At 42.4% G+C, this 144,179-nt stretch overlaps 8 protein-coding genes across 9 annotated transcripts in view; 4 read left to right on the forward strand and 4 right to left on the reverse strand.

The window, feature by feature from the left end:
• The window catches only part of cdc42bpab (CDC42 binding protein kinase alpha (DMPK-like) b), a 74,590-nt gene extending 73,288 nt beyond the window's left edge, over positions 1-1,302 (reverse strand). For both annotated transcript variants that reach the window (XM_079216020.1, XM_079216019.1), the window contains exon 1: positions 930-1,302. In XM_079216020.1, the coding sequence (XP_079072146.1) occupies positions 930-1,107 (178 nt within the window). In that variant the 5' untranslated portion in view covers positions 1,108-1,302. The remainder of the gene's footprint in view (positions 1-929) is intronic.
• Positions 1,303-7,890: 6,588 nt separating this feature from the next.
• On the forward strand, positions 7,891-10,039 carry lft1 (lefty1; the record flags this gene model as incomplete). The annotated part of the gene is made up of 4 exons (XM_079215502.1): positions 7,891-8,315; positions 8,496-8,742; positions 8,901-9,140; positions 9,715-10,039. Exons 1-4 carry the CDS (start codon positions 8,051-8,053, stop codon positions 10,037-10,039), a joined length of 1,077 nt encoding a protein of 358 aa, XP_079071628.1. The 5' UTR covers positions 7,891-8,050.
• A 2,872-nt stretch (positions 10,040-12,911) lies between these two features.
• Positions 12,912-24,392, reverse strand: hnrnpub (heterogeneous nuclear ribonucleoprotein Ub). The gene is made up of 14 exons (XM_079215461.1): positions 23,768-24,392; positions 22,371-22,485; positions 20,394-20,473; positions 20,076-20,215; positions 19,846-19,945; positions 19,247-19,359; positions 18,758-19,021; positions 18,522-18,641; positions 18,230-18,358; positions 17,854-18,022; positions 17,470-17,757; positions 16,655-16,944; positions 16,079-16,243; positions 12,912-14,860 (listed from the first exon to the last, which is right to left on the reverse strand). Exons 1-14 carry the CDS (start codon positions 24,267-24,269, stop codon positions 14,810-14,812), a joined length of 2,526 nt encoding a protein of 841 aa, XP_079071587.1. The 5' UTR covers positions 24,270-24,392; the 3' UTR covers positions 12,912-14,809.
• Positions 24,393-27,403: 3,011 nt separating this feature from the next.
• On the forward strand, positions 27,404-54,129 carry kif26bb (kinesin family member 26Bb; the record flags this gene model as incomplete). Its single annotated transcript, XM_079215182.1, is given in 16 exon segments — positions 27,404-27,463; positions 27,662-27,997; positions 30,915-31,394; positions 33,679-33,800; positions 33,896-34,067; positions 38,590-38,799; positions 39,112-39,205; positions 41,013-41,284; positions 42,673-42,850; positions 43,032-43,170; positions 43,443-43,602; positions 44,331-47,529; positions 50,429-50,598; positions 52,623-52,746; positions 53,917-54,071; positions 54,073-54,129. Coding segments are annotated over 16 exon segments (5,928 nt in total).
• A 13,509-nt stretch (positions 54,130-67,638) lies between these two features.
• On the forward strand, positions 67,639-86,587 carry LOC306733499 (saccharopine dehydrogenase-like oxidoreductase). The gene is made up of 14 exons (XM_079214748.1): positions 67,639-67,705; positions 70,868-71,139; positions 75,190-75,334; positions 79,989-80,101; positions 80,219-80,299; positions 80,482-80,611; positions 80,835-80,884; positions 81,969-82,099; positions 82,566-82,683; positions 83,214-83,333; positions 83,886-83,942; positions 84,337-84,448; positions 85,417-85,498; positions 85,645-86,587. The coding sequence occupies exons 1-14, from the start codon at positions 67,642-67,644 to the stop codon at positions 85,742-85,744; spliced, it is 1,575 nt and encodes a 524-aa protein (XP_079070874.1). The 5' UTR covers positions 67,639-67,641; the 3' UTR covers positions 85,745-86,587.
• A 1,811-nt stretch (positions 86,588-88,398) lies between these two features.
• Positions 88,399-92,539, reverse strand: rwdd3 (RWD domain containing 3; the record flags this gene model as incomplete). The annotated part of the gene is made up of 5 exons (XM_079214969.1): positions 88,399-89,577; positions 89,728-89,846; positions 91,401-91,619; positions 91,737-91,969; positions 92,455-92,539. 5 exons carry the CDS (start codon positions 92,537-92,539, stop codon positions 89,463-89,465), a joined length of 771 nt encoding a protein of 256 aa, XP_079071095.1. The 3' UTR covers positions 88,399-89,462.
• Positions 92,540-94,560: 2,021 nt separating this feature from the next.
• LOC306733873 (protein NLRC3-like) lies at positions 94,561-113,749 on the reverse strand (the record flags this gene model as incomplete). Its single annotated transcript, XM_079215183.1, has 10 exons — positions 94,561-95,253; positions 96,380-96,553; positions 97,420-97,593; positions 98,396-98,572; positions 99,538-99,711; positions 102,271-102,725; positions 103,299-104,829; positions 106,703-106,807; positions 112,756-112,860; positions 113,661-113,749. 10 exons carry the CDS (start codon positions 113,747-113,749, stop codon positions 95,244-95,246), a joined length of 2,994 nt encoding a protein of 997 aa, XP_079071309.1. The 3' UTR covers positions 94,561-95,243.
• A 25,407-nt stretch (positions 113,750-139,156) lies between these two features.
• agbl5 (AGBL carboxypeptidase 5) overlaps positions 139,157-144,179 on the forward strand; it is a gene marked incomplete at its 5' end in the record, with an annotated part of 10,236 nt that continues 5,213 nt past the window's right edge. The window contains 10 exons of the mRNA XM_079214625.1: positions 139,157-139,368; positions 139,554-139,725; positions 139,851-140,017; positions 140,174-140,351; positions 140,521-140,699; positions 141,521-142,052; positions 142,263-142,432; positions 142,654-142,789; positions 143,179-143,396; positions 143,509-143,711. Of these exons, the coding sequence (XP_079070751.1) occupies positions 139,157-139,368; positions 139,554-139,725; positions 139,851-140,017; positions 140,174-140,351; positions 140,521-140,699; positions 141,521-142,052; positions 142,263-142,432; positions 142,654-142,789; positions 143,179-143,396; positions 143,509-143,711 (2,167 nt within the window). The remainder of the gene's footprint in view (positions 139,369-139,553; positions 139,726-139,850; positions 140,018-140,173; positions 140,352-140,520; positions 140,700-141,520; positions 142,053-142,262; positions 142,433-142,653; positions 142,790-143,178; positions 143,397-143,508; positions 143,712-144,179) is intronic.

Genomic DNA, 144,179 nt, shown 5'->3' on the forward strand with positions numbered 1-144,179 from the left:
CCGTGAATAAGGAAAGTAGCACCTAGTAGCACTCAAATGTCTCTTACTGATAGCACTTTGTAGTTTAACTTTATTGAATAAATGGTACTTTCTTGATTCTTGTTCTGAGTTTGAATGCACTTATTGTAAGTCTCTTTGGATAAAAGCGTCAGTCAGCTAAATGTAATGATGCAATTGCAAAAGCCTAAAGTGGCCGTGTTGTTTAGTTTCAGGGAGGTTTGAGTGAGGAGAGAGCAGCCAACTGAGCCCCACTACTACTATAAAAGGAATGTGATGAGGAAGGGAGGGCCACAGCACCACCACACCAACATCAGCCTATCATCTTACCAAAAGAATGAAGAATTTCTTCTTCTTGATAAAAAATTAAGAAAAATTTAACTTCTTCAATGAAGAAAAAATATTTTAAAAAAGAAAAGAAAAATTGAACTTCTTCAATGAAGAAAAAATATTATTTTTAAATGAAGAAAAATGTTTTTTAAAAATTTAAGAAAAATTGAAAGAAAAAAGTTTATAAATTTTCTATAGAGGAACAATAAAATAATAAGTCTTGCTCACCTCATTTTTTCTTAATTTTTTTATAAATCTTCTATCAAGAGAAAAATAAAAATTCTAGCTCACCCTATTTGTTATCAAATTGTTTTAATCAATTTTCTATAAAAGAGGGAAAAAAAAGTCTTGCTCACCCCATTTTTTTCTTAATTTTCTATCAAGAGGAAAAATTAAATCAAAAGTCTTTCTCGACCCATTTTTTCTTTATTTTGTATCAATTTTCGTCATTTTTTTTTAAATCAAGAGGAAAAATGAAATCAAAAGTATTGCTCATCGCATTTTTTATCATTGTTCTACCAAGAGGAAAATAAAAGACAGCCTCTCATCCCACTTTTTAAATGAATGTCCTAGCAACAGGACCATAAAAGCCAGCCTCTCACCCCACTCCAGGAACTCCAGGATGTTCTTCTCCCGGCGGGCCGGGGAGTTGTTGCACTCGTCGTAGAGGCAGACCAGCACGTCCAGCAGCGTCTCCACGCTCAGGCACTGGCCGTTCGCCTGCGCCGGCCCGTCCAGCACCAGCTTCTCCAGCTTCTTCAAACGCACCTCTCCCGACATGGTTATTCCTGCTGGCTGCTTGCTGGCGTAATGGTGGAGGAGATAGGGACACGAGCGGCCTGGTAGTTAGCACACAGGGGCCTGTTCGAGAAGTTCTCACCTTGAATGTCTCGACAATTATAAAAACTTTCAGCTGGGGACTGGGCAGTTAAATCCGCGTCAACGTCGGCCAATTCATGACCCCCCTCTCCTGGAAGAGCCCGTCGCTAAAGCCGCATAACACCTCTTCTTCCCCGTTGTGGAGTGCGTATCCCCGCGGGGACACATAGGAAAAGTAGTCACACTTACAGGACCCTGGCTGCCCCGGGCCGGCGGATCTTTTTTACGGGATGAAATCCCAATGGAGGCTGGCAGCTTCGGAGAACCAAATCGAGACGGTTCAACACATCCCCCCGAGTTGTTGTGGCAGATATTTGGGATTCTCCATTCTTGCAGTAACACCCCCACCACCCCCCCCAAAAAAAATGCAGGGCAGATCTGCAATGCTACAAAGCCCCAGCGCCCCTCCTCTGCTCCAGGAATGGAAGGGCGACACAGGCTTAGTTAGCTAGCAGCCTGCTAGGTTAGCGTAGCCAGCTAGCCTGCGAGCTAACGCGATGGTTACTTTCCCCTGTTCCTAAACGCCATCGTCGCGAGCTGACCAACTAGATGCAGTGTGCTAGCGCCGTTTAACACAATTGCTCACACTTTCGGCAGCATTGTGTTATTTCCCATCCAACTGGAACAAATATTCCCGTTTGTTTTCACAACTCAGTGCTGGCAGATATGTTCTTTAAATCCCATTCTTCCGTCCACAACAAAAAATGTATCTTTAGTTTTCTTCACAGGTCAAAAAACGACGATTCGCTCAACAGTCCCGGCATATAAGTTAACAGTCAGAAAATGCGGGTCCTTTTTTCTTTTTTTCTTCTGAAGGTTACAGCGGAGCTCGTTTCACGTCAAGAGCAAAGCTGTAGTCTGTCCTGCTTCCTCCTGAATGCGGGACTCCGCCGTGCATTCCCCCGTCCTTCCCTCTGCGGTGCTGCCTCCCCCGCCGCTCGCTCGCGTCGCTCCTCGCAGTCTCCTACAGCCAAGCTACGAGCAGCCTGAAGCCAGAGACTCTCGACAGGGAGAGACAACCGAGTAGACAGCTCTCTCCGTTACGTCGCACTGGATTATGGGAAGTAGGGGGCTCGGTTGTAAACTATATGAATGGGTTACAAATGGACGCTTAGCTCGCTACGCTTTATACGTGTACACGTTGAAAACTAAACTTACGAACCCGTAATAAATACGTAACCTGTTCCTTAGTCAACGTAGGGTATTTAAACTGTAACGCCATACGCGGCATGACCGTCGCGCGGCTCGTTTTCCGAAGAATTTCGTAAATGTCCAACTTTCACGCATGCGCAGAGCGTTGAATCCCGTAGCGGCCATCTTTGATATTCCGTTCCTCGAACGCCTCCTTTTCCTTTAGAGTCGGCGTCATATCTCCCCTACGTTATAGCGTCTCTGGTCGCTGCTGCAGGCAAAATCTCCCAGATCATCATCATGGCGCCCGTCACAGCATCTGCTGTGCGGAAGGGGCTGTCAATGTTGTGAATGGAAACTGCGGGCTGTCTGTCAGCCTGCTGGTGACGTGGTGCGGAGAGGACGCATCCTCTGCGGGGCCGGCGCTGCCGGCCCTTTAATTAAACCCATGCGACGCTGTGGTCTGCATCATCAATGTAACCTGTGGGGGACACACTCACAACCTTCAGACTGTGTGTGTGTGTGTGTGTGTGTGAGAGAGAGAGACACCTCCCTGCACATCCCTCCACACCTCATTTAAATTCACTTTCTCATTACACTTACATTCCATGCACTTTATTTTAACTTTAATTATATAATCTACTGTAGATTCAATTGTGAATAGTCATGCTCTCATTTATTGTTAAATGTTAAATGTATGCACCGCCCGCCAGGATAAATTCCTTGTATGTGAACACATGCATGGCAATAAGTGGTTCTGATTCTGATGTTGTGGTCTGCATCATTAATGTAACCTGTAGGGGACACACTCACAACCTTCAGGCGATACATACTCATTGTGTGTGTGTGTGTGTGTGTGTGTGTGTGTGTGTGTGTGTGTGTGTGTGTGTGTGTGTGTGTGTGTGTGTGTGTGTGTGTGTGTTTGTTTACGTTTACATAGCTCTGCATACATTCACTTCTCAGTCCAACAAATGGTAACTTTGACAGTGATGTGTGGTCTCAACGGCCCGGTGAAGGTGGCTTGTGTTCCCAATTTCAAATAATGAAAATGCAGGATTATGATGCGTCTCTCATGCTTCTGACCGTCCCTCGGTCGCCTCGTTAGTCCAGCTGATCTGCTGGAGAAGCTTAACCCTGATGGCAAACTCTCTTTACACAAACAGGCTTGTGTGGCTTAGACTTTCTGATGGGCGTGTGCTCCTGCAGTCTGTCCCGCTGATCACATGTACAGACCCATGAATGAGAATACATCACACAGATCAATGAAGTCAGACATCGATCAATGCATCAAACTATCTGCACCTATTTGTACTTTTTCCATCTGTTCTAATAAACCTGTTGGAGAGGCCACATGCTCACATTAGCATTAACAGTGATGACATCATATGAATCATTCATAAAGTAAACAGTGATATTTCTCATTGAGTTGCTCTGAACGTCCCATCCTGTTGAGGCGAGCTGCTTATCGCCGCTCAAAGTGCATCTATTAATGGTTACCGGCCTGCAGCTGCATGGTCGGGGTCTAGAGAGAGAACACGTCAACAAAACATCAAACACTTTCATATCTCAGAAACGGGTCACATGGAGTCGTGCTGCAGCGCCGGGCAGTAGACAAGTTGAGTGTCCAAAAAAAAGTGTAATTTGAGGCACTCTGGAGCAGCTAAGAGACAGTTGTCTATGTTTTAAAAGGTGTACCTCTCTGAGGTGATTGATTGTTGGAAACATGTTCTGTGTCAGAGAGAAAAAACTTGTTTTCTGTGTTGTTTGTGTGGCGCTGGTCCCTTGTAAAGTAATAATCCACTCTGAAATTAAATTCACATCATTTTCATTGTTTTATTTAGTGCCGTTTTAATGCCGTTGTGTTTTTCATTATCATTACATTTATCTTTAAGTTTCCTTTTGAGTGACCTACAACTATAACAACGAGTCATTTAACATACATGTACATTAATTGGAGATAAAATGAATTATAACATGTGATGTTGACTTTACTGAGGTGATAATAAACTATTTTCACTGAAAGCAGGGAACCAGACATTTCAAAAAAAGAAAGATATTCCAATCATATTATAAATATAAATGTTATTTAATATGTCGCAGAAGACTTTAAATAAGGGGAAACATTTACCAATACCAAAACAAAGGGAAATAAAAACAATTTAAATGGAAAACACCATAACAGTCTAGCTAGTGGAGTTCAGGTAAATCATTAAAAACAGAAAAGAAAAGTGCAGTCGAGGAATTATGTGAACAGATGACGTCATTGATCGAAGTCTTGAGTGTAGTTTCCTACTTCTTGAAATAGTTTCTTCAATGTCCCACATTACACACATACACACACACACACACACACACACGCACACACACACACACACACACACACACACACACACACATACACACACAGCGCGTTTAGGCTGTCTGCTCCTTTAAAGCTCAGCGTCACCACAGCGCCCTCTGCTGGACACACTGCCTCCCTGCAGCTGTTAATGGAGACTGCAGCTCTATGGTATGACTATCCTGTGTGTGTGTGTGTGTGTGTGTGTGTGTGTGTGTGTGTGTGTGTGTGTGTGTGTGTGTGTGTGTGTGTGTGTGTGTGTGTGTGTGCGTGTGTGTGTGTGTGTGTGCGCGTGTGCGTGTGTGTGTGTGTGTTTAGATATTGATCAATTCCTCTTAACAGTATATTTAAGTTAGTTTTGTGAACTTGTGCAGAACTCATACAGACACACAACTGATCACCAAGAACCTGAACATCTAGACCTTTTATTCCTTTTATTTGGATTTATCTGGTTCTTTGTCACCCTGCATGCACACTACAAGTCTCGCCTACGTCGATTAATTAAAAGTTAATGAAAATATTTATTCTTAGTGCTATCTAATCACGTCTGATCCTATTTGGTTAAGTCTGCGGCGGGATTAAACCCTCCGTCTCTGCGCTGATTGACCGCCATCAGCTGCGTGAAATGCAATTAGACTGCACTCTGTCTCTGGAGCCATCGAGCCGTATCTCTGCATTGTCCATCCCTGCATTGTCCTGCACAGGTCTCGCGCTCTCTGATCGATGATTATTGGATGGATCGATCCAGACTCGGATCGTGCGTCTTTTTGGACGTCTGGAGCTGAAAATGAGGTCTTTGGTGGTCTTATGCGGGCCTTTAAAGTGCAAAGTTTGCACCTTAATGGTCCGCACAAATATTTGGGGACATTAACCCCCCCGGTGAACATCCGCGGGGGTTCATGTCCCCAAATATTTGATATTGAGATAAAGCAGGCAATGGCGGATCAGGAAGTCGGTGACAAAGAGAATAAAGAGGAATCTGCGCTGACCACCAACACAAGTTCAATATTGACTCTGCGTCGCAGCCCCGCCTTGTTACCAGGGAGACGCCGCGCGGGATGCTGCGGGGTAACGGGCCGTGGAGTCTGCGTGTCTCCTGTAACGTCTGTCCCACGCAGACCCGCAGCCCGCCAGCAGAGGGGAGGTCGTGTTTCACAAATGGAAGGGAATGAGCTATAAATTGGACCTCTTTTGAATGCAAATGCTTTGGATGTTAATTAACACCTGAGTTGTTGATTGTGGGAGCTTGTTGGCCTTTGATTGAAAAGAAATGGCACCTGGGAGCATCAGGTGGAGCTTTGAACTGGGCAACTTGTCTTTGATTGGCATGGGAAGGAAGAAAGACTGAGAAATATCACACAAAGGGCATCTTAATTTCCCGAATTAGGGGTTGTAATGTGAGGGAGAGAGGATAACACGGGGTTCCTGTGGGGAACAGGGACTTAGGCTCGGCCCCTGGCTGGACTGGACAATGGGGGAGCTCTGGATTTACATGTCTGCAGCGACGGTTCTGACATGAGTCGACGCGATGGAGCCGTTTGGACCTCAGCTGAGGGGTCAGACTCACAGTACTGCTGAATAAATCACATTAGACCTGTTTAAAGAAGAAGAATGAGAGGAAACTTTGCCTTTTTTCCTTCAAAAACACAGATTCTGCCTTTAAAAACACAACGGAGGCATTACTGACTGATGTGTGCAGTGCTGTTTTGTGCGAATGTGAATTTTAACAACATTTTCTCTTCTTCTTGAGCCATGGAAAACCAATTCAGATGAGCCTCTGAGGCCAACTCACTGGGAAAAGCTTCCATCACGGATGAGGATTATCCTTCGGACACACAGATGCAAACAGCCGAAACTGAAAATGTCATTTGTTCACCCAATCGCACAAAAAGTTGCAGAAAAAAAGAGGAAAACTTTTGGTTTGCTTGGTTTAAAAAAACACAAATGCAGCAGCACTGAGATCCCAACTGTGTAATAACGGCCTCAGTCTTAACTGTGTTTCATAGTGTGGAACGTGGCTGTGGGTCATAGTGTGTGGCGCCCTGAGCTGCAGGCTGGAGCTGCAGGTCTGGCAGTCATCTGTCATGTTCTCTTCCTGTGTGCTCCTTCAGTCTGTCTGACATCTCTAAGCAAACACGGCCCAATACACAACCCCGGGCCGGGCCTTCTGGGCAGCCAGCGGGAGCACCCCTCTTCTAATGTTTGTGTGACAAAAAAGGCAAAGGCAAATCCTCGCAATGGAATCAGATAATCACCAACCTGTGAAGAGCCTGCCCCAATCCACATCCACCGCAGGCCCCCCTGGATTAACTGTCTGTTTGGCTAATAATTTTAATCTGCCGGAGAGGGCTGAGAATGGGCGACAGGGCTTGGAATAAACATCTAATCCTCTGGTTCCCCTCCTCCCTTCTCCTAAAGCTCTGCAGCGCTTCCTCCTCAACCCCCTCGCTGTACACTCGTGCCAAAAAATGAAGCGACTGGAACGGCCCGCTGCCGTTTGGGCCCCGATCTCTCCGGTCCACTTCTTTAAGCCGGACCGCAGTCGCTCTGCGGCCACCCAGACGGAGATAAGGCCACCGTGTGACGGACTGTTGCCAGACTGACATCGTCCAGTGGAATGTACGCATCAGAGTGTGAGCCGTGTGCGTAGACAAGGGTGCTACTGAGCAGAGAGGGCACTTCAGGTTCACAGGGTCAGGAGATGTCTGTCTGGGACGATGTGTAGCAGCACAGAACACACATTACCCCAAAAACCTGCCAATCTGTTCCACTCTGAAATAAACACCAGCTATATGACTCATAACTTACAAGCACTATTCAGATGACTCTACGTTTAGTGGACAGAGAACTGACTTTGGGCTGTGGAGCGAAATACTCAGTTATGTCGTGCGGGTCGTCGTATAATGACAATAATAATAAATCCTGCCTAATATTGTTCCACTTCTTTTTTTCATTTGGGGCAGTGAATTCCCAGAAATGTCATTTAAACAATCAGGATGTGAAAGTACAGTTGAGCCAGTATATCAAAACTTAGTGCAGAAATAAATGTTGACTTGATTCTGTGTTTACAGCATAAAGAGTTTGAGATCCTCATTCTGACATCAAATAACAGTTTTTAGTGAAACTCCACAATACTGATGGCACTCGAGTCTAATTGTTGCTGTTTGAAGTATGGCCACTTAGATATCCTGTTTAGGACGGGGCCGCATTGTCGCACCTTTGTTCTGATAAGGGGCCCCTGCCCCCACCCACCAAGTGCGAACGACTGGGAGGGCCCCAACGATATAAGGGCCCGCAGAGTGTCAGAGGGACGCTGTCTCTCTCTGGCTGACTCGTGCTCCTGTGCTGCTGTTTATCACTCTGAAGGTTTCTCTCATGGATTTCCTCCGCGCTTGTGTCCTCTGCAGCGCGCTGCTCGGCGGCGCCAAAGCTTTTACGCACCAGGATATGAAGGACGCGCTGCTGCAGAAACTCGGGCTGGATGAAGTCCCAAAGATCCATAAGAGGGATCTGGAGAACCTGGTTGTTCCGGCGCATATCAAAAACAAGTACACGTCCATGCTGAAGATGCACCACAGCAGGAGACGCAGAGCTCTGCCTAGTCTGGCGGGCATCCTCAGGGGAATCCCCGGCAACGCAGGTAAGAACCGTTTCCATTTAAACAAATACACGACATGTAGAATGGGAATAACGTTGACACAGATAGCAGGAACAGTAAAAGTTACTTCCGTGCGTAATGGTGCGCAAAGACTACTTTACGAAGGCTCATCAATAAGCCACCCGGAGGAGAGAATAACGTTCCTTTTGCCCCGTGTCGTAGATATCTCCGGGGAGTATGTGTATTCTGACACCACCCGGCAGCGCATGGTGTTCGACATGGAGGCCCGGATCCCGGAGAACAGCGAGGTGACCATGGCGGAGCTGAAGCTGTACCAGCGGGCGTCCTTCCACAAGCGCTTCGCGGTGGAGAGGAAGAGCCACCGGGTTGTCAGCAACGCGCGGGTCAGCATCTACTGGGTGGAGGCGCTGCCCGGCGGGGCCAACCGGACATCACTGGTGGATTCACGGTGAGGGACTTATGCAAATGTAATCATTGTAGAGCAATTACGGGGTCTCAGTGGCTTATCGCAGTCATCATCATTAAATTGTATTACTCTCCAGATATCCGGCTCTTCTTTTCTTTCGGACTCCGTTTAATTAATCGCCCTTATCTCCCTGCTCACAGGTTGATCCCCATTCACGAGACCGGCTGGAAGAGCTTTGATGTGACCCAGGCGCTGCACTATTGGTCCCAGAGCCAGCAGAAGACACCTATGCACATGGAGGTGTGGATCGAGGGCGAGAGACCCGGCAGCTACGCAGCGGAGCTGGCCAAGAGTGTCCGCTTTACCACCCAGGAGCAGACGGACAACACCTTGGGGAGGCCCGAGCTCATCCTCTACACACTCAACCTCGAGGAATACGGGTGAGGGCGCGAGTGTTTGATATACAGGATCTTGTATCCGCGTGGCAATTGGCCCACACCCTCCTTTTTTTTTTTTTTACCTGTCACCATTTGCATTGGTTAGTGGGTTTGCAGCGTTGTGGCACAGGGACGCCAAGGGAACTCTCTCATGGTTTGGAGAAATCATTAAAGAGCTAAAAGAGGCCAAAACGCACATTTATCCAAGTTGTAGTGTTTTTTTAGTGCTGAATCTATGTGATTAAGTTAATTAAATATCAGAATCAGAACCATTTATTGCCATGTATGTTTTCACATACAAGGAATGTGTCCTGGCGGGAGGTGCACCAAATTTAACATTTAACAATAAACAAAGCGCAATAAATGAGAGCATGAATATTTACAATTGGATCTACAGTAGAATATAAAAAGTGCACGGAATGTAAGTGTAATGTGGAAGTGACGCTTTAATAAGGTCTACTGGTGTAGATTCCTCCACTAAACACACAGTTGGATCACTGTTCCTATAAGTACACTTGAAAACCTCTTGAGACTTCCAAACAGCCGTCTGACTCTTCTTCATCCTTTTCCTCCTCAGTTCTCGCGGCGACTGCGACGTGAACCAAAACAAAGGCTCCTGCTGCAGGGACCAGTACTTCATCGACTTCCGCGCGCTCACCTGGACCCAGTACTGGATCATCGAGCCGGCGGGGTACCAGGCCTTCAAGTGCACCGGAGGCTGCAAGCAGCCCAAGCGCAACTACGGCTACGGGGAGCGGCGCTGCACGGTGTCGGAGAGCGCCCCGCTGCCCATCATGTACCTGGTGAAGAAGGGCGACTACACCGAGATAGAAGTGGCCGAGTTCCCCAACATGATCGTGGAGAGGTGCGCGTGCACCATGGACAACGTCTCCATAGTATGACGCTGTGCTCTCAGACTGGAAGTATTATAGGAATATCGTAGTGTCTTTTCATCGGGGTGTTGATATATTTAAGGCTTTGGAACAACACGTCTAGTACTTTCTATTTAAATGGACATTTATCTGGAGTTTCTCACTCGACACGGCAGCTCCTGCTGCTGCCAAACTCCATCTCCTTCCACAAGCACTTTTACATATTTTTTGTATAGTTTTTTTTGTATTCAAAGTTGTATGAGTTGCGTCGAATCTGCAGAAATCATTCCAATTCTGCCTGATGTGTTATATTTTTTTTCAAGCTGTACATAATATGGATGAGTTTATGTTTGGAAAATAAAAATATTTAGTTTCACACTGTGGTCCATCCTCTTCCCTGCTGTCTGGGCCTCCATTCACATTCATGACCGCATTCACATGCAGGCCTCCTCCGCCGCCTCTTCATTTACACGCATAGGAAATTGTTGAAGAGAGCAAATCATTTGCCTAATGACTTGTAGCATCTGTTACGCCGCGGGCACGCTGCTGTTGACAAACCGACCCATAATGCTTTGTTTGCGGTGGGAAGGAGCTACACGGCCACATACGGAGAAACGTGAAGTCAATGCGCATTAAGCCAGAGAGCTCCTCCAGTGTTGACATCAGACTTAGACCGGGCCGAGCGGTGCTAATCAGGCCCAGTAGCTAATGCACTGTTTGCTGTCTGAGTGGGGGGTCTTGTCATTCACTAACATGCCGCTGCTGGAGGTCAACGTGCTGCTGGAGGTCAACGTGCTGCTGGAGGTCAACGTGCCGCCCGGCCGAAGACAAGCAGCTGTCTGTCTGGAGGGAAGTGGATTCACAGCGAGCGCCTCTAGCAACACCTGGACGCTCCGAGAGACACGGTGGAGAAGTAGAGAAGGAACATCAGGCACACTGCTGCGCTTTAAAGTATTCACTATAACACACACTGTTACTCTTTAAAGTGTTCAATACAACACACATTGTTACTCTTTAAAGTATTCACTTATAACACACACTGTTACTCTTTAAAAAGTATTCACTGTCACACATATTGCTGCGCTTTCTAAGATATTCAGAAAAAACACTAGTATCTGTCTTGTAAAACACCAGCATCTGTAGTACATATACACTAGTATCTGTGGTATAAAAAGACCAGTATCATGTACAGTAGTGTTTGTAGTATACATATATACAATAGTATCTGTGGTATAAATCACCAGTATCTTTATTGCCCTGTAGGCAAAACTTAAAGGGCCAGCGTGTCGAATTTAGGTGGATCTGTTGGTAGAAATGGAATATAAAATCATATGTGTTTTCTTTAGTGTATAATCACCTGAAAATGAGAATGTTGTCCTCTCCACGGAGCCGGCCTCCATCCAGAAAGCACAACTCTGGCTCCATTGGGCCGTTCATGTTTTGGGGGTTTTTAGTTGGTTGCACTCTGCTTCCTCACCACTAGATGACGCCAGATCCTACACACTGCACATTTAAAATATGAAGACAAAGAAACACTCCAAACAAACCATATTAAAGACAATTACAAGTACAAGTTAAGGCATGTATGCAAGAACATTTCCAATTCACTGAAGCAACACTGCAGAGGTTGCGTTAGCCGGATAGCTTGCTAACAGTACCCGAAAAATAGCCATGAAGAAGTTATATGTTCGATGAAAATATGGATAAAAACACTCATCTGCTTTGTTTGTGTTATGACATGCAAAGTGACCGTACGGTCGATGCCGTTCCTCCGTACAGTCGATGACGTTCCTCCTTACAGTCAGTGACGTCCTCCGTACAGTCGATGCCGTTCCTCCGTACGGTCGATGCCGTTCCTCCGTATGCGTTTTTGAAGCCTTGAGTTCTGCATGTTGGCCGCCGCCATCTTGGTTTTTCAACTGAAAACCCACTGTGAAAGAGTTAAAGTTGTAAACTCCCAGACCTGACAGCATATACAACAGACCTGTCAATCACAAGGTAGCCCCGCCCTAAAGTTACACACTTTATGGTCTATTTGACTCCAAATGGACCATCATTAATCATGCTTTTATAGAGGACTTGAAACTAGAGCTTGAGACCATAAACTCCTGTATCACAATGTTTAAAGATCTGCGATTTTACAGTTTTGTTTCATAGGAAGACAGTGAGCCGAAGCATTAAGGCAAAGCTACAGTAATGGCTTAGAATTGGCTAAAATTAGATGTACTTGTTTTCTTTCTATTATAACGTTGCTCTAGTTGCTAAATATATACTGTGAAAGTATCAAGACGCTCAATCCTCAGACCGTAATCAGGAACTGTCCCTTTAAACGGACCGGTCGGGAATCCAGTGAGGTTGTGATGTCACAACGACACAGCCATTCAAAGAAGGGAAGCTGAACTCTGCCGCAGTGACTCCGGCAACACCGGCACTGCTGACCAATCAGAGCACACTGGGCTTTTTTTCCAAAGGGAGCTCTTAAAGAGACAGGCGCTTTTTAGAAAACTAAAAACATACCGGTTTACACTGCCGTTTGGTTGAATACTCCATGACCTGCTTTTTATCGTTTTTTATTTAGTGTATTTTTGTGATTTTTACGGCTCCATCTTTTAATGTGTATTTAACTGTTGAAATGTTTTCGACATGTTATAGTCAGTCTGGTTTTAACACAATTTTTCCTGCCTCCTATACAGCACTTTGTGACCTTTGTCTGTGAACAGTGCTTTATGAATGAACTTGCGTTTTGACAGAGGGCGACTACTAAACTAACATGTTTAGTAATTATTTGAATGACTATTTGAAATCTGTTGATCAGAGGCAATGGTTAATTTAATGTTGTAAGAAAATCAACATGATTATGCAGTGAATCCTTTTCCCAGTAACAAACCACAAAGTCACCGTGTACCAGCATCTTTAACTTTAATAGAGTTGAGACAAATTAAAAAAAGAAAGTACAGTCCAAGTTTTTAAAAACACAAATATCAAAAACCGTAAGATAGAAAAGACAACAAATCTCTAAAAGTCTCAGAGCTTTTTGCATTGTTGGTTTAATAATAAAAGACCTGATATACAACCTGCAACATAAAGCGATAAAAATATAGAGTCTGTTGTGTTATAGGTTATACTGTAAACTCAAAAAGCTTGCATTCTGCTAGATGCATGTATCAGTACAATAAAAAGAGGAGGGCACAAACCCTCCACACATTTAAATATAGTTGACAAGTCATCACACAGCAGTACTGGGGCGAACTAACACTTTCTTAATCACAACACAGTTATTACTCCAAGCCAATTAATTAATGAACATTCGTGCATGGGTTGAAATAGTGGCAATGTATTTACATGTTTATTATTAAATGTCAACACAAGCAGGTAAAAAACAAGACAAAAAACTAAACATCACTGGGTTTTTTTAATCTACTGTGCAGCTCTGTTGTTCTAGTGTTGAACACAGGCACGGGGGTCCTCTGCCGGGAGACATTATGGGCTGTTGGACGAGGAGCTGCCATTATTGCCGGGGTCACAGTCACCGACATGAAGCCTCCAAGTTGACAAGAGTCCCTCAGCTTCTTCAGGCCCATCGGGGCCCCAGGAGCAGACGTCGGCGTTGCCGTGTGAGCCCTTTAGGTTTTGCTGGTGAAAGAGAAACCCTGCCTGCTTTAAAAAAATAAAAAAAATAAAAATAAAATAAAAAAAAAAAAATCACCTTTGTGCCGAACTAACAGTGGCAGTTTTTTCCCCCCAAAAATTAAATAATGGGACATAAAAAGTGGAGAAGAAAGTATATTGTGGTTCTGTTTGAGATCTGGTTTCATAAGTCTACTGCACTAAAACAGCAGAGGGGCCTCATTTTTAAGAATATAAATAAAAAAAGTACTACAAACGGCTTCCATAAGTCTAAAATGGCTTGGTCAAAAATACTTCCTCAAATGGATGCACATTAGAATAGCTAAAGGACGTTTGGAGGACATGTCCTCAGGGTTTGAAGTAGCAAACGAGGACATTGCCCATTCAAAGGTCTTTTACACACCTTTGAGATGAATCAAAAGTCATAAGCCAAGAAGAATGTAAAAAGCCAACGAGTTGTTTATTGTAGGTCTATGGAGTTTAGGTTACAGGTTCGATACTGGGAACAAAAGACAGTTCATCTGTTGGGTTTCACTGCCGACTCTATGGACACGTACAGCTAACAGACATCAGCTACCATGCTCCTCTCCTCGCTAACAAGCCACGGCTCCTTTCAGTCACGGCCGTTTCTTTGAACTTCTCATCCAGACTATGCAAAACAAAAACAAATATTTACAATTTGTAATAAAAAAGCAAAAGAAATAAACTCACAGCACAGATAAAATGCACAGCCCTGACAAAAAAAAAAAAAAAAAAAAAAAAAAAAAATTAAAAAAACTCGACATCTGCCCCCGGAACTGGCAAACAGGTTTCTGGTTCCTGATAAACATGAGATTTTTCTTTTCCTTTTTAAAAGCACGTCATTTAAAAGTGGTGAAAAAAGCATAATGAAATATACAACGAAAGAAATAAAAACGGATGATTGAACGAGACTGAACCCACGTTGTAACCCAGACAGACGTATGAAGCCTCGATTACACTCGGGGATCCGGTCTCCTTCCCGATGTGGAATGTTGGTGCTCCACATGGCGTTCGTCTTCATTTTCAGTTGGTTGGGTTTGAGATCACTAAAAGTGGGTTCTAGAGAAAGTAAAATCAAAAAAGCGGAGTGGAGGGATGTTCCGTGGCTAGCGGTGGGTCTCAAGTGTCGGCCACCAGTCAGGTACAAGAGTCTTAGTAATATCCAGGCTGATACTGCTGGCTCCACGGCTTCTGGTTCCAAAACTGCACGGGACAAGAGAGGAAGCTTACTTTGGGTTTGGACCCAACATGAGGAACACTGTCCAACATGGACCACGATCACAGGCTTCTGGGTTTACACTGCTTTCAGAAGGAAATCTGCTTTGTGACAAATGTTTTGCAATGATAGTAAAGGTTTCACGTGATATTCGTCATTCATGGCATTTTTACACCTGATATAAAAAAACACAACATATATTCTTTGCTAATAGTACTACAATCATTATGCATCCTATAATAGCACACAGGACTAACTCACTTTCAACTGAGAATATTGACACACGTACCAGTAAAGTCATATTGTTGTATTTACATGCACCAGTAAAGTAATGATGTTGTATTTACATGCACCAGTAAAGTAATGATGTTGTATTTACATGCACCAGTAAAGTCATGTTGTTGTATTTACATGCACCAGTAAAGTCATGTTGTTGTATTTACATGCACCAGTAAAGTCATGTTGTTGTATTTACATGCACCAGTAAAGTCATATTGTTGTATTTACATGCACCAGTAAAGTCATATTGTTGTATTTACATGCACCAGTAAAGTCATATTGTTGTATTTACATGCACCAGTAAAGTCATGTTGTTGTATTTACATGCACCAGTAAAGTCATGTTGTTGTATTTACATGCACCAGTAAAGTCATGTTGTTGTTTTTACATGCACCAGTAAAGTCATGTTGTTGTTTTTACATGCACCAGTAAAGTCATGTTGTTGTTTTTACATGCACCAGTAAAGTCATGTTGTTGTGTTTAGATGCACCAGTAATGATGTTGTATTTACATGCACCAGTAAAGTCATATTGTTGTATTTAAATGCACCAGTAAAGTAATGATGTTGTATTTACATGCACCAGTAAAGTCATATTGTTGTATTTACATGCACCAGTAAAGTCATATTGTTGTATTTAAATGCACCAGTAAAGTAATGATGTTGTATTTACATGCACCAGTAAAGTCATATTGTTGTATTTACATGCACCAGTAAAGTCATATTGTTGTATTTAAATGCACCAGTAAAGTAATGATGTTGTATTTACATGCACCAGTAAAGTCATATTGTTGTATTTAAATGCACCAGTAAAGTCATATTGTTGTATTTACATGCACCAGTAAAGTCATATTGTTGTATTTACATGCACCAGTAAAGTTGGGTGTTAAAGTGGATCTGTAAAGTGTTTGAGGCTCCCTCTACTGACCCCTTGCTGCCAGCTCTGGTTGAAGGCCTGGGCCTTGTCCATGCCACCGTTCCTGTTGCCAAAGTTGCCGCTGTTGCCACTGCTCCTATTGTTACCGCCGTAGTTGCCATTCTTGTTTCCAAAGTTTCCAAAGTTTCCGCCACGGTTTCCACCTCTCTGCTGGAACTGTAGCGGGAGAAAAGACAGGACCGTGACCACGTTGCCACCGCCAACAAAACAAACACAGATCACGCAACAGGAAGTGTGATCTGCCGTCAAAGTAAACACAGGAAGTCACAGAAAAAAATACTTCCTGTTACAACTACACTTAAAATAAGGATTTTCTACAACATGTGGTGTTTGCTGTAAGATCTAAGAGCCAATCAGCTCTCTGATGTGGTGACAGCCAGGCGTTTCCCATCATGCACTGGGCCACGCAGTCGGTGGAGAGCTACTGCGGCGCCTAGCTCTAAAATCGGCGGCCGCCTTGCTCTCGTGAGAATATCGTTGACCGTGTGCATGACTTCAGAGCAAGTCGGACAAAAATCTACCCAGCATGCATTGCGCGCCTATCGCGTCCTATCATCAAAAACCCACCTGGTTGTGATGTCCCCTGGCGCCGCCGCCTCCACCACCGCGATGCATGCTGACTCCGCCTCCTCTGCTCATGTTTCCTCTGTTCATCGGGCCGCCTCTGTTCATGTGACCCCCTCTGGGTCCCATGTTGCCCCGCATCGGTCCACCCCTGGGGGATCCACCCAGGCTGGGGATCGGGCCGCCGCCCCGGTTGAAGTTCCCACGGCTGTGGAAACCGCCCCTGAAGGCCGGTGGCGGCAGGAAGCCGCGAGGCGGACGGTTGAAGCCGCCGCCGCCACGTGGGCCCGGGGCTGCAAAGAGAGCAGACGCATGTTAGCATGAACGTCTTACACGGCCTTTACGACTAAATGGTGTTGATCACATTCCCAAATATAACATTAGTACAGGGTTCTCTCACATACACTCTCTGACCAATGGATTCCATGAATTTAAACCAAATTCCATGACCAAACATTTAGTGAAATCTGGGTGTAAACAGTAAAAAGTGAGTAAATGTAGTATTTAAACTAACAATGAGAATACAAAGCATACAGTAAAACTTAAATGACTCAAATGAATGAGACAATAGTTTGATTAAAAGAATAAACATTTATATAGATGCCTGTATGTATGCCTGCTTATATTTTGAGCGTCTTTCTTTTAAAAAGCATATTAATTATTTCAAACTCAGCGTAAATGAACGTCATGAACACATGAATATAACACATTTACATGACTTTTAATAAACTTTTGGGGCTTTACTTTTTTCAAGGACTTTTCCAGGTCTGGAAATATCCATTTTAAAACTCCATGGACCGTAAGAACCCTGTTAGTACCTCCTCTGAAGTTGCCTCTGTTCTGGAAGCCTCCGCGGCCGCCTCCTCTCTGTCCGGGTCCACTGCCGCGGCCGAACTGATTCTTGCCGCCGCCCCCCCGTCCTCCGCCACGCAGGCCTCCGCCTCTCTTTGGCGTCGTGCTGCCCTGGTTGGGCTTCTTCTCGGCCGGCAGAGCCGTCTTGCTCTCTTCTTTGTACTGCTCTAGCAGCTTGCCGGCCTCCTCCTTCTGCAGCTCCGCATAGACGACGTCACTGAAGCTTTCTCCCTCCTCGGGCAGAGAGTAGAAGCCTGAAGGGAAAAGAAGGGATGGGGTTAAGGAAGAGAGACTCGCCTGAATCGGACAGCTAGGTCTCACGGTCTTCACGGCCCAAGCAGCTCGCCTACCTTTCATTTTGAAGACGGCGTGCTCGGGCACCTCTTTGCCGTCGCTCTCCACCTTCTTCTGAACTCTCTGCTTGTAGTCGTCGTCAGAGGGGCAGACCACCACCGCCTTGCGCTGGAAGCCTGCAAACAGGCACATCTTCCTCTTCTGGCCCGGGGCGGACAGGTTGGTCTGAGGAAGAGAAGGAAGAGGCTCAATGGTGAAAGGTTTTTCCTGAACCGATGTGAGGTCCTGGGACACAGAATGTCGTGTGTGTACAGCCTCTGGGGCAAATGTGTGATTTTGGGCTATACAAACTAAATTGTACTGGGTCATACGTTTAATTTCCCACTCATCTGCAAAACTAAATAATAAAATAATCCAGCACATGCCACTTACATGATCCAGGATGTAGTTTCTCTTCTTGCGGGCGGCGATCTCAATGAACTTTCCCAGGAAAAGAGGAGCTCGCTGGGAAATGGCGCTCAGTTTTGTGATGTCTTTGGACTGGCGTTTCAGGCTGTTGATCTGCATTAAATGATGGAGAAAATTACATTTTAAACATTAAATAAAGACGTTCATAAAAGACAGTATGAACTACTGAAGACAACCGCTACAGCAGTACTGTTGTAGTATCTTTGGGTACTATGAAAAGCGCTGTATAAATTAAATGCATTATTATAGTACTGACCATCATCTTGTCCACAATAGTGTCACTGCCTAGGATGTAGTACTTCCCAGGGTTCTCCTGGACATGGTTCTTCACCCATGTCGTCTTCCCCGAGCCCGGCAGGCCGACCATCACTATGATCTACATGAAGGTAGAGAAAAATTACGGTCAAAGCCACAGAAAGTTACTTTGCAGTTGCAAAAAAAAACGTATTTCCGCATGACCAATTCAAGGATAATCCACACATTACAGCTCACCTCGCAGTCAGCCTTGGTCTGCGGCCCCTTGAGGCCCCGGACTCGGTCGTCCACGGGGATCTGCTGCAGGAAGGTATAACCCGAAGGCTGAGGGAAATACGGAGTCTCCATCTGGCCGAAGTTGAACTCTACGGCACAGTTGTGGCAGATGACGTGGGGGAACAGGGCCTGGCCGTTCAGAGAGTCCTTCTTCACCTGGAAAGCGGCGGTTGGCTCGCCGCCATTCTTGGAGAAGGACAACGCCAGCTCCTCCCCCTCAAAGTCCTGCACAAAGAAGGCAATACGGTAAATCATTTGTGATGAAGACGTGTTGAAACGTAATGTACCGGACATACTGACGAGTTAGTTACACTCATTCACATGTGAAGTCTTTAACTGTGATATTGATAAACTGTAGGAGGTTCCTCCTGTTTCTGAGGAAACCATATGCATCGACTTATTCCTGGTTTTAATCTATTAGTCAAGTGAAGTACGAGCAGCATGTCTTACAATGAGACAGCAGATGACATCATTCTCCTCGTAGGTTTCTCCGAAGTCCTCCGTCACACAGTTGGTGGTCTTCTTGCCTTTCCCGGAGTACGCATAAGAATGTTCCTCCTCGCCTAAACATTAATGGGAGAAAACATGAAAATTAAAAAAACAACAAAAAAAAAAAAAAAACACAACTTTTGGGAGAGCTAGCCAAAGTAGTGCCACTTTGAATGCACACACCACATCTCAGTCACTGTGTGGGTGGATCATCTGTGTTGGCAATAAAGCCAGCCTCCATTACTAGGTTACAGCCAGAGCTGGAGCCATTTTACATTAACATGTCATGTGGCGTATGAACCACTAGAGGGACCTCGAGGATCACAGAGCATCCGGGTCATTGCATTCGACAGACAAAGTGTGATTTATTAGAAGGTTCAGTTTGTCCCTGAAGAATTCTACATGCATGAATAATATTTTGCACTGGCTTGGTCACCATTTTGGATATCAGGAGTAAGAATATCCCTTCATGTTTGAGTTATTACTTGTGTGAAGGGACTAAATTACTCTGGACCAGCCGTGTAACACACAGGAGTAGAGCATTTAAAGAAGACACTGACCGAGGAGGAGGGTGCCAGTAGACAGGGACCAGCCGACCTGCACGTCATGAATCTCCATGTTCTTGCTAGAAATGTGCTTCACAGGAATCTTCTCTGCAATCTGTTGACAAACAAAATGTGTCAAGATGAATTTCCACTGTGCGTCCATTTTACACGAAGCGTGAAGCATTGAGTTTGACATGAGCTACACGACGCTCAGGGAAACGTGAATGACGTCATTGTTACTGTACCTTCATCTCAAAGCAGGCTTTGCCTTTGTTCACCCCGTAGGTTCCCTTGCCTCCGGACCAGAGGTAAGCAAAGCTCTCCATAGTGAGAGACGAGGCACTGTAACGGTCCCGTGAAACCTTAAAGTGCAGGTCGCAGTTGTCTAGAAGAGGAAAAAAAAAAAAAAGCACCCTCATCAATATCTGTACCCAAGTAAATAGGTCTCCGATATAAAGTGTGTGGTAATGTTCCAGCTAGTGGTCATTTTAAGACTTCTTAGTACTTGGATCAGGCCAAAAATATTCCTTTAAACATTGGTATTAAGTCACATTGTCACTCACAGGTATCCAGGCAGACTTTTGTGTCGTCAAACTCCTCATCTTCTTCCTCCAGGGGTGGCACGGGAGACTTAAATGAGGCCCTGAAAAGAGACACCAACCCGTCAACGAGAATTCACACGTCGACGCAACTACATGGAACATAAAGAGATGTCTTGGGTACCACTTGCAGAACAATATTTAGGGAGAAAGGTGGAAAGAGACTAAGGGAAGCAATGCAAAATAGGAACAGTAAGTTGGGCAGGCGAGTCTCCACAGAAGTCTGTATTATTGGCCATGGCAGACAGCACTTACCTTCTAGTATCCAGCGAAATCTAAAACGTGAGAGATACAGAGAGAGAAAGAGAGAGCACCTCTGCTATCCCTAGCATTCACAGCTACAAGTGATAATGACCTCTTCTCCAGACCGGTGTCTTTATGTTCTACAGTATAGCTGTGGGGTCAGGCAAAGTGACAGCGATGCCGTTTGTATTTAACTCCCCATGTTAGAAATCCGAAATTAAAAAAAAGGTCACGACTGACTCACTGTTCTGGGTGTGAAGGACGGGCTTCAACGTGAGAGCTACAGCAACTTACCAACTCCGTAGCATGAGATTAGGTAGAGAAATCTACTGTGGGACGTTTGAGAATCTAAGCAAATGGCTGCACATTTCAATGAGGAATATGCATTGTTCCACTGGTTGCAATGATCTAAGTCCACTGGAGTCATTCAGTAGGATTGACACAGACTTGGGTTGATTATCCGCCGCAGTCTTAACATCTCTGGAGACGTCTGTCATCGTAGTTCCTAAAACAGCCTTGAATGGTGGTGGGGGGTTTATGGCGCTCTGGAGAAAATGGCGTTGGAGCGCATGGTCAGTGCTGCTCTATCGGCCTCTGGCTGCACATAGGGTGGAGTAAAGCTATAACAAAATATATGATATATGGCAATGGGGAAAAGACAGAAAAGCTGGACTTTCAAATTGGAACTTAATGAACACTTGCAATAAAATATCCATCCGTCAGATAGGAAGGGGACAAAAGGACCTAAAGACGCAGCAATACTATCGAGTTCCACTAATTCTGGGCCAAGGAACATTTAAGAAGAGTCTCAGACTTTTACCCGAAAAAGAAAAAAATATCTGTTCCTTTAAAGTGTGTCAACAACGCAATGAAAACGAAACACTGACCAAGTAGGTACACGTATGCACACACACACACACACACACGCACGCACGCACGCACACACCCGCCATGCATGATGTCACCTGCACAGGGGTAGAAAAGAGTCTTGCAAACACACATTCATGCTTTCACGCCATGATAACATACACACAAGACATGATACATGAGACAGAAATAGCAGTTTGACGTCATACAACCAGTGAAATTAAAATAAAAACGATAGAAGGAAGAAAAGAAAAAAGAAAATATATATAGACCATTGCGAGGTAAAACGATGGACGGTCAATAACGAGCTCCTCCGTGGACGTTCCAAACACTGGGCATTTTGCAGTCTATCTCCTTGTGTGCTACCCTGCAGCACTGGACACCTCCCACGCCTCTCCGCTATTCCTCCCCTCCTCCCTCCCACCATTCATTAAAAATTGCACATCTGCTACTTTCCTCTGGGTTCTGTCTTGAGCAGCCTGGCTTCACCTTGAGGACACAACTGGCTTTTCCAAAAGTGGCATGAGGAACAGATGTGAAAATTCATAGAGACTTGATAGTTGCACTTCTGCTACAGAATGCAGTCCATTTGAGAAACAAATGTGAGTGGGCACTGTAAAGAGTAAATGGTAAGGCTCTTTAAAAAGGTAGTCAGGGATGACCCTCAAAACATGTGTGAAAGTGAGGTAGTTAATAGTATAATACTTGAAAATGAGGGTTTCCTTATGCTAGTTATATGTGCATTGGCTCTTAAAGCCAATACAGTTTAACAAAGCTATGGATGGCGCTTCAGGGATGCTGAAGGCCATTTTTGCTCTGTCCCATCCTTACCAGCTGTATTTGTTCTCTTCAATAAATTCAAAGTAGCCCCTTCCATGTTCCTCCCGGCGCCTCTTAACACCCTTCTTATTCTTCTGATCAGCATTCGTGTCTTTGTCCGCATCCCCTTTGAAAATAGAACAAAGATATAGAATGAGGTGCTCCTTTTTGTGAGAGAAGAGGTCGGACTGGCAGTGGGGTTCTGGCCCACAAAGCCCGTTCATTAGTTACATTGGGTCGACCATAATCATCAATAGAAAAAAGGTAACCAAAGAGGTAACACCTCGAGATTACACTTTAAATATATATATATATATACACAATCATACTACATGAACTATAACAGCTCTCATGACCAGATGATAATAATTACAATATAGGCTGGTCCAAATGAACATTGTGAACAGTGTTTGCTGGGGCTGGAAAAACAAGTCTCTGCAAAGTAAAAAGGGACATTAACCCCTGGTATAAAGGGCATGGACTGTATTGTGTTTAGATGTTATTTAGGAGGACATGTCTACTGTTGTCTGGGACAAATGCATCATGCAACTAAATGGGACTATCTATGTAAACCCCCACCCCTTACCCTAAATTAAACCGTTTCTACGTTCATCCAACAACACTTTCTATTCAACCCGGACAAACGAGCCACCTGCTATGCTAAACACACGGCTAGTTTAGGCGTCCCATGCGTAGACATTAAAATCGGAAGAATTCGTGATTAAGAGTTTACGTTGAACGGGTTAATGGCGTGTTTAAACAGGATGGACGCGGATGCGAGGCGCCCTGCCAATATCTCCGCAGTAACAGTCAACCGCTTTAAAAGTCACACCTCATTTTAAAAACGTGGGCGCCTTTGTTTAATGTGGTTTATAGAGTAACGTCGCCCTGGTTCATCTCCAACACACTACTACCCAATTTAAAAAAAAGCCAGACTCCAACGTGGGAACCCCTGAACTCGCTCCCCAGACTGACCGCTGTACCAAAGACAAAGAAAATGACGTTAGCTGGCAAGCTAACACGCTAACAAGCGAAACGAAAAAAGACTAAGCAGTGTAAAATCGACGTTTATATTTGACCTTATTCACCTGACGTGTTCATTCGCCACGAACGATATTATTGCTATTAAACAAGAACGATAACGTTTTAATTTGTGGACTGGAATATCGAGTCTACGTTAGAAATCGATTAGCGTTAGCCGAGGTGGGGGACCTCGGCTAAAGCTAACGAGTTAGCATTTGCGGCTAACGCTAGTTCGGCGAGGTCACGCTCTCAACATGGACGCTGGGGCTGTAACGCGTTCGGGTTTTAGTCATTCCCAGCCGGCTACCCCCCGCTATAGCAAAAAACACCCAGTCAAAAGTCCATCCAGCCAAGTCACATTTTCATAACCACTCCGGCCGACTCACCCTCAGCAGCCGGGTCCGCGGGCTCACCGTCCTCCGTGTCTATTTTCTCCATGTCGTCGACATCTCCCTTGAGCATGGGGTCCATCTCATCGTCCTCCTCCTCCTCCTCCTCCTCCTCTTCCCCCTCACCCATCTCTTCGTCTTCAGCAACGGCATCACCCTCGCCTCCATTTTCCGGCTTCTCCACTGCTTCTTCTCCAGCAGCTTCTTCCTCTTCTTCCTCTTCCTCCTCCTCCTCCTCGTTGGCCTCCATGCTTTCCTCCACCGGGCCCTCGCCTTCCTCCTCCTCGCCCATGCCCTCCTGGTCAGCGGCCTGCACGGAGCCCTCGGCCGCGGCCGCCTCCGGGTCTGACGGCGGGTTTCCGGCCAGGGCCTCCTCGTCCAGCGCGGCCTGCAGGCGGTCCATCAGCTCGGCCTTCAGCCCTTTATCCGACAGATCGCGCTTCTTCAGCTCGTCCTTCAGCTCGTTCACTTTCAGCTTCTTCACGTTGATCGAGCTCATTGTGGCCGTTTTGACTGCGAAAATGTATTAAGTAAAAATAATAATTCACATATACGATAAATAAATAACTTTGGACGCCCTTTGTCGACGGATGTAGCTCAATATACTGCGCCAAATGGCACCCGCGCTGTCCGACCAATCTTTCACCGGCAAAAGCGCTGTGCTTATCCCGGGGTGTGGGGGAGGAAGATGACGTCCTGCTGGAATTACCCAGAGTGCACCGCGGCTGGCTTATATAGCCCGCCGCCATCTGTCGCTGGCGTCACAACAAAACTCATCCCGAGGAAAGAAAGAAGATGTGGAGGAAAAAGATGCAACACTAACAACACCCGCGATTTACACCTGTCACTTTCACATCATTTATTGTAGCTTTCATTTTTATATTCTGTTGACCCAATTATAAATATTCATGCTCCCTTTTTATTGCGCTCTGTTTTATGTTTATTGTTAAATGTTAAATGACAAATTCCTTGTATGTGTAAACATACTTGGCAATAAATGGTTCTGATTCTGATTATAATCTGTTTGTCTTTGTTTAGATATTTCATATAGGCCTAGATATGTTTGGAAAGAAGTAAACTACCGTGCAATATATTAATAAAGTTTAGATGGATATACAAATAGGACGCTATTAAAAATAATAGTCAATACTCTTAAACCTTTTGAAAACCCCCCTATTTGTAGGCCTCTGCTCAAAAATTGCATACCCAAACGAAAAAAGGTACAATATAATAATCATAATAATAACTTTATTTACATAGCACCTTTAAAAACAAAGTTTACAAAGTGCTCTACAGAGAAGCAAAGTGTAGTCATAACTTAAATACCGGTAAACAAAAAGGGCCATAAAGTCAATGAATACAACAAAACTAAACAAATAACCCAAAAGAGCAAACGGAGTAGAAAACAAATACTTAAATAAAATATGCAAACAAAACCAGGGGAACAAAAGAACTGCATAATAGATCGTTAAAAGGACGACATCACTTAAAAGCAATTCTATTATAATGGGTTTTAAGAAGTGATTTAAAAAAGGTGTATCTCTGCAACCACTAGGGATATTTGAATAATGTTGGTGTTATAATAAAAGAGCATAATGTGAGTCGTGTGTTCAGATGTGTAAATGTCACTCTATATGTTACTGGTTATGAGTAAATGAAGAAGTGAATTATACAGTTTTTATAGCAATATCTGGCATAGAGCTCCACAGTTTTAAAGTTAAAAATAACTCTTTTCTGAAAAATGGTTCTTGTGCAATAGGCTATAATGTATATATTTGTAAACATTTTATAAAAGTAATGTCTTCCCAGGGAAAATCTAGATATGAATGATTAATAAAGGAAATATTTCCTGGAGTGAAACTAATAAATGTATCCAAATTTTCCAGTAGAGTTCACTATTTTAACATTCAATGCTGTTACAATACGACGTTGGGTTGCATCATCCAACTCTAAGCCAATCAGGCAAAGGAGGTTCACTTTAATCAGCTAAATATAACCTTTAATTGATTTATCTAAATATGTGGTTTTGTATTATCTGCTCATAGTTATTTTCATATATTTTCTACGACGAATAATATCAGATTATTTAGTTCATAGTTCAATAAAGTTATTGTAATAAAAGCCATATACACTATCTTCTCTTTTTTACTCATGTTCACTACAAAGGGGACTTTTATACTTTCAATTCAATTCAATTCAATTCAGTTTATTTTATATAGCCCAACATCACAAATACAAGTTTGCCTCGGAGGGCTTTACAATCTGTACACATGACATCCCTATCCCGGGACCTCACATCGGATCAGGAAAAACTCCCCCAATAAAGATACTTAACAACATCACCAGAAGGCATATTATAATAATAACTTTATTTGTATAGCACTTTGACAGACAAAGCAGCAAAAGCAAAGGGATAACAACAGAAAGCTCAACAGTGAAGTCCAACAAAGTACAAGTCTGTAAGAGTTAAAAGCTGATACAACAGTACAATATAAACCTTAAAATCAATCGACACAATGAAAATGCTGAAAATAATATATTAATATAACAAAATAATGATAATATATAATGAAATAAAGCTGAGGAACGGCAAAGCACCTAGCTGGAACGGGAACAAGGTACTTTGTTTGGGTTTTTATTATATGTTTTGTGACTTTGTTTTATTCCTGTAAATGTGTGGTTGAATGTAATAAGATGCTAGCAAACTTTTTCACACTTGTAAGAGCTCATTTTTGTTTCATGTATTCCATAGTTCTTACGTTGATTTCGGGAGATGGATTGAAAAAAGGAGAAAGGAATAAACTTATGTTCATCAATGAAGCTGATTCTGAAATCATCAGTACCGCTACAGAGGGGTCCCGATGAAGAGGAGAGCCACCTTTAGTTTTTAGCCTTAGGAACAGTCAGAAGGGCCCGCCTGAGGATCTCAGGCTGCCAGCTGGCTCTAAGGGGTCAACATTTCTTCTGTTTTGGGGCCAGACCCGGATGTGCTTTAAAAGTGATTACAATCTATTCTCAAAGGATCAGGGAGCCACTGGAACAAAGCTACCGGTGATGGGACGTCGTCTCTTAAAACCAGTGAGACGGATATATAATAACGGATATATTGACATCATAATGTAAAATATTCATAGGAGCGGTGTAGTGAGCGCTAGTCTCCATGTCCATCTGCAGCTTTCTCTCACCATCATGCTGCAGGAAAGTACACACACACACCATCACACACACGAGCCCCTGCTGTGGAGGAGAGAGGTTTGGGAAATTACCTTTTGAAATGGCCTGAATTCCATTAAAAAAAAAGTTTCTTGTGACTCTTGTGAGTAGTGTTTCTGCTCACTACTGCCCCCCAGTGGAGATTGTAATAAATAACTAAGTGAATCCATGAAGCGTTTCCTCGGTGCGCTCACTCCTTCTCCACTGTGCCTACGGTCACTCCTCTGAGGACAGTCTCCAGCTTCTGAGTTGGTCATATATATATATATTTAGATATATATATATATATATATTTTGTTCATGTACGCCGATACTATGAGTGAAATATGTTTGCTTTTCATCCACGTAGCTTTGGGGAAATCACATGAAAAGCGCGCCCTGCCTTTGTTCGGATATCTTTTTAAATATTAACAAGTTGTCATGTCATCTCTGACTGGAAGAGGAGAGAGATGCCATGCCCCGGCGAGAGGACCACACTGGGTAAGTCACATTCACTCGCTATGGACGGGATGGGGTGTTTGTAGAAGCATTGCTGGGTCTTTATAGAGTTTTAAAATAACAATTCAAGACAAAACAACCAAACAAAAACATTTGGGTGTGGTAACGGTTGTCCTTGACATCTAATTCCCCGCTGCCAAAGCCCACGTACATCCTTTCTGCTGCTGGTTTCTCTCCCAGAGCTCAGAGGCGCAGCTTCCCTGTGAGCCCGTCGGCTTCTCCGCGCGTCTGACCGGGAGGGAGCGTCCCGCTCCTGAGGGGGCCGGCGGCTCCAGAGGCGACCCACACCGGAATACGTGCCAGAGAGCGGACGCTGTCCCGCACAAGTCCCTCCCGGGCACGCTCGGAGACCGCGTCAGGAGCAGCCTGTCCTCTGCCAGAGGCGCCATGTCCGCGCAGCCGGGCTCCGGGAGGTCCGACAGGAAAGTTGCGTGTTGCGAGAAGTGCTCCGCGACCCTGGTGGCTCTGAAGAAGCAGGCTCTGAGCCTGGCGGTGCACCACCACTTCTCCTGCAAGGTCAGTGCGCCACGGGGCTGCGGGAGGATGCTCACTCTGAGCTGGAGAGGAAAGAGAACATGTTATGTAGACAAAATGCAGTGAACACATCTCAGGACTCAGCACGTGGTGGTGCAGGGTAAGGGGACAGAATACTACAAATAGCCCCTTGAAAACGGTGGAGCCTCTATGGCAGATTTGCTATAAAAACTTAATTTACTCATAGCCAGTAACATATAGACTGATATTTAACATCTGAACACACAACTCACATTATAGTCTTTTATTATAACACCAACATGATTCAAACAGCACTAGTGGTCGCAGAGATATACCTTTTTTTTTTAGTTTGTATGACATTTACGAGCAGAGGAACTGATGGAATAATAATAATAAGGTTGTATTTATTTTCAACAAATTAACTGTGAGAGAGCGGAACATATCATTTTATGTAATACAATATAATATATGTCAATATTCTATTCCATTATAAAAGCTAGCGCTTAATAATAAGTCAATGAATCAATTTGTTGATTGATGGAAAATTAATCAGCAGCAATTCTTGATGGATAAAACATTTAAGTCTTTCAAAAAATAATAATAATAAAACAATGGGTCGTCTCCAGTGTCTTGAATGTGAACATTTGCTGGTTTTCTCTCTGCTATGACAGTGAATTGTTAATAATATGGGTGTGGACTGTTGGTTAAACGAAACAACCAATATGAATATGAATATGTCTGCTTGGGCTCTGGGAAACACAAACATTGACCTATTACTTGAGAAAAAAATCATAAAATCAATAAGGAAGATAATCACGAGTGGAAGCCCTCATATGATCAAAGACGTTTCAAATAAAGCTTCCACTTCTAACACATCTTCTGCAGCGCTGCATGTTTCTAAGTGTTTTAATGTCAATGTGGGCATCGGTCTCGAGAGGAATGCACATTTCTGCATCCATCTGTACATCTGTCACCACGAGCATCCATCAAACACACTCCAATCGACAAAGTAAACCAGTGCCAATCCTGCGTGAGTGGTTCCAAATGGGCATGAATATTTCATCTCGACATCCCTGTGTCATCTCCACAGTCCGCTCCATTGAGGGAGGACTCTTTATTTTGGTCCTGCTAAGTGGGATGGAGCCCATAGCGTCATGGAGAGAGACCACAGGCCAGGAGAGCGACGGCATCTTGTGGCTGCATGCATGGTCAGAACAGAGAGATCTGATAAGCCGACGAGCTCCTCGCAGGTTTATTGATCCGAGCATAATTTCTCAAAAGCCTCTTGGCTCTGTAATGTCATCTTTTTTTGATGGGTTTGCAATCTGGCTGAGATGGAAAGTCCAGTCGCCCATCTGGCTACAAGAGCACATTCAGCCCTTGATATAGCTGTCATCATTTATATATGAGTAATGCAAGACGCCCAAACCTGAAACAGGTGGGAGACTTTGCTTATTTTGCCAATTTGATGTAGAATAAAGAGGATATTGTAGCATATGTGACTTAATTAACCCTGGATATGGAGATTTAGGTTTAATCCCTGATGTTTTAGTACTTTTGGAATTTCCGTGGCTTAATTTGACATATAATTGAGAGCTCTTACACAACTCCTCTTGTGGAATATAAATCACTAGCAATGTGCTGATGGGTGGGATGGATGGGATGTCAAGGGCAGACCAGATATACGTGACACAAGAGTGTCTCTGTTGGGATGGAAAGCGAGACTTTAAAGGGCACATATCACGTTTACATGCTTTAATAGGTATATAGTATATATATCATGAATATTTTCTAGACATTTCATTAGAAAAACATGTGTAAAATATTTATTTTCTGTGATATTGTTATCTGCTTTTTACTTAGATTAGATAAGGCTTCAGGCTATTGTCCCATTGTGTTTTCCAGTTTATAAGTCCAATTTATAGTCATCTACATGTATCTATTTGCAAAGAAATGTTCAGGCGGAAATAAAAACCTTATACTTTAGTGTGTTCAAACTTATATAACTCAGTGTCAGCAGCACTTGAAGTGATTCTGACTATTGAGGGGGAAAAGCTTCAGATTGTTATCTTTCAAAAGAGACCAAGACCATGCATTTACTCCAAATAGTTCAAGTACAGTTTGCAATTTACTTTGGGTATACCTGGATAGGTGTTTTTCAGCTAATTTTACAGGAACGCTAAGAGAAAACATAAACATTTTGTCTGAGTTTTTCAGTATTCATCCTCAAACTCTCCGTTTTAGTCTCATTCAAGCGTCACATCAGAATGTCTAGATATCTATTTAATTATTGTCATCCAGCTTAATAACAATTGTCTATAAAAAAGTAATAGTCTCCTTGTTAAATCAAGATAATAATATTTAATGATTGGCCAGCACGCATTCACAGTTTCGTCTTATTGTTGACCATTAGTTCTTTACTTGTATCCAAGGAACAAGGAAATATTCTTTTCCTCAGCAAGGAAAATAAAAATAAAATTCTGCGAGGAACTTGTTGTTCTCTATGAATTGGTGGTTCACAGCAGAGATTCATCACTTTTTTGTTTACACTAAAGGTGTAGTAAGTAAGGTTTAGCTAACTGCACGTTTAATGATCACAGGGGGAGTGTTAATCAATACTACTGGCTCTTTGATTACTTTGCTAAGTGCTAACATTGCTTGCAGTGCTCTCCCACAAATCCATTTCCATATGCACAGTGGTCAGTCATGCAATCCTCAAGCCAGAAATCAAACAAAGCAAATTAGCGTTGTTATTGTGTCTTCACCAGAAGCTTGTGCTGAATCTCTGATCTCATTATCTTTGTCTCTTTTGTGAAAATACACACACATGCTATACTTCAAGTGACTTGACCTCAAACGCCTCACTGCCAAGTTTACCTGCAACGTGTACACGTTCAAATATTTCTTCTATCTTTTTGAATTCTTTTTGGATTTGCAGGACTCTGGTGACCTGTCTGTGTTCCTTCTCGACAACCTTCGCGTCCACAGTCGGTCCACCAATGAGTCCCGGGACAGGGAGCGGGAGCAGGGCGAGTGTGTGGCCTGCGGCATGAACCTGAACCAGCTCAAACACGAGGCCGTCCATTTGGCTGTGAGCAGGGGTCAGCCATTAGCTAAGCCTCCCTTTGAACCCAGCTTTAGCGCTGGGACACTGCTGGGCCAAAGTGAGACAAAGCATGGAGACAGGGCTCCATGGGAAGCTGCTGCCACGGCTGTGCATCAACCGCACAGTCGCACCCACAGTCCGCACAGCCCGAGAAGCCCGAGGACGCCTCAGAGGACCCCTCAAACCCTCAGACGGAGGGGGCCCAAGCTGCCCAACCCCGATATGGGCCGCTGGGTCGAGCAGCAGCAGCAGCTGGTCGCTTCTAAATCTGCGTCCGACGCTGACGGTGTCACCATGAACCCTTACCATAAGGTACCCCTAAAAGCCTTCTCTCACCACTAAATCACACATAACACATCTCTTAGTGTGCATTCCCCTTTTAATGATCTATATGGGTAAAGTACGTCTTTATGGGCGCACGCGTCAGCAAAGCAATGATTCATAGCGCCTAATCGGAGCCTATTTAGATCCCATAGCGGAGGACGTTGTTTAAAAGTACTTTTGCTAATGTAATGGAATTGGGTCATGATTTACCCCTGTCATAAAAGCCAGCCAGTCAAAAAGCACTTGTGATCAATAGGGGGATGGTTATATTTAAAAGGGTGGCTGGTGAAATATGCATTACTGTGATGGAAGCCGCACTATATTGAGCCCCTCCCCCAAGTCCCCAATGTCATGAACCTGAACAAGGTGAGTGAGAGTGCTTTAGATGATGTTGGTTCAACTTTGAAAACATTTCTTTGGTTTTACTCCTGATCCATCCGGACAAAAAGGAAAATCACAAAGGACCATCCGCCAAACGCCTTTACCGGAAGAGCAATCATACAATTATATCTTAACAACTGTAACTACGCACATAATGGGGCGGTGAGCAATATAAAAATAGTAAAAGTGCAAAGACTTGGTTATACAATGTGTTTATCTTCTCCAACATACGCTCCAAACAATAGCATGTCTAGCTAGCTAGGTTAGCTAACCTAAGTTAGCATTGCTCACAAGGACGAGGGAAGTTTTCATACCAAAAATATTTTGTGGGATTATACAAAATAATAATGAATCTGTTAACAATAACTCATGTGTGGGAGCTGGTCCTGGATGCTGTCAGAGTGTAGGCTAACATTAGTGGGCCTGTTCGGCTCTTTATTGGATTTCCGGAAGTTTAGGCTATCCTCAGCCAAACCTGTTATCTGTGGTAGCGTTATGTTCAACAATCAGTTAATGTTAGTCTTCATCCTAGAAGTCTTCCACCTTGAAACGTAAAAAAAACTGACAATAAACGATATGTCTTCCTTGTCCAAGCAGCTAAACCTAATTATGCTAGAAAAAGGCGAATGGAGCTAGCGTTAGCTTAATTCGCTATAGGTGACAGCCAGCTAGCAACAGCCAGCTAATTGGACTGCTTTTGTCTACTTCTAAATCAAGCACCCCTTGTTTAAAAAAGTACTAAGAATTTAAAGTTGCAAATCTTCTATAACTACCATTCTTTGCTCTGTGAGAAGAGACGCTGCATGGACATAGCAACAGCAGCTGAATTGGACTGAAAAAGCCTTGAGAGCAATATTGTAATACACCTCTAGTTCTTAATCGACTTGCCTTATTAAATTCGACAATCACTATGCAACATATCGTACTCGAATGAAACTGTCCTGGCTTTGAGAGACTGCATGAGAGCAGATCAATACAGGTTCATGAAACAATATGAGACGAGTGAAAGTGGAGGACGAAGAGGAAGGAGGGAGGAGACCAAATTAAAGGAGGAAGCAGGAAAAAACGAATCGCAGAAGAAGAAAAAAAGGAAATGAAGAGTTTTAAGATGGGGGGAGGAAAGGGACGATGGGCGGGAGAGGAGATAGCAAGAGATAATGAAGACAAACACAGAGAGAAATCAGAGCAGAAAGGGAAAGAGAAAGTGAAGATAAAAAAAGGTTATGACAGAATGCATGAGTCAACTAGAAGACAAGAGGAGGGGCGGGGGAGTATCTATACATTATCCATTTAATATGGCTTCATTCATTCACTTAGCCCTGTCTCTATTCTCCACCCAGTCTCCTTCCAAACGCACTACTCCTGCAGTTCTTCCACGGCTCTAATTGGCAGTTTATGGTGGAGCATCATTACAAGAGAAAAAACTGAGCTGGCATTGTTATCTTGCCCCAGAAAAAGGCAGAGACATCGATGAGACGTGGAGCTTGAGAGCGCCATACGAGAGCACTGCGATACGAGCATGTTGGCCCGCGGCAAGGCCGGTGGCTTCATGCTGAGCGGCAGGCAGCAGCCAATGCATGTCGAATAACCATGTTGCACACACACGGTGCAAAGCGCACGCCAGCTACCGCAGTGTAAGTGATGCTTTATATCAAGACAGCACTCACTACAGCCGTCACAAACTCTTCCTCGTGCAGCTAGCCAGAGCCGTAACACGACTAATGGTTCCTGTTTAACCTCCTGCGCTCTCGGCCTAGATGCAGCCCTAGACAGACACGCCCCGCAATTATCGTCCCCAGAGTAATTCCTGTGATAATAGCCCTTTTTTGAGTGGGTGCAGGAGAGCAATTACTGATTTTGAGTTTCATAACGAGCTCTCTCGCTCCAGCAGGCTGCAGATGCTGCTGCACTGGTTCGTGGGGACGCCGGGACGGTACAGACGAGCTCCAAGATCCCTCACATATCCAGAGTGGTGACCATCGCCAACACTGCTGCTATGTCCCTGTTAGCCAGGTAAATACATATGTATACATATAGAAACTGTGTTGTATTCACTGGCTACACCCTAAGGTTTATGGGTATGACAAGGCGTTCATTCCTCCCTGTAGGGCTGCTGAGAAGCTCAACTTAATATCCAGGAAAAAGGGCCTCACCTCGGATCCAGCTCCCACTCATTTGTCCACCTGCTTCAGGGAGTGGATCCAGAAAACCCCACCGCCCGTCCCGTCCTGCCTGCTCCAAGCTGCCACGAGAACCAGAGACTCACCCAGCGTTGCCAAGGTAGACGCTGGGCTTCAAATTCCAGTAGATTCACTGTATATGAGTATGGATTGGGTGTAATTTGCAATAATTACAGCACAACTACCGTTAGTCTAATTAATATTGGATGAATGAGTAATTGTAGTTATAAATTCTCATCCAATTATCAATATTTCAGTGAACATTTCACTAATACAATTAGTTAATAATATTAAATATTAAAAAGGAATATTTTGACATTTTGGGAAGTACCATGAATATATGTTCTTGCTGAGAGTTAGATGAGAAGATTGATACCACTCTCATGTCTGTAAGGTAAGTATGAAGCTACAGCCAATAGCCAATTAGCTTAGCATAACAACTGCAGTGAGGTAAGCAGAACAGAATTCCCTGTAAAACCACAACGTTTGTATATGGATTGATCAAATGAAATGGGAATATATTGGATAACATTTGGTAAACATTTGAGATCTTGGTGGGTGGTTTTGTATTTGAACTTTTGACCACATGGACGTTAGCTAGTTCAACCTGCTTCCAGTCTCAATGCTAAACTACACCAACTGTCCCTAGATTCATATTTAATGAACAGATATGAGACTGCCATTGTTCTTCTTCTCAGCTCAGCAATAAGCATAAGCATGATCTTTTGTTCTGGGTGAAATTATTATTTTAAAAAATCGACAGACTTTAACGTTAACGTTAACAGTCGCTACATCCCTACAACTATGACTCAAACGCTGCTCTGTGGGCTCCACAGAGAGCCTTTAATACACTAAAATGTGCACTCAGGAAGACCATGCAGCCTGGGTTCAAAGTGCAATGCATTTGAACTCTATGTGGCTTTTTGCAGCACATCAAATACATCAGCGTAGGACAATTACAAGGGGGAAAACACACCACAAGCTCATTAATGGAAGCAGCTAGTGCATGTTGTAAAGAGATATACGTACAGCATGCATTACGGTGTACACACGATCCATATCCTATTATTTAGAATAGAAACAAATACAACATGTAAGAAAGTTCCCAAGAGCCATCTTACTTGAAGTGTCTTCGCACTACCAGGATACAATGTTACTGACTTGATGAAGATAAATGCTTAGAATAGGTCTGGACAGCTGGTGTACAACCACCATCTTGGAGGTGTTCTTACCACCCCTGTTGCAGAGTAAAGAGGTCAGTCAATTTGGAGGAGATCCTATATCACGCCTTCTTATAACACACTGTAATGTAGTGCTAATGTCTCCATCTTGTTCCTCTCCTCCTTCCCACTCCCCTCCTCTGGGGGAAACTGTGGGGATCAATACGGCTGCCTGTGCTCCCCTCGTCTCAGATAGACGGACTCTTGGGTTGGGTCTAGTTACAGATAAGGGTTGAGATAGACCCCACCGCTAGCCACACCTGCCGAGCACTCAGCTCTGTGTGCCTCTGCGTGCCAGAATATATACGTGTGAGAGAGCGGAGGGGGATTTTCTCCCCTTGTAAAAAGGGTCTCTTGAATAATTTAACCCTCATAAATAGAGTTTGACACGTGTTCAATAGGGTTAGGGAGCCACTTCTTGCATAAGATACTACAATTATGATTTGGAGAAAGAGGGGACAGACACTGGGAAATAATCATGTGGCAGATGGAACATGGCTTTCAGATTTTCTAAATGTCAATGACAGATGATGTCATCGTGATGTCATGCAGTCCTGGACCATTTCAAGAAACCCGCATTCGATTGGGTGTCATGGCACACAGGGCTATTCACAATCTTGTAGACCTGAATCCTGATCAAGAATAATGTTATAATTGGTTTATCAACCTTAATAGAGCGTATAATCTTTTTGTGAGGTAAATGTTGCCTTGTCTTCCTGCAGACCTATGAGCCTTGTTAAATGGCTGTCAGAGTCTGGATCTAACTTAATTTAAGACCTTAAAGCCTCTAAATCTGAAGGCTTCCTGTAGAGAACTGCATTACGGAATTAATGTCATGACATGCGGAAATATAGCGCGGGGGTTTGCATAGCCATGCAGCTGTAAGTGCATGTATAGTTTCTCCACTAACTAGATGAACTGGCTGTCTAATGCACCCTAAAAAATATCTTATTTAAAAAAGAAATATCAGTTAACATAAAGCAACATGCTGCTCTCATATGTATTTCAGTTTATGGCTATGAAACAAGAGAACAGATATGAGGGTATAGGGCGAGGCAATGTTTATTTAGCCTCTGTCGCACATTTTTAGCACTGAAGCAAGCGCAAAAGAAACACCTCAATAAGACATTGAAATACAAATTAAAAAAAAATTAAAGAGCCAAAAGAATAACAAATAAAAAAGATAAAATATAAAAAGCAGCAGACTCAGGGTTTGTTCTGTGGTGCATGAAAAGTGAAAGCCGTTTCTGCTTGTTTAGTTTTGACTCTGGAGACAGAAAGCAGACATGTACCAGACCACCTGAGAGGTCTCGTGGTTCATAATGTAGAAGAAGAGCAGAAGTAAACCTTTTCTTTATCAACCAAAAGTAGTATTTTGAAATTATGTCTTTGACACAAAGGAAGCTGGCGTGATGGAATCAGCTGCAGAGTCCTGTAAAGACAGTGGATACTCTGTGACTTACTTAAAACACATTTTATAAAATCTCAGTAAGTAAGGAGGTGAAAGTGAAAAATTAGTGAAGTATGCTTTGTATTGCATACTGTCGTGTTGTTGGCAAGTGCATCCATCATTTCAAGTGTTAATTGTAAAAAGAAATGTTCATTGTAAAGGTAAGTGAAGTGAAACATTCAGCAGAAATGCCATCTTTAGCTCGGCTTCCCAATGCTCAGACCTAATCCTGTTTGACATTTAGTTTGTTCTGCCAAGGCTCTCCTTGTCAACCGAGGTGTCTTGCAACCTTCGTTGCATAAAATAGTATCTTAGCCGCCCATGGCGGAGCAGCAGTGGTTCAGTGCTGATGTCTCACTATTATAGTTCTCTCTGTCACAGCTACATTTGATGTCAGGCTTCTGAGTTAAAACCCTGTTTTGGTAAACATAAACAAAAGCAATGTGTAAAAAGCAAGCATTGCAGCCTACAACATAACAGGAAGCTTAGTCAATTAGTGGATGTTGTGAAATACATCTGGATGATATATTTTTCTCAATCTACTCTGGAGTTCAGGAAGTCTCTAGATGGCTAAAACGCGCAGAATTTGATATGAAGGTATTTCTGAAACTTGCTGTTTTGAAACTCAAGCTTTCCCCCCCCATGAAAATTTATTTTAAAAATAAGTTAAAGTTACATGAACGCCTCTCACATTTTTAGACCACAGGCTTCTTCTGAAATCACTTACATAGCTACATGCTACATGCTGCTACAGCAGAGCACCGCCTCACTCCCTGTATTTAATAAATAATGGAATCTTCTCCTCATGGTATCTCAAAGTAGTTAAAACATGTTTATCCCCCTATATGTATACCGTTTGTATACAGGGGTAAGTGAAAGTGTACACTTAAGCATTTCATCTTTCAGTCTGTCGCTGCTCACTAGCTAACTTAGCGCTAGCTGGGTGCACTAGTATACTAGTAGTAAGCTAACTGCCAGTTGGTATTAGCCTATCCTCTGTGGGGACTTGAGGTAAATGTTAGCATGCTCACAATGATAATGCTAACATGCTAATATATGATAATATAATCATGCTAATTTGCTGAGTCTGATATAATGTCATTAGTTTTGTAGGAATTTGGCCATAAACCAAAACAGCTATTGAAAAAATAGTTTTAGTTTTACCCGATGATGCCGAAAAGGCTAAGGGTCCGGCAAAGATTTTTAGTACAACATTTTGTTCATAATGACCCAGTCCAGCACCGAAATCCTGGTCCACTCATTTGTCACATCCCGCATCGACTACTGCAATGCCCTCCTCACCGGACTCCCCACCAAACTCATCAACAGACTGCAAATCATTCAGAACTCAGCCGCCCGGATCATCACCTGAACCACATCATCGGACCACATCACTCCTGTACTCATCCAACTTCACTGGCTCCCTGTACAATACCGCATCGACTACAAAAACCTTCTCCTCACCTATAAAGCTCTCCACAATCTAGCCCCCACTTACCTTTACGACCTCCTTCAGGAATACACTCCCTCCCGCACTCTCCGCTCATCTTCTTCTGGACTGCTAACCATCCCCACGCCACGCCTCAGTACCATGGGTGCCCGAGCCTTCAGCTGCTCAGCACCCAGGCTCTGGAACTTCCTCCCCCCACACATAAGACAATCAGACTCCATCACATTATTCAAATCTCAACTCAAAACTCATCTGTTCAAACTGGCATACACACTATAACTGGTCCCTGTGCACCTCACTTGTTTTTATGTTGATGCTCTGTTTTACTATTGTTTATATCTTTTATGCTTATCTTTTACCCTGTATTATTTTATTGTAACTGTAAGGTGACCTTGGGTGCCTTGAAAGGCGCCTCCAAATTTAATGTATTATTATTATTATTATTATTATTATTATAATATACTGTACATTTCAACATGCCACAATCTCCTGTGGTGAACAGGTCATGGTGTCGCTGAGGGTGAGCCCAACGCTGTCAGCGGGCCAATGGCAACCACCTGTCCTCCACATTGACCAGTCCAAGAGAAGAGTGACCATAATGGAACCAGTCGGCAAAAGCCAACCACAAGCTACAATGACACTCGGCAGGGATGGAAAAAAACAGCTGAAGACCTTCAACTTTGACGCTGTCTATCCTCAAGAATCAAGCCAGGTTTGGTTCTGATTACCCAGCATTCATCTAGCGCATTCTGTGTCTTTTCAAGTATTCAATGTATATTTTCCCATCTTTACATTACACACCATGGGTTGTTTTTCTCTCTCTGTCTGATGACCTGAAAACTGATAGGGCCTGGATGGCCACCACAATTACACTGTCCATCAATTCTATTCAAGCTCTGCTTACAGTATCTAGGCCCCGAGGGAATCGAGTGAATCGGTATGCTTCTTTCGTTTCATTGGCTGTACCATCTCAGTGCGGCGGTGAATCATAATATGCTCGCCGTCCTTTGTTCTCCCTGACCAGGCCGAGGTGTGTGCGGGCGTCTTGGCTGACGTCATCCGCTGTGTGCTCAGTGGCAGCGATGGATGTGTTCTGGGTTTGGGATGTGCTGATGTGGGTGAGTAATCGGTCGCTGTGAGGGGCCACAGGTTAAAGTCTCAAGATGAGAGTGGGATGCTTTTATCTGTGCTCCCCCTCCTCCTGCTCCTCCGTCCCACTCCTGCTATCATTCACTCTTTCTTTATCACTTAAACTCCCTTTTTTACGTCTCCTCTCTCCGTCCTCTTATCAATTGTGATACACATTTCCACAACAGGGACAAAAAAAGCATGGCCATTTAGTCATTCATCTTTCACCTGTTACTGTGTAAATAAAAGCCTGTTCATCAATTATACAACACACATGCTTTTTCAAAAGCGTCCCATTCTGCCTGATAGGCATTTCAGCATACTGCACAACAAGACTGCTGTAGCACTGAGCTCAGGGGGGACTGTAAGCAACATGGACTGTAATACGTCGCTATTAGAGAGATGGAACCCTGCACTTAGCGTCCGTGAAGGGGTTTAATAGATTTGCACACACACACACACACACACACACACACACACGCACACACACACACACACACACACACAGACACACACACAAGGTAAGGACAGGGTCTCCTTGGAGCTTTTTCACATGACGCCACTCTCCGTAAATCTGATTGAATTAGTTGGCCAATACAAACTGCATGGCCCACAGCCGGTGGATATCAATCTCCACCCCAGAATACTATTCCCTCTGAATAACGGCAGGCAGCTTGGCCTTTAATTCGAGTAAACCAATTCTCCTATCCTCATTCAATTAGAGTTTGGATAAGACAAGAGATGGTAAAACAGGCCCATATAGCTCAAAACTAATGTGGGGCAAATGTGCACTTGGAGAGACAGTATGGCATCAGTCCAGGAGGAAGGGTTTTTGGGTGTGTCTGTGAATCTGCTCCATCTTTATGGAGTTTATGTATTCTGTATTGTTATTTGTGTCAGCTATGTTCACCTCCACTAGCTTACGTTACGTGAGCATACATGTTTGCCTGGAGCTGTATCTCTGTGAACCTGTGTGCAAGTGTGTCCATACCAGGCTGGCCATTTGAGTGTCATAAGAGTAATTTATTTGTGGTTCCCCAACCCTGGAAACAAAGGACACGCACACATTTTTACGGGTGCGATCTTCTTTAAACCGAATACAAATATTGTCATTTCCAATATTACACATAATAAAAGCATAACCAGAGCAATAGAATAACAGTATATTACACCATTATGATGCTACCTGCTGGTTTTGTGTGGTTTATGTTGTGTAACTGGACTGCTGGTAGAGGATTGATGGTCTTTCTCTTGCTCTTTGGTTCCTCCATGGATTCATTTAGAAATACAAAGGAAATTAATTAGCATACACTTACAGAGTTGAACATGCTTTCAAACTTCGGTGATTAACTGGGCATTAAGAAAGATGGTTTAAAGGTTTGAAAACAGAATTGAATGTTGATAGATGGAGTGCCCTCTAGGGTGTCCTCCCAGTGGAGAAAAGGTGATGAAGGGCCCCTTCCAGTTGAACAAATCTGAGGCCCTTGAGGGCATTTTCAGCGTGCTGGTGTGCAACTTGGGCCCCTTTAAAAAAATGTTTTTGCTTCAGTTGAGATATATCAGTCTGGTCCAAGTGGAGAGACATACCGACAGATATAGTATGTCATTTTAAAGAAAGATTTGACGACTGTGGGTCTCAAACATAAATCATCTATAAACGGTTGCTCTCAAAGTGTATATTGTATGCATTGATGGGCCGCCTGAGTGTTTAAAAGAGAGCATGCTGTGTTTGTATATGTATGTTTGTGTGTCTGTATGTAGTATGCATACATCGGTCTGCTCTGTCATCCTCCTCAGGCTCCTGGTCCAGCATGGTGGGGAGCGGCGAGAGCACCCAGAAAGCCGGGCTGGTTCCCTGTGCCATCTCCTGGCTGTACAGCGCCATTGAGCGGCGGCGAGAGAAGACCTGGACCGATCTGACCGTGTCCGTGTCTGCCATAGAGCTCTGCTGCGGAGAGGAGGACACAATGAGGGACCTGCTGGGGGAGGTCGCCCCCTCACTAGGAAGTGTCCAGAACAGTCCAAAAGCCCATGTCAGACTCCACGAGGACCCCGTCTATGGGATACAGGTAAAAGGAAAACGTGGCTTGTTAAATGAAAACTGTGTCGCTCTCGGTCTGTCTGTTGTTTCTGCTAAGAGCAGCACATAAGGGTCTATTGACCCAACTTGTTGGTGTATTTAACTATAAAAACCAAATTAGAATAGAACAAAACAGACTTTTTGTTATTGGTATGATTATGTACAGTTTAATCAATCTTTGGAAACAGATAAAAGACGCCCTGAAATCTGGAAACCAGAGAGCCAAGGCTATATATTTTGTTGCTGACAAGTGACAATTTCTTGGCTCTACTTGCGTCCAAGGTTGAATAATTCACATACAAGTGTTATTTTACTGTTGTTTGAACAGCTGTGAACCAGAAAATGAACCAATATTACATTGAAACCTGCTCGGGTATCTGTATCATCCAAAAAGCTAATTTATTGCTCATTCATTTTCAGAAGGAGGTGTCAGCGCTATTATAGATACTGCTCTAGATGTCTTGTTGTTTGATTTTAGGCTTTGCCCTCTAGATATGGTACGATTAATGTTAATGTTTATTTAGATAATCAATTTAGACAATGGTCTACACTATATGTGAGGAGATTATACTGGTAGGCAGGGAAGCCTATTCAATTGAATAAAAGATTACATCTGATGGAATTATGATGGTGCAGCTATCTTTGCCCTGGCACTTCTGCAAGCCAGGACATTTTCATGCTCTGGACAATTTTGCTTCCATAACATATCTTCTATCAAACTAGTGGAAAGAAAACATTCATTTTAGATTTCACCTAAATTCACCAAAGATAACCATTAGGTAATGCCTAATATATACGTAAACATAACATTTCAGAAAACTTACAATGCAAAAAAGTATTGCCCTAATGTCAGTAATCATGGTGATATCTATTTATTTTTTTGTCTTCAAAATGTCAGACATTTTCTAATTTTGTTTCTCAAAATGTGTTTTTTCTCACTCTGACCAGAAGGGACACTTACACCAAACAATCCTGTTTCATTCTTTTCTACATTCTAAAATATTGTATAGAGGGGTTTGCTCATTAATCACTAATAGCCTGATTTATAGAACATTTGAATAATGTTGGTGTTACAATAAAAGAGTATAATGTGAGTTGTGTGTTCAGATGTGTAAATATCAGTATATATGTTACTGGTTATGAGTAAATGAAGAAGTGAATTATACAGTTTTTATAACAATATCTGCCATAGAGCCCATATGGGCTCCACAGTTTTCAACGGGTTAAATCAAAATTGGAATACGAGAAATAATACTTTTTTGTCAACTTGGGACATTTCACGGTGTTATCTATTAGTTAATAGATATTTACATTGGTGTCTTCCCTTTATTATTATATGAGGAGATTACATGAGATTTTGTGTCCCCTTCCTTGCAGCTACGTAACCACAACCGGGTGAAGGCCCCCACTGCTGAGCGGGCTGCTTCCCTCCTGGACGCGGCCATTGCAGCACGTCGGCACAATGACTTCATCACGTACTTGTCTCACACCTCCATAATGTTCTTCACTCTCCACGTCCAACCCCCTCGAACAGAGAGCAGCACAATTGGCAAAGGTTGTAATGAATTATTCACTGACCAAGGGGGATTGTCCCTTGTGAATTTGGTGTTTCCCCATGAATTATTTGGCACAGTTAACTCTAAATTCTGTGCTGATTTTCATATATATCTTTATATAATTCATGTGTTCTTTATTTGCATTTATACTCTTCTTTGCTCTCTGACTTCCATGCTTAGGTTCCCGTGGCCCCACAAAGTTGACAATGATAGATGTGTGTAGTGGTATGAGGGGTATGAGCAAGAATAAACCTCCATATTCTGAACTGGGCCCCGTTGTCTTATCTCTACTAAGTGGACATAAAATCAACCCCATCAAGTAAGAACGCATCTCCAAAATATGAAATACATGTATGGCACACATTGGTGTAGAGTGAACTGCGTTAATATTTTGACACTGAGCTGAAGTTCATTCTTGCTGTTGGTCGTGCAACTTGTTCTCTAAAAATAGTAGTGTATTTGCCTGTAAACCCATTTCATAGTGGCTTAAAACGAAGCAAAAACAATAACAACTGCACCAAAATGTTGGAAATTGAAATGACTGATGCATCCTTTGATTAATGTCTGTACATTTGCACTGTCTTTGCACAGGGGCAGTAAGTTGACTATGCTCCTTCGAGAAGCCTTGGGTCATGTGAATTGCCATACCGCAGTGATTGCTCAGGTTGATGACTCACTGGCACACCTTCAAGAGACCCTTTCCACCATCCAGCTGGCTTCTCGCATCCGCAAGACGCAGAAGAGAACAAAGGTATAAGGAAAACGTGTTTTTATTTGGAAAAAGCAGGCTTGTTAAATGAAAACTGTGTCACTCTCGGTCTGTCTGTTGTTTCTGCTAAGAGCAGCACACAAGGATCTATTAACCCAACTTGTTGGTGTATTTAACTATAAAACCAAATTAGAATAGAAAAAAACAGACTTATTATTATTGGTATGATTATGTACAGTTTAATCAATCTTTGGAAACAGATAAAAGACGCTCTGAAATCTGGAAACCAGAGAGCCAAGGCTATATATTTTGTTGATGACAAGTGACAATTTCTTGGCTCTACTTGCTTTAAAGGTTGAATAATTCCCATACAAGTGTTATTTTACTGTTGTTTGAACCAGAATTTTTTTTATTATTACACTGAAACCTGCTCGGGTATCTGTATTGTCCAAAAAGCAAATTTATTGCTCATTCATTTTCAGAAGGAGGTGTCAGCGCTCTTACAGATGCTGCTCTAGATGTCTTGTTGTTTGATTTTAGGCTTTGCCCTCTAGATATGGTAGGATTAATGTTAATGTTTATTTATTATTTACTTATCGTACATGTCCTGTAACATATTTAACCATCTCTTAATGGCGTCATAGTGTTAGTACCCTTTTTGCAAAGGAAGAGAGAGTGATGGTTTTCAATGCAACCCATTGATATATTCGTAGATTTTTGTTTTTAGTCCTGTTCTAGAACTAACTCCACAATTCATCTTTATCCAACAGCAGTCCACTTCATGTTCTCCTTGCGGGAGGAGTCTGACTAAAGAAAAGAGAGGGCCTCCATCTTTGTCCCTGCGGGCGTTCCACTCCACCGATGAGGTAGACGCCGACCTCCCTCGTTTCCGTTTGCGTGGTGAACTGGATGAGCGCTCCAGTAGCGACCAGTCCTGCGACACAGTCATCAAAATAGACTCGGATGGCTTGGTCTACTCCAAAGCAACCTCAAGACTGGCACAACCTGAATTTGTGCCCATCATACCCTCTTTGCATCCTAACAAGGCTGACATGGACGACCCAGAGTTTACTGCTCTGCTCCAAGAGCTTCTTAGAATTCCTCAGGGAGAGAAGAAGAACGAGGAAACGGTTCAAGGGAATATTGAGGTATTCAAAGCAGACTTCAAGCAGCCAGGGAGGGACTGCTTCAAATGTGACACATTTGCTGAACTTCAAGAGCGCTTGGGTTGTATCGATGGAAGTGAGGCGACAATGGATGCGCTCAAGTCTTCCTCAAAAGGCCCTTCTGTTAACAAGCAATTCACAGCCAATTCACAACCCCAGAAAGACACAGGGAAACAGACAGACACCGAATCATCAGAGGCACCACAGAAATTGTTGTTGAATCAGGGGTTGGGCTGCAGTCAGGCCTCTGTCGGAGAAAAGCAAACAGATGGTGCCTTCCCCGGGGACAGTTTCCAGAGAGAGGATTCAGGCCTGTACGACTGTGAGGAGTGCAGTGGAACCAGTTCCAGTGAAGAGCTGCTAAATCAAACTCTCAGTCTTAACATGACCTGTCGCTCTGAGCTTCCCAAAAACAGAGCTCTTAAGTCAGCTGATAAGCTCTGTTCTCAGAACTGTAATGTGGAAGCTCCGGGCATGGCCGTCACTAGTTCTGCACTTCTGCCAAAAGGTACACAGGAGAGTTCTGAAGCTGCTGATTGGTTCAAACCAAACAAAAGGACCTCACCCGTTGGCAAGAGCTCCCCCATATCTCCTCCGTCCTCCTGCTCCTCTTCACACTCCTTGGCTACCAGTGTTGTACTCGGAGATGTCTTACCTAATCGCCCCACAGAGGAGGTTAAGGAAATGAAGGCCACTATCACAGTTACCGTTCAACAGCCACTAGACCTGAATGGTCAAGATGAACTTGTGTTCTCTACGGTGGAGGAGGTGACCATCAGTGGGGCGTTGGACAGAGGGAGGACAGGTGGAAACATTATTTGTATCAGAGACATTGCCCATTCACAGGCACATGTTCAAGTCTCTGCCAGCTCTCAACCAATCAGGATAATCAGCAATGTTAGCGATGAAACTGTAGCCGCAGGATCCTCTAATACAAACAAAAGCTCAGTAGCTCAATCTCGAGCTACAGAGGCTACCACTGGCAAGCCCCAGCATCAATTCAGAAGGGAAACAAGGTTCTTACCTTCATTTATAAATCATATGCTGATTGATGCAGATGTGGATTGTGAATTTGATGGTGTGAAAGAAAAAGAAAGTCCATGTGACACTTTTACAGAAGTCAAATCACAGTCTGATCTGCGAGGGATCGGTGTCAAATGTCCAGAAGACAGGAAGCCTCCACAGAAGACGAGTGGTGCTTTTACTTTTGAGACACATGCAAAAACGTCGGACAAAGTCTTTGACGTATCGTTTAGCCAAGGTTTTTGTAACCCGATGATCTTGGAAGATTCAGCTTTCTGCGATGAAACTTCGGGAAACGACATGCGTGGCAAGAGACCGAGACAAACAGACAAGAGCCACCCGAGAGACAGGGATCATGTTTATTCCACCAACGCTCCAAAGGGCTCTGAGGTGGGGGAAATCAGTTCCAGACGTGTTGGGAATGCCCCCAAGATGATTGGTTTTTCACCTAGTTGCCAGGAAACCGCCACCGCTTCCTTTAAAACAGGTAGTTTGCCTAGAGGCTGGCAAAACGCCAACCGCCAGGACGGTTACCATTGTGGTCACATGGCAGACAACCACAGAGACCCAAGGGGGGTGACATCATCCACTCCGTGTAGCCCAGGAGTAACGCTAGAGAGGAGGCAGGGCAGACAGCACTCCCCGGCGGACCACGGCCTCCGGGTCTCCTCTCCTCGCAAATATGGAACAGAGTACAAACAGCATGCTAGTCGTGCTCCTAGAAAGGTGGTTGAATCTCTGTTTGAGAACTCAAATTTAAGAATGAATCATCATCATCATGAATCATCATCAATGAAACATGATCAGATGAGCGGGAGGCCAAATTCGCCCATTGAGGACAGCGGCCGGCTTTTCAGTGCCAAACTGGAACAGCTGGCTACCAGGACTAACTCCCTTGGGAGAACCCCAAGAGACTTCCCAACTCTCGATCGAGGCAGTAGTCACACCTCCGTGAGCTTTAAGGGGAGCTCCAAGGGACGTACTGAAGGGGCTTGTATGGTAGGTTATAAAGGACATACTGAGGGTGATTGTACCTTACCAAGGGCGAGCAGGAGCCCCAGGAAGAATCCTCGGACTGACCGCAGTCATCACTTCTTTCTTTCTGAAAAGCCTCTCGCTCAGTCTGCTAGGCATAGCCATTCCAAGCTCTCGGCTGTGGGGAAACTTAAAATGGCCAGCCCCAAAGTCCGTCGACTGTCTGTTCCCAGCATCAAGAACCTCAGTCTCCCCCACAAGGGCCTGCAGCAGTCCATCAACCGCAGCGCTAGTCTTTCTCCAGACTGTAAAACTGTTAGCTTTGAGCGGTCATCCTCCTTTCTCTCCTCTTCCCCTCCGCGGTCTTTTCCCTCCATCAGTCGCACTCCGAGCCAGAGCTCCACATGCTCATCCACAAAATCTGCCATCCAGGGGTTTGTCAACAGCCGGCTCTCAGACCTCCTTAAGGAAAGGGCCTCCAGTCCCACTTCAGGAGGACTGGACCAAATGACCTCGCTGCCCTCGCCATACAGCCGGGTGACTGCTCCCCGAACGCCCGATCACCTGAGCGGGCACGCCAGTGACACCACCAGTGTGTTGAGTGGAGATTTGCCACCAGCAATGGGGAAGACCTCCCTGAATTTCTCGAACAGGAACAGTATGGTGAGCAGTGGATATGACAGCATGGTGAGGGACAGTGAAGCCACGGGCTGCGTCTCTCACAGAGACTCTGGCAGCAACCGAAGCGGCTCTCTTCTCAGTGTGGCTCGAAGCAGCCGGTCATCTCGGAGGAGAGGCAACGCAGGTAAAACTTGTGTAAATGGCCTTTTATGAACTGATCTGGATGACTTCCTCTTCTGGAAAGATCAGAACCTCATCCAAGTGTCAAGTCTCCTTTTATGTTGTTGGTGTTACATGTTAGGTTTGCAAGTGTAGCCTCAAAGAAGTCTAAAGCTACACGCATGTTCCACCAGGACACTTTTAGACCAATTCACATATTTATTTTTTACTTAAAGCAACCAATTGTTTCTATTGATTTCAATACAGTATGATTTTCAACTGATAACAATTTTATTGTATGCCATGTTTTTCTTGACTTTTGTCAGTTGTTTATTATTGTGGTATTGTAAGTCAGTTAAGGGTAGAGACTTTTTTGATCTGATGTTTTGAACATACAATCAGGTTCATTTGATTCATGTCATGAAAGTGTAATGGTATTTCTTATTCAAATTTCAATCCAGTTCAGTACTTTTTGCAGAAATCTGCCATGTTATTTCTTCCCTGGACATAATCTACACTATCACATTTTCAAACCTTTATCCACACAAATGTTATGAACGATACTGTAGTTCCACCATAATATTGTTTGGTTTGTAATATGACCACCTAACATATTAATGTGACATAAATTGGAGATGACATACATCTGCAAAATGCAGTCTTTAAAAGCCTAATTGTGTAGGAGGTCACATTATTAATATATGAACCCGGTGACGGCACTTACTAATGGCAGCACAAGTGCAGAAAATGAAGAGGGGTTTGGCTGGTACAGTGAATTATAAAGATGTGTGTGCATACTAACAATACTCGCTAATGGAATTATACATTGAGAAACGTTAGGTCGACACAGTGAATACTGCTAATGGAGCAATAAAAACTGGAGACCTGGATGAATTTATGAATTTATAGCCCTTAAACAAATTCTATTGTTAATTGTAAGATTTAATTCTGTCTGTACTTAATTTCCTCCTGAAGTGTTCCCATCCGTATTCAACTCATCTGCATTCTGACAAAAGCTGTACCCATATCATTAGAATTAAAACATATTCTTGAACTTAATACAAGGAACTTGTAACTGGTTATGATAATATTGATGCCTCCATATGACCTATATAAGCAAAAGAGACCATCGGAGAGAAGATTGGCTAGTGCTACACAGTTTTTCTTAATGCTTGTCATCGGGTCCGATTCACCGCGAAATCAGACGAAGCGATTGACATGCAGGTTCACTCCTTCAGCTCAGACTCCGGCGGGGCCTCCGGCAGCAACCGGCCCACCGTGGACAGACCCAGATCTGCTTCTCTGCCACCTTCGACCTGCAGTCGGAGCTCTGGCAGGAGGTGGAGAGCTCTGGCAGAGCTCCGGCCCGCCGGTCCTGGCTATAGGAGCCAACACCCAGCTGCTGGAGGCCCAAGTCGTGTTGCTGGGCCCGCCGGAGGGAGGGGAGGCGCTGGAGAACCGGAGCCACCGCTTACCCTGCTGCAGTAAAATGAGAGGTTTTCAGGACTCTTATGCTGAGTTCATACCAAAAGCGTTGCGAAATATTCGAGTAGATTACATGCAAAGTCAATGCACAGACGATTTTTTGCAACGCTTTTTCGCAACGCTTTTTTGCTTTTTCGCCCGAGTTAAAAATTCACCTGATGCTGAGTCTTGCCGTTGCTGAACTCAACTGCTGCTCGTCCGCCTGAAGTAGCGCTGGAAGCGGCTTCATTCAGACGCAGGTCGGAGCTGTGTGTGCCTACGGATAATATTATGAACCCAGACACGAGGGCGTTTGATGTTCCGAAGTTTGTGGTACTTCCACAACAGAGGCAACTGTGGCTAAGTGGTCATCATGCCTGTCTTTCAATCAGAGGGTTGGTGGTTTGCGCCCCGGCTCTGCCAGTCCATGTCGTTGTGCCCTTGATCAAGACACTTAACCCCTAATTGCTCCCCGTTGCTGTGTCTGCGGTGTATATAGCAAAAATGTAGGTCGCTTTGGATAAAAGCATCAGCTAAATGAAATGTAATGTAACATGTATGAAGCAGAACTAGTGGTTATTTCAATGGTGGATAGAGGAAAAGGTAACTGTTTTCACGGAGTTAAGCCACGGAAAAGCCGCGTCCCCTTTCCGCCACGAAAAAGTGAATGAAGCGAATTAACCACATAAGCTTGAGCGAGTAAACTCAGGCGAACGCAGCATTATGATCAGAAACACTACCTCTTTTGTCCACAGGGGCCGCCAAAATGAACACAAGACGAAGGTTACTTGAAGTAGCTTTAACGTGATCCCCGTGACACAAAGCGTGAACTATCTTTTCCTCTACTGGCAAACCAGTGAATCCAGGCAGAGTTACAGAAACCGCGTCTCATGTCTGGACTTTTATGAATAATATGGTAGCGCTGGCAAGCTGTGTTTGCCCTCAGGCAAGCTGTCTTCTCTGCTTCCCATTAGAGCACATGGCCTGGGCATTGAAAGCCACTTAAGGACACCAGCCTCCATTTATCATACACGCCTCTCCTTTTTGTGAAGTGTGATGCTTTTAGAGCACAATGTCAGTTGACAATATTAACGTAGCGGCTCGGTAATACTCTGATTTCCAGCATTAGCCACCTTGTAGACCTATGAGCACCAGGAGCAGTGACCTGAGAACAAAACAACATCATCTTACTGTGTATTTATTGCTATAACTTTAAATCCTGGGCCAAGTCTTTATTAAATTGAGTAAACAGTGCCTTTTCAATGGATCATGACATATATCAACAACATTAAAAATAAACTAAAATGCCAGAATGATTGGGTATTTTTATAGTGAAGAATATCTCTGCAGTTTTACTGTGTAAATGCAGTAGGAAGTTTCAGAAATGGGAGAAGAGAAAGAAAAACAAATCAAATCAAGCTGCAGCGTCTCACTGCACTCTTTGCCTCGCCCTGCTGTAGGTACTCACCAGCGTCGCCTTTCCCATGATGCACCTCTGTCCCTGAGACGCTCGGCTAGCGGTCTGCAGTCTGGCTGGGTGGATCGGGGAATCCCAGAGGCCTACAAGATCAAGGTGTATGAGATCGACAGTGTGCAGAGGATGCAGAACAGAGCAGGTGCTGGCAAACAGGTGCTGTGTTTATTTAGATTTTTAGGAGGTTAAAGGGCATTATGTAAAATATGACCTTTATCAACCTCTTTTTGCAACCAATGGAAATAGCAACATTGGTTGAACATATCGCCACCCGACTTTTTTTTCTTTCTCCTCTTTTTGGCCCCCTTTCTTGATTTCTTCATCAGGTTTGACAAAAAATCCCTCTGCATTTTCCCATGGAAGTCTTCTGACAGCTGACGGTTCTCTTCTCAAACGCTTGTCTCTTAGCCTCCTGGATTAGCGATTGAAGCTAACTTATATGGATCTACCAACAAACCAGTTAAAATAGTTAGGCACCTGTAGTTGCTTGAGAAAAAATACAGTGTAAATGTCAATCAACATTTCATATTTTTTGCTGCTCATCTTTATTTTAGAGTTGTAGCTACAGGTTGAAAACATAAAGCTACCACTAAAAACGCAAACAGAGTCATTGTTTTTTTGTTATTCTATATCAGTGTTTTCCAAACTTCTTTTCTGGGGTACACTTATTAAACATTGAAAAACATTGGAACCCAATTCACAATAGCCCTTATCCATAAATTGATAAATTGCGAGAAGAGTGAATTTGTGCTTAAATGAACGTTCCTGACCATCTGTACTGCCATTTGGACATAAACATATCTTGATTATTTTAAAGAGATATACGTTTGATAAATCAGAACATTGTTTCATGCATGTGCTATTGAAAACATGTACCGTAAAAATCGGGTTACAAGCCACTACTACCTTCGGTCAGTGTCCCCGTTAGCTCCCCGCTGTAGCCAGCTAGCGCTAGCAAGCACTAACTGTTTAGGGCCCCGGCTCGACACCCGACTCGGGCAGCGGGGGACGCGGGCAGTAGCAGCAGCAGCGGCCAGTAGCAGCTGCTAGCTCCCCGTTACTGCTGCTACTGGCTAGCTACTAGCTACTGGCTACTGGCAAGCGCTGCTGCTAGCTTGCTACAGCGGGGACACCGACCGGAGGTAAATAATAATAATAATAATAATAATAATAATAATAAAATAACCTGCCACCCACCGAAGGGTCCCGACCCACTCTTATTATATATTTACTTTCCTCTAGACTTGTTATTGTTGTGAATGGGAAACCAAAACCGGCATAAACCATGACCTAACAGAACTATTTGAAGTGTGCAGGTTGTATCCTGTAAGCAGACAAAGCCGTGCGCTGCTTTGCTTTAATCCCATGTGGGCAGCTTCAGGCCTCATGTGTGCTGCGTGTCGCCATGATGAGAGAGAGGGGATGCCCATGAGACCTCCACCCGTCTCAGGGAGGACAACTTTGATGCAATTTTAATGACCACATGGGGGGAACTGGGTCAATGCTGCAGCAAAGAACAAAGAAGGACGCTGGATGTAAAAAAAATACATTCAAAAAGAAATAGCACTTTTTTGTTTTTCATTGGGCATCATTGTGGGGGCCAAACATACAACATGTTGTAAAGATAATAATGATGGTGGTGAAGTCCTGCAGCACTGCATGCATCAGAGGGTAACATGTGTATTCAACTTGGAAACTGCCTTTTACTAATAAGGTTAGGATAATTACAGAGTAATTCTATTTAGGAGTCTAAAGACCTGTCCTGTCTCGCTTCCCAGAGGTGACCTCCCTTACCTAACATGGTGTTTATGAGTGTGTGTGTGGGGAGAGAGAAAGAGAGAGAGAGAGAGAGAGAGAGAGAGAGTGCTGTTGTTTATTCAACCGCTAAAGCACCGTGTGTGTGTGTGTGTGTGTGCGTGTGCATTACTCATGTTGTGGGAAACAAATAAAAATGGTTTTGAGACAAAATGCATGTCCCCAAACCGTAAATCAATTTCTTTGAGGGTTTTTTATTTCAAACAGTAGTAGCACAAGTTTTTAGAATACAAGCTTTTCATGAATGATTATGTGTTGTGTGAACCTTAATAAAAGTACGGCATGTGTGTGTGTGTGTGTGTGTGTGTGTGTGTGTGTGTGTGTGTGTGTGTGTGTGTGTGTGTGTGTGTGTGTGTGTGTTTCAGGGGCCTGCATGCTTCAGTGCCAAGCTGAAGCTTTTGGACCCCCGTCAGCAGAGGGTCTCAGAGGTCTGGTCCAGATACAACCAGCTGAGGCGAGAGCTGGAGCCCACCAAGTGGAACCAAGAACGTCAGTCCTTTTGCTTCTGCGTTTGAGGAAATAAGCTTTTATAATAATATTTGTTTGGTTTTTGATAACAAAAATATCGCAGTACATTTGAATATATCTGGTGAGTGGAGTCACAGAAGCCGATCAATTAGGGCGCCAACTAATGATTATTGCTGATGATTTATTTGAACAATGAATCATGGTAGCATCTCCAAAAAGCATATTTTGGCCGACCAACAGTCCAAAACCCAACGATGGAGAATTAACCCGCATGTAAAGCAGCAGAACACACCACAGAAGCTGGAGGGAAACTGACCTTTTTGCTTTAAACATTAAAATGTAGAACACCTACAATGGTGATGCAAGCGTGTGAACGACCCAGAGAGTCACGTTGGGTTTGTCCGCTCTGGGCTCCTGAAGAAACATGAGGAGGACCCGCTCTGTATGTAGATATATACGGCTCATTCTCAGGTAACAACAACGCCACAATTGTTATTTTTAGGTGATTATACACCACAGAAAAAGGGCCACTGTGAGAAAATAATAATAAGAGATTTAATGAATTTGACTATGAGGAGACGTGCAGCTCTGTGTTGCTGACTGTATGAATCCAGAAGGGGATTTCACCTCAACAGCAGAGCAATAACATAGAACGCACAGCAGACTAAAGGCTACTGTAGACTTTTTATTTTTTATATTATGACTTTTAATAATTAAAATTCTGTCTTTATTCTCGTAATATTACAACGTTTTATCAAAATATTACACATGTATTCTGGACTTCTCAGAGATGGATATGTGGGATTTGTTTTAAACATGAGCAGAAATCCTGCTGCAACACATACACGCGATTAATATGCTATTAATGAGCTATTAATGAGCTATTAATAAGCTATTAATAAGCTATTAATACGCTATTAAAGTCCAGAGGTTTATTCATTTGAATGATATCTGTACCACTGCGGTGACGAGGTGCCATGTGCACATTTAAAGGTTGAAGAGTAAATCAGGACGACACGTGTGTGTTGACAGAAGTTGTTTTCCAAAAGAATAAGTATTTGACTTTAAATATCATATTCCATGATATTTGTATATGATATTATACTAGGTTACACTGAATTCAGAGTGTTACTTTCCATAAATCTCTCAGCCCTCCCTGTCTAATGACTGTCCCCTCGCTGCCCGCTCCAGCCGCCCCGGGGCAGGCCTTGGACGAGGACTCCCCGGAGCATCTGGAGGCCCTGGAAGCGGCGCCGGCCCGGCTGGAGGACAGACTCAACCTCTGCAAGGCCGGCGTCATGATGGTCACCTGCTTTGATGCCGAAACCAGGAGACGGCAGAAGAAGAAGAAGAAGAAGCGGCAGAGAACAAGCGCCAGAGCAGAGAGCCTCGAAGGGGAGCTGAGATGAATTGTGGCGAGGACCGGCTGGATGCTCTTCTGTCTCTCAGACTCAGAATGTTTGGGATGACAAATCCAGAACGTTCTCCTCGACCCCGTTACCTCTGGTCCCTGTGGACGAACCAGGTGCTACACGTTGTCTTCCCTCATGGCAGAGCGTCATTCTCACAGCTGCCAGGAGTCTTCAGACGGGGCTCAAACAGGCTGCCATGCGATCTACAACCGACTGACTCATTTAATGGAATATCAAAAACCATCATGACCTTAATAAAATATGCTCTTTTTTCTGTTGTCCACCATTAGATGCAGTACAGACGTGTTTCTCCTTTAAATACGCTGATTTATAATACTTTTTAAAGTGTTGTCGAGTATTTTAAAAGCAGCCGCTGCAGCAGTTAATGCTAACGTGACATTTCAGTGTAACTATCTTTTGACTACAAGTCAAAGATGTTAATCTGCTGAGTAATGAGATCATAAAACCATCTGACTCTGCATTATCGGTTCTCTCAAGGCTTCCTTTGGGTTCAATATTTGACAGTACACTTGCTGTTGGCTAGAACTACTATGCATATTCAACATTTGAGCAGAGTTACCGTAAAAGTCGGGTTACAAGCCGCTCCTACCTCCGGTCAGTGTCCCCGCTGTAGCAAGCTAGGAGCAGCCCAAGCTAGGAGCAGCGCAAGCTAAGATCAGCGCTAGCTAGGAGCAGCGCTAGCTAGCGCTGCTGCTGCTACTTGCCGCATCCCCTCTGCCCAAGCCGGGGCTGGTCCCGCTACCTTTGGTGGATGTCAGGGAGCTAGCAGAGAGCTAGCGGAAGTTAGCGGGGAACTAGCGGAGCGCTAGCAGGAGTGGCAGCTGGCTACAGCGGGGAGCTAACGGGGACATTGACCGAAGGTAGTAGCGGCTTGTAACCCGACTTTTACAGTACTCACTCATCTGTACTCACTCATTCTGTCTGATTTCACTCGTTTGAAGCAACACGTGGAAGATTCGGTGCAAAGCATCTTTTTAACATGCATCTTTAGCTCACAGACAAATATTGGAGCGCCTTGCATTACTTATGATCACATATTTATTTGCATTATTTTTTGTTTCTTATATTTAAAAAGAAGACGTTATAAAGCACTCAGACTAATGGACTGACTGGTCAGCCACAGTGTTCTTCTTCGATTAAGAGGTCCATTATTATGAAGTGAGTGTTCATGAGGCAATACAACTATGAAAATGTATTTGTTTATTTAAAATCTTTTTGAAACAAAAAAAGTGTGCTGGGTTGAGGCGATTATTTAGGAAACGGAGCAGTTCCAGTCTGGATGAGTGCAGGACTGAGGGGCCTTCAGGCTCCTTCAAGTGACTGCAACCCAAACACCACCGAGCACCTTTTACCGTCTTCAGTGGTGCAGCGGCGAGTGATCAATAAACGGGAACACATTAGTAACAGATCGGAGGCGGAGTGAAAAGAAATGTAATGGAGGAGTAATCACATTAGAGCGATAACGTCATTGTGTCTGCAGAGCCTGAAGCCTCAGAGAGGACGGATGCTCTGATCAATGGACAGTGCTGGGTTTCACCTGGATCGATACACACGCACACACACACACACACACACACACACACACACACACACACACACACACACACACACACACACACACATCTGTTTCGTGAAACCCAGCATGTTGTACGTCACTGTTGATAAATCAATAAATGTTTGGAGATAACTGCGTCCTTTAATTTGCAAGAATTAAAATCATTAAGCACCTTGTGCTTCCATCACATTATTTTGTTCTTTTTCATTTGTTTGTCTCTGTGTGTGTGTGTGTGTGTGTGTGTGTGTGTGTGTGTGTGTGTGTGTGTGTGTGTGTGTGCAGAGAGAGAGAGAGCTCCTGTTATGTTGTGATGCAATACACCATCAACAAGCTGACGTGTCATAGTGTCTGCAGGGAGTGAAAAGGTAATGAGAGCCGAGTCCAATTATAAAGCCAGGCTCACACACACGCACGCACATGCCCGCACACACACGCACACACACAGACAGACAGACAGACAGACAGACAGACAGACAGACAGACAGACAGACCCTTACCCGACTTGACCCTTCCTCTCTTTCTGCTCCACATTTGAAGTTAAGTGTTAGTACACATAAGGAGCATTTCTACCTCCGAGAAGATTTGGAATTAATTCAGGAAAGATAACAAAACGCCTCATGTCAAATGGAAGCTTGTGGAAACAAATCAAAACTTGTTGAAGGCAGCTGGACGCTAATCTTGAGGAACAAAGAGTTCGCTACATTAAACATATGATCATCATAATCCATCTGAAAACTCAGACAAGATTTACCAACAATGTTCCAGTGAAAGCAGCACGCGCTCCGAATTTGGCTCATTCTTCTTCCCAATTTCTGTATATCACATACATATGCTATTGTTATTACATCCATGACTGCACTGACCTCTCCACATTCAAATCCCAAATCAAAACACACCTCTTCAAACTGCTTTTAGTGTATGACTGTGTGCTCTTATTGTTTTTATTTACTTTTATCTGTTTTATTATTGTACTTGTTTTATTGCATAGTTTTTAGGACATTGTAAATGTTGTGTAAAGTGATTTTTAGTACTAAGAAAAGCGCTATATAAATTAAATGCATTATTATTATTATTATTTAAACATCTGGGATGTTTGATGTACTTTGTATGTATTATTATTATTATTATTATTATTACGCATGAACAATGCTTATGACTCTTCACATCCATAGCGCACTGTGTGAGGAAAGTGCTCCTTTCAGGTCTAATCTGCGCAGTTTTGCGCCGCTCTGAAACTGAATAACGTCCACTAAGAACACCCCGCAAGACGCTGCGCATGCTCACTGTCTCTCCCGCTACGCGGCGTGCGCGTTATGACGTCACCAGCCCGTTGTTACATAACCCGCAGCCAGTGGGACTCATGCGCCGCGAGATGGCGCCGTTCCGCCACACTGAGAAACCAATGAATAAATAAATAAGTCAACATGACATGTGAGGATGTATATTTTTTTTGCGACGAGAAGTCCCCGGATTGGACCGTAAACAAGACGCACGAGAGCGGGTCGCAGACGGACAGATGCCGCACAGAGAGCGGGGAGGCGGACGCGTAGGACCGGCAGCGCGACGCCAGACTGCGGTGAGTGCGGCTCTCCATCCCCGCTGCGGGCTGCGGGCTGCTCGTGCTTACGTGTCGTTAATGATGGGGAATACCGAGGCGCGTTACTCTGCGTCACCATGATGGCACGATAACAACCAGAGAGCGGATTTAAGATGGATGGCGCAGCGAAATAAAGGCGCTATTTAGCGAGTGACCTTTTGAACAATTGTTTTATTTAAAAAAAAAACAAATTCACAGTTAATGTCCACGTGACGAGCGTGATAAAGAATATAAGCAAGGCTCGTGAAAACGGATGTCGGCAAAAAAATAAATAACGTTTAATTAATTACGCGCGAAGTTTCGTGGCGCACGAGCTGCACACGCGCCGCCGATGCGCATGTTGACTTTGCAGGAACGGACACGTGCACCCGCACACGCACACTCGGCCACCCACATGTGCGACATTTTCTTTTCTTTTTTTCAACTGCAGAAAAAACGGCAGGGACAAATATGTTGTTGTTTAGTTTTTCACAACAGTTGTGGGAAAGTGTTTATAGTTCTTATGTTTCACACTACAAGTAGGGTCCTGAATGCATCATCAATGATGGAGGGTTTGGCACGAGCTCATTTGTTGGAAAGCTGCATCATAGTTTATGTTCAATGAAGGCAGTTTATTTATCTCAGGAATAATCATGAATGACTTTATTATTGTCATGTATTTGTATTTAGCTCAATACTTTGTGAAAGTGTTTCTACTTCATGTCTGCTGTTCTTACTTCAGTTTATTGTGAAGGTTCAGCACTTTGAACCATAGGGATGGGTCATTCCAAACCTTTTCAATTATATACTATATCCATAGTTTTCGTTACAATTTTTAGCAATATTGATTTTATGATTGAGTCAGTAAACACCCGTCTTAAAAAAGGCGGTTGCTAACAATGAGACTAAATGGGACGACCAAACCTCATCACGCTGACTCACGCTCTCGTTAGCTTTTCACTCCTGCCGATAAAAGTGGTGTTTATTAGTGATTATCTCGCTGAATAAGAAGTGCATTGTATAATAAAATCCAGTGGAAGAATCCCGGTGTGATGCTAACATCCAGGTTGGCCTGGAACAACAACAAAAAACACTGCAGCACTCGATGGAATGCAGATTTATCAAACCCCAAATATCAAAGAACATATTCAAAAGAATATGATGGTTTTAAAAGAAAAGCCATTTTTGGAACTATGCTTATACAAAGATCAAAACCCTGTAAATAATATTAATATTAATAATGCATTTAATTTATATAGCACTTTTCAAAATACTCTAAGACACTTTCCAGCAGCCAGTTAGCTTAGCATACTGGAAACAAGGAGCTCGCCTAGTGCTATTAAGAATCCACCTAGCGGCACCAAGCTTACTCAAAAACATGTTACATCCTGTTTGTTTAACACACAGTCAACGTGAAAGAAGTACTATGGAGGAATGTTTACAGCCTTAATGCTAAGCTAAGCTAACGTGCCCTGGCTCAGACACGAAGGCAGCATCTTCTCACCTCACTCTCGGCTCAACCAGCGACGAGGCTACGGGTCTCTGCACAGCATCTGTCATGAAGCGGTGGCTTCCTGAGAGCTAGGAGAGAAACGTTTCATCTCAATCGCCGCTTTGGTCAACGCTCTGCAGTATTGATAAGTAAGCTTGTATGTAGTTTGTAATAAACAGGCAAAAACTAAAAGAAGCTAACCACTGGAATGCATCTAAACCCAGTAAACGTATTTTCATCTTCAGCCTCCCCGCCGGCACTCCAAATTTCCTCCTACATCCTGTGAGTCAGCCTCTCGGCGCTCCCAGCGTTTGTACTTTTGTGTCACATTCAATTCTGCAGAGTCCTCAGCGTTCACACGACCGCCGCTAACGTGCGGAGCGAACGCACAGTGCACACGGCTTTCATGCCCTCAGAACAGGAAAGGAAAGGAACGCAGGTTTTGCGGGGCGGAAATATATTAACATCTAGCACATCAGCCGTGGTCTGTCGGACCTCCACCGACCGAGAGAGGAAGTCATAGTGGTGGAAAGCTTTCGTGTGAAATTGCAGCAACATTCGTAACGTGGTTCCCATGACAGATGGACGCAGGTGGACTGAGAGACTAAGAATGACATGAAAGCAAACGATGAAAAGCCACAAGGCCTTGACAGAACTGTGTTTGGTATCCCTCCACAATAATGACAGTGACAGGGAAGCTGGTTTAAGGTTTGAAAGAAGGCCAAGTAAAAGGTCATTCATCCTAATTATGTCAACCTTTTGTCAACAGGCTCAAATAAACCCTGGTGAACGGCCCTTTGGCAAGAAACTAAATCCTTACCTTGTCAGGCATTATTCATCTGGAATGAGTGGGAGGGTTTCCAGCTTCAGATGACATTCTAGGCTGGTGAACTTATTCCATGTATGTATAAAAAGAAATGGATACCAAGATGACGCTTCTCATTCGGCAAAGAAGCTTTCCAGCTTCCGGGTTTACTTCTGCCTCACAATGAATATGAGCATTAGTGTTTCTCCACGTTCCCGCTCGGCCCACAGACTTTACATTGTGATCTACATCTGTTTGCAATTACAAACAGATGAAACATTCACAATAGAAAGAGTCATAGCTGAACCTGTTTGCAGTTGGAGGTGTCTTGTCAACAGTTTTAAAAATCTTTGCAGATGAACACCACTTTCAGGATTTTTGAAACGTGAATGCAAAATGTCAGACAAAGAAAATCGTCAAACGTTAGCTCATAAGCTAACTACACAACGGTGGTGGCTTTAAAGGCGGTGATACCTTGGCTTACCGATCTGATACCAGTGTTAAATTAATAAGCTGCATGCTTACTAATGGCTTTACATAAATATAAAGGCCCTGCATTGTTATTTATGGAAATCATATTATGTAAAAATCTCTTAAGCTCCAAAAACACATTAAAAAAACACATTACCTTTGAGATGACAGATACGAAAGTGCCAAAAATGCTGACTCTTCATTTCCATCCATGCGTTCCCTCTTTTCATCAGGGTCATTACAGATCAACCCTTTTTTTGCAATGTGCATCCGCTGGCCTTTATTATTGGATGTTAGATCAATTTGGTGACAATTGAATTCCACAATGATTGAATTATTTGATAAAGGTCAAACATTTTAGATACCATAGGCTTAGACATTACTTTTACTTTTACCTTCATATATTAACCACTCTACTGTATACATATGATATATGATGAGTCGACATGTTAATACGCTGAACATAGTAAACGTTAAACGTGCTGAACATCAGCATGTCAGAATTGGAGCCCGCTGGCGTTAGCGTCAAGCACAAAGCACCGCTTGTACCGCCTCACAGAGCCGCTAGCATCTCTGCAGAGTATTGGTCTTGTTGGGTACAAGGCCGTTTGTGTGAGGCAAATTTATGTAATTGACACAACACATCACATCCACAAATGCTTAAGTGAATTGAATAGTAACCTTTTCAGTTGAAAACAACTAATAAGAAATGCTGCCTCCTACATGTAAGAATGGATTATTGACAGCATACACTGTGCTGTCTGTCTGCACTGTAACACACGCTGCGCTAATTATTCTACTACACAGACTATCATGAGTTTATTTTCAGCCCGTGAGTTATTCAGAATGGAGCACTCTGACATGCCTCAATGGGCAGTTATGGTTTAGACACAAAGACGAGCCTTTTTCACCAGAAATGCTGCATCTCTTTGCATTGAACTCTTTCTTTGTTCTCCGTCCACTCCTTCTCAGAACATACTGAATGCATGATGCATATGTTATGTTCTCTTTTTAAAGTACACTTATTTTTTTGACAGCTCGGTGGGGACAAAGAAAAGGAATTCTGCTTGTGAGAGAGGAGAGGGAAAGCACAGCAAAGCACACGGTGGACTTCGGAAAGTCGGCAGAAAGTCTGAAGAATCCGAGAGCATCATCCTCCGCTACCCAGCCTTCATAGACTATGGTGGACATTTCAAATCTCCCTTTTGTTGACCACCCAGGAGAGGCGATGGAAGATTAAATCACATGCTCCGTCACGAGTGATAACCAAACCTGCAGAAAGCTCGTTCTCCAGTGCCCGAGAAGCCCTCTAAGTCCCCCCAGGGAGTTTAGAGCAACACAAACTCAGGCCATTCTCTTATCTCACTCTAAGGAAGCGCTCTGATAAAAGCCAGAAAGATTTCAGGTTTTTTCCCAGGAAGGACTTGAGACCGAGCCACGGCCCTCTGGAAGGTCCCGGAGGAGCTTTTGAGGAACGTCGACTTGGAGGATAAGATCGCCGCAGTGACGGAGGTGATGGGGAACAAGAACGCCATCCCACCGAAAGGTCCCGAAACTGGGACAACGCAGAGAGAGGAAGGAGTGTGCATCGACAGTGCTTCAGGTAAAGTAACTTTTCTCCATCTTGTTTTTATCTAAATACATGATGACGATTGTTATGTTTGCGGATCAGCTAATGTGGATGGTTGTGGCCCTCTGAAATATACTACTTACTCATCCACATGCCTCTCCAAGATAGTGTGTCATCTTAAACCACCCCGGCTGATTGAAAGCCTTTCAGAACAACTCAAGGCCACAGTTTCCCGCAAACTGCTCAAGAGCGCCGGAACAAAACGGAGCTTAAGATGATCAGGATGATGCTAAGCTGTGAGGAAGCCATGGCCAATGCACTTGGATGTTTGCAATGCCCTACACAGATGGAGCTGACACGTTATGTTACATAAGAGGTGCACTATACAGCTGCAGTTAATGGCGTGTAGTTGTCGCAGTAATGGCTGCAGGCGAGGGGCGGACAGGCTGTCATCGATGGCAACCTGCTGAGCTAACAGGTAGCTTTAGCATCTACCAGGTACTCCGGGGCTGCTGTGACACACATACCATATCCCTGTACTTTCTTTGACAGAATGCATTCCCGAGGCCCTTAGTTACCTAATTTTCACCATCACAACTAAATGTGTTGTCATCACCTAACCCTTAAACCCTTACCCTAACTCAGTGGTTCTCAAAGCTTTTCTGTCACGCCCCACTTTGGAGGAAGAAAAATATTCATGCCCGGTGGGGCATGAATATTTTTCTTCCTCCAAAGTGGGGAAACTGCAGTGAGGATAAGAATTCACACATCAATGCCGTCCGTGCGGTACCATAATGTTACCGAAGCGTTTGTTTGTGTCGTTGGTTTCCAGGAAGTGCCTCCAGAGACGGAGCGTCGGGCCCCAGCCCAGAGCTGCTGGCCTCCCTGCAGTCCCTCAGAGAAAACAGTGACTACACAATGCTGCCACACTCCCTGCACCAGGTGAGAGAAAGGGGAGCCTTTTTGTCTCTTAAATCCAGAGAGAATATATCTTTATTTAGTCAGACAGAAGGGCTGTGTGTGTGCGTGGGTGGGTGCATATGTTTGTGAGTCTCTGTGTGCTTGCGTCTACAGTATGTGTTGTCATGGCAGTCCTCCCGTGTGACCTCATTCCAAAGTCTCTGTTTTCTCAGTTAGCCGGGACAAATATGACAAACCCCTGAGCTGGCGTTTCTCAAACGGATCAGAGTAGCTCGTGAGAGTAAAATGCTGTAACCTGTAAATCCAACAACGGAGACATCAGCCGTAGTTACGGGACGTTTTGCCACCGTTTGACAATGCAGATGCGGGGATTTAAACTGGCAACCCGATGCGCTAATGCGCCTAATATTCTCTCCCCTACCGCCTCCGCTCCCTAACGTCACAATGCTGGTGCTCAAACAGACATCCTAATTAGCAGTGTGATAAATGTGGTTCCGTCTCGTGTAGTTGAAAAGGATCACGGCAAAATATTTTGGTTTCATGTTGCTTGACCACAATCTCCGAACAGCATCTCCGAACATTAGACAACATGATCAATTTGTTGCAGCTTTTCCAGCACCTTGAGAAGCCTGTAGTTTACTTTGCTTCGCTGACAACTTAGTAATCACAGAAGAAAGGCAAAGCTGTTTTTCCTCAAATACTAAGAAAGGAAAGGAGGGGCAATGCAGTGCAATCAGGAACCAGGACCGAGTTTTATATATACATTCCAAATACAAGGAATTTTGAGTTACGCCATACTCTACATTGAGCATGGAGGCCCACTTTTATCAGACACATGAATATGCTAGCACCTGCTACTCTGGTGTACCAAATATTGTTAAAGTGTAACGTCACCCCCAGGCCTGAGCCTAAGTCCACCCACTGCATGACTAAGACAAATGCAAAAAGAAGTCGCCAAGGGGCCGAGAGATGAAAACACTTCCTTCCGTAGGTCGATAGCCTTGAAGCAGCGTCGACAAACATGACAGCTACAGGACAGGATCTGGTGAAATAGCGATATGGCATGTCACACTGAATTTGGTGGATTTACTGTTTATCAAGCCTCAGGCAAGAACTACACCCAGGCGGTCGGTCTGGGAGACGACTCTGCCGGGAGGAGAGCGGGCACCAGCTTCGGAGACGGACGGTCAAACCCTAGCACCTCCATCTCTGGAGCGACCGCCTGCTCCACTCCAGACTGTAGTCTCCTAGCGGCGGGGAAGAAGGACTAATGTTACGTTCACACCAAAAGCGTTGCGAATGTTCGCCACGCGTTTACCGCGTCAGTTTACTCGCTCGACAATAATGCTGCGTTCACACCAAACTCGTTGCGAATGTTACTCGTGCCTGAAAGGGGGCGTGGCTTATCTCCGTAAAAACAGTTACCGTTTCCGCAGCGCTACTTCAGGCGGACCAGCAGCAGTTTGATTCAGCAACGGCAGGACGACAGTGATGATGGGCGGAGCTTCTCAACACTGATTGGCTTACGCCGCTCAGCGTCACGTGACTTTTTCTCCAAAGTTGGGCAATTTCAACTTAAGCGAATTCGCACCACGTCAAACGCGTCATTCGCGCCTGCCGGAAAAATTCACTTTTTCACAACCTATCTGTGCATTGACTTTGCATGTAATCTACTCGCGCGTCAAATTCGCAACGCTTTTGGTGTGAACGCAGCATGACCACCAGCACACTGTTCTGCTCATTTTCTGTAATCAGTGCAAGGCTACCATGAAAACATAGTGACATTAGCGAGCTATTATGTGGAAAATGAGTAAGAAAATATTGTGAGAAACCGATCTTGCACAAATACACAGGGAACCAGATGCAGGTACCTGCTGTTGGCCTTGCAGGCTCGTTGATGCCCCTAATCAAATAATATTAATTCCCGACATGTCGCTTTGGCTTCGGCCTCTGGAGAGCTCAGATATTCGGGTTCCAGGTCATCAAACGCATGTGTGATGCATTCAATAACTTTCGGTTTGGGGCTTATTCAACAATCAATCTAAAAAGGTATTTTTTTCACTTTGAGAAATTATATGTTTGTGACATATTATAGCGATAGTGCTCCAAGTAAGGAAATCAAGACAATAGTGAGCCGTTAGCTGATCATTTAAATAATGGAGTTCCAGAAGGAGATCTGAGGAGAGTCACATGGTCTACTGGTTGTGGAGAGGAAGGTATGAAGTGGATGGTAAAAAAAAAGCCCATAGACTCCATAATCCGGACCATGATGAGTTGCATGTGACTTCATGTCTCCATGGCTCTGGCTCTTGGTATGACTCTGTCACGTGATCTTCATCTATGAAGGTATTGGGTGATTTTCGAAACCAAAACGTCTGCATTAGATCGTACAGCTTCACACGCTTCCTGGGTTAATGGTGATGTTTGACGCTAAAACGGCGTCACAGTATTACAAGTGATGTCTGATTCTGTATGCTGCGCTAGTTTGTGTGGAGTTCTGTACCTGCTGTTTACTCAATTATCTTCTTTTTCAGATCGCCGAGGCCTACTCGCTCAATGAGGACTGTATCCTTTTGTGTGCACAGTGACCTCATTTCTGTGCGTTTTATGCATTGTGACCGTAGACTGTATAGAAGAACTGGACACAGTCACCGTGACGTCACCCATTGGTTGGTGGGCTACGGTTTTGAAGCCTCAAGTTCGACATTTCTGTAGACATCTTATTATTTTACCAGAAGTGACACGGGAGGACGGAGCTACGTCCGACTGAACGCTGAATAATAATTTTTGGGGCGACCAAAATGTTACAATTAACTTTCATGAACTGAAAACACACTGTGAAAGGGTATAGACCTGTCAATCACCTTGTAGCCCCGCCCTAAAACGTCCCCTGCTTTATGGTCTGTTTGACTCTAAATGACCATAATTTACTAAATGAACATCATGCTGTATTGAAGAAGACTTGAAACTAGAGATGGGAAACATAAACTCATGTTTACAATGTTTACTGAGGGAATAAATCAAGAGAGAAGTAGAGTCTTTTATATAGACTTCTATACAACCAGAGGAGTCGCCCCCTGGTGGTCAGGAGAGATAATGCAGCTTTAACACATGAAGCATATACTTCTATACAACCAGGGGAGTCGCCCCCTGGTGGTCAGGAGAGAGAATGCAGATTTAAGGCACTTCTGCGTTAGCTTCACCCTTCAGAACCAGAGGTTGCCGTCTGATTGTGACTTTTGTCAGTCACTATTATTCTTCAGCTGATTTGTGACTGAGCCACACTGGCACATGCCATGATTAGATAAAAGTGTAGGAGTGCTATGGAAGTCAAGCAGAGCAGATTTTGGGCTTCACAAGTTTGCACTCCTTCCATTTGAGGCCTGTGTTGGTCTGATGACGGCGACCCTACAGGAACAAAAAGAATAATAACCTGATAATCAAAATGGCAATATGCAATGAAAATGTGAGAAAAATGTCAAAGAGCAAACAAGTTCCCGTCATTCATCTTTTCTCTCACTTCTGGCTGCTGTCTTTCTGTCATTGTTTGTCTCTCAGTAACTGGGTGTTCCCCACACGCTTGCTGTAAGTAGTTTCCTCCGGCTCTGTTTGCGCCGTTGGTCTGGCAACAGCCCTCAGCTGCAAGAGAGAGAGAGAGAGAGAGAGAGAGAGAGAGAGAGAGACTCGATGCACGGGGGGAGGGAGGATCCACTGTTTCTGAACTCATGATTCATTGAATGTTTCTGTGCAGGAATCAGCAGATTTTAAAAGCATCAGTTTATATTTTTCCGTTCCTTTAAATCTCTCTTTTTTATTATGCATGATCACGATGCAGGATAACCACTACTTCCCCCGGCTTTAACCGAAACAAGGTGCTGGAAGTACCAAAATACTCAAACTGATAGAATACCCTGACCGACATACAACGAGTGAGTTTCATTATGAGGATCCCTCTAACCTCTCGGTTCCATTTACTTTGCTTCCCTCGCTTTTTGCATTGATTTTCTTTTAATTGATGAGTTCTCTAAAGGTGCGTAGGTTGAATGTCTCAGTTGACGTCTTAACTAACGATGCTACCAGACCAGTGGGCCATCCAGTTCCTGCAGCTGGAGAAGCTCTACCACGAACGCCTGCTCTCCAACCTCGCCGGCCTGCAGGAGAACTGGGGTACTGCACGCACCTGTTTCAACCCCTCTAGGAATTATTATCTGCAATGAAAAACCTTCATGTAAGTCTGTGCAACATACATAAATAATACATTCGTTTGTGCATTCACTCCACGTGTGTTCCCAGAGAGCCAGTGGAGAGAGAAGGAGAACGACGGAAGCATTTCGCCCGCTGAGACAGACAGCATCGGTCAGAAACACATCGAGACGCTGAGCCAGATCTGCAGGACGCACCTCCGGTATACCACGGACACATCAGCACAACATTCATCAGATGATATTTGTGATATCTTTCATGTTTCCTTCACAAACAATACAGACAGCACAAACTTCCATAATAAACACCTTCTTTACTGTCAGACAGAAACCTTTTAGCGCCCATTTTGCCTCACTGTAATTGACCTCCATCTTCGTCTCCCACGCTGAGGAGGCCAACCCATTGGTAGTGCATGAAGACACACATGGGAATCATTTGGGGGAAATCAATATTTCTGACAAGGCATAAGAGGGATTCTGCATGCCAGACGTTGTTGTGTCCCACGGATGCTATGACTCTCTTGGTATGTTATTGCAGCTCACAATCATTGGATGCAGGTGGATTTGATTTTAAAAAACACGAGCCAACTTCTGCTGGAAAGGCCTGCAGAAGACATTAGCTTTTTTAATATATTAAGTAACACCATCAACCTCTGGCATTTCTCAACTTAAGTCTCTCTCTTTTCTCCTTCTCCTGCTGCCTGTCTGGTCTTCCCCTGCCTTGGCTGTTCTTTGTCTCTATCTGCGTTCTTCTTGTTGGCACCACTCAGACCATCCATCAGTGTGGAGCAGGTGAGACATGTGAACCTTCCCTTCATGCCGATCTTTACTCAATTTGATATTTCCGACACGATACATGACCGTTAACTATGTTTGATTCGACAGAACACAATGAATGCAACACTGAAAGACATTGAGAGCGAGAAGGAGACGCTACAACCCTGTCGTGAAGAAGGTAAACATGTGTTTTAGTTTTTACAGTACCAAGTTCTGCTTTGAGCTAGGGGTGGGAAAAAATATTCTTAGCTGCATCTCAATTCTCTCTTGAACGATTATGACTTGATGCAGAAAACTGAATAATTGGAAACTTAAAACTAAATTCTCAACTTTATGATGGCCTGTAACAATTCTGGCAAACCAGTCTAAATACTAGCAGAGTTTTGGTGAGGTTGACAAAAGACAGACTGAGGTTGAGCAGTCGAATATGGATACAATTTGATGGGTGCCCATCAGATTGTATCCATATTCGGCTGCTCAACCTCAGCCGCCCTCACCAAAACTCTGCTAGTATCATGTTAACATGCTAGTTAGCATGTTAGCATGTTAACATGATCACAGTGACAATGCTAGCATACCATGATGAACAGCTACCGTGTTCACTATCTCACTTTAGCTCATATTTTTTTTTTTTACATTTTTTATATAATCCTTTATTAATCCCACAGTGGGGAAATTATTCTCTGCAATTTACCCATCCTTAGTAATTAAGGGGCAGTGTGCTGCTGTGAAGCACTGGGGCTTCAGTGTCTTGCTCAAGGACACTTCAACATGAAACTATGGAGAACTTGAATGGACCGCAAAATGCCTGTACTTTCGTGGAAATGTTGAAGTTATGCCCTTAACAGTGAGGTCTTTTCTGCTGTTGCGTCTCTCAAAACAGAATATAGATCTCAGCTCAACATTGAGGTATGAGTTGAGAGTGGCTGTGTCAAATCAACAACCCCGTTTAAAAATATTTATAGAGGAAAGCAGCTCATTGCAGCCACTAATACTGATACAACGTGATGCTCACATATCTGCACTCATTTTGTTTTGCACAGGTTCAACGTTATTGTTATTATCTTGAAAATATATTCAGTGCAAAACAGGTTATTTGCAGCCACAATAAGTACTTTTTTTTGCCAAATATTAGTTATTTTTTGCACAAATAGAACTTTATTTGCATTGTTCTAACAAAGTGATTGCACATGTTATTAGTTATTAGTCTGATGGAGCAATCTGGTTTACTTGAAAAGGATTTCAATTTTCTTTTTTCTATTATTTGAAAAGGCACGGATGGAGGAGTCACAAAAAGTTGGACCATTTTGTTACAATTTTGTTGGGGCGGTGGGGCCACAGTGACGATGCTAACATACTGATGGTACAAGTTCAATATGAACCATGTTCACCATCTCGCTTTAGCTAGTTAGCATGTTAACATGATCACAGTGACAATGCTAACATACTGATGCTACAGGTTCAATATGAACGATGTTCACCATCTCGCTTCAGCTAGTTAGCATGTTAACATGATCACAGTGACGATGCTAGCATACTGATGCGACAGGTTCAATATGAACCATGTTCACCATCTCGCTTTAGCTAGTTAGCATGTTAACATGATCACAGTGATGATGCTAACATACTGATGCTACAGGTTCAATATGAACCATGTTCACCATCTCGCTTTAGCTAGTTAGCATGTTAACATGATCACAGTGACGATGCTAACATACTGATGCTACAGGTTCAATATGAACCATGTTCACCATCACGCTTTAGCTAGTTAGCATGTTAACATGATCACAGTGATGATGCTAGCATACTGATGCGACAGGTTCAATATGAACCATGTTCACCATCTCGCTTTAGCTAGTTAGCATGTTAACATGATCACAGTGATGATGCTAACATACTGATGCTACAGGTTCAATATGAACCATGTTCACCATCTCGCTTTAGCTAGTTAGCATGTTAACATGATCACAGTGACGATGCTAACATACTGATGCTACAGGTTCAATATGAACCATGTTCACCATCTCGCTTTAGCTAGTTAGCATGTTAACATGATCACAGTGACGATGCTAACATACTGATGCTACAGGTTCAATATGAACCATGTTCACCATCACGCTTTAGCTAGTTAGCATGTTAACATGATCACAGTGATGATGCTAGCATACTGATGCTACAGGTTCAATATGAACCATGTTCACCATCTTGCTTTAGCTAATTAGCATGTTAACATGATCACAGTGACGATGCTAACATACTGATGCTACAGGTTAAATATGAACCATGTTCACCATCTTGTTTTAGCGTGTTGGCATGCTAACATTTGCTCATTAGCACTGGACATACAGTGAAGGCAGCCTGATGGGAATGTCATTATCTTTTCAACATGATCACAGTGATCAGTGACAGTGATGATAGCACCTTGTGGAAAGTCTATGGATCATCAAAGTAATAATTAAATTTGAGATGGACATTAATTAAGTCATAAACTCCTTTCAAATAGTCAATCAAATGATGTCCCATGTTTTTTCCTAACCAATTGAAATTGAGCTCCATGGAAAACATCATGAGGCCAAGTAAAGTTGTGAAAGAGAATTCGTACTTAGGAAAAGATAACCGCAGTGCTAAAATAATCTAAAAATAACACATAATAAAACAAGTATAGTGACAAACTCAATGGTGTACAATACAAGTAAGGATGTCCTGAACAGAATCACACCTCCACAGAAGGATGTTTTCATTTTATCCTCAGTGTACAGTTAAACAGCGTCGGCGGATGTTTTATTGAGGGCCGAATGGCGCAACGTCTTAAATATTTCTGCTACAAGGGATTATGGGATGGCATTATCTCCTTTCCTTTGATGAAGGATGGTCCAGTGCTTCCTATGCTAAAGGATATAAGAAAGGAATCATGGAAGCACCTTTCCTTTGCAGATAGAGAAATCGACCAGCTCTTATCGAGACTGCCACGCAGATACTTCCGGGTCATCCCCTCAGTTAGGAACCTTGCTAAGCAAAAAAAGACTATTTGACTGCAGACGTAGACTGGGTAGCTAAAACACGTCTTATTTTTCACATTATATAGTTTTTAACATCTGATTTAGAAGGGTTGAACGTATTACATTTCTAAGCTTGTCACTTATAAACTATTCCAGCTTACATTACTTCAAAATGTCTTCCTTTAAGCCTGGTAGAGTTAGTGCCCTTACCTTCTAATCCACTCTTGGACACATTAAGCTACACAGACCCTCTGTATCAATATACTAGTAAGTTCCCATACAGCAAGGCATAATCAATCCATAATCAATAATTAATCTCCTGTTTTTCTCCCGCATGCTAGTGAACGAGACTGAAACAACACGGCAGGATGAAGCACAAAAGCAAAGCGTGGCCCCCGAGCTTCCCCCTCCACAGACATGCCATCAGGAGGGAGGTGAGGAGGAGGAGGAAAGAGAAGAAGAAGAAGAAGAGACGTGTGAGGAAGGACAGGAAGTAGAGGAGGAGGAGGAGCCGTGCGAGGAGACTCCAGAGGAGGAGGTGAAGGTGGAGTGGCCCACAGGAGTCCCCCAGGCTTCAGACCAGGACCTGGACAAGCTGTGTCACACAGAGGGGGTAGGAAAACACTGCCTTTACTTCTGATAGGTATTACCGGAGGAGATCTGGATGATCTGGATATGAGACGAATGCATAAGAGAGAGCAGGAGGGGTATACATTTATTACCCTGCCCTGACTCCCTCTCTTGACCTTCTTCTGATAGGTATTACTGGAGGAGATCTGGATGATCTGGATATGAGACGAATGCATAAGAGAGAGCAGGAGGGGTATACATTTATTACCCTGCCCTGACTCCCTCTCTTGACCTTCCTCATCTTTCCTTCCTGCCTTCTTTCCTTTCTTCACCATCCATGCATCTATCCTTCTTTCCTTCCTCTCTCGGGTCTCTCCTGTGTGCCTGCAGAAAGAACGACTGCATTCCTATGAGTTCTGTTCTCTTTGCTGGGACACTCCCGTGAACGATCCCCCGGTGAGATCATCGCCACGGCCTCTGTGTGGCCAGACACTTGGGGATGTTACCCCCGTCACATGTAGTCCATTACTGAGCCTGAGCCAAGACGTCATGCTCGAACACGCAGCTGAAGGGGGCCTGTTTCTTCTTGGAGATGAAATCTGAGCTGCACCAAACAAGCAGAACGGGCTGAAGGCGGAGCATTGACGCGGTCGGGATGATGGCTGTTATGTCATCCAGTGGATCGACCGGGGTGGGACGTCTTTATGAGAGTTTTGTTTGTTATTACCCAACACATTTCTGTTTTGGACTCATTCTGAGAAACACCATTTGTGTCACTACAGTAACAGCAAAGCCCAGTAATAAATGTCATGAATGTCATAAATGTCATAAATGAATGGCATGAAAGTTAAGGCTTATAGTTACTTAGTAGTGGCTTGTAGTCGTATTTATTCAAGACATCAACTGAGGCAATTAGTAGGTTCATCTATATTGGCTTATTGCTGATATATATATATATATATATATATATATATATATATATATATATATATATATATATATATATATATATATATATATTTTCCTTTTATGTAATAACATAAAATAAATAAGATAAATGACAGTGTGATATGTGAAAATGCCATACTGTGTCCTTTCAAACAACCTGGAATGAACACAAAAAAAGCATTAGAAATATTTGAATTAACATTTTGATCAAGCTTTGCAGGTTTAGATATTTCTGTTAGTTCAGTTCTGTCTGGCAGCGGTTCTAAGAGATCATCCCTTACAGGACTACTATTATTTCTATAAATGTCTAACCTTCTAACCTAAAGCCAATCTGTCCAGTAGACCAATTCAATTAAATTCAGTTTATTTTATATAGCCCAACATCACAAATACAAGTTTGCCTCGGAGGGCTTTACAATCTGTACACATGACATCCCTGTCCCGGGACCTCACATCGGATCAGGAAAAACTCCCCCAATAAAGATAGTAAAAACCCTTTCACAGGGAAAAAAGGGGAAGAAACCTGAGGGAGAGCAACAGAGGAGGATCCCTCTCCCCGGATGGACAGAAGCAATAGATGTCATGTGTACAGAATGAATAACGTAACGGAGTTACAGCACATTCAATGAATGTGACAGAAATGATTCATATAATGAGTAGTATGCATGGTCCATGATCCAGATAGCCACGATCCATTAAGCAGAAGGAGGGAGAGAGGAGGGGCATCACAGGGGCAGTGGGAGGAGAAAGCAGGGCCATGACAGCTGGCAGGACCGGCTCCAGGCCAGTTGCATCAGCAAGGCCATGGTTGCATCAGCAGGGCCGGGGTCCTCCCCCTGGTTCCAGGCAGCCACGAATCCATGGAAAAAGAAAGTAGAGTTAGTAATATGCATTGAAGAGACAATCATTTATCCAGAAGGAGAGAAAGAAGAGGTGAAGAGGAGGAGAGGAGGAGCGAAAGAGGAAGAGAAGGAGGGGAGGAGCTCAGTGTATCCTAAGATGTCCCCCAGCAGTCTAGGCCTATAGCAGCATATCTAGGGGCTGGACCAGGGCAAACCTGAGCCAGCCCTAACTATAAGCGCCATCAAAGAGGAAAGTCTTAAGTCTACTCTTAAATGAGGTGACCGTGCCTGTCCCCCGAACTGAAAGTGGAAGCTGATTCCACAGAAGAGGAGCCCGATAACTGAAAGCTCTAGCCCCCAACCTACTTTTTAACACTCTGGGAACCACAAGTAACCCTGCATTCAGTGAGCGTAATGCTCTCGTGGGGTAATATGGCACCATCATATCTAAGATGAGATATGATGGTGCATCACCAGTTAAGGCTTTGTAGGTATGGAGAAGGATTTTAAATAAGATTCTCGATCTTACAGGAAGCCAGTGGAGAGCAGCTAGTAAAGGAGTAATGTGATCTCTCTTCCGCGTCCTCGTTAGTACATGAGCTGCAGCATTCTGGATCAGTTGGAGAGATCCAAGGGATTTACCGGAGCAGCCTGATAATTAGGCATGGGTATCATTTGGGTTTTCCCCGATACCGGTGCTAAACCGATACTTTTAAAACGATACCGGTGCCTAAACGGTGCCTGAACCGATGCTTTTTTATTGCCAAGGCAATTTTCTTTTCTTCAAATTGAACAATTTTATTAACTGTTTAAAGTATACTATAGATATAAATAAATAAGTACATACAAAACACACTTCAAACTACAGCTTCAAACCTTTTAACTTCAAACTATAAAAATATGTATTTAAAAAAAGAACAGACACAAGCATCAGGTGGCCTGATGGGACCGTGTGCAACAGAACTCAGACACTGTTGGATCCTAAAACTGCTGCTTTACTGGACTACACGTCATCATTAATATCAACTGGAGAGATTTGTTCCGTCAAGCCGAGGACGGACGTTCAAAAGCTCGTGCTCGTGTCTGCAGCGATCTCTGTGTGCGCGCACTGTGTGTGTGTGTGTGTGAGCGCTGGAAGCCCCGCCCCCTCGAGCCCCGCTCTGCATGCAGGCGGACAGAGAGCAGAGCAGCGAGTGTGCTCTGATCCGCGCTATTTTAATAATCGTTTTTAGCATGCGGGCACCGCGCTACCTTTTTAGTATCTATATACCGTGCAACTTTACAGAGTAGGTTAAAAAAAAAAGTATTTCAATCGGCTCAGGCACCGGAAGAAAGCACCGAAATCTGCGTTGCTTTTCGGTACCGGACGTGTTGGTTCTCGGTACCCAACCCTACTGATAATACAGAGTTACAGTAATCCAGTCTTGAGGTAACAAATGCGTGAATCAATACCATGAACCATGAATGTGAAACGTTGGTCTCGAGGAGAGAGCTGTTTCTGCTCTGTAGCATCACAATGTCCACAGTGGTATTCGAACGGGACTTACATTTCAGAATATTTCAAGTCAAACACGATATACTGACATGCCTCTGACTTGACTGAATGCAATGAACCACATCGACCCATCAACCTCCGGCCCCAGGAAGCAATTGACCTATAAATTATGGCAGCGGATGAGGCTGACAGCTTGAGGAATGTGTCCGCTTCAGCAGTCAGCATATGACCGTGCTGCGTGTTATAATCTCTGCTCTGTGGTTTGTTTAGAGATTATGATCAGGTCAAAAGGTTCTCATTCGGGTTTGGAATTAGTCTCGCTACTGCCCTCTGTTGACTGTGCAGTGTCACTGCGGTGTCAGTCAGACATGTCTGAAACACATTGTTTGTGCTTCTGCAGCTCTGTGTTTACTTGCCTTTGCCAAGCTTCTGTGGCTCCGCTTCAGCTCATCTAAACGGCTGCTGGTCGCCTGTTGACTTGCACTAAACACACAGAGTAGGTTTCCCATTAGTCCACTTGGGCAACGTGAGCCAAATCTCATTGGCTTGTTGAATCACATGTTTTCTCATCCTTCAAAAACTGACTGGGTCGTCTCATTTCATTTATTATTTTCTTTGTGGGTCCGTAGATACTCCAGATACCTGCATGTATGCGCACAAGCACTGAGGAAGTGAGTTTTTCATGATATGTCCCCTTTAACACCTCTTAGTGCCGGTCCGCTCATGAGGTCCTGGGTGAGGAGCCCTAAAGACGTCCTGAAAACAAGGAGACGTTCACGGTCTTTTCTCTGGATTCTGTCTCCCTCAGAGCTCCTCCCCTGACGGCCTGGTCTCCATTCTGAAGAGGAGGAGAGCATCGCTGGATGGACTGCCTCCCCCAAGCGACATTGTCACGAAACAGAGCTCCAAACGCAAAGTTCGCTTCAGTGAACCAGAGGAAGGCATTGAGCAAGGTACGGTTTCACTGACACAGGCCAACCAACAGTAAATGTGTAGTTCTCAACACCGGAAGAGTCAATGTGTCGAGACCAGAAAAGTCCATGAGCCAGTGGCAACATGTTCTAACATTACACTCTTTCATCACTGCAACAGATTTTCTTGCAAATGAAGCAATCACCCTTCCCCTTGAAAAGAATTCCCAACATTTCAGAACTTTTGGGCTCTTTTTTGGTCCCTTCATGTTTAGCTAATCAACTGATGTAAATGTAGTAACAGGGTTCTTACTGTCATGAAAAAACCTGGAAAAGTCATGGAATTTTAAAATGGTTATTTCCAGGCCTGAAAAAGTCCTTGAACAAATTAAAATCCCAAAGGTTTTGTAAAAGTCATGTAAATGTGTTATATTCATGTGTTCATGACGTTCATTTACGCTAAGTTTGAAATAATTAATATGCTTTTAAAAGAAAGTTGCTCAAAATATAAGCAGGCATACATACAGGCATCTATATAAATGTTTATTCTTTTAATCAAACTATTGTCTCATTCATTTGTGTCATTTAAGGTTTACTGTATGCTTTGCATTCTCATTGTTAGTTTAAATACTACATTTACTCACTTTTTCATGTTTACACCCAGATTTCATGACCAAATGTTTGGTCATGAAAATTTGGTTTAAAGTCATGGAAAAGTCATGAAACCCACTGGTCAGAATGTGTATGAACCCTGCAGTAATCAATGAGGGACTTATAGTGTTCAAACTAAGAAGTGCAATGCACATACAGTGCAACCTTCTTCAGAAAAGCCACATTCTAGTTGACCCTTTAAAACCTGCAGTTAACCGTTAGTTTGGTAACATCACGTGACATCCGTCCGTTTCTCCCTCTAAGATGAGATGGGTGGAGATTCCTGCCTGATCCTGCTGCTGCTTTGCCTGGTTACCGTGGTGATCAGCATCGGCGGGACGGCCCTCTACTGCACGCTGGTGGACACGTACTCCAACATCTGCACCGACTTCACTCACAACGTCGACTTCTACGTCATGAACGTGCGGAGGTTCTTCGAGGGTCTCGCCCGCTGGCTGCCCCTCCGGACTTAAGACCCCACTTCACCCGCATTCCGGATCAGGACGTTGCAGAACGCCTGTGAAAAAGAGAGCAGCGGCGGCGGCCGGAGACTCCCGCCTCAATATCGAACCTGGACAGGCGCGGGATGCACATGCATTAATCTGACGCTGTGTTTAAAGCGTTGGTTTCTTCTGCAGTAACTGGAGCGTGGGCCCTTTGGCTCACTAAGACTCACGACTTTGAGCCGTCGGCCTCAGAGTTACGTCTAACCGGTGCCACCCGAACAGGAGCGGGATCAGAGTTTTAAACCTCCCGTTCACTACTGTTTGTGTGGATATTCACACGAGATACACAACAGGGCTTACGGCTCTCGACGATATTTCTATTTTAACAGAAGAAGTCGCTCATCTGTAAGCGCTTCTCTTACGTGTGTAGCCGTCGTAGCTTTGTCTTTTGTTCCTCCAGCTTTCTTGTTCTGTCTTTGGAAATCATTAGGATTGAATGCGTGTGTGTGTTTTTCTTTTTTTTGGAACAATTAATGGGCCAAAAGATGATATTTACTGCTGTTTTCCTAGGTTGTCCCATCTCCGTTAAATGTATATATATATATATATATATATATATATATATATATATATATATCATAGGGCTGTACACCTTCATCAGACATCAGACAACGAAGATTTATCTTATTTTGAAAAACCCTGATTACAAAGGAGCCTTTTATGATCCCGTCACTGAAAGGGTAGTTTCACAATGTGCGTGTTTACCTCAATACAAGTGGTTCCTCTTAACATTCCTCTTATCACAAATGTGTACGACCAACTCTCAAAGAGAAACATTGTACTGAGTATGATTCTGGTAAATGTACCCTGCCCTATTAAGCGCAGCATCCCGATAGCAGAAACCCAATGCAGAGAAAAGAAACGTTTAGATTGTGTTTCTCATCAGGTCACGGGTAAAAACAAGTGAAACATACAGGTGGTTTAAGAAGAGAAAAGATGAAGATGAAGTATATTATTGTATATCTTAATGTTTATCTACATAGCTCTAACACTGAGCCTTCTTTAATCTGCATTGGGCGTGTGGGACACGGGTTGTGTTGTCTTTGCATCCTTTTTTTTGCTCAAAGATCGAGCTCTGAGGACCAACGGTTGTGTTTCGTGTCTGGCACAAGTAACACAACAGAGAAACACGTCTGGCAACGCTACATCATTTTGAGAAAAAAACCCGAAATTAAATCTAATTCGCATGTTTTTTTTATTGATGTTTTTACTGATTTCAACACAATTATTTTCATATCTCTCTGCCTGAACTCCCAATTGTATGCAAAGTGATGAATGTTACTTCTGTATTGTCTCTGCGGATGTTGCATTACGCAATCCACCTTAAGGCTGTATATGTTTCTATATTTATGTTCAGTCGTGTCAACAAGGGGAATACAAAAAAAATGTGAAGGAACATTCGTCATTGTGTTTTCTTTTGCTGGGCTTGTTATTTGAGCCGCTGCTTGGTGGGTGAGTTCAGGTCACGGAATCTGGTCCATTTAATGATTACGATATTTTACTTGTTTGACTATTTACACGCATGCTGCTGTCGGTTTTGACCAATGTGTCTTACGGTCCAGATGTATGTAGTACCTCCGCTTGGCCACAAGATGTCAGTGTACACCACAGAATCACCGACCAGTGCTGCAGTGACAACACTACAGGACCGAGACCTATAATTAAAAAAAAAGTATATATATATATATATATATATATATATATATATATATATATATATATATATATATATATATATATATATATATATATATATTTGTTTATAACAATATGTAGCACAGACTGAACCACCGGTGTATCCTTTTTACATCATATTTCACATTCACATTCACTTTGATTTGAGGAGAATATTTAGGCTATTGTTCCTTTAGCATATTTTTAGTTGAGTGAGTGCATCGTGCCCTAGATAATGGATACGTTACAAAATTAAAATAAATGTGGAATAACAGGACGTTACTTGTGGAATAAACACGTACAGTGTAATTGTTATCAGATTCAAAATATACTCTTAATAAATAATATGAAATAAACAATAATTATCCACAGGGGTTTTATAGGGTATGATTGACATGTAGGGATGAGGTACAGGGGTTAATTATTAATTATTATTTTTTATTTAACTTTTTGGGTTTTGTTTCTCGGGTAAAGAGAAGCATACTGTCTGAGCCATACTGCGGAACAGAAGGTGGCGGTAATGCACCAATTAGATGGATGCCAACCGCCGTTAAACTTCAAGAAGAAGAAGAAGACAGCTCTGTTCACCGACAACCAATCCGCGGACAGAACCGGAACTAGCCGCATTACCGCTACTTCCCAAGCGGGACCTTGACCATAAAACGCAGCAATGGCGGCTGTGACCGCAAGTAGACCGCACCACATAATCATCTTCGGTGCCACGGGCTTCACCGGACAGTTTGTTGTGGAGGAGGTCGCCCGCTGCGCTGCCGAGAGTCCCGGCGGAAGCTCTTTGAAATGGGCCGTGGCCGGAAGAAATAGGTCGCGTCTGGGAGAAGTGCTGCGACGAGCCGCGGAGAGGCTGTGTACGTCACGTTAGCTCGCTGTCACTCCCTGTCACACGTTAGCTCTCTGTCACACGTTAGCTCGCTGACAGCCTCCTGTCACACGTTAGCTCTCTATCACACGTTAGTCTCCCGCTGGCGGAGGGACAGCAGTCCGAGTTGTCGTGGTGTAACCTTTGCTAGAAAATCCTTTTTTTTTAAAACTTGAGCCCGAAATAAAATATTGTTTTTGCCCCGAAACGGCTAACTAGTCCAGTCCAGCTAGCTAACTAGTCCTTTTACAGTGAGAAAGGACATTTTTCTTGTATCTACAGTCATGGAAAACCTGGAAAAGTCATGCAATTTTAAAATGGTTATTTCCAGCTCCGGAAAAGTCCTTGAAAAAAATAAAATCCCAAAAGTGTTGTAAAAGTCATATAAATGTGTTATATTCATGTGTTCATGACGTTCATTTACACTGAGTTTGAAATAATTAATATGCTTTTAAAAGAAAGACGCTCAAAATATAAACAGGCATACATACAGGCATCTATATAAATGTTTATTCTTTTAATCAAACTATTGTCTCATTCATTTGTGTCATTTAAGGTTTACTGTATGCTTTGAATTCTCATTGTTAGTTTAAATACTACATTTACTCACTTTTTCATGTTTACACCCAGATTTCACTAAGTGTTTGGTCATGGAAATTTGGTTTGAAGTCATGTAAAAGTCATGAAACCCATCGGTCAGAATGTGTATGAACCCTGTTAGTGTCGTCACAGTATTTGAGTACAGGTCGACCCTCCCATCGGCATGCCAGAGCACTCAGACAGCTGATATGCAGAAATAAGCATTTAGAAATCATTACATTGATGTGTTAAATATCTGATATGTTCAGCTTTGCCTTTAAAACCTTGAAATGAAGGTGTGTCTACGTTGCATTCGGGGTGTTGCAGTGGAACACACACTACCACAAATGAGATCCAGGCTGTGTCTGAGTCCGCTGTTCATTTACTGAAACCTCTCCTCTCCTGACAGCTATGCCAGAGCTGACGACGGACATCGAAATCATTGTTGCTGACGTGTCCATCGAGGAGTCGCTGGCCGTCATGTGCCAACAAGGCGTGGTGATTCTCAACTGTGTGGGCCCTGTAAGTCTGCCACACTTTGCTCACGACTGCTTTGAGATGACGTTTTTCAATTTGACTCACACGGAAATGTTGTGGTTTGTGTGGAATCCATTCTCCCTCTGCTCCTTGTCCTTTCAGTACAGGCTTTATGGCGACCCTGTGGTCAGAGCTTGCGTAGAACATGGAGCTCACTACATAGACATCTGTGGGGAGCCTCAGGTAGGAAAAGAAGTGTTTGTCTTGCTTTTTTAGGCATTGATGGACTGTAAATGTGTCTTTTGTATTAGATCTCCAACTTGGTTATAAGCAGACTGACTGTATGGAGTCTTCTGTGTCCGTGACTGACTGGCAGTTCAGGTGCATTTAGTTTCCGTGTGTAACCGTGTACCCGTCCTCTCCAGTTCCTAGAGCGCGTGCAGCTCGAGCACCACACCAAGGCCATGGACAGGGGGGTGTATGTGATCGGCAGCTGTGGCTTCGACTCCATACCGGCCGACCTGGGTGTTCTCTACACACAGAAGCAGTTCAAAGGTAGCGACGCTTCAGCCATTGTGAACCACAGAGGCTGTACAGTTAATACAGTAATAAATGAATAAGCCATGGCTTTCTCAACGAATTGAGAGCCTCAATCCGCTTTGCCATGCCTTTGAGAGGAAGAGCAGTGGCTTCATTGAATGCATTTGGTTGTGTTTTGTGGACCGTTTCATTTGAGCTGGAACTTGGTCTTCAACTGTGTGATTTGGTCTGATTTCAGGGACACTGACGGCTGTGGAGAGCTTCCTGAGCATCAGCAGTGGGCCTGAGGTAGCCGGATCCATTACAGACTCTGCACGGCATGATGGGAAATGTAGTCTTGATGCACTTTCTCCAACCTTTTTGGAAAGCGGAGTGATGGCTCAAAGCGAGCCGTCACTTCAAAGGCACAGTTAAGGATGTGGCAAATCACAGATGGTGTGTAGTAGAAAATGTCAGAAATTTTATTTGAAATAAAACGTTGCAGAAAGGTCCCTTTAGACCAGTGGATCTCAAACTTTTTCTGACACACCCCACTTTGGAGGAAATGAACATTTCTCTTCCTCCAAAGTGGGGCGTGACAGAAAAAGTTTGAGAACCAGTGGTTTAGTTCAAAATTCATTGATTTTTAACCATTTTGTTAGAAATTCATTGCCCCAACAAAATTCTAACAAAATGGTCAATGCTGAATATTGATTGAAATAACTTTTTGTGACTCCTCCATCCGTGCTTTATCAAATAATAGAATAATGAAAATTGAAATCCCTTTCAAGTAAACCAGATCGCTCCATCAGACAAAAACTAATAACACGTGGAATAACTTTGTTAGAACAATGCAAATAAAAGTTAGATCTGTGCAAAACATTACTAATATTTGGCAAACAAATTGGCCTATTGTGGCTGCAAATAACCTGTTTTTGCACTAAATATAAGATCATAACAATAACGTTCAACGTGTGTCAAACAAATCAAAATGAGTGCAGATGTGTGTGAGGATGGGTCAAATGCAGAGAATAATGTCCCCACTCTGGGATTAATAAAGGATTATTAAATAAATATTTATTAAAGAAATCTTCCACCCCCACGCCCCACCTGTAATACCTCCGCGCCCCACAGTTTGAGAACCACTGCTTTAGACCGAGAGATAGAGCAGGTTCAGTGAGTGGAGTTGGGAAAGTGTGGTATTATATGGCCATTATGAATGTCCCTTGAGAGAAGTAACGATGCTGCAGTGTCAGTCCTTTGTTTAAGGGTAAGCAGACCAATCCCCAGCAGGCTCTCGTCACATGACTCGTGGATCCACATTAAACCTTTGGGGCCTCTCTGATAGCACTGCTGTCTGTGACGGAGGTTAACGACTCAAACCCCCCTGCAGGGCTCGGTCGGCCACGACACCACTTGGCGGTCCGCCGTGTACGGCTTCGCAGACAGCGGATCCCTCCGCCGGCTGAGGAGGAAGCTCGGCCTCCAGCCGCTGCCTGTGGTGGGAGCCAAAGTCAAGAAGAGGTGAGGCTGTGACTGAGCCCTCATGTCTGGCTGCAACACTCAACCGCGAAACCTTTTGATTGGCATGTGCAGCGTGGCGGAGATTAGAAGGTGTGTCTTTAGTCCCAGCAGAGATGGGGTTTCCCTCCAAAACTGATGCATCTTTTTGACACTTGGCCTTCCTTTCAATAGTTTGATTCCAGAGGGAAATATGGAATATTAACTGAATAATACCTTCATTCATCACTAGGTGTATGTAATTCAATGCAGTACAATGAACATTCACATTTAGTAGCCTATCAATGGAGGAAATGAGCTGGAACAGCATCCCGTCATGCATGTATTTATGTATAGGATATCAGACAGCAGGCCTAGGTATAAAATGCACGGCCCGCCACTTTGCTTTCTCCTTTTTGTAATGTGATGTGTGTGTGTGTGTGTGTGTGTGTGTGTGTGTGTGTGTGTGTGTGTGTGTGTGTGTGTCCAGGGGGTTTGTGTTTTTCAGCAAGGAGATGCAGCAGTACGCCATCCCATTTATGGGTTCTGACCCCTCAGTGGTCAAGAGAACCCAGCGTTTCCTCTACGAGGCGGAACAGCGATCGCCAGTAAGATGAAACCATGAAACCTTTATCCCAGTGGGGATTATTAAAACTGCCGTTCTTCCTCTTAAAATATTTCCAAAGCATATAATTTTTAATATTCAGTAGTAGGAACACATACACCCATTTTCTTATTTTCACTGCACCTCTACTTCCTGGCTGTGAAAAGCAAATGTTTTTTATTTATTTGCTTATTTTCTGCTGCAGCCAGAGACACAATAGGTTGTTTGGAAATATGATGAGATAGTGAGATAGTGGTTCATCAATTTCCCTCCCCCCGCTGCTCATTATTACCCTTGACATCTCCGCTCTTTTTTCCTCTTTCCCATCAATTATTTCTGTTTTCTTTCCCTTTGCATCAGCATCCTTCTCTCCTCCACCTCTACCACCTGCCTCCTTTCCTTTTTTTTTTTACCACATGCTCCTCCCTCACCTGTTATCTGCATCCCCTCCCCTTTCTCTCTCTCCGTCACCTTTAAATTCCTTTTTGTTTTTGTTTTAACCCTCCATCGGGCCTCTCTCCCCTCCATCCACAGGTCCAGTACAGCGCCTACGTCGGGATCGGTGGCCTCTTCTCGGTCGCTAAGCTCTTCTGTGGAGGCTTCCTCTTCTGGTTCATGGTCAAATTCAGCCTGGGCAGGAAACTCCTCACTACGGTAGCCATCATCGTCATCATTGTCGTTATCAACCTCTTTTTGTAACGTCTACCGTGATCATTTGAGTCCCTTGGTAGTGTTCATTCATTTACATATCCATGACGCATGTCTGCAGGTGAGCTTGCTCTCTTCAAGTCCTCACGTGCAACTCTTTTTACCATTTTTCTTTTTATTACCCCCTCTACTCCCAGCTTTCTTTCTTATCTCCAGAAATTGCCTTCCACCTCGCTCGGTTGCTATGGTCTCTGGGGGACAAAATGTCCTAAAACTGCAGCTTTAAACCAGTTCCACCCTAGAGCTCTACAGCTCATATGACCTTAATACCAGACCCTATTGTCCTTGATCTCTAACCATCTGCAACTCCTTGCCTTTGCGGAATTATTAAAACTTAACGATGCTCCGTTTGTCAGCACTGCAAGTCATGGAGACTAAATGGAGTCAGTATATGGTGTGGGTTTTATTTAGCAAACTTAGCATATACTTCTGCTGTAAGCACCATTTTGTGACATTTACAAATAAGTGATTGACATATTTGTTCTGTCTTTCCCAAAGTTCCCATCACTCTTCTCCTTTGGCTTGTTCACCAAATCTGGTCCAACCACGAAGCAGGTGACACAAATACTGTATGAGTGTGTTTTGTGTCATGTACCAGGTGAAAGGAAATCCAGGAACTGGTCCGGGTTATTTAGTTTGTTGTTAAAGGAAAACCCATTTCCTTCATCGTCTTCTCATATTGAGCGATGGACAGTAGCAACAGTTCTGATTATTTCACTGCGAATCATAATGTGAGGACAGTTGTCCTGTTGGATTAGATAATTTTAGCTGTTTCGCTGCTTTAATGTTATGCCAAATGAAATGTATGTGGTCGACTATGAGCTGCTAGGAGGGAGACAAAAACACCCAAATATAAGAACCTGGACTAGATTTCTCTTTCCTGCACCGCGTTCTGCTGCTCACTTTGTTGTGTTTCATTGATTCGTTCTGCTTCCTCCTCCTCCCTCAGATAGAAGACACGTGTTTCAGCTTGACACTTTTCGGGGAGGGCTACTCCGAGGGTTCTGATCCCACGCAGGGCCGACCCAACGCAAAGATCTGCACTCAGGTCATAGGAGCAGGTAAAGCTGCCACAAGTACACAGAGGCTGCTAGTTGTGTTCAATGGAAACGTACATAGCTGTCATACCACTCATTATTATTTTGTTACTAGGAACACCTGTGCTTTTCCTACGGCGTAGTAGTACAAGCAGTGGTGTAGAAAAGCCCCTTCAGCTTAAGCAGTGAGCCGTTGTTAAAGGATCAGCTGGTGTTCTGCATCTAAAGGCTGCGGGTCGTTTTGACAGGGTTAATACAGTCATGGAAAACCTGAAAAAGTCATGAAATTTTAAAGTGGTTATTTCCAGGCCTGCAAAAGTCCTTGAAAAAAAAGAAAATCCCAAAAGTGTTGTAAAAGTCATGTAAATGTGTTATATTCATGTGTTCATGACGTTCATTTACGCTGAGTTTGAAATAATTAATATGCTTTTAAAAGAAAGACGCTCAAAATATAAGCAGGCATACATACAGGCATCTATATAAATGTTTATTCTTTTAATCAAACTATTGTCTCATTCATTTGTGTCATTTAAGGTTTACTGTATGCTTTGTATTCTCATTGTTAGTTTAAATACTACATTTACTCACTTTTTCATGTTTACACCCAGATTTCACAAAATGTTTGGTCATGGACATTTGGTTTAAAGTCATGGAAAAGTCATGGAAATTGGTCAAAATGTCTATGAACCCTGCTTTTAGCAAATCTTACACAAACGGGCGTATAACCTGCTTTTGTTGGGGACTATTTCCTGGATTAATCCACATTTGGTGCCCGAGTCATCCTGGACACAGCAGTTTAGTGGAGCGGCGTTAGAGGATGTTGGTGAAACTCCAGATCGATTGACTTTAAATCTAGATTAAACATGTCAGTTAGCGTTGGTCTTTGAAAACCGCTGATAAACAAAACAATGTGTAACGGGGCAGGTTTAAAACATGGACATTGACCATGTCTGCAACTTGTTTTATCTCCATGTTTGTGTTCTGCTTCACAGAGCCTGGGTACGTAGCTACAGTTTCTGCTCTGGTCCAATCAGCCGTCACCTTGCTGAATGAGCTGCACTCTCTGCCCAGGAGGTCAGTGCAGGCCGTCTTCTCTCCATAAACGGGGAGATTTGGTGAAGTCATTCTGTCTCTTCCTCCTTTCTGCAAGCATCATCCCTCATTCTCTCTCTCTCTCTCTCTCTCTCTCTCTCTCTCTCTCTCTCTGTTGCTCTGGACAGGGGAGGGGTGTACACTCCAGGAGCTGCCTTCCATAAAACCAGTCTCCTTGACCGCCTCCACAACCACAGCATCAGGTTCTCAGTCAGGAATGAGCAGTAGTCGGAGTCGGTGGTTCTAATCCAGCAGCTTCTCCTGTCCTCGCCGTCAGTTAGCTGTCCGTTCAGTGTGTGTGGTGTTCATACGCACCTCTGATGGGAGACGCACACTATTCCAGCCAATCAGCAGCCTCGGTCTGAGGGTGAGTTCTATGGATGGAGAAAGAGGAAAGCAGCTGGAGCCAGAGGGAAGGTTCATTTATATATATTTTCATCTGTGTGAGTTGTCGAGTTGAAATATGAAGACTGTCTGCTAAATCTCTGACTCCACCGTAACCTTAACCGCTGTAAAGGTCGTCCAGCCTACTTTTTGCAGACGCTGTGACTGTGAGACCCATGAACCTTTTGTTTGTCTGTTGAATTGTTTTAGTATTATAACTGTATGATTCATCTGACGGGGTCAAAGCTGGGAACAGAGCCACAGGAAACCTGAACCAGTAATGATCTCTGGATCTCTACATCCCGTTAACCCATCTTGCCCACTGATTACTAGCGACTGACGTAGTCAATACCTGACTATTGATATTATTGATATTGTAAGGGGTATTATTATTATTAGTACTGATTTTTATTTTTCCACTTTGGCCGCATATTCATGCCATATTAAAAAAGTCACCAGATGTTGCACGCTTGTCAGGCCTGGTGAAAACAGACGTAGGATATAGGCGTAATTTTTGTGTAAAAATAAATGGCTCTCTAGTTGATTATGCATTTGTGAAAATAAGCGATGTTGTTTTTCTCATCAAGAATCTCAGTCGCCATGCAAATGTGTACTTGAAATGTAAGAAAACAACAACAAAAACACTAAACTTGATGAAACCTACAGAATTTTGATTGAATAAACAGTTTGGCAGTGAACATTGTGAGCGTGTTTATTTCTGCAGTAGTTTCTGACTGATCCCCTGTCAGCACATCGTCTATGTTTTTCTAATGGGTGCATGCAAGAGATCGTGGTCTGTCATTGAGAACAGTCTTATCCTTTTAAAGTACTTTCCAGTCTTTGAATTTGCACAAAAGAATACAAAACTTGTATGAATTATTCTTTACTGCGTTGATTCCTTTCATACAAAATCCACCTGAACTGGAGCGTGAACCTCGTCGTCTATGACGCTTCAGAAGGTGTTAATACGTTTTCCACCGTCTCCAAGTGTGATGCTCATCTTCCACCTTGACTCAAGGAGAAACGGATTGGGGGTCAAAGGTCACTGTGACCTCACAAGACACCGTTTTGCCCATAACTCAAGAATGAATTGGATAATTAGGATAATTTCAAGTTTTTCAAGTGTCAAAAGTGATGATATCTTGGACTGACATGGATGCAACATTACTAGTTGGTGGAGGCAAGTAATTCAAAGAAAAATAAGTCTTTGAAACAATGACAATGTACGTTCACTTCTTTTGTTCGTCATAAGGATTAATGTTTATGTACAATTTAAACCTCGAAAAAGATTTTGAGAATCTTGCCTTATGAAGGTGAAATTGACCAACTACAATTATAAGATTGGTCATGTGACTCAAATGTTTATTATTACATTCTAATTGAGTCTTCAGGCATACTTCTGTAGTATAGTATTATATAGTTATATGTACAGGTGCTGGTCATATAATTAGAATATCATAAAAAAGTTGATTTATTTCACTAATTCCATTCAAAAAGGTGAAACTTGTCTATTATATTCATTCGTTACACACAGACTGATATATTTCAAATGTTTATTTCTTTTAATTTTGATGATTATAACTTGACAACTAAGGAAAATCCCAAATTCAGTATCTCATAAAATTAGAATGTTACTTAAGACCAATACAAAGAAAGGATTTTTAGAAATCTTGGCCAACTGAAAAGTCTGAACATGAAACATATATACAGCACTCAATACTTAGTTGGGGCTCCTTTTGCCTGAATTACTGCAGCAGTGCGGCGTCCATCAGTCTGTGGCACTGCTCAGCCTTCAGCTCTTCTGCATTGTTGGGTCTGGCATTTCGCATCATCCTCTTCACAATACCCCATAGATGTTCTATGGACTCCAAGCAACTTTCTGAACCTGCAACTTTGTGTCTGCAGCTCTAATTCTGCAGAAACATAAGTGATTGACATGTCATGACTGGTATTGTGTGAAGTCCCTGATATCAGAAAATGAACACTCTAATATGAACCATGTCCAACAGACCAGCTTCAGAGTCCACAGTGAAATGTAGTAAATACATTTAGTCAAGTACAATTTTGAGGTTCCTGTACTTTAAACATCTTGTACTACTCTACTTCATTTAACAGTACAATATTGTACTTTTTAATCCAATACACTTATTTAATACCTTCAGTTACTTTAAATATTTAGAGTAATACAAATAAAAATAATCAACAAATACATGATGTAGACCGCCAGTATATATAGTAAAACACTGCAATGGTTTTTAAAATCACTGTACATATTGATGCATTGATAATTACATATGATACATTATTAATAATTAAAATACAATAATACAATTCTTTTTCTGAAATAAGTGCTTTTATTTTCAGTATTTAGAGTATATTTTGATGCTAGTACTTTTGTACTTTAACTGTACATTTTCTTATGCAGGACTTGTACTAGTATTTCTACACTGTGGTACTGCTACTTGACTTGAGTCAAAGATCTGAGTACTTCTTCCACCACTGTGAGTTGTCTTTATTGAAAAGCAGGACATGTGCAGAATAAAGTGATACAGATGATTCATATTCAATCATTCATTTACATTGTTGAACAAAACATATTTGAAATAGTTTGATTTAATTGAAATCAGGTTTAACAAGAGAAATCATATACTATTGATACTTTCAAATATTACCAGTAGTATTACTGTAATATAACAATCACATTGTTTCATAGTGGAAAAGAGAAAAAGTGAAGGAGACCATCACCAAAATGATTTATCAACATTGTTGGCCGTTTTATATCTATCTCTTCTCCTCTCACAGAAGACTTTAACATTAAAACCCATAAACTATATGATACTTTGTGACATTATTGAGTGACTTTAATATGATGAATCATTTTTTATATCGAAAAAGAGAAAAAGGTTATAGAGGCCAACACCAAAAAGATGTAACCGCATGGCTGGAGCTCTCAGCTCTGCTGCCATGAAGAAGGCGCTTTGCTCTCACTGATACACACACAGGTACTCAGTGGAGCCTTGATTGCCTTTGTTGAGATTTTTAACAATAACAATGAGACCAGCCTTCTTGTATTCATGAGTCAAAGCTGTGTTGCCAAGGAGGGCGATGGCCTTAATGTACAGCAGGTAATCATTAACTTGGTTTAACTCAGTGGTTCTCAAACTTTTTCTGTCACACAATGGTCCAAGCTGAATTTGTATTGAAATAACAACATTGTGTGACTCCTCCATCTGTGCTTTTAATAGAATAAGGAAAATTGCAATCACTTTCAAGTAAACCAGATCGCTCCATCAGACAAAAACAACAAAACAAAATTGCTTATTGTGGCTGCAATTAACCTGTTTTGCACTGAATATCTGTTTAAAATAATAACAATAAAGTGCAACCTGTGGAAAACTAAACAAAACCAGCGAAAGAAGACTATCGGATAGCAGACACGCTGGAAGTGAGGCAATAGCTTCCTGTAGTACGTATCATCTCTCTCCTGACATCATCACTCACCTGACATAACCTCTGCTCCGTGATCGTTTGTTCTGTGATGTCAGAAGTGACATGTGTGTGGTCAGTCTCTGAGTGACGGACGTATCTGCTGGTAGAGATCAGTCATGTTGATTTCCTGGAAGGCTGCGGTCAGCTCTGGGAGCGACTCGTAGTTCATCACTACAAACCCCTGGAGACTGATGGGAAGACATGGAAAGAAACACAGAGAAAACCTCATGAGCTGCAGTCATACTGCTGTGGGACCAGCGTTGGGTCACTTGGCTCTAAAAGTCCTGCCCTCATTCCCTTCTTCTGCTACAACAAAGTCATCTGCCCGTCATCCATACCCGTGTCCACCGGAGGAAGACGTCGGGCTTTCAGTGAGAACCTTCATCATCCTCTCTTTGCATTTCTTGCCTGAAGAATCCACATCCACCTTCACCGTTCTCAAAAGGCGACAGAACTCCTGAAAAGACACGATTACAGTCAGAACTCCAAAGCTACGCAGAAGTCAAACGTTTAAAAACACGGCTTTCATTCACAAGTTACTTTGCAGTTAAAATGGATATGTTCCATATAATAAGGGTTATAACCTGTATAACATTTACACATACAGCTATTTGCAGCGCCATAGTTCTGTTTAATTTTTTTGTTTCTCGTCATTTCTGAGATGCAGCCGAGTTGTTTGAATTAACCTCTCATGTCTAGAGGGGAGATAAACAGAGCAACTTCAATCGGACCTAAATGAGCTGCTTGAAATGGGCCGTCCCAAAGCTCTTAGTCTGCTCTGAGGAGTGAGGAGGCATCTCTGAGGAGCCATCAGCGAGGACGCATGAGAGCGGCTTCCAGGAAGTGTTTTAGAGGCCGACACGCCCCCTCATTGTTCATCACTCTGTTCATTGGCTGCTGCAGCTGATTGGACGGTTCTGATTGTTCTCATTAAAGTTTCATAGCAGAGTGAAGACGACTCACCGATTAAACTCAATTTATATATTTAATCACTTTTCTACAGCTGAAACTGCACACATGGGAAGGCCAGGACGATCCTGAACCAAACCAATAGAGGTCTCTCTTCTACATTGTGAAGCTATATATATATATATTTTCTTTTAATCATTATCTTCTTACACAACTCTTTTCAGCATTCATTGGTAGAATGTCTGAGTGGAGCAATAAGGAATTTTGGAGAAGACCCCAACACATCAAGGATATGTTTGTGTTTTCTGATTCCTCATCTGGTTAAAATATGTTCATTGTAGGTCTGAACAACAAAAGGACCACAAACAACTTCCTTCATTTATGAGGAAGATTTGTAGTCATTTGTGTCGGGTTTGATGAGTTATGTCATTTCAGTTTCCCCCAAAACATTAATCCTAATAAATTAATTCCAGTGTTCAAGTGAAACCATAATCATATTCTGTTTTTTTTATAATTAATTTCAAAACATAGACGCAAATAATTCATGAATAAGACAAACGCATTCCGCCGGTAGAAATCAGTCCAGCAATTATAAACAGGACACAGAACACAGTATAAATACACACACTGTGTATAAATACTCAATGCAGTTTGTTAAACAGGTAACGGACTACACTGATGATAACTGTGTCTTTATTAGTATTAGTACACTGATGATAACTGTCTTTATTAGTATTCTGCTCCACACAGGAGAATCATAATTCAATACAATTTTCAGAAGTAACTAGTAACTTGTAACTAGTGACTTTTTCTGAGTAACTACCCCAACACTGGCTGTAGAGTAATCGATTGTGAGGGCACTGTTCTTCTAGTTAATGGGAAATGTACTAATCAATATCATGGTCTCGTTTTCATTTATTTACCTTTTTATCGCAATAACGCAGTCAAGATGTGTCCATTTCATTTTATTATACACCGCCCATTTGACATGTGCTTTATGTTTTTCCAGGGCGTACTCAATACATTTTTAAAGTGCTGAGACATGGCCATGCAGTCCATGCTGCAGACAAGACCTACACGAAGAGAAACATTGCGTCGGTACCTTGATGTTGGGTCTGGCTCCCTGCAGAACCACCAGTATACTGCGTCCCAGTAGTAGCCTCCCACCAAGCTGGAGCTGCTGGGTCCAGCGCTCCAGCAGACTGGTGTAGCGATTCTGAGATCGGATGTGGTCCAACGACAGCACCGCCGTCCACTCCTCCTCCTCCTCCTCTTCTCTCTCTCTCACTTCCTCCTCCTCCTCCTCGCTCACCTCCACACACTGATATATTTTGGGTTTGTTAACACAGATCAAATGAATACTTGTGGAGCGTTCCTTTAGTGTAAAAACTTAAATACAATGTTCTCGTTGTTCGATTCCGTCAGTGAGCTCTTTTACCTGCAGCCACTCCACCAGCAGATGGACCATCGGTTCTGGAGGTAAAGCTGCAGCTTGATCCAGCAGCTTCTGTCTGATGTTGTGACACTGACTCCTGGAAAGATCAGTGGAGGAGACGGAAATGGCGGGGGGACAGGAAGGGTAGCGGCGGTGCAGATGGAACAACAGTCTCACGTCCGGCCCTCTTTCTCCTCCAACGGTGCTGTTGATCCGGACCATGAGCCCATCCTGAGCTGGAAGGCAAACAGAGCGGCATGTAGCGCTGCAATCATTTAGGGTTCTTCCCCAAGTCTAACACCTGTATGTTTTCATTGAACTGCATGGCAAGTCAGAGAGGGCATGCGTTATTGTCAACGTCATTGCAAAAGTCAAACTGAAGAAGCTGAATGTTATTCAGAAACAAATTACTGATATTGAAAACAGTCTTGGTCCTTTTTCATTTGCTATTAAAGGCGTTAAATAGCAAAGGCTTTATTGAGGAAATGTAACATCGTTCATTGTATTCGTCTCATTATTACAATGTATTTTATAATATTCATAGAAGCGGTAACGTTACGTGGAAACTTGGATTTAACTTGGATGTTGGGGGTCAACATCTCACTTCCGCATTGTCCTGCAGCCAAAGACTTGACGTCAGAAGTCACGTGACGTGGTCGGTTTGTTGCAACCCAAAATGTTGGGTCCGCCGGTGTTTGCAGCGACATGTTAGCTAACGTACCAGACTGCTGGACGAGCTGGAACTCTCCTTCTCCGCAGTAAATGGACGATAAAACAGAAACTTCCTCAAAAGCCGCTTCAGACATTATCTACGAATCGTCACGTCTTCTCCGCAACAGTGTTTTGAAAACATGTTATGAAGCCCTACGTTATTTAATGTCATACTTCAGTGGATTCAGCAAAAAGTGGTGGAAGTGATGCTGCGGCACGTGTCCGCCTCTCAAAGTCGTCCGGGTAGTTCCGCATACAACGTTCATCAGTTCCGCGACATAATTAGCGGATTCTTCTTCTTCTTCTTCTTCTTCTTCTTCTTCTTCTATTACCACCACCCACTAATCTGGAGTGTGGACTAAGGAAAGTAACTCTAATACAACCCCAAACGAAAACCAGACAAACATACATTTAAAAATTAAAAGATTTGATATCTTATATATATATCATATATATATATATATATGATATTTATATATATTATTGTGTTTATAAATATATATAATATATATACACACACAGATACACATCTCATTGTATTTTATATAAATACTTATATGGTGAAAGGGAATTCTCCTCGCCAGGATATTCCTTGAGTGTTCAAGAATTGACAGAACAGGTTATATTACAGTTAAGGCTATTTATTTAGCAATTACACACATACATGAAATGCATACCTAATACAAGGCCTTGGACTCCGCTCCCCTGCTGTCTACCTTCAATCGGTCAGCATGTCTCAGGATGAGTGAGCCTCGAACTCCGAGAGCAAAGGGTATTTATCCTCTTTCTATCTAACTTCCTTCTTATCCGACTCCAAATATTTTACAAATACGTTAAAGGGGGAGCATTCCATAAGTACATTGGCCATTGAAATGTCACCAGGATGAGTTGCTCTGTCTGTAACCATGGTAACCGTCATCAGAAAGCGGAACCCCGTTCATCAGGCAGGAACCAGATAAGGTGCCACGTATAAGGCCGCTAAGGCTAAAAGCAAGCTTATAGGGTTCAACTCGGGCAACATGTATATATAAGGCAGCATCGGCCTCTGTCTGACTGGGTCGACAGAGGCCGATGCCAATAGCACTTGCCAAGGTCAAGTGCCATTGGTCTGTGGAACCGAAACCACAGAGTGGGAAGTTGGAGTTGTGCGGTTTCTCAGCCCAGACACACACTCTTTTGCATGAAGCAAGCTTATCTCAAAAACAGATTATTCAGTTAAACTATATAAATCATTACATTCTCTTCAATAGATACACATATAAATGTAGATATATGTTTCTAAATGTGTTTTATATATACTTATATAGATACACATATAATTGAATATATATATATATATATATGTATATATATATATATATATATATATATATATATATACATATATATATATATATATGTTGCTCATGCTCATGTTTAATCGATACGGAGACATCGGAGCCAGCGGATCATTTCAAAAAGTCCAGCCGAGATCAGGCTGGACATCGTCATTGTTCCCCGTTTGCTGGTCCGAAATGCATTCTGGGATATTGGCTCTCTCAAGTACGCTCAAGTCTGCTCTGATGCATCCCCGGTAAAATGGGCGGATCAAGTCACATCCGGGCATTTTCACCGTTCTTGTCGAGAAGCGGACTTTTGAATTGGACCAGTACTTGGGCCGCGACTGATGACGTTTCACGAGTCCACGAGAACACAAGTACAGAGAAGAACGCTGATTGAGAAACGGCCGGAGACACGGGAACGCGCAGCCTTGGGGCTTAATGAGAATTGCCCTCCCGGAAGTCTTTTTTAGGACGCTGATTGGATAAATTGTATGTCAGTCATTATTATCTTTAATTAGTGATTGCCAAAACTGCTTATTAGATCCGCCTCTCTTAGGCCAAATCGACCTGGCCCCACCACGTGCAGCTGATGGTGCAGCAGTTGGGGCAGCTGAGAGGTGCACTAGCAGAGAGGACAAGCAGGAAAGCATATATTTTGCGTAGATATCCTAATTTACGATTATTATTGGGTATATTCCATAGCTCAATAACACAAATATTGACAATTTGTATAATTTATTACTATACTTTTTTATAATTAATAATATTATAAACATATATATTTTTTTGGGTGGCTCAAGGTGGGTGGGGCCAGGCTGCCATGGCCCTGCTGATGGAACCGGATCCTGCCAGCTGCCATGGCCCTGCTGATTGAACCGGTCCTGCCAGCTGACCTCTACCTCCTTCTGCTTAATGGATCATGGACCATGCCTACTACTCATTATATGAATAATTTCTGTCATATTCATTGAATGTGCTGTAACTCCGTTGTCCATCCGGGGAAAGGGATCCTCCTCTGTTGCTCTCCCTCAGGTTTCTTCCCTTTTTTCCCTGTGAAAGGGTTTTTACTATCTTTATTGGGGGAGTTTTTCCTGATCCGATGTGAGGTCCTGGGATAGGATCCTATTTAGGATAGGAATATACATATGAGCATGTTTTGCTTCTACCTATACCTTTTCAGTCTTTCTGTTTTGCACATTATATAGAATATTGCATTGTATTGTAATGATTGACTGAATAAAACACACAAACAAAACAAACAAACTTCTGAAAAAACAATGGTTGATAACTAAATACAATACAAAAAAAAGAGAGAATCTGTTGGTACACGAGGCCCAATGTCTGTACATGTGAGAGGGGGTCAGACTTTAGTCTTTTAAAGTCTTCTGCTGTGTGGTAGACTGAATCAAATCCAGATGGATGTGCTGGACCAGTCTCCAGTCCCCTGATGCTCTCTGGATCATCAGGACTCACCTGATCACTTCCATCTGATGAGAGAAGAAGAAGACAACAGAAGAGATGGATCAATGGGTCTCATGTCTCTAAATTGTCGTTTCCTCTCTCCTCGCTCCGCGATTGAACCGGAAGTGGTTCTGTGCCGCCATCAAGTTATATATTATATCTGTTTTCTTATTCACCATCTGGTTAAAATATGTTCAACGTAGGTCTGAACAACAAAAGTGTCCGTGATGCCGCTCTCCACGCCGGCAGCAGAGACCTCGACCACGTGGTCAGGATCAGGGTCAATGACTTTGATTACATTATGTTTGCGACCTCAGGGTCGAAATGTTTTGTGTGCAGGAGCTCAGGACACCTGGCCAGAGCGTGTCCTGAGAGGAGAGCAGGTGAGAGCGCTGCAGGCGGAGCTCCTGCTGGGGAGCCGAGGGCTGCAGAGAAGGAGCCGGAGGGCAGAGACCCTCAGGACGACCAGGCAGCACAGGAGGAGACAGGTGGGGTCCAGAAGGTGGGTCAGGTAGGGGTGGTGGAGAGTCAGGAGGGGGCGGCAGACATCCAGCAGGAGGACGTGGGCCAAGATGTAGAAGAGGTAGAGGAGGGGGGTCAGGAGGAGCCAGATGGGCTCCAGGGGGACGGGGTCCAGCAGGTGGACGTGGTCCAGGAAGTGGACGTGGTCCTACAGGAGGAGGTGGGTGAAGGGCAAGACAAGCAGGCGACTGCTGGAGGAGAGGTGGAGGCCGGTAGTAGGTGATGAGTGAACAAACAGAGGAAGATGAGGAAATTGTGGAGGAAGGAAACAAGGCTGACATGGAGGAAGAGGAGGAGGGACTGGAGCTGGACTACATGCTGTGCAGCGCGGGATGGACAGAAGTGCTATGAGGAGACCGTGCTTCATGTGTTTAATAAGCTTGTATTTATATTTTTTATTTCTTCTTAGTTTAGGTTTTTGTCGCCGTAGGAACGAGTTTTGGCTGATTGGTAAACAAGGTTTTTTTTGGGGTGGGGGAAGAAGTCAGAAGAACAGTGGTGTTAAATGATTGTCAAATAAAGGTTTTGTAAAAGTCAAAAAGTAATCTCTCTCTCTCTCTCTCCTAATCCTGAAACCCGTCAGCTTCACTGAGGAAATACTGGATCAGTGTTTAGTTCCATTCTACCCACCTCAGAGTCTCCAGTCTACAACGTGGACTCTCCAGAAGATCACTCAGCAGCTTCATCTCTGAATCCTGCAGCTTGTTGTCTCTCAGATCCAGTTCTCTCAGACTGGAGGGGTTTGACTTCAGAGCTGATCCCAGAGAAGAGCAGCCTTCCTCTGACAAACTGCAGTCTCGCAGTCTGCATGGAGAATACATGATGTGACTTTAGAAGACAATGTTCTGCTTGAAATTATTTAATGTAAGGATAACATAAAAAACAGAATAGAAAAGATTGAAAAGACGATCCTTAAAGCTGCATTCTCTCTCCTGATCACCAGGGGGTAACTCCTCTGGTTGTATAGAAGTCTATGCTTCATGTGTTAAAGCTGCATTCTCTCTATTGACCACCAGGGGACGACTTCTTTGGTTGTATAGAAGTCTATGCTTCATGTGTTAAAGCTGCATTCTCTCTCTTGATCACCAGGGGGGTGACTCCTCTGGTTGTATAGAAGTATATGCTTCATGTGTTAAAGCTGCATTCTCTCTCTTGACGACCAGGGGGTGACTCCTCTGGTTGTATAGAAGTCTATGCTTCATGTGTTAAAGCTGCATTCTCTCTCCTGACCACCAGGGGGTGACTCCTCTGGTTGTATAGAAGTCTATGCTTCATGTGTTAAAGCTGCATTCTCTCTCCTGACCATCAGGGGGTGACTCCTCTGGTTGTGTAGAAGTATATGCTTCATGTGTTAAAGCTGCATTAACTCTCCTGACCACCATGGGGTGACTCCTCTGGTTGTATAGATGTCTATATAAATGACTCTACTTCTCTCTTGATTTATTCCCTCAGTAAACATTGTAAACATGAGTTTATGTCTCAATCTCTAGTTTCAAGTCTTCTTCAATACAGCATGATGTTCATTTAGCAAATTATGGTCATTTAGAGTTAAACAGATACAATGTGATTGACAGGTCACTCCTCCTCAGTCCACATATGGTCACTTCCTGTTCACTGGTTGTAACATAAATGCATCATATTAATCACAGCACAGAAAAAAGGTGTCTGACCTCAAAATCTCCAGTCTACAATGTGGACTCTCCAGAAAACCACTCAGAAGCTTCACGTCTGAATCCTGCAGCTTATTTCTACTCAGGTCCAGTTCTCTCAGATGGGAGGGGTTTGACTTCAGAGATGATACCAGAGAAGAACAGCTGACCTCTGACAAGCTGCAGGAACTCAATCTATATCAAAAAGAAATGTGAAGATAAACAATCTGTTCATAATCCATCAGATGTGTTCATGTTTTAAATGTGGAACTCCACTTCACAAGGTTTCATGCAGCTGGTAGCAGACATGTAGAAGCAGCTCACGGAGGAGAATTCATGACTTGTTTCTAATATAATATTAACGTTTAGGACAAACTCACCACAGTGAATGTTCACATGAACCTGGAGCACAACAGGTTGCTAAAAGATGTGAACTGATGATGCTTTCTATCACTTTTAGACATTTGTTACAAAATGTATTGATCAGTATTGATCCAGATTCTTCACAGCCGATCAGAAAATATATTTTAAAAAGTTATCAAATAAAACAGGACAGCAACGCTTTAGCCTCCAGTGGTTTAGTTCAAGAGTGATATTTTGTGTTGTTTCTATTTAGTTTGTAGAACTAATACAAATTGTAATCAACACCCAAATTATTTCAAACATTGAGATAGACTTGAATATTTTTAACATGTTCGGATGGAAGATGGAATTTTAAATTAAAACAGCCCTGAATCATATATGTGTTAGAAAGCTATTTTTAACCTCTGTGGTGGTTTTGGTGGTAGGCCTGTTCAGTAATCCAACAGCAGCATGAAGCCAGACAAGTTGTACATTTCATGATTGTAGAGGACGACATGCAGACAATGAGGCAGCTGATGTGAAGTGGAACATATTACCAGAAAATTTAACACTTGATGGATCAATACGTAGATAAATCAATACAGTTATTGATTACACATGAAGATGCTGCACTAGCAGCAGACAGTGAACCTACCTCAGAGTCTCCAGTCTACAGTGAGGACTCTCCAGAAAACCAATCAGCAGCTTCACTCCTGAATCCTGCAGCTTGTGATTGTATCTCAGATCCAGTTCTCTCAGATGGAAGGGGTTTGATTTCAGAGCTGATCCCAGAGAAGAACAGCCTTCCTCTGACAACCTGCAGTAACTCAATCTAATAGAACAAGAATATATGTTGTAAATAAGCATAGATTTACACAATCAATGAGCTCTTCCCTTTTGAGGAAACTATGCGAATCATCCAGATGTCACCACAACATTCATACACCTATTCATGTCAACACAGATTAATAACATGCTGCTGATCTCAGTCAAGTCTGTTATTAGAGGATGCATATAAAATCAGACATGTTGGGATTAATCTTGCACTTTTTTTTTACCTTTATTTAACATGTAACCCGCAGTGGTAATGTATTTAATTCAAATCTCCCAATATGGCAGCAGTATCAGTAAGGAACGGTAATTTACCTTCTGCACTCTTCATTATCAGAATCAGCTTTATTGGCCAAGTGTGTGTTCACATACAAAGAATCTGACTCCCGTTTTGCTTTGGTTGAGATAAACGTTGCAGGCAGAACAATCAACATCAATTTTATATGGCAGGAAACTAAAATAATTGTAAAAAAAGTTGGGTATCATGAACTTAACTATACACAACTCAATTAATGCATGAAGGCATACTATAGCGAGTCAGTAATATAAGCTTTATAATATAAGAGGTTTGTATGGCTACAGACCATTATCGAACAAATGCAAACAGTTAAAAGAGCCAATTTGTGAATAGTTGACCAATAAAGTGAGTTTCTTACTCTGAGGTAGATTACAAAGATCTATACAAAATACAAAGACTAACCAAGACTGGGACTAGCATATTCTCTCCATGTCCCTCAGGAATGTAGATGCTCGTAAAACCGGAAAGGTGAGATTATTAAACCTCGTAAGCTCAGCCTTCAGAAAGGTATTATAGTGCACAAATTGGTTTGGGTGTTAAGATTAACCGCCAAACTAATCTGAGTCTGTCCAGTTATTTTAAATAACACACACACACACACACACACACACACACACACACACACACACACACACACACACACACACACACACACACACACAACTGACCTCAGAGTCTCCAGTTTACAGTTTGGACTCTCCAGTCCAGCAGACAGTAGCTTCACTCCTAAATCCTGCAGGCTGTTGTTGCTCAGGTCCAGTTTTTTTAGATGGGAGGGATTGAACTTCAGAGCTGAGGCCACAACTTCAAGGTGAGTGTCTGAAAGTCCACAGTTTTGAAGTCTTTGAAAAAAGATAAATGTATAATCTGTTATATTAAAAGTCTAATAATTATAAAAAAATAACTAAAAGACAACTTCAGTTGTGCACAACAAATTCTGTAAGAATTATTGGTATCAATATATAGATCAATGTAGGCTGCTTTTTGTGTTTCCTGCCTGCTTTAAACACAAACAATGATTTTGAATGGTGATTATATTGCATCTACTGGTCCTAAAGGGTGTTTAATTAATAGTAGTTTTTAAAATTGTAATCATTATTCAGTTCTTGCAGCAGAGTGAATAATAAGCGCTTTCATAGCTATAAATCGGCTCAATGCAATTTTTTTTTTTTTTAATTTTTGTTCGGTTGGTGTTCACATTGCAATTTATCAAGTGCATTAAAAATATCAGAGTGAAACCCACCGACACTTCCTGGGCTCAGAAACAATGTAGCAACACCAAATGAATGCATTCCTGGATTTTCTGGGTTTCTATTAATCAAATATTTTAGAAGAAGGCGGACAATGTGAGACAAAGTTATTGAGCATTTAAATTTTTAAATAAGACGGTACCGAAGAAGAAGGCAGTCCCTGACGAGAGAGAGATATTATGACGTGTTGTCCTTGTTTCACAGACGACTGTTTTCTGGTTCACTTCCTATATTTTGGTGGAATCAGGTTCTCACTTAAAGTGGAATCAGGTTCTCACTTAAAGTGAGAACCTGACCAAAATATAGGAAGTGAACCGACCAGACAAGTCGAGGTGAGCCGGAACGATGGTCCCAGTTTGTCATGTTCAAGGTGAAAATGACTGAGCCAAATAGATCTCAACATAAATAAGGATCATCCCAAATCTGGAGTGGTAGGTTTACAATATCTACAGTTATCAGAAATTTAATTATTTTAACTACATGACCACCAGCCGGTTTGGGCTGGAATGATTCGGCCAGTCACGAGTCTTTCGAACTTCCTACTGCCCAGTTCGTCCCTCTTTCTTTGAGTTGAAGGTGCTTTGATGTTGGGCTGTGCGGTATACCGGTTGTTCAAATTTCCGTACGGTAATGAATTTGTCATATACCATCATACCGGTGCATTGCTGTAACAACAGTTGTCACTCTACACCAGGCAGCAACATTTATTTTTCACAGCTTATGGCTGAGGGCACAGCAGTCGGAGCTACTTGTATTGAGACTGAGTCATGGTTTCTAACTTTATAACAACAATTAATAACCCACAACTAACATTCTTTAACAGGGTAAAACATCACCACACAACAGTTTGTGACACATAAACAATTTGTAACACTAATAATTGTACATTTATAAAATTACACCACCGAACTGCATGCTGGGTAAAGCCCGCCCACTTTCACAGAAACTCCGGCGCAGGAAGACACTGGGTGCATCTCAAGTCTCTAAATTGTCGTTTCCTCGCTCCTCGATTGAACCGGAAGTGGTTGTGTGCCGCCATCTTGACGGCCGTCCCAAAGCTCTTTTTCGGCTCGGAGGAGGGAGGAGGGAGTCATGATCGAGGAGCCCCGAGAGCAAGCTTCCAGGAAGTGTTTTAACGCTGGACACGCCCCCTCACTGTTCATCTGTTATGTGATTGGACGCTGCAGCTGAGCGGACTGATTGCTGGAGTTTCATACCAGAGTGAAGACGATCACAGATTAAACTCAAGTTATATATTATATCTGTTTTCTTATTCACCATCTGGTTAAAATTTAATACAATAAATAATAAATAAATAAATAAGACGCATTCCGTCGGTAGAAATCGATCCTGCGCGTATAAGCAGGACACATCACAGTATATAAATACTCAATGCAGTTTATTAAACTTTAACAGACGACAGACACTCTGACACTCATGATAACTTTGTCTTTATGAATATTAGTAGTTTAACACCATTAAATCAACTGAAAACATACGATCATTTTTATCAATATTTTAAGTGCATTTTTATTGGAATGTTCGCTAAAAACTCTCCGGACAAAACGCTGTTAAAGCGACTGACAGCTGATCAGATGTGATCAGCGATCAGTCGGCAACAGTCATCATAAACCGACGTCGCTTCATGTGACGCTTCAGAGGAAAGGACGTCTCGTGTCTCTTAAAACATATTTCCTCGCGTCTTCTCTCCTTGCTTGGTTTCCTTGCGTCTCTCTATGCATCCCTGGTGGGAGGGACTAAGACGCAAGGAAAGGACGCAAGTGAGGGAAACGGTGATGCAATTTAGAGACTTGGGATGTACCCACAGAGCCTTCCGGTCTATCTCTTCCTGCGATGGAGTTTCCCTGGGTCCTAATTCCCTCCAGGTTTAGCTTCCTAACACCCTATAAGTAAAAACAGCTGTTCACCACTCGCAACATCGAACATTTGGCCGGCGGGCCTTTTCGGCATCAATGAATGAATGTTTTTACTCGAAAAAAAATACCATGATATACCGTGAAACCGCCAGAATCTTACAATATACTGTGATATGAATTTTTGACCATACCGCCCAGCCCTACGTTGATGTTTGAGGAACTCAACTATTACACCTCATTGATTTATTTTGTCAATAACAGTGCATGCACTTACCGAGCCTTTCTGCAGTTCCTCATAGCTGGAATCAGTCTCAGTCGTCCCTCCTCTGATGTGTTGTACTTCCTCAGGTCCAACTCATCCAGGACCTCCTCTGACATCTGCAGCATGTAGGACAGAGCTGAGCAGTGGATCTCTGAGAGTTCCTTGTTAGATTTGCTCCCTGACTTCAGGAACTCCTGGATCTCCTGATGCACTGAGTGGTCGTTCATCTCCATCAAACAGTGGAAGATGTTGATGCTTCTGTCAGGAGAGATCTGGCCCATATTCTTCTTCTTCAGGTTGTCGATGGCTCTCTGGATGGTTTCTGGACAGTTGTCTGTCTGACCCAGCAGGCCTCCTAAGAGTCTGTGGTTGGACTCCAGAGAGAGGCCATGAACGAAGCGGACAAACAGATCCAAGTGGCCATTTTTACTTTTCAGGGATTTTTCCATGGCTCTCTTCAGGAAGCCCTCCAGAGATGAGATTGTGTCAGAGATAACTGAAACGCCGTTGCCGTCAAAGCGATTATTATAATCATCACGGTCATCTTGATCATCGTAATCATCACGATCATCTTGATCATCGTAATCATCATGATTGTCGGAATCATCTTGATCATAATCATCATGATTGTCGGAATCATCTTGATCATAATCATCATCACGATCATCTTGATCATTGTAACCATCAAAATCATCATGATTGTCGGAATCATCTTGATCATAATCATCATCATGATCATCTTGATCATTGTAATCATCACGATCATCAGAATCGTCATGATCGTCAGAATCATTTTGATCATTGTAATCATCACGATCATCAGCATCGTCATGATCGTCAGAATCATTTTGATCATAATCGTCCTCTTGATCATAATCGTCCTCTTGATTATCGTAATTATCACGATCATCAGAATCATTATGATCGTCGTAATCAACTTGATCTTGATCATCATCACGATCATCTTGATCATCAGAATCATCATGATCATCAGAATCATCTTGATCAGAATCATCACCACGAGAATGGGAGCTTTTCACGAATGCGTAACTCCTTTTCTCTCCCATGAAGTCCTCTAGTACCTCTGTTTTCTTGTTTGTGAAACAGTGGAACAGGTAGACGGCAGCCAGAAACTCTTGAACACTCAGATGAACAAAGCAGTAGACGGTTTTCTGGAAAATCACACTCTCTCTTCTGAAGATCTCTGTGCAAAGTCCTGAGAACACAGAGGCCTCTGTGACATCAAGACCACACTGCAACAGGTCTTCTTGGTAGAACATGATGCTTCCTTTCTCCAGATGTTCAAACGCCAGCCTCCCCAGCTTCAGAAGAACTTCCCCGTCAGCCTCCATCAGCTCCCGAGGACTCGTCTCATGTCCCTCATGGTACTTCTGTTTCTTCCTCTTGGTCTGGACCAGCAGGAAGTGTGAGTACATGTCGGTCAGGGTCTTGGGAAGCTCTCCTCTCTGGTCTATATTCCACATGTGGTCCAGAACTGTAGCAGTGATCCAGCAGAAAACTGGGATTAGGCACATGATGTGGAGGCTCCTGGATTTCTTGATGTGGGAGATGATTCTGCTGGACTGCTCTTCATCACTGAATCTTCTCCTGAAGTACTCGTCCTTCTGGGTGTCGGTGAAGCCTCGTACTTCTGTCAGCCTGTCAACAAGAGTAGGAGGGATCTGATTGGCTGCCGCAGGTCTGGAAGTTATCCAGACGAGAGCCGAGGGAAGCAGATTCCCCTTAATGAGGTTCGTCACCAGCACGTTGACCGATGCCTTTTGTGTGACTTCATACACATCCTCATTGTTGATGAAATCCAAAGCAAGTCTGCTTTCATCCAGACCATCAAAGATGAACAGAACCTTCCAGACAGAGAGCTCCTCTGCTGGGACCTTCTGTAATGTTGGATGGAACACATGGAGCAGCTTGAGAAGACTGAACTGCTCATCTCTGATCAAGTTCAGCTCCCTGAACGAAAGCACAACCACCAGACCGACGTCCTGGTTTTCCAAACCCTCGGCCCAGTCCAGAGTGAACTTCTGCACCAAGAAGGTTTTTCCAATGCCAGCAACGCCGTTGGTCAGAACGACTCTGATGCGTTTCGGTTGATCTGGTAGGGCTTTAAAGATGTTGTGGCACTTGATGGGAGTGTCATGGAGGGTCTTCATCTTGGAAGTTGTCTCAAGTTGACTCACCTCATGTTGGGTATTAACCTCTTCTCTCTGTCCCTCTGTGATGTAGAGCTCAGTGTAGATCCTGTTGAGGAGGGTTTCACTTCCTGTTTTGCCACTTCCTTCTGTCACACGTTCATATCTCTTCTTCAGACTGATCTTATGTTCCTCTAAAACATCCTGCAGACCGCCGGTCTGACTGGTTCTGGATCTTTTTCCACACTGGGGACAAGAAGAGTCTCCTGATGTACCAGACTGGTCCTCGTGTGAGGTGATGCACTGTGTGCAGAACCGGTGTCCACAGCTGGTAGTGATTGGATCCCTCAGGACATCCTGACACAAAGCACAGCAGGACGGCTGCTCCACCATAGTAACATGAGTCTTCTTCGTTTTATCTCTGTAGAAATAAACACATTACATTAGTGGTAACCAACCAACAGCTCACAAGTTGCATGCAGCTCTTTTCCTACAGTATGTATATATCTATATCTACATATATCTATATATAGATATAGATATGTATATATATATATATTTTGAAAGTCTTCTCCAAGTCTACAAAGCACATGCAGACTGGTTAGGCAAACTCCCAGGACCCCTCCAGTAGTCTTGCGAGGATAAAGAGCCGGTCCACTGTCCCACGACCGGGACGATATCCACACTGCTCTTCTTGAATCCGAGGTTCGACAAACAGCCGGGGCCTCCTTTCCAGCACCCTGGCATAAGCTTTCCCCGGGAGGCTGAGTAGTGTGATACCACGATAGTTCGAGCACACTCCCCTTTCTTGAAGATGGGAACCACCACCCCAGGTCTGCCAGTCCATGGGCATTGTTCCCGACCCCCATGCGACATTGAAGAGGCATGTCAGCCAAGACAGCCCAACAATGTCCAGCGCCCTCAGCATCTCAGGGCAGATCTCATCCACACCTGGCGCCTTGCCACCAAGGAGCTTTTTGACTTACCTTAGTGGCCTCCACCAGGGATATGGGTGCAACCACCCCCAAGTCTTCAGGCGCTGCCCCCTCTCCAGGGGACCGGGTTGACCGGGTTTAGGAGTTTCTCAAAGTGCACTTTCCCCTGCCGACGATATCCCCCGTCTGGAACAGCAGTTTCCCTCCCCCGCTGAGAACTGCCTGGGCCCTGCTTTCCCTTCCTGATCCCAAAACTCCTCCCATGCCCGAATTTTAGCATCTGCGACCACCGCAGATGCAGCCCTTCTGGCCTGCCGGTACCTGTCAGCTGCTTCAGGAGAGCCCTGGGCCAACCAGGCCCGAAATGCCTCCTTCTTCAGCTTGACGGCTTCCCTGATCCCCGGTGTCCACCACCAGGTTCTCAAGTTGCCGCCACGACACGATGACCTTCTGAACACAGCTCCTCGCGGCCGCGTCTACAATAAAGGCTTTGACCATGGTCCACTCTGATTCCATGTCATCAACCTCCCTCGGGATGTGTGAGGAGCTCTTGTGCGAGGTAACTGCAATCCGTGGGCCGCTATTCATCAGGGTTTTTTTAACCGATATTAACCTGCCTAGCTGGAGTGAAGTGGAGAAATCGGTGCACAGAGCAATGCTTCTTGGTCTTCCAAGCATAGAACTCGACAGCTAAGGAGTCCTAGAACTACCCATCACCAGTCTAAACCTTGGCACAAGCATGAAACAAGGCGACGTCATCTCAGAGATGCAGCGATGTGGGGGAGGATATGTGTCTGCAGGAGGAGGCAACAAGGTACGAAAAAGCTGTGGCAATGGATGGGAGGGAGTTGGCAGTGTCCTGGAAATAACGGTGGGTAATGGAGACATTCAGAGCTAGTTCCACAATCAAGGCTGCCTATGATGCCCTGCCATCTCAACCAGTGGTTGGGAGAAGACCCCACATGCTCCCTCGTCCCTAAACCAGCAACACTAAAACACATCTTAGTGGGCTGAGAGACCAGCCTCACTAAAGACTCCTAGACCTGGTGGCACAACGGTGTCCGCGGACGAGCGTTAATGTCTGTCCTCCCCCTAGGTAAAGGTCAAAGAAAGATCAAGGCCAGCTATTGGGCAGTTGGGTAACCTCAGACTAGACCTTGTGCTATGGTCGGCTATAGTGCGATTGCCCAAACTAATGACTAAATATTGACTCACACCCTGAAGAAGTAATTGTTAGTTTGTTCTCTATAGTTTATCTTTAGCTTATATTTAGTGTTCTCTATGTTTATCTTTACTGTTCTCTATAGAGTATCTGCTCTGTTCTCTTCAGGTCAGTTCACAGTAGAAAGAGTCTCTTACTTTGTGTCTGAGGGCCCAGGTTCATTACTGAAGTATGGAGGTTCCTCTTTGGAGAAGTCACTCTTCATGGACAGACAGCTGGGAGCTGGAGACTCTGCTCTCTGTCTGTGGAAACAATGATCTTCATTTCACCATCTGGATATTCTGGACATTGTATCTACAGCTGGAGACACATTATGTGTGAGAGTGAAGAGCTTCTTACAAATGCTGATATGGTAAATGGACCATGTATAGCGTCTTTCTAGTCTTCCGACCATTTAAAGCGCTTTAACAGTACATGCCATCATTCATCCATTCACACACTGATGAGAGGAGCTACCATGATGGTGCCACATCAGATTATTAACCATTCATATACCGTAGGCGCAGCTACAGGAGCAATTTAGGGTTAAGTGTCTTGCGTAAGGACACATCGACATGGGCTAGCGGAGCCGGGGATCGAAGCGCCGATCCTCTGATTGAAGGACGACCCTGCTCACCACTGAGCCACAGTCGCCTGACGATGCCTTTATTACTGTTCTCTATAGCTTATCGGTACTGTTCTCTATAGTTAATACATATTTACTGTTCTCTATAGCTTATCTTTACTGTTCTCTATAGTTAATACATATTTACTGTTGTGTATAGTTTATCTTTACTGTTCTCTATAATGTTTATTTAATTGTTCTATATAGTGTTTCTTTACTATTCTCTATAGTGTATCTTTATAGTTTATCTTTACTGTTCTCTATAATGTTTCTTTAATTGTTTCACGTAGTGTATTTTTAAAGTTTTCTATAGTTTATCTTTACTGTTCTCCATGGTTTATGTTTACTGTTCTCTATATAGACTGGAGGTCCACGTCAAGATCCTCCCAGAAAGAAGAAGACTATCGGTATTGTTGGAACGAGTGCTGGGGGAAACATACAAGCTATAAAGACAAAACTGGTGAGTGTATTCGCTACAAAATTCTCGCCCGATTTGGACTCCGAGGCACTGGCAAGTTATCTAAAAGAAAAGCTCCGCCGCGATGTGACCTGTCAAAAGATAGACACTGCTTCAAGTCGGTTTAGCTCCTTCAAAATTACCGCCGAGTGAAATGACGTAGGTGAAATGTATGAGCCACAGCTTTGGCCAGAAGGGACATTTGTACGGCGTTTCTATGAAGCCCGCGGCTGTGGGGTCACTGGATGTACAAACACCTGCTGTTGCAAGGGACATGTCTAAAGCTGGGGCATCTGCTGCCATGCAAAATGATTAAAACATGAGTATTAGCGTGTCCTCTAATTCGCGTGGCTTGCGCCTTGGACAGTCTGCCGGGGACAAAGCGCGACGCATTGTTATTGACACTTTAATGGAGAGTGCTGATACACTCACCTAAAGGATTATTAGGAACACCATACTAATACTGTGTTTGACCCCCTTTCGCCTTCAGAACTGCCTTAATTCTACATGGCATTGATTCAACAAGGTGCTGAAAGCATTCTTTAGAAATGTTGGCCCATATTGATAGGGTAGCATCTTGCAGTTGATGGAGATTTGTGGGATGCACATCCAGGGCACGAAGCTCCCGTTCCACCACATCCCAAAGATGCTCTATCGGGTTGAGATCTGGTGACTGTGGGAGCCATTTTAGTACAGTGAACTCATTGTCATGTTCAAGAAACCAATTAGAAATGATTGGAGCTTTGTGACATGGTGCATTATCCTGCTGGAAGTAGCCATCAGAGGATGGGTACATGGTGGCCATAAAGGGATAGACATGGTCAGAAACAATGCTCAGGTAGGCCGTGGCATTTAAACGATGCCCAATTGGCACTAAGGGGCCTAAAGTGTGCTAAGAAAACATCCCCCACACCATTACACCACCACCACCAGCCTGCACAGTGGTAACAAGGCATGATGGATCCATGTTCTCATTCTGTTTACGCCAAATTCTGACTCTACCATCTGAATGTCTCAACATGTCTCAAATCGAGACTCATCAGACCAGGCAACATTTTTCCAGTCTTCAACTGTCCAATTTTGGTGAGCTCTTGCAAATTGTAGCCTCTTTTTCTTATTTGTAGTGGAGATGAGTGGTACCCGGTGGGGTCTTCTGCTGTTGTAGCCCATCCGCCTCAAGGTTGTGCGTGTTGTGGCTTCACAAATGCTTTGCTGCATACCTCGGTTGTAACGAGTGGTTATTTCAGTCAAAGTTGCTCTTCTATCAGCTGGAATCAGTCGGCCCATTCTCCTCTGACCTCTAGCATCAACAAGGCATTTTCGCCCACAGGACTGCCGCATACTGGATGTTTTTCCGTTTTCACACCATTCTTTGTAAACCCTAGAAATGGTTCAGTCCCAGTAACTAAGCAGATTGTGAAATACTCAGACCGGCCTGGTGGGGTAGCCATTATGTGGCACAAAAAATATGACCCACTGGTCAGTGTGATTAGACTAGAGGTGGACTGATGCATAGCAATTAAAGTTGTACATAATAATAAGGTTTTTGTCATTTTAAATGTTTACACTCCTTATGAAAGTAACCAAAACGAGGATGAATACCTTCATAGGCTCCTTTTATAAGTTCTTTTATCAAAGAAAGTGCATATACAAATATATTTGTAGTGGGGGATATGAATGCTGATATTTCAGATAGTAACTCCCTGTTTGGTCAACACCTAATGCAATTCTGTCAAGATAGCAAGTTGATTCATTCCAGCAAAGTGCTGTTGCCAGTAAATAGCTACACATATACCAGTGAAGCGTGGCATACAACATCTTGGCTGGATCACTGTATTTGTACAGCTGATGCTCATGACTGTCTCGAGGATTTTGCAATCTTGTATGATCTGGCTACAACAGACCACATACCTGTCTCTATGAGACTAAATGTTGAGAACCTACCTGAGTTGACCAGTAATGATAATGATAATTATGAACAACATTTTAAAGTAGATTGGGCAAAGATCACAGAAGATGATTTATTGCTTTACAAGTCACAAACTGATAAGAGCCTCGGAAATATTGATATACCACTTGATGCAATTATGTGTGGCAACATTAACTGTAAAAATCAAAATCATAATAGTGATCTGTGTGTAATGTATGATAACATTGTGAACTGTCTCAATAATGTAAGCAAATTATTTTGCAAAAAAAGGGCTAAACAACATAATCTTAGGCCAGGATGGAATGAATATGTGTCTGAACTCCATATAGAGGCAAGAGAAGCTTTTAAAAACTGGGTTTTATCAGGAAAAGCAAGACATGGTCCAGAGTGTGAACACAAGAAACAGGCAAATGCTAGATTTAAATATGCTGTGCGCTTTATTAAAAGAAATGAAAGCCATGAGGGCAAACTCCATGGCCAAAAAGTTTCAACAGAAAAATGCCTATGATTTCTGGAAAGAAGTTAAGGTTGCCAATAACAGTAAGATGCCACTGCCATCCAATATTGATGAGGCTATTGGATCAGACAGTATTGCAGATCTGTGGAGTAAACATTATAGGGAAATGTTCAACAGTGTTAAGAGTGACACATTTAATATTGGTGACGTTCCTAATGATGCTGGTGTTTGTATTAGACCTGACGAAGTGTTGTATGCCATTGAAAAACTGCCGTTGAACAAAGCATGTGGCCTTGGCCGAATAGCAGTAGAACATCTGAGGCATGCTAGCAACAGAGCTTCAGTGTTACTTGGGATGTGTTTTTCTGGACTGTTACTGCACGGCGTACTTCATGACTCTAAGCTGACTGTTTTGTTGGTGCCAGTAATTAAAAACAAAACCGGTAAAAAATCCAGCATTGAAAATTACCGACCAATTGCTCTGGCCAGTGTACTTTCTAAAGTACTAGAACGGATTCTCTTAGATAGGCTTCAAGAGTACATGATAACCACTGACAATCAATTTGGTTTTAAGAGTAAACATAGCACAGATTTATGTATATATGCACTGAAGGAAGTTGTTAATAAGTACAGGAGACTTAACACCACAATATGTATGTGTTTCCTAGATGCATCTAAAGCTTTTGATCGAATTAATCATTTGAAACTGTTTGTCAAACTGCAAGAGCGAGGGGTCCCTCCATACTTGATCAGGATTTTGCACTTTTGGTATTCACGTCAAACCATGCGAGCTAGATGGGGTAAGAGTGTATCTGCACCCTTCCTAGTGACCAATGGCGTTCGACAAGGTGGAATACTGTCACCTGCTCTTTTTAATCTGTACATGGATGACCTTTCCAAATAGTTAAAAGGGTGTAAGACGTATGGTGGGGGAAACTCTTATTAACCATCTAATATATGCTGATGACTTAGTGGTCCTGGGTTACAGCAACTGCTCAGAGTCTGCTCAAGTTATGGGCTGCACTATGACATCACATTCAACTCTAAAAAGAGTGATGTCATGATTGCTAAAACAAAAGAAGATTAGAAGCTACAGTTTCCCTCATTTTTTATGGGAGACCAGCAGCTGAATGTGCTGCACAAAGTCACATATTTGGGTCACATTATTAGGGATGACTTAATTGATGATGACGATGTGCAGCGGCAGTGTTGCAAACTTTATGCACAAGCCAATATGCTGGCACGTACATTTTTTATGTGCACAGAAGATGTTAAAACTGCTCTCTTTAGAGCCTACTGTACTCCCCTCTGTACAGCACACCTGTGGTGGAGGTACAGCAGAGCGAAAATTAAAAAGATTCAGGTGGCATTTAATGATGCTTTTAGAATCTTGCTAAAACTTCCCAGATGGGCAAGTGCAAGACACATGTTTGTGACTCATAATGTTTCCACTCTTCATGCTGTTTTGAGGAATTTCATGTACAAATTTAAATGTCGAGTGGATGAATCCGAAAATGTAATTATAAAAGCCTTGACCAAGCCAACACAGAGTGATACAAGGTATTTTTCTTGTCTCTGGAAGCATTGGAACAAGTGTCTGTATGTTTTTAACCACGAGTGACTTTTTTAACTAATCATTATACCTGTGTCCTTGTATTGTAGTGTATTGTATTTTATATATTGTTGTTGTTCTGTTTGTTGTTATATGGACTTACGAGTCTGAAATAAAAGAAATATATATAGTTTATCTTTACTGTTCTCTATAGTTTATCTTTACTGTTCTCAATAGTTTATCTTTACTGTTCTCTATAGCTTATCTTTACTATTCTCTATAGCTTATCTTGACCATTCTCTATAGTTTATCTTTAACTTATATTTAGTGTTCATTATGTTTATCTTTACTGTTCTCTATAGAGTATTGAGAAGTATTCTTTAAATCCCGGGTGATCATGGGAAGTAATAGTCCGGAATTCGATGAGGTATAATTAAAAAGTATTTAATAAAACATGATAGACAGCTTATGCTCCCGATCGGGCCCTTTAAATCCGCGGCGCACCTCAGAACACAGGTCCGAGTGGTTCGCTGGGCGGATGGAAAAGATCGAGCGTTCGCGTAGAGGTTAGTTTTCAACTCAATCGCGGGACTTAGAGTCCTTCCTATTGGTTTAATGTTTTATTATCTTTATAAACAAATCATTGGCCCTGCCGTTTCAAGGGCGGAAATAGACTTCTTCTTCCGTCTTCTTCTTTTTCCCCAAAAAGGGTAGTGTCCATTGTCTCAAAAGTCAATGTTCGGCTCCGCCCCCTCAGGCGAACAAGAGAACTACAACTCCTTGAAGCGGCAGTCTATATAACATGCAGCATGCAGTATTTGTCTAACATTCATTCACACATCAATCATTCTACAGTAATAACAGTGACCTTCATATGCATACAATTACAAATCCCTCATAATAATATCCCTTATTAATTATCATATTTCATGCATTGTAATGTACACACAAACAACTTATTTTACATAGTCACATTTGGACTTGCACATCTAACTAAGCTTAAAAAACACTACAGTATCTTCACTGTTCTCTATAGTTTATCTTTACTGTTCTCTATAGTTTATCTTTACTGTTCTTTATAGCTTATATTTAGCTTATATTTAGTGTTCTCTATGTTTATCTTTACTGTTCTCTATAGAGTATCTGCTCTGTTCTCTTCAGGTCAGTTCACAGTAGAAAGAGTCTCTTACTTTGTGTCTGAGGGTCCAGGTTCATTACTGAAGTATGGAGGTTCCTCTTTGGAGAAGTCACTCTTCATGGACAGACAGCTGGGAGCTGGAGACTCTGCTCTCTGTCTGTGGAAACAATGATCTTCATTTCACCATCTGGATATTCTGGACATTGTATCTACAGCTGGAGACACATTATGTGTGAGAGTGAAGAGTTTCTTACAAACGCTGATGATGCCTTTATTACTGTTCTCTATTGTTTAGCTTTACTGTTCTCTATATTTTATCTATATTTACTGTTCTCTATAGTTTATCTTTACTGCTCTCTATAGTCCATCTTTACTGTTCTCTACAGTTTCTTTAATTGTTCTCTATAGTTTATCTTTGAACTTGCAAACAGCAGAGTTCACTTTGATTTGATAATAACAAATACTTGTATTTCTTCATCTCATGTTGACACATAGAACTGCACATCATCCTTATTTTTTCGGTGCTACTTTTATGTAATCTCTTCTACTTTAATGCACTATCCTACTCTAATTAAAATATATTTTATTCTAACGTAGCAGTAAGTAGCGTGGAGGGATCTAAATTGCATAATGCTCCTCGGTTATGTTCTTCCTTGTGTTATTGTATCCTGCGTTATTTTGAAGTCCTCTCCTTGTCTCTCGTGTCAGGTCGCTTCACTTCCTGCCCTCGTGTGTTTCCACCTGTGTGACTACCTGTCTCGCCCTGATCAGCTTCACCTGTGTGACTACCTGCCTCGCCCTGATCAGCTTCACCTGTGACCCGCTGCCGGTCCTCCCTGTCCGTATCTTCGTGCCCTTTTTGTCTGTTGCCAGCTCGCTGAGCTCTTCCTCCTCTCGCGTTCAGAGTTTTCACTGCAGCGTACGAGATGACATTAAACAACTGAGTCCGTCTCTTACTGCGTGTGTGAGGGTCCAGGTCCGTGACTGAAGCGAGCAGGATTTCCTTTGGCCTCCTCTTCCTCCCTCCCTCCCTCCAGATCGCTCATCTTCTCGGTCTGAGAGGCAGGTTTCTGCTCGATAATAAAACGGACTAATTAACAATCCATCCGAAAATATTAATGAATCAATAATCAAAGTAATTATGAGAATGAACTCAACTTGCCTCCGACGTCCTGCTCTCCCTCCTGTTGTGGATTTAACATTTAAAATGGAGTTGGACTGACTTTACTTTCAGTTTCATAAGCCGTTTCTCAATACCCAAGTACACAAGGGTCCGTGTACGGTCCGTGTACGTTTTGGGTCCGTGTACGTTTTGTTCGTTTGTTTTTTTCGTTCATTCGAATATACGGAATTACGGAAAGGTCCGTGTACGTTTTGTTCGTTTGTTTTTTCGTTCATTCGAATATACGGAATTACGGAAATACCATGGTTTCTTCGTTTTCTGTTTCAAACCAAAAACGGGAGAACGGAACACCACTTCCGTTTTTTCGTTTCTGGCGTTTGAATCCGAAAACGAGAAAACCAAACTCGGAATACGAGCCGATTCTTTTCATGTCAAAATAAAAGCCTGTATAAAATATTCTTATTTACTGTCTTCTATGATGCAAACACGTAGAAGGGTAATGTAAGAATAACATTTATGTTAGAAGAACATTAATTAATCAATATAAATAAATAAACCTGGATATGTTAGCAACAGTAGTGACTACAGGCAGTTTAATATGCATGTATATATTACGTACACAGCACGAATCAACTTTTCAATTAATCGTTGCATTGTTTAATGCAACACTGTTTAATGCAACACAGTTCGTCATATAGTTTAATCAAAATAATGTATGTGTGTGTAGAGTTGTTGCTGTAAGCATCATATCTATATTTCCACCTCATTGTGCCGTTTCCGTGAGTGAACACAAAACAGAGCCTCTGAGGAGACCAGAGTGCAGGTTCACCTTTCTACCAGCAGGTAGCAGTATACGTGTATACATGAAGTTACAATAGGCTCGTTCGTTAGAGCTGCGCCTCTCCTGGAATCCAGACGAGAGCAGGCGGCCGCAGCAGGAGGCGTTGACAAAAAACTGCAATCAAGTCGGACAGTTGTCAGCTGTGTATACGCAGGAAGTCACAGAAAAAAGTACTTCCTGTTAGTTCCGAACTTTTGTTTACTTGTAGTTTACAGATCACGTTTGGATTTATTATATGTGTTTATAAATATATATTTATCTAAAAATGAGTGTGTAGCTGCATCCTTTGGTCTTTTGATGTCTGCCTGTGAAATGCATTACTAGTAGTTTTGATGTCTGTTGTATAAATACGATTTTGTATTAACAACAACACAATAAATGTTTTAGATCAAACATGAGACTAATAGTCAATAATCCAGCGTTAAGTATTACAACTACACATAAAATAAGAATTTTCTACAACACGTGGTGTTTGCTGTCAGATCTAAGAGCCAATCAGCTCTCTGATGTGGCGACAGCCAGGCGTTTCCCCATCATGCACTGGGCCACGCAGTCGTTGGAAAGCAACTGCGGCGGCTGACTCTGAAATCGACGGCGACTTAGTCTTGTGAGAGTATCGTTGACCACGTATGCATGACGTCAGAGCAAGTCGGGAGCAAGTCGGACACAAATCTAACCGGCATGCATTGCGCGCCGATCGCCGCCGATCGATTCTGCGCAGAACTGGCTCATCTCGAACGAGCCTATATCTAATAAATGATGACCATTGGAAAATAAAGAGACAGTTGGTTTATTCTTATTAAACACCCATATAATTGACCTACCTCGCTGATTGATTTGTCACACTTAAATCCTGCATTGAATGGTACAGAAGTGGTCAAAGGGCCAAGATGCGAAGATATATTTTTAAATTATCAGTTCAAGAAAACTTTCCTTAGCTAGTCAAACAAACACACATTTGAGCTTTTATGTAACACAGTTACAAGTTAAAATAACTTCACCATGTGTATACAACTTGCCATTTCAAGTTAAGAGGACCAGTGTTGGGGGTAACGAGTTACAAAGTAACGGATTACAGTAACGTAATTACTTTTAGAGGTAACGAAGTAAAGTAACGCATTACACTCAAAATATTGGTAACTACACTACTTTACTAGACCTCAGTAACGCGCGTTCCTGCGTTACTCAAGACATTTGTACCAGTCCGAAAAGTTCTCTTTTAGCGGCGCGCGAGTCACACGACACTTCCTGCATGAACAACCTATCACAGAACTCGATCTGAGTGATTTGAGTGACGTAGCTGCTGGCGCGTAGAAGGAGGGAAGCGGGGAATGGATGAGACGGAGACGGAGACGGAGTGCCCGGACCCAACTGGGAGGTTCTTTTCAGGTTCCCTAGGATTAAGGATATTGCAAAGCAATACAACACTCCAATACCATCAAGTGCACCTGTCTGTAATGACGTGGAGCTTCTAATGAGGACAAGATACGTCTGGTATGAACGGGATCACTTTACTGGTGAACTGCAGTATTACAATCGTTAAAGCATTGAGAACGCGCTCTTGCACCTGACATGTATATATTTTCCACACGTAACATCAACATTAGTTAGCGTCAACAAGCACGTATCGTTGTACTTTATGCCTTCAAAGTATAAGCACTTCCTGTTTACATGCTCTTCACAATAAGAGTAAATCATGTAATAAAACAAGTTACAACACTGTCAAAAGGCTTTTCAGACTGGGCAGTATTGTTCTGACCCCAAGGAGGAACAGGCTGTTGGATAAAAGATTCAAGAGACTTTTACTCATGCGATACAATCGCTACTTTGAAGAATAGAGAAAAATGATAAACTTCATAGGATATAGTGCACTTTCTGTTTATTTAGGCAATGATGAAGTGGATTTTCTGTTTATTTAATTGCATTTTCAGTTTCTATTTTTTGGGTTAAGTGCATTTCTGTTTCTATTTTATGGGAAGAAGTGCCATTCATTTTTCTATTTTTCTTAAACCACTACAATGATTCCTATAACAAGCTGGTTTTGTTCTTAGGAGTCGGCCCCCATTTGGTTTAGTGGGGTCTCATGTTTCCAAAAGCCTGTTTTTAATGTGTTATGCTGTTTGACCTGAATGTCCCCACCATACACAGCCTCTTGTATCCTGTTGTTTGTGGATTTTAAAGTGAGGCATATTTCTTTGGTCAGACAGTGTGAACAGGGTTAATGTTCGTTCAAGTTAATGGCTGAGTTTTATATGGCATTTTGTTTTACATGTTTACAATTACAATACACTATGTGGAAAGGCTAAGAGATGCCCTTTATTGAACATTGAAAATAAAGTGATGAAAGGGCCATGATGTTTGTCCATGTATCTTTGCGGTTAATTTGGACATTTGCTTAAAAAAAGGGAAAGTAAAGTAACTAGTAGTGAAGTTACTTTTCAAATGCAGTAACTAGTAAAGTAATCGAGTTACAATTTTCAGAAGTAACTAGTAACTTGTGACTAGTTACTTTTTCTGAGTAACTACCCCAACACTGTATGTAACATAGTTGAAAAGGATGCATTATAAATCCAGCTAAAAAGGGAAAACTGTGCCACCTGCTGTTGTAAATTTGTACCTGCACTGTATATATACTGCAAAGAACTGTGGGAAATTCTCAGTAACAAAGGATCCTTGTCAAGATAATATGTCCAAATGTCTGTAGAAAAGTTGTGTAAATAATATAAACATATGTGAGAGTTGAGCGGGCGTTGGTTGTTGTAAAGTTACTTTATTCACCTGGTTTTGTATTCTGTAAACTACTCGTTTTATTGTCAACATTACGTCGCTAGTAGTTAGCTTATGCTAGCGTGACGCTAGCGCGCGATGCTAACACAATAAAAAGTGAATGAATGCAGCTCAGCCAGCCAGCCTTGCCTCAGACACGGGCCGACTGCCCCACCTTGTGAAGAAGGAGGAGTACTACAGGTCAACTACATGAATATGTGCACACAGCTCCCTGCCGTAAGGACACACATGGAAGTATTAGAAGCTGCAACAATAAAAGCAGAAGTACACTAATATTACTTATTATACTGCTACTAGTAGCCCTCACGATTGTGGCATGTAAGTAAGTACATTTATTCAAGTACAGTTTTTAAGTCATGAGGTACTTGTACTAGCAGCAGCAGTAGTGGGAGCAGCAGTATCAGCATGGTGGAATGTTACAAAGTACATTTACATTTGAGTGACTTGTACTTTACTTGAGTCTTTTCTTGTCATGCCACGTTGTACTTGTACGTCTTAGAGGGAAATCTACCTAAATAGAGCTTTAGTTAAAAAAAATGTACATATAAAACCTCAAATGCAATGTTGTATAATAAATGAAACCACCAAGTATACAAGTACAGCTGAGAGGATTAGTAGATTAATCAGTTAGTCGATCGTCAGATGATTAACAGAAATAATTTCATGGTTCCAGCTTCGCCAATGTGAAGATTTGCTGCGTTTCTTTGGGTAATCGTGACACCATTTCTCACTAATTTCCCTATTTTCACAAACCAAACATTCAAACAATTAAAACTTGAAGAATCAGCTGTTAATCCATAATGAAAGTTCAAAATGAGCTCCACCTAAACCAACTACAACAGTGAAAACCCTGCACTGTAACAAGAACACTGTGATATGTAACTGGCTGGCAGCAATTAGTACACTGTCGTACATTTCACAGTAGCTTACTGTCAAATGAATCACAGTACCTATACTCTAGTTAGTTTTACAGTAATAATTACAGTACTGTACTTGTCTTCACAGCTGCGCGTCGGGCCTAACAACACCCTTGAACAGTACATTATTGCACGACACAGTACTGCCTCTCGTACCTTTTTGCTTAAGTAAACTACTGCTAATATCAGAAAATATCAATAGTATATGATTTCTCCTGTTAAACAAGATTAATTAAATTAATCAAACTATTTCCAATAGGTTTGGTTTTCCCAACAATATTAATGAATGATGTATTAATGATCTCTATCACTTTATTCTGCACATTTCCTGCTTTTCAATAATGACAACTCTGCATGTGAAGTGTGTTTGCTTCAGACTATAGAAAGTTCACTTTGAGTGTCTTCATGTGTTTCATCACCTCAGTTCCATCACTGTCATCATGCTGACAAATCATTCATCAAACTGATAAAAGTGATGTTCTGGACTCACAGTGGCGAGATTTACGTATGCGCGCGCTTCCGCAGACCGGCTTGTTGCCAACAGACTGACGGGAAAGCATCTTGTTCTGTAGTTCCTGTCCTCAGCGAGCAGCGGGTGGTGCCGCGAGCCGCGAGCCGCTCAGATCTAAAAGGGTTGCAGCCTTAAGTGGACCTCTCTTGCACCACCTGTGCTTCACATTTTACCTTCATTACTACATCATCACTGTTACTGTCATCATCATCAACATCTAACCTGTTCTGTTCTGTCAGTGTCTTAGCCCCTCTGACTCAATCACATCATCATAATGTATCACTTTGGTCTCAAGAAGGATTTAGCTCTGTGTTGTGTGTGTGTGAACACTGTTTGAGGAGTTGACTAGATGAGTTATTGTATCAGACTGAAACATGGAGAGCACAGCTACTCTCACATTTCTAAGATGTCTCACATAGTTTATAGTAGTCAAATGATTGGTAGGCGCTGTTGCCTGTTTTTAGCCGTATGTCTATATCTCTGCATGTACATTTAGATAAGTCATATTCATTGTATGTGTACAGACTTAAAGCTGATTCTGATTATATAAATAACAATATATTAATTGTTTTAAATAAAAAATATACAATATATTAATTGTTTTAAAAAAAAAATATTGTTGAGGTATTCACCTTAGAAGGCAGATTTGAAGGTGTATTGGGGGATATTAACTTTTTACATTGTCTTTTCTTTTACTTATTTTGACTTTATCCATTTCTATCAACCTTTGTTCTTCTTATTGCAAAATAAATAAATAAAACTGATCTGTGTTTTGTACATTCCGAAGTCCAGATTTATGTTAAAGACCAGCAATTGATTAACTTCATACAAAAGCGATCAGTGCTTTTGATCTTGTTCAGTTCAGTTTTTCTTACTCAGTGAGAAAACTCCAGTCTGTGTTGGCTTTAACAAATGCACTGAGGTCTGGTTGAATGAGGTGGAGATGTGAAAGACAGCTGATACAGCTGTATCTCATGCGTGATTAATGCTTTGTGAGGCGGAACGGCTCGCGGCAGCACCCTCTGCTCGCTGAGGACAGAAACTACAGAACAAGACGTGCTTTCCCGTCAGTCTGTTGGCAACAAGCCGGTCTGTGAGGCTGCGGAAGCGCATGTATACGTAAATCGCCTTCAAAGTAAAAGCAGTGTCGTTGTAGTGCATTTATGGCGTGCATCTTATTTCTTACTTTTCCTTTTTGATTGACCTCACGCGGGCCGGACTGGGATAGCCGTAAGATGCCCAGGCCTGAACTACGCCGTCTGGGAGAAATTTAAAGTGCAGCTCCTGTCTTCCTATGTTGCTCTGCCTTCAGCCTGCAGCGCTGCTTATAGTGCAGGTGGTTTTAAGGAGAGTTTTCATCCAATCAGCGTTGTGTTAATGTGTCTCTGGTGTTGTTTTTATTACATCGTTAATATTGTTCCTTCTGATCGTGGCTCGTGCTCTTGAGTGTGCGGTGTTTTAGTGCCGCAGTTTTATTGGATTGTTTTGTCATGTTTTGTTATAAATAAATGTGACTGGTTCTTGTGAATTTGATCTTTTGATGTGAACTACATGTATTGTCTGATAATGACGCCGCATCCCGTCACGCGTGTATTTATGTAAACAATATCAGACAGCACAGAAGGCCTAGGTAGAAAATACACGGCCCACCACTGGCTAAAACCAGAATTAGCTGCTCGGGTTAACTGAAGTCCGGCCGTCCTGGATGCTGCGCTGCAGTTTATGTAAGATTGGGTTGCTTAAAAAGGGAACAATCTGATTGTATTTGAATGTGAATCACAATGTTATTTCAGACATTAGCAGGTGAAACACATTGAAGGCTTCCAAGCTTTTGAAACTACTACAATGAGTTTGGAACGAAAGGATGAATACAGTAAAAACAAGCATGAGTCAGAGGTTGAAGGCGATAATGTGGCAGCATCTTCATGTGGAGAGCTTTTGGAGTTATCAGTGAGAGGAATGTCTGACACCTTGTGGCCGTCAACATAACAACCACAAGAGGAATGTGTGGCACCTTGTGGCCGTCAACACAACAACAACAAGTTACCCCAACCTCCATCTGCAGCTGCTGGGGAACGGCTCAAAACTACAAGGAGGGCGTTCCGAGGATTGTCATAGTCTGGTTTCAACATGGTGGAGACACAAATTAAGAGGGTCCTAAGGGTCCTGAGGATCTTGAGGGTCTTGAGGGTCCTGAGGATCTTCTCCCCTAAACATTTTTGCCGTCAAATACTTCATTTCCTCTTTTCTGCTGACATTTTCTGGTGAAATAGCATAATATTTCACATACTTGGATGTTGGATATTGTAGCAACGCATAGTGCACTTTATACACTGAGCAATACTGTTATCAAAATGTTGTGCAATACTGTTATCATAATTTGTGCCTTTTTTAAATTTATTTTCTACCTTAAGTTTATTGTAATTCTGTGTGTTAGGAGGACCCAGCAAAATACGCTTTTCATTGTTTTCTGTTATCTGTGCATATGACAGGAATATCTTGAATCTTGAATATGATTCAGAAATCTGACAATAAATGACATCTTAAATGAAAACAAATATTGTGCAAATTATGATTTATTGTGTTCTAATTTTGATGTCACTTGAAGTCAGATAAAGTAAATGAAATAAAGTAGATGAAATTAAAGTGTGCTGATAACATTGTTTGATTGAAGTGTTCTTACTGAGAAGTTAGGGTTAAATGTATGTTTGTTAGAACAGATCAGCTGGTGAGCAATAATAATAATAACTTTATTTATATAGCACCTTTAAAAACAAAGTTTACATAGACATAACTTAAATACCAGTAAACAAAAAGGACCATAAAGGCAATGAATACAACAAAACAAAACTAATAACCAAAAAGAGTAAATGGAGTAGAAAACAAACAAATAAATAAAATATACAAACAAAAACAGGGGAACAGAACTGCATAATTGATCATAAAAGGACATAAACGGACGACATCACTTAAAAGCAATTCTATAAAAATGGGTTATAAGAAGTGATTTAAAAAGTGGGTCCCCTATTATTAGACTTTAGAGGAGACTATACATTGTCATTAAAGGTATGGAAATATCTGCTGATGGCCTCATTTCATTCATAGATCTCTTTAAACAAAGTTACAATGTGCAGCCGTTATTCAGCAGAGGTATAATTTATTACCTGCAAGCTCCTTCCTCAGAGCAGGTGAGGGTTAAATGTATGGAATTCATACTGTTCACCTCCAAACAGCCCATAATATCAGCTGGTTGTTTGGTCCTAAAGTGTGTGCAGAGGAACTTCATAGGTGGATGCATTATTTAGGGAAGAAGACTTAGTGCCCATGCAATGATAAAACACATGAAGAAGAAGCTGTATTGCTACAATAGCTTCATGCTAACGTAAGAACTCAAATGAAAGGAACCATAATATCTTAAGGACCTCATAGTACCCTATTACCCTGTGAAGAACCAGGGTACGCGTATCACTAGGAGAGCAAGTAAAGGTGGAAACAAATATGGATTATATTCACCCAATAATAATTATTAATAAGTGAATATGAATTGTTTTGTTTCCACTGCCCCAAGTGGTCTAACAATACACCAGTCATTGCATGTTTTAATCATAACTTCATAGGGTGTAGGAATACATTTATTCCTTTCTTCCCTCATGTAGAAGAAGAAAGTATCCTTTATTAATCCCCCTGGGGAAATTCTTCTCTGCATTTGGCCCATCCCTGGATGGGGCACGGTGGGGGGCACTGGTGGGCGCGTGCCTTGCTCAGGGACGCTTCGACATGTGAGCTATAGAGGGACTGGGGATCGAGCCGGCTACCTTGTGGTTGCGGGACGACCACTCATCCCCCTGAGCTACAGCCGCCCTAGGACACTATGGTATTAAAAGAACTGAACTGAAGAGGTTATTTCATAACAACTCTCTATTACCTAATGCTCCACCATAAGTCCAAAGTAGAAATGTGGTTTTGTCTAATTTAAGTTACTCAAAGAAACTTTCATTTTGTGGTTATTTTGTCGGTCCCGTGTGGACGGAAGCAGTACTGCAGCTGCATTTCCGCCGGAGTTTGCGACTGAAGGTCGAAGGCTCACTGAATCCACGGTGGGCTGGTCTCTGCTGGAGGCCCCGCAGGGGCCCCGCTGGAGTCTGAGTTTAAGGAGTTTCAGGTCCGACCCGGTGGCACAAGCATTAAGAATAACTATATAGAAATAGATAATCTTCTCGCTGATGGTCTTGTTAACTTATGAAGGTCATACAGTGGCCAGGGACTACAGACACAACGTCTGGCACATTTACACTGAGGTTGTAACTGAAATGCTGATTAATGTGCACTGTCCTTGTTAAGTAAACATTCAACATTATAATAAACAACTGCAGCTATGCAAATAAATAAATAAATAAAATATATATACAGAATATAAGATATGTAATGTATCTGTTCCAGGGCTCTCAAGTTTTTAAGACAGGTAAGAGTGACATATCCTCCTCTGTGCCTCTGTACCTGATTCCAGGAATCAGCCAACCATTTGAGCATTTGATAATTGATTGAGTTGGTCCTTTGCCTTTGCCAACATACATCAAAGTCGGGTGCTACCTATCTTCTGCATACATTTTGACGTGTATGTTGGGGACAGTGGTACACCGGTAGTTGTTTTTACTGACCACAACCCACTTACCTTCCTGAACTCCTTGACGTGTTCCAACCAGAGGTTAATCAGGTGGTTATGTGATGGGGACGGACAACGTGGTAACGGACGTGCTGTCCAGGGCTCCCCAGTGACGAGAATGTATTTAGTTTTTCCTCCTGTCTGTACCTGACCTATTAAAAGTGCTTCTGAAGTGCACCGGTTGCTGAGGTGGGAACCTGGTGCAGGAGGACCGATGACGAAGGTCATGGTTCATCCTGGTTGTTCTTTAGATGGGAACAGGACATTTGGTGATTTTCAGTGATTTAGAACATCTGCTTTGGTGTCACTTGTGATATTTTTTATGCTGGGTTTCCCGTCAGGACCCAGCTCTTATGGAGGGAGAGGAGATGGTTCCCTAGCCTGTACACTGGTCTGTCTGTCTCCTGCACCCAACAGGTAACAGGAGGTGGCACGCCCTACATGCAAGCACCTGGGCCCGATGCTCTCCAAGGATAAAAGCAGCCAGGCAACAGCGCCTTATTCCTTGTGAGCGTTCCGATTGTTTTGGGGTGCATTGCCACCCTTCTTAGTGAGCAAATAAACCTTCCTATGTTTTACCTTAAACACGGTGTCTCCCTCTCGTTTTGTCATGGCGTTGGAGCCGGGTCGTGACACTCATAAGTGATGGTCTCTATCTCTGTGATTGGTAATTGACATTCACTATTTTGACTGGATTTGCACTGTTGTGGAAGGGAAAAGGGCGTTGTGTTCCTAACATTCTTCAAGTTCCTGAAATGGTGTTGACGCAGTGCATGATGTTGTATTTGTGCTATTAATCTCTTTGTGAAACTACTTTAAAGAAAAACTAATTTATCTCTGAAAGTTTACAAAAATCATACTGTGATCATTCCTGACTATTACAGGATATATATTTTTTCTAATCTAACAAACTATATTTTGATAATGAGTAGTTCTAATTCAGATACAGGTTCTGAATATGCTTCAGTGAAATGTAGGAGTTATATTTGTTATGACAAATGTATTCAACTCATGTCTGATATTGATCATGTCAACAATTTGAAACACTTTAAGCAATGACTGTACTCAGCAAAACACACTATAGAAGGGTTGTTCAGGACAAAAGTAAAGTGTGCAACCATTACATATGTTTCTTTCCAGAGGGCTCCACTTCCATATCACACTCATTTCATTTGAATCATGTAAAGAGGGAGATTGTCCTCCTCATTATATATGTTGTACCTCTCTAAAGCATGTCCAGATATCCATTGACACTGCTAAAGCCCAGCAAAAAAGCACATCAGTACCACAGTGATAGTAGATGGATAGTGAATGGTGGGCTCATCTATACATAACTAATATTGAGCTTTAAAATCACTTCAATTCTGTAAAAATGTTAATTAATTAATGTATTGTAATATTGAATGGATAATGCCCGGCTGCTGTTTGTTTACATTAATATGACTAGTGCAACCTTGTTTCCTGACTTCCTCCGCATGTGATTTTCATCAGTTTAATAAAACGCATTGAACATCCATGTATGTATAACAGTCTGACATCCATAATGAATGTGTACAGGTCCATTTACTGTCACTTGAAATTGGTTGATTATTGAGCCCATGTACAACCTGCCCTGCATGTGTCTGCTCAGATCTCTCCGTCTGATCTGTGTGACACTGTTAATGAGGATGTCCAGTTGTGTCGTCCAACATGTTTATTCTTTGCAGAACATAAATCATATTCTTATTGGAAGATCTTAACTGCATGTATTGAAATCATAAAATAAACCATAACATTTGTCTTACTCTGTACTCTCCAATATTCCAGTATTGTCATACAAAGTGTTCACACAATATGCCAATATGCCAATATGAACTCATAGTCAGAGCGCCACCTACTGGGAAACTATGGCAATTTGAACTGGAAATGAAGGACGAAAATGAAATTGGCCGACTTTTGGTACGGTTTAGAGCATGGTCCCAAGAGAGTTATTTTTAAGTTTATATGTGGTACATATGCCTATCAAATATTGTATATCTATGTTGAACGTACTGCAAGGGCTGCTTTGTTGAATTTAGTTGAATTTACCCCTACGAATTTAATGGGTCCTTTTCTTTTGAACACAAAGAGATACAAACAAGCTTTTGATGTATTGTGATGAAATTGAACCTTTAATGATCCACAGAGAATTTTGTAAAAATCGAAGCCAGCGTTTAGAAAGATTTGAGGAAAAAATTGTTTTTATCAAAATTCAAAATGGTGGAAATTCTAAGTAGGCGGACTTTAGTGCGACCACGTACTTTTTTGTAGAGCAGACACAACCGGACATGTGTGCCAAATTTCAGGTCATCAATGTAATCAAACGGTATTGTCAACCGTGTTGATATCTCATTGCGTTCAGAAGTTATTAACCAATTAACCTCTTAGGGGCGTGGCTCAATATGTCAATACACATAACTTCCTAATTACTTGGCCTATCTTCACAAACTTTGTAGCATATGTCAATATCGTGTCCTTTAACGTACCCAAATTGTTTCATAATATTCAAACACTAGAGGGCGCTGCAGTGAACCGATCAATTTTGGCATTTTCCTTGTTTTCAGGCGTTGTATTCTGACGAACTCCTCCTAGAGATTACACACGATTGATTTTACATTCGGGCAATATGATGTTGAGACCTTTGCAGGGAAAAGTTATCAAAGGATTTTCAAAATATCGAACTATGTGAGCGCAGAGCAGCGGCAAAGAGACACCATTTTCCATGAAAATGGAAGTTGCTTTAACTCGGCCGTACATGATGGAATCTACTCCATATTTCTCATATGCCATGACCTCTTGACCCTGAAGACATCCATATGATCATTTTTCATCCTAGTCATAGCGCCACCTAGAGGCAACAGGAAGTTACATGTTTTCTACTTGTACACCGTGCTCCTCACAGATTATTCAGATCCCTCTCAAAATGCGTCGGAACAGACTTAAGACATTGGTAATGCATCACCTTGAAGATTGTAAGGATCCGTTGAACGGCGTAGCGTCGGTCCATCGCAGAAGTTCGATCCTTCGCCATGACCGAATAAACCGATGTAACTCGACTCCACATGATAAGATCCTTTCCAGGTTTCACATGTTTGATCAGCCTCCAGGCCTGAAGACATGTGCAGTCTAATTTTTAATTAGAGTCATAGCGCCACCTAATGGCAACATGAAGTAAATATTTCTATACTTTGGCTTGCTTCTCTTAGTCGGTCAATCAGATCAACTTCCAATTACTTCTAGACAAACATAAGACTTTCATGATGTCAGCCCCTAAAGCTTTTGATGTTTTGTGTAACGCTGTTGCCGTGGCGCCCCATCCTTCGCGGTCAACAACGAAGGTACTTTTGAGGGACTAAGCATGCTCGAAACGTAACTAAACTTGGCACACACATTTAAAGGCAAAGATGTAGTTGCCTGATATGACTTGAATGACTCAAAACTGGAACTTCGGCTCGATAGCGCCCCCTACAAATATTCAATTAATCAGCCCCAGCGCTACGGTTGACCTACATGTATGAAACTTGCGAGGAATATGTAACACATGTAAACTTAGAAATAACTCTCTTGGGACCATGCTCTAAACCGTACAGGAAGTCAGAAAGGAAGTCAGACAGGAAGTCCTAAAAAAACTTGTTTTTTTTGACAACCTGTGACTTGTGAAAGCCCACAGTTTTTGCCCCCTATCACCAATTGACCTGAAATTTGGCACACATGTCCGGTTGTGTCTGCTCTACAAAAAAGTACGTGGTCGCACTAAAGTCCGCCTACTTAGAATTTCCACCATTTTGAATTTTGATAAAAACAATTTTTTCCTCAAATCTTCCTAAACGCTGGCTTCGATTTTTACAAAATTCTCTGTGGATAATTAAAGGTTCAATTTCATAAAAATATATCAAAAGCTTGTTTGTATCTCATTGTGTTCAAAAGAAAAGGAGCCATTAACTTCTTAGGGGTAAATTCAACTAAATTCAACAAAGCAGCCCTTGCAGTACGTTCAACATAGATATACAATATTTGATTGGCGTATGTACCACATATAAACTTAAAAATAACTCTCTTGGGACCATGCTCTAAACCGTACCAGAAGTCGGCCATTTTCATTTTCGTCCTTCATTTCTAGTTCAAATTGCCATAGTTTCCCAGTAGGTGGCGCTCTGACTATGAGTTCATATTGGCATGCAGAAGTCTTCCAGCCATGCCTCTCATAAAGCATGTTAACTTTGGAACAGTTTTGACAAAGTACAGTGGAGTTACAACAGCTTGCTGCATGATCACGAACCATATGCAATAGTCGTCACACTACTTCCACGCCGTTCCATGAAACCTCAAGCTTTTGATCACTTTTAATACATATTTTTATCTTTTATATATATACTTACATGTACAAAATATATATATACATATATTCCATTTTCCAGAGGTCCACCTTTCTGCGAAAAAGAGGAAATATGTGTCTGTCATCACATCAAATGACAGAACTCAGTCTGCGCTTCCCAGATCTTTCTGCCATTGAGAACGAATTCAAGCTGTTCTCGACTCCCTTCTTGATGATGCAGAAGAAGTGAAGAGAGTCTGAACTAGAACTGATGGAGATGCAGTGATGAATCTCTAAAGAACCAGCTTCAGTTTCTCTCCCTACCGACTTCTACTGGAGCTTGGAAAAGGCCAAATTTCCTCTGATGTGATTTATATATATATATATATATATATATATATATATATATATATATATATATATATATATATATATATATATATATATACATAATTGACCTCATTTGGCCATATACCTTACCTGAGTAGCCCAGACTTTCATATATTTTTCTGTTTGTGGCCCTCGGTGAAAAACGCTTTGACACCCCTGATATATATGTATATATATATATATATATATATATATATATATAATATATATATATATATATGTGTGTATATATATATGTATCTATATGTGTATATATATATACATATATATATATATATATATATGTATATATATATATAATCTTCCTCTAAATTAAAGCTGCGAGCAGCTGTGACTGGGCCCTCGCTTCAAGCACGTCGGGGACGCCGGCGGGTCGCCGACTCTCCCGGCCTCGAACATCCGCCTGGCAGGCGAACGTTCTCGGACGGACGAGCCGGTGACCCTTCGGCTTACCCCGACGTGCTTGAAGCGAGGGCCCAGTCACAGCTGCTCGCAGCTTTAATTATTATTATTATTATTATTATTATTATTATTATTATACATACTGTATGTATATATACGTATATATATACATAGAGAGAGAAATATATTCCAATGTCAATAATTATTAGTATCGTTATTGATATTGTCAGCAGTATTACTATTTGTATTTGTCTCAAACAACAATCAGAATCAGAATCAGATCAGAAGTAGCGTTCATAATTAGCAAGCCTAAATCTTGAATTGCACATGAAGAGTGCTTCATTTAAAAGGCACAGACCATGCAGGTGCCTTTCACGCGCAGCTTTTTTTTCTGGTCAATTAACCGACATGTTGAGTTCTCGTGAGCTCTCGGCAAAGACATTTATTCTGCACCAAACAATTGTAAGGACTTCAGTGTTTGTGTGAACAAAACGATCAATGGTTTGCAATAAACGGCGCGAACGTATTTAATAGACACTGAGGACGTGCGTCATGATGCACAGTAAAACATGACGATATTAATCCAACATGACCACGGTAATCTCTTTCGTTTATAATTCATAATTCTCCCTGTTCATGAAGTGCACATCACAGTGCGTGGAGGAGATGCTGGAGGACGCACGCGCACATGCAGTCCCATAATGACTTAACAGATCGCTCTTGTCCCCTCAAAACAAAGTATCGCAACAACGAGCAAAGTGCATTTCAATGTTCAATGTTAAATGTTAAATAAATCATGTATTTAATATGCTAAAGTAAAAGGAGCAGATGTGTGTGCAATAAGTCACGTTTCAACAGTCAAAACAAATATGGTTTCCATGGTGCACAATCTACAGAATTCGATAAAAATGGCTCAGGCGCCATTTTGTTTTTGACATTTCAATGTTAAATTTCGACGTTTTGAACCCAAAATAACAAGGGTTTCGAACCTCCATACTAATCGTTAACACACTCCACACATCTCCCGCAATTTGTTCGCCATTCTGTCTCTCAAATATCATTTTACAGGCCTGACAACATTCTGTGATGTTTTAACATTGAAAGTCAAAAAGTTTCACTGATTTCTAAACTGAGAACACTTTTTAAAATATTTTTTTATTTAATTGTTTTCGTTGATAATTAAAAAAAAAGCTAAACTAAACATAAAAGTTGTCTTACCTCCACAGCTCTGGTCCAACTCACAGCCCAGTCCCTTCAGCAGGCCACTGAAGTCCTCTTTCAGGGTCTCTGGTCCTCTTTCAGGGTCTCTGTCGCTCAGGTGTAGTAGTTCTGTTCGCCAACAAGTTTCTTTCCAGCAAATTATCTCAAGCAGTTCAAAACTCAAAGAGTTAACTTAACACGGTTTGGGTTCACGGGAGGTTTTCAGTCCATGTCCAAGTCCAAAGTGCAAAGGGAAGAGTCAGAACCGCCGCGGCCCTTAAATAGCCTCGGTCCGGTTTCCATGGCATTTGCTTGCGTGCGTGTGTGCGTGCGTACGTAACTGCGTGCCTCCGTGCGTGCCATTAAACAATACAGAAAGAGAGATATTACTTGTTTTGATCATATTTGTCAAATTTACTGTATATATTTATTTGATTCATATAAAGTTATGTTTAGTTCATTTGTCTGTGATCTGTTGTACAGCTATGAGTTGTAAACCTTACACAACCCGTCTCTGCGATATGTGAACACGTCGGTATTGGAGATTGGAAACGGAATTGAAAGAGAGAGAGAGAGAGAGAGATAGAGAGAGAGAGAGAGAGAGATGGAGAGAGAGAGAGAGAGAGGGAGAGAGAGAGAGAGAGAGAGAGAGTTGGACAAATGTCTCACAACATAACAGATCTGTTGAACACTGAAAGCCAAATGGTAAATTAAATAGACTCTTTTATCGGGCAATATTGTAGATAATTATGCTCTTGTTGTATTAATCACAACATTTACAGCGTTGTGTGCTTTACTTTGTTGCACATCTTGTTTTTGTTGTTCCTTCTCGCATGCTGTATAGATTTGTTGAAACCATCATCTTCTCTCTTAGTGGATTTGTTCAACTCCAAAACCACTAATATAAGCTCATTTCAATCAGGAGAGACCAGTCAAATAAAAAAAGGATCATTGTTTATTGTTAACAGATGATATGGGATGACAAAGTCTCAGAGTCTTCGGCGCTTGGACTCTGCATGGAGATCTGTAACTGAGGGCCGTCTGCCCGATCAGCAACAAGATGAATCCCCCCGTGGAGTCCAGACCTGGTGGTGATGGTGGTGATGATGATGGATCTGATGAAGACTGGGCGGAGATGGGAGGTGGAGGGTGCGTAACAGCAACATGAATGAACTGAAGTAGAGACGGTCATATCAAAAGAGACAGCAGCAAGATGATTGGCTAACAACGTAATTGTTTCGTGGTGCTTATTGGTCAGAGGAGACCGGCTGATCTGCAGCTGGTGTCGTGATTGACGGCCCGAACAATGACAGCTAGTAAACAAGGAGTGCGCATGCGTGAGACGTGACGGCAGATGTATACACATAAATGACGGGCTTGCAAGAGTTTGGTCTTCGACTAAACTTACTCTAAAAGCTTCATTTGTGTTGACTTTTATTTCTTTTTCTGAAACACTGATATTGTCTTGACTCAAGAAAATGGCGCTGGACCAGAACAGGACCGGTTCAGTGGTTTATTTGAGGTTTATATACAATTAGTATGCCAGAACAATATTTAGTCCCAATATTGTAGCAGTTTATTATTCTGAAAAGACCAAACCACCAACATTTTATGTAAATAGATTTTCTATAAAAGACAACGTATCTGCTAAGTGAAGTTGCATGTTGCAGTTGCCCTGTTTGTCTATAACTTGACAAAGACAGCAACATGATTGAGATTATTGAGTTCAAACACTTTCATAACGACCACTCTTCCATTTTTATTTCAACCCAGATTTACAGACAGACTACAGCTAACTGAACATGATTTAATGTTTGTTATTCTAACATCATTTTTTTTAAATGCAAATAATAAATGACCAATGACCTTGGTGATGAGCCTTTTTAGTAGCTTATATGTCAAACTATTTTCTATGAATACAGTTATATTATATAGTATATAGTTATTGTTATGAATAATATCTCTGGTCACTCTGAGTATTTAATTTGAGGGGAAATTGGATTGTTATTGCACGTTTATTTTGAGTATTTATTGCACTTTTTACTGAACTATATTTACTTGACAGATAAATAGTAACTTTGCAGATTAAGAGACATTTCCCCTCTCAACTTCTTTAAACTGTTAGGGGAAGATAAAATGATTACTGTGTAATCCAATATTTACGGCAGGATGTTTTTCTTCTTCTTTTTCTATTGTGCAGGGCCGACTTCTTCTGGATACCTGGGGGAAAGAAGACACAACTGAATAGCAGAAATAGGATATTGTTGTCAAATGTTTTCTCCTTTTGTCTCATTTTACAAATCAAATCATCTCCCCTGTGTAATGTGGAAGTGTGTTCCCTCGGGGAACAGTGTTTCCCTCCTGGTATAAATAGTGTTTGTTTACTTGATTATGTTATTGTGCTGAGCCCTAAACCAGGACTGCGCATGTGCGCAGTGCTGCACGCTGCCTGTACATGTGAGAGAATAAAGGGAGTGTAATATCGCTGCTTCTCTCAGCTCTCGTGTTTTCAAGTACCCGTATGTACTCGGCATTACGGGAAGAAGTCAGTTCTACGCTCTTACCGTAATGCCTGTATATGGGGACCTAAAGAAAACCTTACGGGCTGCGTGACTGTTTTGTGAAGTGGAGGCTGGACTGCAGTACATTCTCGGGCAATCTTTACAAAGGCTACTGTTGTAGTAGTTTACTCTTCATCATAGTCTGGTAACACCTGCTCTGTGTCTTCGGAGGGACGATGAAGAAACTCAAAACGATGAACACGTGTTGATTTCACTGTTGGTGTTTGGTGAGAGCTTTTAAAGGTTAACGGTTGCTCTGTTGACCCTTCATCAATAGTTCAAGTAACTGTACATTTACTCTACATGTCGAGGTACTTTTACTCTGATGTCTCTGATGGCCTTAGTACAGTTAATCTGCATGTTATGCTGCGCCTTTTGGAATAAAACATTCGGAAAATCACAATGTTCATTTTAATTCATGCCTACCGTAATAGAGTCACACATTAATTGATGACAATGGAAAATAGGAGTTTGTCTTCTTCTTCTTTATTATATTATAGCAGTAAAATAGTGAAGGACTATGACCATATACATTTCTTTTTCAGTTCTTCATCAAAATAATGCGGCTCTTCAGAAACATTGCTTGTTAAGTATTTGCAAGTCTTTCTCTACATGTTTATTCTTTGCAGAACATAAATCATATTCTTATTGGAAGATCTTAACTGCATGTATTGAAATCATAAAATAAACCATAACATTTGTCTTACTCTGTACTCTCCAATATTCCAGTATTGTCATACAAAGTGTTCACACAATATGCCAATATGCCAATATGAACTCATAGTCAGAGCGCCACCTACTGGGAAACTATGGCAATTTGAACTGGAAATGAAGGACGAAAATGAAATTGGCCGACTTTTGGTACGGTTTAGAGCATGGTCCCAAGAGAGTTATTTTTAAGTTTATATGTGGTACATATGCCTATCAAATATTGTATATCTATGTTGAACGTACTGCAAGGGCTGCTTTGTTGAATTTAGTTGAATTTACCCCTACGAATTTAATGGGTCCTTTTCTTTTGAACACAAAGAGATACAAACAAGCTTTTGATGTATTGTGATGAAATTGAACCTTTAATGATCCACAGAGAATTTTGTAAAAATCGAAGCCAGCGTTTAGAAAGATTTGAGGAAAAAATTGTTTTTATCAAAATTCAAAATGGTGGAAATTCTAAGTAGGCGGACTTTAGTGCGACCACGTACTTTTTTGTAGAGCAGACACAACCGGACATGTGTGCCAAATTTCAGGTCATCAATGTAATCAAACGGTATGATTTGTTGAAACCATCATCTTCTCTCTTAGTGGATTTGTTCAACTCCAAAACCACCAATATAAGCTCATTTCAATCAGGAGAGACCAGTCAAATAAAAAAAGGATCATTGTTTATTGTTAACAGATGATATGGGATGACAAAGTCTCAGAGTCTTCGGCGCTTGGACTCTGCATGGAGATCTGTAACTGAGGGCCGTCTGCCCGATCAGCAACAAGATGAATCCCCCCGTGGAGTCCAGACCTGGTGGTGATGGTGGTGATGATGATGGATCTGATGAAGACTGGGCGGAGATGGGAGGTGGAGGGTGCGTAACAGCAACATGAATGAACTGAAGTAGAGACGGTCATATCAAAAGAGACAGCAGCAAGATGATTGGCTAACAACGTAATTGTTTCGTGGTGCTTTTTGGTCAGAGGAGACCGGCTGATCTGCAGCTGGTGTCGTGATTGACGGCCCGAACAATGACAGCTAGTAAACAAGGAGTGCGCATGCGTGAGACGTGACGGCAGATGTATACACATAAATGACGGGCTTGCAAGAGTTTGGTCTTCGACTAAACTTACTCTAAAAGCTTCATTTGTGTTGACTTTTATTTCTTTTTCTGAAACACTGATATTGTCTTGACTCAAGAAAATGGCGCTGGACCAGAACAGGACCGGTTCAGTGGTTTATTTGAGGTTTATATACAATTAGTATGCCAGAACAATATTTAGTCCCAATATTGTAGCAGTTTATTATTCTGAAAAGACCAAACCACCAACATTTTATGTAAATAGATTTTCTATAAAAGACAACGTATCTGCTAAGTGAAGTTGCATGTTGCAGTTGCCCTGTTTGTCTATAACTTGACAAAGACAGCAACATGATTGAGATTATTGAGTTCAAACACTTTCATAACGACCACTCTTCCATTTTTATTTCAACCCAGATTTACAGACAGACTACAGCTAACTGAACATGATTTAATGTTTGTTATTCTAACATCATTTTTTTTAAATGCAAATAATAAATGACCAATGACCTTGGTGATGAGCCTTTTTAGTAGCTTATATGTCAAACTATTTTCTATGAATACAGTTATATTATATAGTATATAGTTATTGTTATGAATAATATCTCTGGTCACTCTGAGTATTTAATTTGAGGGGAAATTGGATTGTTATTGCACGTTTATTTTGAGTATTTATTGCACTTTTTACTGAACTATATTTACTTGACAGATAAATAGTAACTTTGCAGATTAAGAGACATTTCCCCTCTCAACTTCTTTAAACTGTTAGGGGAAGATAAAATGATTACTGTGTAATCCAATATTTACGGCAGGATGTTTTTCTTCTTCTTTTTCTATTGTGCAGGGCCGACTTCTTCTGGATACCTGGGGGAAAGAAGACACAACTGAATAGCAGAAATAGGATATTGTTGTCAAATGTTTTCTCCTTTTGTCTCATTTTACAAATCAAATCATCTCCCCTGTGTAATGTGGAAGTGTGTTCCCTCGGGGAACAGTGTTTCCCTCCTGGTATAAATAGTGTTTGTTTACTTGATTATGTTATTGTGCTGAGCCCTAAACCAGGACTGCGCATGTGCGCAGTGCTGCACGCTGCCTGTACATGTGAGAGAATAAAGGGAGTGTAATATCGCTGCTTCTCTCAGCTCTCGTGTTTTTCAAGTACCCGTATGTACTCGGCATTACGGGAAGAAGTCAGTTCTACGCTCTTACCGTAATGCCTGTATATGGGGACCTAAAGAAAACCTTACGGGCTGCGTGACTGTTTTGTGAAGTGGAGGCTGGACTGCAGTACATTCTCGGGCAATCTTTACAAAGGCTACTGTTGAAGTAGTTTACTCTTCATCATAGTCTGGTAACACCTGCTCTGTGTCTTCGGAGGGACGATGAAGAAACTCAAAACGATGAACACGTGTTGATTTCACTGTTGGTGTTTGGTGAGAGCTTTTAAAGGTTAACGGTTGCTCTGTTGACCCTTCATCAATAGTTCAAGTAACTGTACATTTACTCTACATGTCGAGGTACTTTTACTCTGATGTCTCTGATGGCCTTAGTACAGTTAATCTGCATGTTATGCTGCGCCTTTTGGAATAAAACATTCGGAAAATCACAATGTTCATTTTAATTCATGCCTACCGTAATAGAGTCACACATTAATTGATGACAATGGAAAATAGGAGTTTGTCTTCTTCTTCTTTATTATATTATAGCAGTAAAATAGTGAAGGACTATGACCATATACATTTCTTTTTCAGTTCTTCATCAAAATAATGCGGCTCTTCAGAAACATTGCTTGTTAAGTATTTGCAAGTCTTTCTCTAATTCTTGGTGCCTATTTACACTCAAGTTTTTAAGACAGGTAAGAGTGACATATCCCCAATATCAAGACAACTCACCGATGACGCCTCATATTGATCAATAAATCCATAATATTCCAACAAAAACGGCGTTACGTCGTAAAGTTCCAATAAAAATAAATCCCATAAAAGATTTAGACCAAAACACGTGATTACACCCATAAATATCCATCAACTGGCGTTGCATCATTTCATTGCAGCTGAAAGTTATGAATGAAAGCAGTTTTGTTTTTAGCAGAAAGTCAAGTTTGCATGGGAGCACAACTACAAACTCTCTACACTATCAAAATGTCCGCCGAAATCTAACGGTTCCAAGGAGATCCCACTTGAACCAATAGGAGCTTCATGTCCTGACTGACATTCTACATTACCCAACCAGAAGCTACGTTGAAGTTCAGGCTCAACCTCTGTCTCCTTACGTGGCTCAATCCTGTCACCTCGTACAGCTCAGATGACAGGCGTTTCGGACAGTCAATGAAATTCTCTAAACAACGAAAGGCAGGAAGAGGGGGGGGGCAAATAATCCCAACAGCCTTCAATTTGATGAGAAGAGACAGCTGCTGTAGAGCTTCAGTCTGAAGTGTAAATTTGCATAAAAATGCATTTATACTTCATTTTCTCTGTGTCAGCAATACTGGTAGTATATAGGAATAGTACCTCTATAAGTTTGCAAGACTATAAGCCTTTTTAATAGGTATATAGTATATATATATATATATATATATATATATATATATATATATATATATATATATATATATATATATATATATATCAGGAATATTTTCAGTCTCAAAATGAAAAAAACGCCTAGACATTTCATTAGAAAACATGTGTAAAATATTAATTTTCTGTGATATTGTTATCAACTTTTTACTTAGACTAGAAAAGGCTTCAGGCTATGGTCCCATTGTGTTTTCCAGTCCATAATTCCCATTTATAGTCATCTACAGGCATCTATTTACAAAGAAATGTTCAGACGGAAATAAAAACCTTATACTTTAGTGTGTTCAAACTCATATAACTCAGTGTCAGCAGCACTTAAAGTGATTCTGACTATTGAGGAAAAAAAAGATTCAGATTGTTACCTTTCAAAAGAGACCAAGACCATGCATTTACTCCACATAGTTCAAGTACAGCTTGCAATTTACTTTGGGTATACCTGGATGTGCGTTTTTTTGTCAAATTTTACAGGAATGTTAAGAGGTTAACGCATAGAAGACATCCAAACTTGATTTGGGTTGATTGTGACCAGAAGCTGCACCTTGCGCTGACACAAACCCTGAGGATAGATGTCTAACTGTTAGTATGATACAATTTGATCATCTATGTTATTTGATTTTAAGAAGTTTTCCCCACCATCGAAGTGTATGCTTGGTGAAATCAAACCTCTCCCAATCTCTTTTACAGCATTATCTACATCAGAAAATCTAAAGGACTCCAGGATGAATAAAAAGTATGCTATCATGCTACAAAATGTACTACAAAATGTCTCTAACATTATAGAGTTTTGTTTAATGTTTGCTCTATTTGTTTTCTTTAATATTGGAACATTTTAAATTGCAGGGCCACCACACAGAGTTCAAATAGAGTCATAACAATAATGTTTGTCTGATAGGTGTAACATTGAGTGTATGAATGTAACTATGGCTCTGATAATGTTTTAGTACTAATATTGACAAATGATGTAATTAAACAGCTTGTGTTAAACATCGCACTGTTGGTTTGCCACAACGTTTCCAGGCAACGTTCATTTTTACAGAGAACCCTGAATGCAGCATCCAGAGACATGACTTGAGGGTTGAGAAGGACGATGAAAACAAAGATGGACATCGAACGAAAATAGCGTAGTAAGACTGACAGTTCATTTTCTCATGGAAAAGCATTGGCGTGGCTAAAAAGGCAAGTAAGCATAGGCACTGTGTATTCGTTCACAAATACTGTCGTCTCAAACAACGGCTGCTAGTTCGGTAACGTAGCTACGTTAGCCTCCGTAGCTTAGCTGTTTGTCACATATCGATAGATTATAGCGTAGCAGTATATATTAGCTCTGAGACTAGCAGAGCAGTATATATTAGCTCTGAGACTAGCGTAGCAGTAAATATTAGCTGACATTTGGACATTTCAGACTAGTTTTCACTCCCCTTTAGCTGCTAGATCTCTCGGTCAGCTGATGTTGTTATTGCTCCAATACTGAAATCAAACAGTAGCCATTGTGAATATAGCTGTTAGCACTGGACACAGGGACAATCATGTTGTCATAAATGATAAGCAAACAACCATGACATCTGCATCTGCGTCGTAGATGCAGTGACTACAGGGTTGTGGCTAACAGTGGGTTATAACTCTAACATGTTGTATTGTTTGGCCATGGTTGTATTTTCTTTACTGGCCTCAGATGGTCGCTGTTATGCTGTTATGCGTTTTGACCTAGCTAAATTATTCAATTACGTCTTTACAAGTAAGACTGAAGTTGCATGTGTTGCCTTAGTTTAAATATAGGGTCTTTAATTACATGCATCTGCAATGAAATTTTGGTCTGAACTTTGAATTCCAGGTACTTTCATCGTTATAAGTAGGTAATACTTTCATATATAGATGTTTCACTTCTTAATTGGTGAGTTACCAAAACTATCCTTTTTTTTCTAAAACCAACATCTTACTACCAATCAATAATAAGTAATCAATACATTACTATAAAATGCAATTTCCGATATCTAGAACAGGCATCATGGCTACTCCACATATATGTGAAAGAATCAAGCAGTATCCCTGTCTTGCATCCAGTAATGTGGGTGTCGCAAAGCAGACTAAATAAATGATGACACCCGTTTTTGGCAAAACATTGTGTTGTTGAAATACAAGGCTGCACAATGTAAAACTGAGGGGCTGTTTGCGTTTGTTGGATCTGTATATTACTCCTATTTGAGTTTGTTTCCACCAGTAGTGCACCTTTTTCCTCTACATTGTTCTCAGTGTAAATGTAATTGCGTTTCTCTGCTTTCATTACAGGGATGTCAGACCTCTGACTGGCAGCACTTCAAGAAGAACCCAAGGGGAGAAAAGTGAGCGCTTAGAGTTCAGAACCATGGAAGCTCGCTTTGGTAATATTGTGTTCAGCTCCAAGTTTGACTCAGGGAACCTGGCACGTGTGGAGAAGGTGGAAAAGGGCAGCTCTAGCCCTCCTAGCGATGCTCCCAGTGGGAGTGCCCTCTCAGGGTCGAACATTACCCCTGACTATGAGTTCAATGTATGGACGCAACCAGACTGCAGTGGCACAGAACATGAGAATGGAAACAGGTATAAAAGAAGAAAACAACAACAACTTCTACTAATGTTGCAATTGTATAATGCTATTTACATTAGAACACTGCAAAAGGGGTTGTCAATGCCTCTTTCTAGATAAATGTTTACTTGCTGCACACAACGCATACTATTGGTTACATTACTTTTTTAATCCCAAATCATGTTTTTTTTTGTTTCAGATCGTGGTTTCACTTCAGTGTACGTGGTGCTGCTTCTGGAAAGATACTGAAGATCAATGTGATGAACATGAACAACCAGAGGAAGCTCTATAGCCAGGGTATGGCCCCTCTCGTACGCACTTTACCTGGCAAGAACCGGTGGGAAAGGATCCGGGAAAGACCCACAGCTGAGGTATGTACACTGTCAGGGAGAGGATCAGAAGCCACTGAGGCATTTTGCTGTCACTTCGTTTTCTGACAGCTATTATTCTCTTTCTCATAATACGTCTCTTCTTCCTTTCTGCTGTCCCTTTGCAGATTGTGGATAACCAGTTCATCCTCTCATTCTCTCACCGGCTGTTGGAGGTGCGAGGGGCGACCACCTACTTCTCTTTCTGCTTCCCCTTCTCTTATACTGAGTGCCAGGAGATGATGCAGCAGTTTGACAAGAGCTACCCTAATGCTGCTCAACTCAGTCCGAGCAGGTACAACACACACACACACACACACACACACACACACACACACACACACACACACACACACACACGCACACACACAATACATGTTTGTAACTGGAATTACCGTAATTTAAGAATGTCTGACTCTTTTCTCCCAACAATCTCCGTCCTCTCACTCAGTGCCCCGGATAAAATATATTATCACAGGGAGTTGTTGTGCCACTCTCTGGATGGTAATAGGGTGGACCTGATCACTGTGACCAACTGCAACGGGATGCAAGAGGAGAGAGAACCCTGTCTGCCGAAGCTGTTTCCCGACACCAACACGCCAAGACCACACCGCTTCTCCAGCAAAAGGGTATCACTGAATCATTCATGAACACCCTATCAGTATTCTCTTTCTTAATGTGGCAACGTTAATGGCTCACAATGACAACACTTAGGCTTGAGCCTGATGTGGAATCACTGAATAATGTCAAAACAGTGGAGCTGACCCTCGGTCCTTGTGTGTCTGCATGTGTTTGCAGGTGTTTTTTCTCAGCAGTCGAGTGCACCCTGGGGAGACTCCCTCATCCTTTGTGTTTAACGGTTTCCTCAACTTCATCCTAAGAAGAGACGACCCTCGGGCGCATGTGCTTCGGAACACGTTTGTTTTCAAGCTCATTCCCATGCTCAACCCAGACGGGGTCGTTCGGGGGCACTACAGGTAAGAATTGCACATGTAGTCGCATGCACCATCCAGTCTATAACAATGTAAACATTGTTTGGCTCAGTGCTCGGTAATGTTTAAACTGATCCACAGTCGGGGCTCAGTGGTATAGCAGGGTCATCCTTCGAAAAGAGGATCGGCGGTTCGATCCTCGACTCTGCTAGTCCATGCCGATGTGTCCTTGGGCAAGACCATTAACCGCAAATTGCTCCTGTAGCTGTGCCTGCGGTGTGTGAATTTTAGTGAGTCCTGACGGGCAGGTGGCACCTTGCATGATAGCTCCTCCCATCAGTGTATGAATGGGTGAATAATGACGAGTAGTGTTAAAGAGCTTTGAGTGGTCGTGAGACTAGAAAAGTACAGTCCATTTACCATTTATCTTGTATGCATGGTTTGCACAGATTTTTCACTTCTTTTTTCTTGTTATTATTTAGTAGTTCACTGGTTATGAAAGAGTTTTCTCTTTCTATTTTTAGTGTGTTTTTGAAAGGGCTTGTGAATATGCTGCACTGACCCAACATTGTTGTCACAAAGCTAGTTTGCTTTCTCTCAGCATATGGCTGAGCCTGTAGCAGGGCGGAAAACTTGGTTACTGTTACACAGAGCTGATAAGTCAGCTTCTCCAAGGAGAACTCTCGCTGAATAAATCAGGTTTCTTCCTACCCTACTCCAATAATGGAAACTGTTTTTCCCATACACATGCCATTTAAAAAAACAATCCAAGCCTTGTTACAGTGGAGAAATGTATGGTAGGGCATCTGCTGTGTTCTGTCAAGAATGTTCACAGTACGTATTAAGTATACTAAATCTTTTTCCAGGACTGATTCTAGGGGTGTGAACTTGAACAGACAATACTTAAACCCCAGCCCTGAGCTGCACCCTTCCATCTATGCAGCCAAAACACTTTTGCTCTACCACCACACACACAACCGCCTGCACAATAAACAGTCTAGTACTCTCCATAACAGTCCCACACACATGCAGACCCCTCCCCTGAGCATCAAACCTGCCAATCAGCATCAGTCTCCTCCCTTCACCTCCCTTGAAGTCAGTTTGAACCAACGGAATGCAAAGAATGACAGAAATCCGGCGCTGCCAGAAGCTCCAATGGCGATGGAGGAAAACACCTGGGTCCCCACAGAGATGGGGAAGGTGGACCAGAACAGCTCATCAAGCTCCTCGGATACTGTAGCTCCTGTTACTGTAGAGGTGACGGTAGCAGAGGTGGAGGAACAAGAATCAATTCCATCACAGGATGGGGGAGTGGCATATTACGTGGACTTACATGGCCATGCCTCTAAGCGGGGGTGCTTCATGTATGGAAATAACCTTCCTGACGAGAGCCAGCAGGTGAATATTATTCAATTTACTTGTTTATTTACCTTTGCAGTGTTTTTAGAAAATGATCAAATATTGATTTTAGTTTTTATTTTCTTTAATTTCAGTAGTTTTGATTTTGTGTCTGACATATTTGTTAATCCCCATACGGCAGTACTTGTCGGTACTTCTTTCTGTTACATACATCTAATCGTCTGTGCACTCTGCTTCTTCTCTCTGCAGGTAGAGAACATGCTGTATCCAAGGCTGATCGCTGTGAACTCTGCCCACTTTGATTTCCTGGGCTGTAACTTCTCAGAGAAAAACATGTATTCACGAGACAAGAGGGATGGCCAGTCTAAAGAAGGCAGCGGGCGGGTGGCCATTCACAAGGCCATAGGGCTGCTTCACAGGTCAGATTTGAATGGGTTGACAAAACGCCAACAGTTTGTATTCAGAGTTGTAACCTCAAATAGGAGATGGCAACTTTTTACAATCTATTAACTTAAACAAACTTTAATTCAGTTCAACAAAAAAACAGCTGCTGTAGCTTGAATGTAAATGACCGTATGTTTTGTTTTCAAGTTGTAAATGTATGTTTTTAACATGTTTCTGTTATTGGGGTCCCCACCAGCTATACTTTGGAGTGCAACTACAACACAGGAAAAACCATGAACACCATCCCACCTGCTTGCCATGACAACGGACGGGCAACTCCACCTCCACCCCCATCATTCCCTCCAAAATACACTCAAGAAATATTTGAGCAGGTAGGTAGGTTTTTAAATAAGTATTCCTTTCCATTCAGAGAGAAATTTGAGTCTTTGTTTAAAGTGTAAACTTCACATCGAGCATAATTTTGAAAAATGCAAATAATACACAAAGTTGTGTGAGTTGTAAGAAAGTTGAACATTAATTGCTGACAGATAGAAGTGTGATTATAGATTTGTATGTATGTAGATGTGTTACACCTGTACAAGAGGAAGGGTATACAGCTCTCCTGAGGACTTAGTTATGTCCGCTTTTACGGATCTCTTGCACAAGCATATGTACATGCATATTAAAAACTGGAAAAGGGTTTTATGTGAAAAAATAATAATCTAAATGCTTTTGTACAAAGATAAGGTACTGAAGTGAACTAATGGATGTTGTGCATCAGGTGGGCCGTGCTGTGGCTATCTCTGCCTTGGATATGGCAGAGTGCAACCCCTGGCCACGCCTGGTGCTGTCTGAGCACAGCTGCCTGATGAACCTTCGAGCTTGGATCCTCAAGCACGTCCGCAACACCAAAGGCCTGAACACGCACATCCACGCTCATCCTCTACAAAGAACACACCACAATGGCAGCAAGGCGTCCCCGCCAAAGAGCTTCAACAAGTGAGTTTACACACATCTCTTTATCGAACCCCAAGAGAGCACACTCTTTAGTTAGCGTAGTTTGTAACATTTGGTTCATGGGTTTCTGTGTTTGTCGTAATCTTCCGTCCAGCTGTTTGTCTGGCTCAGCGTCGGAGAACACACTCAGTCGCATTCGCTGCAACAGCCACAGTAGCAGCAGCCAGACGCCCTCCCCGAAGATGCACAGCTCCCCGAGCTTTACGTTTGGCTGCCCCCCATCCCGAACTCACACACAGCACAACGGCACTCACACCAGCGGACGTGGAGTCAACAAGACACTGGGGCCAGTCAGGGGTAAGTTGATCTCGCCACCATCTGCTTGTGTTGCTGGGTGGCATCTTCTCTCACCTCTGCTTTTCTCTTTTTTTGCTCTAAATATCACATATTCTGTCATCTGGTTTCTCCATTTCTTGCTACCATGCCCTCTTTCTGCTGTTGGAAGTTGCTAAGAAAGACTAATGGGTGCTTGATATGTCTGTGTGACATCAGCTCCAGGTTTATTGTGATGGGCATGCCACATTGGTCTCAGATTTGAACACGTGGACAAATGGATTAACCTGCTGGATTTCTGTGATCTGGAACATCAGTATGGCCGTTGCATGATTCCTGCGTGACCTTACCGTGACCTCCATGACCTGCTGCTATCGGTGCATGCTTCTTCTCACCTTTGAAGATTAGTTATAGCCCACCTCAGCCCTGTTTTAGGGTAGAACCATTCTTGAAACATACTGACATCATTTTCCACTTATTTGGTTTCCTTCA

Source organism: Taurulus bubalis (genome assembly GCF_910589615.1).
Source record: "Taurulus bubalis genome assembly, chromosome: 3".
NCBI lineage: Eukaryota > Metazoa > Chordata > Actinopteri > Perciformes > Cottidae > Taurulus > Taurulus bubalis.

Excerpts from the sequence above, each read along its gene's own strand:
- hnrnpub (XM_079215461.1), bottom strand. The coding sequence starts at position 24,269 with ATGAGCTCGATCAACGTGAAGAAGCTGAAAGTGAACGAGCTGAAGGAC. Across the intron at positions 22,486-23,767 it reads CGCGGACCCGGCTGCTGAGG|GGGATGCGGACAAAGACACG; the intron begins GTGAGTCGGCCG and ends CTATTTTCAAAG. Across the intron at positions 18,642-18,757 it reads AGACCAAGGCTGACTGCGAG|ATCATAGTGATGGTCGGCCT; the intron begins GTGAGCTGTAAT and ends ACCTTCATGTAG.
- LOC306733499 (XM_079214748.1), top strand. The coding sequence starts at position 67,642 with ATGAATGCAACACTGAAAGACATTGAGAGCGAGAAGGAGACGCTACAA. Across the intron at positions 75,335-79,988 it reads AGAGGAAGGCATTGAGCAAG|CTATGCCAGAGCTGACGACG; the intron begins GTACGGTTTCAC and ends CTCTCCTGACAG. Across the intron at positions 82,684-83,213 it reads AGGCGGAACAGCGATCGCCA|GTCCAGTACAGCGCCTACGT; the intron begins GTAAGATGAAAC and ends CTCCATCCACAG.